The 144,179-nt window shown below is 34.9% G+C and overlaps 3 protein-coding genes across 7 annotated transcripts; 1 reads left to right on the top strand and 2 right to left on the bottom strand.

Annotated features, from left to right (window-relative positions):
- Positions 1 to 3,113: 3,113 nt before the first annotated feature.
- PRD1 (putative recombination initiation defect 1) lies at positions 3,114 to 9,936 on the bottom strand. 4 transcript variants are annotated; one of them, XM_090312658.1, is made up of 10 exons: positions 9,435 to 9,936; positions 9,224 to 9,333; positions 8,958 to 9,130; positions 8,632 to 8,754; positions 8,479 to 8,559; positions 7,101 to 8,064; positions 6,305 to 7,010; positions 5,922 to 6,202; positions 5,148 to 5,811; positions 3,114 to 4,816 (listed from the first exon to the last, which is right to left on the bottom strand). In XM_090312658.1, the coding sequence occupies exons 1-10, from the start codon at positions 9,885 to 9,887 to the stop codon at positions 4,607 to 4,609; spliced, it is 3,765 nt and encodes a 1,254-aa protein (XP_090168784.1). In that variant the 5' UTR covers positions 9,888 to 9,936; the 3' UTR covers positions 3,114 to 4,606. The 4 variants fall into 4 exon arrangements, with proteins under 4 accessions (XP_090168784.1, XP_090168783.1, XP_090168786.1 ...); XM_090312657.1 differs by having other exon boundaries at positions 8,479 to 8,754; XM_090312660.1 differs by having other exon boundaries at positions 8,479 to 8,754; positions 9,244 to 9,333; positions 9,435 to 9,874.
- Positions 9,937 to 60,915: 50,979 nt separating this feature from the next.
- LOC120076771 (signal peptide peptidase-like 5) lies at positions 60,916 to 100,867 on the top strand. Of its 2 annotated transcripts, none has more exons than XR_016529108.1 (14): positions 60,916 to 61,195; positions 64,236 to 64,394; positions 65,763 to 65,874; positions 73,086 to 73,205; positions 77,025 to 77,179; positions 77,615 to 77,794; positions 85,056 to 85,090; positions 85,193 to 85,349; positions 87,338 to 87,391; positions 87,461 to 87,553; positions 94,316 to 94,458; positions 96,664 to 98,730; positions 100,192 to 100,275; positions 100,459 to 100,634. XR_016529108.1 is itself a non-coding variant. In XM_039030676.2 (14 exons), the coding sequence occupies exons 1-14, from the start codon at positions 61,034 to 61,036 to the stop codon at positions 100,557 to 100,559; spliced, it is 1,626 nt and encodes a 541-aa protein (XP_038886604.1). In that variant the 5' UTR covers positions 60,916 to 61,033; the 3' UTR covers positions 100,560 to 100,867. The 2 variants fall into 2 exon arrangements, 1 of the variants encoding a protein (XP_038886604.1); XM_039030676.2 differs by having other exon boundaries at positions 98,660 to 98,730; positions 100,459 to 100,867.
- A 23,884-nt stretch (positions 100,868 to 124,751) lies between these two features.
- Positions 124,752 to 125,180, bottom strand: IBH1 (ILI1 binding bHLH 1). Its single transcript, XM_090313244.1, has one exon. It carries the CDS (start codon positions 125,178 to 125,180, stop codon positions 124,752 to 124,754), a length of 429 nt encoding a protein of 142 aa, XP_090169370.1.
- Positions 125,181 to 144,179: the final 18,999 nt, after the last annotated feature.

The raw sequence follows: 144,179 nt of genomic DNA, 5'->3' as shown, positions 1-144,179 counted from the left end.
AATGGTCTATAATATTTGAACCCTTCTCTTACAGGACCGAAAGATCAGAAAACTCAACAAAAATAGTTGTACCCGACACATCAGACGAAAGAAAATACCAATCCGATTGTGTTCCAGGATTGTAATGCATGACACCACTCAACCAATACAAAAGCTCTAAATTGATTTCTCTCAATCACCAAACACAACAATCAATGTTTTTCTCTTAACTTGCTACACTCGTTTATAATTAACATTATACTCATACTGTTTTTTAATTGCTTCTTGGAGTAAGGCCACAGGAACCCCAAGATCAGCTCTAACTATATTTTGGATTTCAATACTCATAAAATTTGAATCAAACTTTGAATGATCCTATGTCAATTATGAGTACAAACATGAGTGCCCCCTTCGAGTCTAGTAATTTCAAACATCCCATGAGTTTTACGTTGACACGCCCGTAACCTCCAATCACGACCATCCTTCTACTATTTGCATCTCACATACCAAATATCTTGATTCAATTCTACTACGACAATCTCATAGTGTTCTATCACGCAGTATTTTTTTACGGCCAGTTGTAGATCTTCTTTGGTGTCAAACAACATTCCTTTTTATATTAAACTAGAATTATCTACATTTCTACTCCTTTCCTCCAATATTGACCCTCGTTCATAGATTGAATTAGTAATGTCCCAACCTATTTAGGTGAACATCTCTGACAGTACCAATTCAATATCATGTTCTGCACTTCCATCGTTTCCAAATAATTCATCAAGTTCTATGTCAATATTAATATCTCCATAATTTTCAAGTTCAAGAATGACTAAATCTTCAGGATGCATAGACATATTTACTTAAAACTTTACAATTGTTATAGTTCACAAAAAGTCTAACTTAATAAGTTAATACTAATAGCCCAATCCAATATCAGTTCAAAAGATAATCCAAACTCTATTTTATGATCAGTCCAAAAGGTTTTTTTTCCTCCTTTAAACCGTGCAAACAGTTCAAATAAATCAAAACTCCAGATAGTCCAAATATTATTTTATGACTAGCCAAAACAGTCCAAATATTTTCTTTAAAGAAAAACAAACTACAGCCCAAATCTTCAGTATATATATATATATTCCTTAATATTATATATTAAACTACAAAAGAAAAAACAATTCAAATCATATACATAACAAACTTCACATACTAGATCTCCCAAATTTTCAACCAAAATAGATCAAAACTCTAATTTTTTTATGCATTCATTTAAATAAAATACTAGATCTATGAAGCACAATCTCATATATTGAAATAAAAATGTTACTATGGTCGACGGCGGCAGGAAGAACGACTCACGATAATAGGCGGGGAACAACAATTATGAGAGAGAGGCAGAAAGAAATGAAGGTTTGAAATGGGAAAGAAAGTGGAGGGAGAAGATCGTGAGGTGGCTTTTGGGACCTGAACTAGACCAACATGCACGAAGAAGAATATATATCTTTAGTCATATTCTTATGTAACTTCTATTGTCCCGTTCATTGTGGTTCCTCCGCCCTGCTAGCCATTTTCCTGCTCGAACTGTACACATTCAAAGAGGGGACAAGCTAAATAAGCAAGCCATCCAAGTTTATAGAGTTGAAAGTTCAAAGGAACTTTTAGGTTTCCTTGTGACTAACTTAGCACACTTCAAGTGGTAACCATTGGGCTAAGTCTCCAAAAAGAGCCATTCAGTCGAGTGCTAGGTACGTCCACGATTACCTTGTCAACGTTGCATGCTTGTACATGTGCCAAGTGTGTCAAATTCACGTGATGCAAAAGAAGTCATGGACCCCGTCCACGATTTAAGTGCTTACTCATTAGTTGTGTATTGGGTCCACGATTCCACCGCTCCATTTTTGTCAGTACTTTCAGCCCAACTTTATTTTTATCAATAATTATTAAAATAACATTATTTAAAAAAAAATCGAGTTGGTTAAATAATAATAATTCCCATGCAATAAAAGATGAAAAACACCATGTTATTGTAAAATCGGGGAGCACAACAAAATACAAATATGAAAAAAATTATAATACAATAATAATATATAATATAAATAAATGACAAAAGTATATAAAATAAAAAAAAGTGAAATGATGAAAATTTCTCCACTAATTTTTCAATCTTTTTGGATTACTCACCAATCTTCATCACCTTACAAAATTCATAAAATGACCACTATTTGTAGGAGAATTGGCAAAGAGGTGGAATTAGTTGGACACTTAGGATGTGTACTCATAAGACATATGGACTACATGTTCGAAGACACATGAGGTAGTAGAAGAATGTCATTTGGTCTTTTAGGACACCAAACTTTGGCACTAATGGGTATTTATTATTATTATTATAATATTTGTAATACTCCCCTTTGATGCCCATTATAGATATAAAATATGGCTCATTAAAACCTTAATAGGAAAAAATCTTGTGAGAAAAAAATTCTAGTGAAGGAAAAATAGAACATATTTCATATAATTTATACTTCTAAAAAAATATATTTGTTTCCCCTCATGAAAACATCACTTATCCCAATGTTGTGCACTAATTTTTCAAATGTTGCAGTAGGTATGACTTCGTAAATAAGTCTATCAGGTTATCCTACGAACAAATTTGTTATACAATGATGTCGCCATTTTTTTCAAGATCATGAGTTTAGAAAAGCTTTGGTGAAATATGTCTTGTTCTATCTTCTTTAATGTATGCTCCTTTTATTTGAGTTGCGCAAACTGTGTTGTCTTCGTATAATATTGTTGAAATATTTTTACTAGAAGATAAACCACATATTTCACGAATATATTGAGTCACTGATCTTAGCCATACATATAATCATAGTCTCACAAAGCATGCTCCTCATGAATGCCATATCCTAAAGGCATTGCTTTCGGACCTCTAAAAGAGAGGCTCCAGTCCTTTACTACGACCATGGAGATTGGTACAAAAACCATTTTTGGATCGTTGTTAAATTCCTCGAAGAAGCTTCAAGATCCTATGAAATTTTCAAGGCAATCCTTGTCCCTAGATTCTAGATTTGAATATTTTTTTGCTTCTCTTTGTTCTTTTTGTATTTTATTTAGTTTTATTGCCAAAATATATATATATATATAAGAATTAAATGTGTTATTTATAAAAAAAAAAAAAAAAAAAATCACGTATCAAAAAAATGTCAAACAATTTACAGAAATAAACACTTACAAACATTTATAGACTTCTATCAGTGTCTATCACATAGTATCAATGATAGATTTCTATTAGTTTCTATCACTGATAGACACTGATTGACTTCTATCAACCTCTATCAAATAAGATTAAATTTTACTATTTTATGTAAATAATTTCCCTTGTTTTTCTATTTTTAAAAATCTTCATATTTGTAACCTAAATTTCACTATACAAAGTCCTAAGAATCCCATATACGTACATAACTGGTTGAATTGGTTTAGTGCTCATCTTCAGTTCGGTTCCAGGATAGAATAAACTGAGAATCTACTTTCAACTGTCAGTGTTTTGGAAGAAACCTTAAATTCTATTATGATATTCCAAAATTATGTTTTAACGAGGCTTTGCATTATTCTTCTGCCAGGAAAAGTTGATAGAAATAAGGTTCTGATACGATATCAAACTTCTTTTTTCAAATAATCATCTATTTCTTCATGGCTCTTGTGGGGTTACCATAGGGGTTGATTATTGGGTAGCATTTTAAGATAAGATAAGGGCTTGGATTGGATCTATGTTCTTTTGCGTGTTTTAGTGCCCATGACCAATGAAATTTTGAAACTTTGTGCAGCTATTTGGTGTGTGGAAGATAGAAGGATCTCAGATCAATGAGAGTAATTATGGGAAGGTAATATTTCTTTTGCATCAAGATGGTCTTATGGACAATGCTGTTTCAGCATTTCAGGATTTGAAAAGCATATGCCTTTGTCCATCTTTAGGCACTTACAATTCTCTCATCCATGGTTTTGGTGCAAGAGGTGTGTGAAAATGCCATGTTTTTCATCAATGAGTTGAAAGATATCAATATGACGCAAACTATTACTTCAAGCTTATTTGAAAATGAAAGAATTTAAGCGGCTCAGAACACTGTTCTCTAAAATATGAGAAGACACCAAACCTGATATAGCAATCACTGGAATTCTATCAGATGAAAATGTCAAAAGATATGATGGAATCGGAAGTTTAGAGTGGTTAGGGAGAAGTATAGACTTGCTTTCTAGAGTTGTGGAGATGAACATGGACTTGCTTGTTTTAGCTCCATTTGGAAAAGGGAAATTCCTAAAAAACTGCAAAAAAGGTCTACGCTTCTCTGGGAGCTAAGGATATAGAAAATAAAATTTGGACTCATGAAGAACTCACTGATCTAGTCTATGAAAAGCAGGGGTAATTGGACTGAAATTCCGATAAACTAGCTTATATCTATATCAAAATTTTTTACTCTTTTAAGGGATTTGACCGTCCATCAACAACCGAGACAAGTTTTGCATGAAAACCTTACAGTGGAGAGATATATATGTTCATAATTTGTTTTTGTGTTGTAAATTTGGTGAACTTTTAATGGTTATTACTTCACTTCAACCTACGAAAAGGGCAGTCGACAGTTTAACGGGTATCCTTCTCTGCTAAAGCCCTAAAAAACATCTCTATTTCCTTCAATAATCTTTTATTCTTATGTGAATCTGATTGAATTAAGTGATTAAGATACTCATAGACTTCTCCCAGATCATCATCCACGTTAGCAAACCCATTCCCAATTTCTTTCTCTGTTTGAGTAGCCTCATCATTCTCATAGTAGATATGCTTCCTGCAAGTCTGCATAGAAGAGCCCAAGCTTATATTAAACTTTCCTGCAATTACTATATTAATGAGTAGAAAGTATATTTGAATAGGCAAAATATGAACCGTAGGTTTCTTTTTATTCTTTCTTTTCTTTTGGTTCAATAATACATGGGTGTGGGAATTCAAACTTGACCATTTAGTTGAGGTTATAATGCATTAACCGATCTAGCATTTCAAAACGAGGGTTGCTATCTTTCCTACAATTTAAAAATCAATATGTTTAATCTTGGATGCCATAAACAATTAGTGTAAGAACTTAGAAGATTGAAAAATTGGACAAATTTCGGGCTCTAGAAAACATCACCTGAAGAGCCAAATTTAGGTTGGAAGTGTGGTCAGCCAGCATGAATCCGGAGTTCAATAGCTGTCGGAAAAGAGACACCATCTCCGGGCTCAAATTATCGGTTGTGACATTATCAATTATTCCAGAAATGCATGCTTCATTGAATATTGATTGCATCCAACCAAAATCCTTCTGCAACTTCAACAATGCCACTGCTACGTAAATCACAGGTCTGTTTTCAGCAAATGCATTTGAAGCCAAACATGGACGAGAGATGGAAGCTGCCAATTCTTCAACGATAATCCTACACCACTTGTTCTTTACAATCACCCTCGTCTCCTGCATATCCATTTCTTTCCATCCTAAAACCATTGATAAACACAGGCTACAATTTGTAGCAACACGGTGGTCACCGTATACAACCAAGCCTTCCAAAGTAGCAATCATTGACATAAGGTAATTTGGGGTACATTTGAGCTCCTCCTGTTTGCTAATTCTCTGATCTGAAAGTTGAGTGAACAACTCAAATAGGCAATATGAAGCCACGAGTTTAACCGAAGTAGATCCAAAATGCAAGAGCCTACACAAATCATGGCAGGAAATGCAAATGAAAGAGAGCTGAGTTCCATTGGATTGACCAAGGTTGTTTTGCCAATCGACAGCCCCGGGCAGAACAGCCTGAAGACTGAAAAAAAAGTGAGGAAAATACGAAGAACTGAGTTGGATCGTTAACTTTAACCAAAAAGGAGCAAACTTATATCTAAAACATGGTTGCATCTGGTTGGAGACACTAACCTTCTCATTGAAAAGTAAACAAGGAAAAGGACTAGAATTATAGTTTTTCCCATGTTCGTTCCCTCATGATCATCAATTAAAGCAGGTCCTTTTGAGCAAGCTTCATGCAATACAGACTTGATTGCAGATGCCACGGGAGTATGGAAAAGTACGGATTTTGAAGCTTCAATGAGTCTTCCATTCGTTGAGTGATGCAGAATCAAGGATAAAATAGCAACAACTAACAGATTTTCAGGAGTCCACCTATCCGTTACATCAGTTGGAGAAATCCAGTCGAGCAGCTTCCAACAAAAAAGGAGAATTTTATCATGATTGCTTAAAACTATGACTAAGCAAAAATGATTGACATTATATCATCTATGAGAACACTGAATGTTGGTTACCTTCGCAGTCATCGCAAGCCAAGCTGCATCGTCGAAAAGCATTCCAGAATTCTCTGATTTCAAAACACTGAAAACCAACAGTAAGACAGCTTTAAATGTCTGTTTAGAGTATGAATTTTTAGTATCATAAAAGATGAGCTTTATTGCATTTCCTATGCCATGCACGTGTAATTGATCTGCAGAACTTGGAAAGATATTCACGATAGTTGACACAAAATTCACCACCGAAATGATATGATGTTCAACACCTTCCTCAACCAACTGTTCCAGCAAGCGGATTAGAATGATTCCCGCATAATTTTCTCCTTCGGCAATTAATTCGGCAATTTCCTGTGCACCAATAAACTGACTGTGGATGGTGGTGGTACCAGTCCCATTTGGGCCAAGGATTTGGCATATTTTCAAAACCTGATAACATAATGGGTTTATGATTCTCTCTTGCTTAAACAACCATACTAATGATGATTTGTGAATCCTTGAAGAATGCAAATCCCATTCACTTTCAGTCATCAATTGGAACACTATTCTCTCGGCTTCTGAACTGTAGGAAGTGTGGCGACTAGCATCAGCAACAGACCTACAAAACCCATATATATTCACCACTTGTGTGACTGTAAATGGGTCATGGTATCCACATAGTAAGCCACTTTTGCTGACAAGAATATACTGTTCCAGAGATGCTAAAACCATCTTCTCATCAGCAAGCCTGGCAAAGAGGTATTCATATGGTGAGTACATAGGCAACAGATATATACCAAAAAGAGGATATAAGAAAGATGAAATAAAAGCATGTTACCTATCATCATGTAATGAACTTGCATATAGTAACAACAAAACAGCGGACTGACAAGAAGAAAGCTCCAAGTCATTGGAGCTTTTCTGTCCAAGTAGAAACAATAAATCAACTGGATCAGATGGCAAAAATGATACAGCTTCTCTAATGCATTGTCCAGAATCATTTCCAAAGATGACATCCACCAGAGAACTAAGCATTAGATACACTCTCCATTTCATCTTTTCAGAAGGAAATGAGCCTAGACATCTAAAAGAGAAACTCAACCAACAAGCAGATAGAAGTGTGTTTGCAAAATCTATGGTCCTGATGTCAGGATCTTGGAGCAAAATCGAATGAAAAGTTTCCAATACCCCCAAGACAAGTTCCTCTTCAACTACATTGATAGTTGCTAAAAGCCAAGGTAGTAAATGTGTTGTACATACATCAAGAGCACAATTTTTCATTTCTTTGGTGACAAAGTCATCCATGACAGTATTGACTTGACTATATATATAGAACTCCTTGAGAAGGTATAAAGAATGTAAAAGTTGACTCAGTTGTGTTTCAAATGTACTGAGACAAAATAAAACTACATGTTCTAATACTTCTTGAATTGATGTTGCTAGATGTGGCACCCTATGAGATGGAGACTTCATAATCGTTACCAGGATTGCACATGTTGTTGCAAATGTGTCTGGATGTATGCTCATCTCCCAAGTCACATTCTTACGGAGCATACTCGTCAAAATAAGAACTAGTTCTTCAATGTGAGATACAGTCACTACTCCAGGACACTGAGAAATGCATTTCAAAATGAGACCAAGTGTTTGGCTGTGAACTGGATGGAAAGGAACTTCAGCAACATGACGCAACACTGGAATTAGTGTTGCAAATCCAACCGCAAGCCTTTGATTGAAAGGCAATTCAGCTCTTGAAAGAAGATCAAGGGCCTGAAGACAAGCCCTTGCCAAGGGATCCTTACCTTCTGCAATGTGCAACTCATTTCAATATCCTAGAATTTGAAGTTTCAGGCATATGTTCTATTTTGAAAAAAGAATGTGTAGTTTTCATGTATTTAACAGCATAAAAATAGCTAGATATCTACGATCTTGAATAGTTTTCATGTATTTAACAGCACAAAAATAGCTAGATATCTACGACCTTACTTGAACACGATCTGTTTTATAGGTTGTACATCTGTGTCCTTGAGTTCTAAAAAAATAGCTAGATATCTTTATCTCTGATAGATTATGCTTGTTCAAGAATTTTTAGGACTACAATTAGGATCTGTTTTATAGGTTGTACATCTATGTCCTTGAGTTCTAAAAAAAATAGTTAGATATCTTTATCTCTGACAGATTATGCTTGTTCAAGAATTTTCAAGACTACAATTGCTCACCTGAAAATCGTAATATCTCAAATACGTAATCCACTATATTTTCTTCAACCAATAGTTGGATTGGCTTGATGGAAGTGCCCTCTGAGGACAAATAACAAATTATTAGCTCCAGAGTGTTAAGTTGGAGATCTTTGTCTGACGAAAGCAGAGGACCTTTGATAGCCTCAGCAAACAAAATATTCAAAGAGAGTTCATCTGGTTCCTTCTCGTTAAACTTTGAATAGTATTCATGTTCACTCCCCAAAAGCCCTCTTTGAGCCAGAACAGTTAGAAGTGCTACAAAAACAAATCAACACATCAGTTAAGAGAAGATGAGAAATGAGAAACTTGGCTTCATCTACATGCAAATGCAAACATTCAAAAATATCACCCAAACTCATGCACCACCAGCTACAAATTATAAACCAGAAAGAAGGTTTAGCCATCGTGTTTGGTCCAGGAAACACAAAAAAAAAGTGGTTTTGAAGAAGTTGACAAACCTACACAGTTCAATCGGACATCATCATTCTGAGTCTTCATGAGCGCCTCCAGAGATAGGAACAGAAGTTTTGGGCAAAATGCAGAGAGATCATTTTCAGTGCTATGGTTAGATGCATATTGAATTGTGGACAATTTATATAGAACAAAGAGGATCTCTCCCCGTATCTCCTCGCTGCATATAAAGAGTAATTCAGAACTTGTCATATAAAAATGCATATGCGTAGCACAAAATAATTTGCTTCTTTCGAATTATTCAGTTTATCACCTTGGTAATTCAAGGCCTACCACGAGATTTGACACAATGCCATCGTTGTTCTTAATTTGGCCATGGAAATTTGTTGTCCGATAGTTTAAAAGCATTCCATAACAATGAAGCTAAAAGGAACAAATGAAAAAAATAGATAAATAAAAAAAAATCACCCTCTTTTGACAACGAAATACGCAGGAATATGGAACAGTAGAACAAACAAGATTACCATATACACCTGACGGCGGCTCCAAGCCAACGCGCCAGAAGAAAGCCGATCCGAAACTCTGGCGATAAAGTCGTCGCAAAGAGATCCGTCACCGTCAACTTCAGTAATATCACAGAGGTGACGAACAAGATCAGTGACTTGGCGAGCAATGGCGTCATCGTCGAAGGAGCAGAGTGCGGCGACGAAGGGGGCGACAATGCAGTGAGAATGGAAAGTGAGGAAGGTCTGGAGGAATGGGGGCTGAGAAAGAGCCTGGGAGAACTGGGAGAGGGCGTAGGAGACGTGAACTGTGGGCGAGAGGGGATCGGAGATGAGATTGGAGAAGCAGAGAAGGCAAATGGTTCCTCCTTCCTGCGTATGGAGGCAGAGCGATGATCGGTGGCCATGGGAGCATGATTTTGGAGGAATATCTTCTTCCTGCGCTGGTTCGAGATGTGGATGACCGTACAACATCTCTGCAGAGTTTCAAAATTTTGCCCCAACAACGGTTGAAAGTTTTCCACTATGGGCCTATTTGGGCCTAATACCCTATGTGATGAGATTATATAATCTCTATATTACTGTTTATAAAAAAAATCTTCATATACAGCATCAATATTCAAAATTAAGCTTCAATAGAAAACCCATCCATAATATATATGAGAAAAGTCTCAACCAAATCTCTAAAATCAAACCAAAAGCCAAACCTTTTTTTAAATGTCTCACTAAAATATTTAACTCATCCGTGAATATCTTGATAGTTTTTAAAAATTAAATTTATAAATATTATTTTCACTCGTTTATTTTTTTTTATTTTTTATTTGTCTTATGGAAAGCTCTTTTCAAAATTCTAAGTCATGATTGAAAATTGTATATATATTTAGTATTAAAAAATGGAAAAATATTTTAGGAAAAAAGTTGGTATGTCCATCCTTGGCTTAAAATTAAATTTCATATTTTTAAATGTTGGTATTTCGTTGACGATTTATGATTGATTAATCTTAAATTTTGACTGAGTATTTTTTAAACAACAATAATAAAAATTATTTAAGAGACAATAATTGAATATAAAAAATTGAATTGATACAATAATTGAATTAAAAGATTAAAAAAATAGTATTCATACCGGCAAATTATTTCATAGTACAAAAAACTGAACTAGATATCATTGACATATGAACTTTGTATACTCAAACACATACATATAAACTCCGACATAACAACTCTACACATCTAAATACAGACATGTGAACTTAGACAACACAACTCAGCACCTCAAACACAAACATCAAAACTCCCCAAACACTAGAACTCTAGACATCCTATATCATCTCAGCGCTCCAAATAACCCCTATGTATCTTGTTGTAATAAATAACATACAAATCATACTTCAAATTGGAGAACACTCTACCATCAAAGTTGGAAATAATGTATATATTTATTTTAAAATAATTATTGTTTAAAAAAAATTGGTTTGGTAAAGAGTTGGGAATCATGTGCTTAGGTTGCATCTAATCATTGCCCTTTGAATTTTTGGCATGGCCGACATTGAATTTATATTCTATATTCTTCTTCTTTTTTACTTAAAAATAAAAAAATCATATTCTCTCTAGTTGAATTCAAAATTAATATAGGTTAAATTGCAAATTTTTCTCCATAGTCTATGTTTTAAAACTTATAATTTGATCTCTATGATTTGGCAAAATCTTATGAATGTTTTCTATGTTTGACAAAATCTTCCTAAATAGTCTCTATCATAGGTACTAACTTTTGAGAGTTTTATTATATTATAAGGACTAATTTCTAATTATAAATCATAAAGACATAATTTTAACTAAGGATGGTATGTTGGTAATTTTTTCGAAACTACTTCAAATAAAAGCACGTTTAGAAATTTTATTTCACACTCTAAAAGGTGATTTTGGTCATTTCAAGAGCTTTTTTCTATTCAAGTTTAAGATGGGTGTTTGTTTGATTTTCAAGATTTCCAATTAAACCTTGTAAGTCTAAAAATTGAGAAAATATTTAAGTATGAGTTTGGTGCTCAGACTCGAATTGGTAAGCTTAATTGATAAAATTTTTATGTGGAGTTAAAAAAATTATTGAGTTGAGTTAGGTTAGTAAGTTTATTTTGTGGTACAGAGGTAAGTTATCAAGTCAGGAGTATCTAGTGTAGTTTTTTGTAATTTAAAAAAATACAGTTATTGATTGGTTATTTTTGTTTACTCAACATTTTGTTCAAACATTCGATTACACACATATTCTTTTGAAATTTCAACACTCAGTTGATGTTGATATGTCAACTTAAAAACTTCACATATATTTTTTAATTTTTTGCTTGTAATCCTTGTATTTGGGAAAGATAAAATAATCTTGTTCATACAAATAAATTACAATATATTTTCACATTAGTGAAATGTATACTCAAAATATGTATGAAAAATAACGTCATCAAGGAGTTTAAAATTCAATATGACATCTTATGTCGAATTTTAGGTTAGTGTTTATTATGCATGTATGTTAATTGGTTTAAAGCATTCGTGTTTTCCACTATTCAAAAGCATAGCGTTGAAAATTTTAACAACTTTGTGTCCAAAATTGAGGTTTGTTTGAAAAAAAATCATCTACTTGTCTTAGTCTTAATTTTTTTTTTTTAAGTACAAATGTAAATGTATTATCTAGGTTGTTCATATGGAATCTCACTTTTTTTTTAGCTATGTTTGTATTATTGGGGTTAAAAAACAATAATAAATGCTAATGTTCTTTTTTAAACATGTCATTTGACTTTTTTTAACATTAAAAAAATTGAATTAGGACTTATTTAGATTGCTTAGAAAATTTATTCAAAAAGTTATTTTTATTTTTTCGTGCATTTGTTATACTTTTCCAAAAGTGTTTTTTATACATAAGTTTGTTTGGTTTGACCGATGCTTATAAAGCAATTAATATCAAATTATTATAAAAATTACTATTAAATACTATGAATTATAATTTTAAATTTGCACTTAAAACATATTCATTGTCTGATGATACAGAGAGATTTACTATTGCCTACAAACCTCTACTAATAAAAAAAAATTATAAACTATAGAACCTATACTCCTGTTACTACGATGGCATAGCAATAGTGGTAAGTCCAGATCGATCTGAGGGAGTTTGGTGTGTGGATAGAGATAAGTGTGCAAGAAAAATAAAGGCAATGGGTACATGTAACCTAGGATTGGGTTTATCTAGTTTCGAGAGCAAGAGAGATCCTATGTAATTTCAATCATCGATTTCTACTAATTAAATATGCATTTGATTTATGCGTGCATAATGACCCACTTAGCTTAACCTTAGTTAATGATGCTATAGGCAACCAAATCGTTCGAATAAACTAAGTGCTCATAATAATTAAAGCCTTAAGCCAAGCCCTAATTAAACTACATGTCTCGAAGTCTATTGGATTCGATAGTGTCCATGTAGAATAAGAACATATGCATTAAGATTAAGAGTTCCATTGTGTTTAAACAATTGGGTAGCATAAATGATTAATCAATTTGAAGCTAGTTAATACATGCATTATAGGTTAGCCATAAAATATATTATTAATTAATTGCTACGTAGGTGATTGAGCTAGACATTCAAGGGCAAACGTAAAGAAGCTACAAATCGATTAGCATGGGGCAATACACATTCATGAAGGAATAGCCACATAAAAATATGCATTTAGAAATTAAAATGCATTTAGAGAAAGCATAAAATCATCATACATTCAGTCCAATCCACAAAAATCTAAAGAAATTCACAAAGGATTCTTGCTCCCAAAACTAAATAAAAATTACCTCATCGATCCATGGACAAACCAAAGAGGAGAGATCCAATCCATAAGCTGCAATCCAAAAGAAATGTAAAATCTAACCTAAAGATAGTAGAAAAGATGATGATGAAGAAGAAATTTTAGTATCTCATTGGTGTCCATGACTTCCTACCTAAAGAGAAAACCCTAAAATTTGTGGTACATAAGGACTATGGCTTATTGTTTATTAGAGGAATCGGTGGTACTTAAGAAGTTAAATGTAACTATAGGGGCAAAATGGTAAATTGGCTCAGTTGTACTTACGAGCGATTTGTGAAGAGTTATCGCACTGCTAATTGGTCCTATGGACACAGAATATATTTGTAGTGCGAAGAGTGTAGCTGTCAGTCTTTAGTGGAGTGATCAATAGTTAACGGATAGTGGATCTCGTGACTAAAGAGTTTAGTCAGTTATTCACATATCGTTGGAGCTTCAAGCTACAAGTCCATGAGGTCCCCTTGGTAGCTCAATGGGTTCAAGTTGAGAATCAGATTTTAGGTTAGTTTGAAGTGTTCAAATTAACAAGAGGAAATTCAATTATATGTGATATAATTGATGTGATGTATTAGATATATTAATTGGAGGAATTAATATAAATATGATTTATATTAAGTACCATAAAATAGAAAGAAAAAAAAACTATGGTTTATATGTTTCGTATGATGGAATATTAAAACTATGGTTTATATAAGTTGGCTATCATATTTATTTATAATATATTAATTATATGATAATTAATTATTTTTCTCTGATAATCGATTTGAGTGGGAGGTTATTGGAAGTTTTATGGTAACCATGAGATAAAAGGAAAATTGTTTTTTTCGAAAATTAATAGTTGATTCATTTGGTTAATCTCATGGGAAAAGGCTATCAAGTAAAAAGAGTTTTTACTAAGCAATAGCCATTGAGAGTCTAAACGATCGAGCAAAGAGTTGACTATACGATAGTTACTCTTTTGATCGTTGCTACATGATCGAGTAGCAAAGTCTATACGATAAACTTCATCTTCTAAACGATCGAGTACATCGTCTATACAATAGACAGTGTTCATAACTCTTACTTACTCGATCGTATACCTCCTGTCTTCCTCAATCCAAGATCATACAGTGCCCATAACTTCTGGATTCTCACACCGAGAATATGAAGGTAACACTTGTGGTGGTGTTCTAACTCAATTCGTGGATCAAGTTGGACGCAATTGGGGTCGAGACTCATTCAGACATTCGTGGAGGTTGTGTTCTGTTCGTTGTGTTCGAGTGCTGCTATGGACACATTGGAGGATGATCGAGGGATACTTAAATAATAGTTCTTCAAAGGTACGCATACTCTATCCTTGTATCCTTTTGTAACATGTTGTAATTTCTGTTTATGCATAATCTGTTCGTTTCCGTTTAAGACTGTAATTGTTGTGTTCATTCTGAATGGAATTTGGAACGATCTACTTTCGCTGCTCATGGAGATCTCTGATGTGATTTCCTTCTATTAGTATAAGAGTCAGGTTGTTCTGATATTCCAAATTCCATCGTTTTATTGAATTTCTTTTACAGTCATAGTGGATTTAAGTTTTCTATAATGCTTTTAAGAGTTAAATGTGTTTGTGGATGTGTTGATGGATGTTTACGGGATGATTGTCTCTGTTTAAAGCTTTCTTTATGTTTACAAAGTATCAATTCGTAAGGGCCCCTGTGTTTTTGGGCATAATTAACAAGTAATTGAGTCTGTATTCAAAGTGTTTGAAGGTTTTTGAGTCATTCGTGATGAAGTTTCGAAGCATGGAGATGCAGTTCTCATCGAGGAAGAAGACCAAAGGTTGGTCGCATCGTGTAGCCCAAGCTAAACGATTGTTAAGATTTGGCTAAACAATTGTGTAGAAAAGTTCTACCCGATCATGTAGTATTTACTAAACAATCGTACAGCTAATGCTAAATGATGGGGTAAAGAGTTTACTCTATCGTGTATCGTTGGTTGCTCGATTGTATGGATGCTTGGGGTGAACGATTCCATAGAGTATTTGATGCTCGTCGTTTAATAAAAGGTGTGCGCACTAAACGGTCGTGTAGATCAGCATGCTTCATCACATAGTCACTGATTACACGATCCGTCGGTATATGATACCTTACGCTTGCTCAACAATCGTTTAGACGGTTATGCTTCACTGCATCGTTGTCTTCTACTTGATCGTTTAAGGCATGCGTTGCACGATGTGTGTTGCACGATCATGTGACCTTCATTGAGATAGACCTAAGTTCATGATTCCAATGAGATTAGATACCTAAGTTTGATCTTTTAAATCAATTTAATAGAATTAAATTGATTTCCATAAAAGATTAAATTTGTATTAAATCTATCTATAAAGGACCTTTTGTCTAAAGCTATTTCTGGCTAGGCTGGGGTATTTAAGCTGACGGAAATAGAATACCCCTACCTGGGAACCTATCTGGAAAGGTGAATTAGATAGATTTGCTACACGCATGCAATAGTTGATCAAAGACTTCGTTAAAGTGTTTAATGAATGATGATCAAAAGTTCTTCAACTTTCCAAAGTAAAAGTTACTTTTGGGAAAACCTAAAAAGGAACTTAGTTAAAATCGTTAGCCATGTTTTTTTTAAGTAAACTAAACTCTAGGTTATAAAATACTCAGTGGGAGGAAAAGAGATATATGAAATATCAATCCCACTCACGTTTCTCCCTGAATGTTCATGCCGTGAGATTCATGTTTGGCCTCGTGGTGCCCTGGGAGCATTCTGTTGGGTTTTATGTCCTAAAACTCGCACTTTGTAAAATGATAAACATATTCTATAATCAGTAAACTTAATGTTGATTTTATAAATTGTATGAAAGTCTAAATTCAATAAACTAAGATCCATGAGTATTATATGAGTACTTGAACTTTATGTGGAGACGTAAGAGTGGATCAAGTACGAGTAAATAGTCAAAATGATCTATGGTACATGAATAAGGTTGGGTACATTATTCTGGTAACACCATTGGATGCGGCCTACTCTGTAGTTGTTACAAAGAGTTGTAAAGTGCTATATACGATGTGATCCTAATTCATACCTATTATGATATGAGGAGTAGGGGCATCCTATGCAATGAGTGTGACTTGTTAGAATCGATCCCATGGATATGACAGAGAAGAAGTCGGTCATCTTGATCAAGATGTTTGCATAAGATCATTACCAAGAAATAAGTCACTCTTACTTTATAACGCTATTTACTGTATAAGACTAACTATTTCACCTAGATGACCTAGGTAAATCGATCTTAATCCTAAGCTAACTATGAACTTTTGTTTATTCGGGATTGCCCTTAGATTTGCATAGGTGAGGGTTGGCTCAACAGCGCCGGCTCAATAAGATTCTCATTTCAGGGGTAAGACCGGATGGATAGCTGGGGACATAGGGTGCAAGACGGAGTTTACGCCTACTTGATTTAGGGATAGGAAAAAGGTTGTTTTCTCAAGTACTGAATCCAAGTCTTAAACAAGGGGCCCCACCCTCTCACTAGGCTAAGAGAGTTTGGTTTAGTGATTGGATCACAAACCAGTTATTCATTAGAGGATCAGTAGGGACTTAAGGAATAAGACATAATCTCGAGGGTAAAATAGATATTTGACCCAACCGTTATTACGAACAACCTGTGAAGAGTCGACTTGCTGATTATGGTTAAATCATGTGGACATAATATATCTATGGTGAGGGGAGTGCAACTATGGGCTTTAGTGGAGTGACCCATTAGTTAACGAATGGGGATTAATATGGTCTAATGAGTTTAGCCAATTAATCTTGGATCGTTAGAGCCCATGATCTGTAGGTTCGCGAGGTCCCCCTACTAGCTCGTAACGGACTAGCTCTAGAAATACGTGATAAGTTAATTTGAGCCGTTCAAATTAGAATTAAGGGAATAGTAATTATATGCGATATAATTACATGTTTAATGTGAGAATTAAGCAGAATAGGAGAATTTATATATTTAAATATAATTTAAATATATAAAGATGGATATGTATTAAAATTAATTTAATATTTGATATTAAATTAATTAAGTTTTATTTAATAATTTATGAAATTAATTAATTTTTTCATTTTTAAAATCAAAATAGATTTTATAAAATCAAATTTTGATTTTTGAGATAAAATTGAAAAGGAAAAGGCAAAACACACAAAATGGAAAAACAAGATTTTCCATTATCCATCTCCATAGTTGCTCACTCAAAACGCATCTTCTTTGCCTTGTCTTCTCCAAGCATGAGTTGCAACTCATGCAAATCTCTCCTTTGCATGTTGATATGCAATATAATGAAGAGATTGGAGTGAAAATCAGGCATGCAATCTATAGAGAATTTGAGTGAAAATTCGATTTGAAGAAAGAGTTCTTCAACTAGATTTCTACAGTGAACATTTCTCCTTCATCCCTTGATTCAGGCTTGTTTTGAGTCCCATAACTCAATATAGAGCACCAAGAGAATAGTGGGGAAGATCTTGAGGTGGTCTACAACAAGATTTGGAGAAGATAACAGTTGGAGAAGGAGCTTTAAAGAAGTTCTACAAGAGGTATGTCTTGAAATTCACTTGTTTTCTGCAAGAGCATGCTTTATATATTGCCAAAATTAGTGAATTTGAGTGCTTAGATGATCCTTGTGCTTCCGCTGTTGTTGATACAATCCTACAATTTGTATCAGAGCTTCATATAAGCATTTAATTCGGTTTAATTGTGGTTTGGTGGGTGTTTTATATGAGAAATATGAAACTGATGCACTGATATGGTTTTCTAAGTTTTGGAATTTTAATTCTCTTTAATTTCTTATCTAAATTTTTAATTGGCTCTTGTTTGATGAGATTTTATGTGTTAGCAACAGTTTGTAATTTATTTGGAGTCATTAGAGTTGAAATTAAGATGTAATTGAAGAAACAAGTGAAGGAGGTTGAGCTGTTGTTCAAGTTTTCAGCTTATGCTCAAAATTGTTGTTGAGGTTCCAGTTGCTAAGCGATCGTCTAGTTCCAGACGCTACACGATGTGAAGAAAAGTTAGACGATCATATAGCAATGGGTGATGGTCGTTGTGATGTTGAACGCCTAGATGATCGTGTACCTACGGGAGTTAAACGATGCGTTCAATTTGCTATACTATAGCACCAAGCGATCGTTTAGTTTTGGCATGGGAACTAAATGATACGTTGAATTTACTATACGATGGTACTACACGATCGTTTAGCTACGATGCATGCTAAGTGATGCGATGAAGTGCTACGCGATAGTGCTGAGCGATCGTTTAGATGCAGAGCTAAGCGATTGTGTAGACGAAATGCTAAGCGACCCGATGATGTTCTATATGATGGAGCTAAGTGATCCTTTAGCTATGACGGATACTAAACGATGACATGAAGCACTAGACGATGGTGTTAAACGATCATTTAGTTCTATACGATAGAACTAAGCGATAACTAAGTGATGGAGTTGAACGATCGTGTAGTTCTATACGATAGAGCTAAGTGATCGTTTAGCTTCGACTGTCACTAAACGATCGTGTAGTTTTATGCGTTAAAGCCGTTTAGCTGAGGCAAACACTAAGCAATCGAGTATTTTTTCACAACACAAGGCAATGGAGCTAGACGATAGCCTTCAGTGCTACATGATTGGCCTTTGCAAGACTTTGAGGTTAGACCGAGAGCAACCGGTTCGATCGGTTTTCTCAAGGTCCAATCCGGTTTCAGCCTTAAAGTGTTTTGGCTGGTCCGGTTCAGATTCATCCAGTCTGATTCAAGGTGCTTGGGTTCGGTTTGGAGCGGTTTGAGTAGTTCAAAGACGGTTTTGAAGGTGATTGTAATAGTTAGGCTTCTATTTGCTTGTTTTTGCCAAAACTAAAACCATATCAGTCTGTATTTAATTATCTATGCATTTGATGTATGTTATAATTAAATAAATCTTGTATGTGCATATAGTATGCCATTTAGATTTAAAATCCCACCATCGGAAGTATGTTACACGCATTGAAAGTATGTTATAATTGTTATAATATATAGTATGCATGTTTTGTTATAATATATAGTATGCATGTTAGGGTTTCTTGTATTTAACATAAATGTTATATTAAAATTTGAATGTCTCATGTATGTTATGGATGTTTAGCATGTCTAAAGTTTTATAAGTTGTTATAAAACGGGGTTAAACATTTAAAATTCATAAACAACAGTTGCATGCTCACGTAGATTGACCACCTGTTTTAATAGTTAAAACTTATAAAACCTAGGTTACAAACTCAACTCGTACATAATCCTGTCTAAGGCTGGGGTACTTAAGTTGACGGTTTACGAAACACCTCCTACCTGGGAATTATAGCTGAATTATTGAGCGTTGGTAACCAGTTTTATGAGCATACGTGAGTGATGGGAGGTAATAAAATGGTTTATCACCTAGACATCGTAGGTTAAAATCCAATTATAAGAATTATACTTGGATAAACCACATAGACTTAGGTTTGTTTTATTGTTGAAAAGAACCTAAGTATAAATTTACCCAAATAGAACACCTCAGTGGCAGCTTAATAACTTCTATATGATAGAGTTATTAGAAAACTTCAGTGGGAGATTAATAACATATACGATACTTTATTTTTAACTTTCACGTCTCTAAGAGTTCACAATCCAGATTTAAGCGGTACTTCGTGTCACCCTGGAAGTGACCTCCATTTGGAAAGTATTTTTTAGCGTAAATCTAGATTTCGGTGAATAAAGGGAAGTTGTTCACACATAAGTCTATTATTCGATATATAGATTTCAATTGCCACGTCTCCATATAGTTTACACCGTGAATTCATATTACGCTTCGTGTCACTCTGGAAGTGGCCTCCATTAGGAAATTATTTTGTATGAGTCAATATTAAGGTAAACGGAAGAAGTAGTTCATGGTAAGTGGGTGAAGGATATGTGTCAATATATCCTACGGTCTTCTTCATTAGTCTGAACCGTTGATAACGGGCAGAAATACACGTTATCATAGTACTAAGTTCTTAAACAATATTGGATTGTGTTGATGAAATATGTTAAATTGCGTCCATTAAGCATAAATTCTATAATATTGCGGTCGCATGCGTCCAACGCATTAGAACAGTTGAACTTTACATTTTTGTGCAAAATATGCATAACGCAATGTAGAGACTGCGATCATAGGAATACATTGGTCGAGCGCAACTTCACGCAAGACTTTGCGTTGATCATGCTCGCAAACATTCGCCCAAGAAGAATCACCGCAACTTGGTCAGCGCAATATGGTGGGCACATCCGGGTGAAAGGATAATTAAGAGCGATGGGACAGAAAGCTGACGGCAGTCGGATCCAAATTAAGATGACAACCAATAATGGTCACAAAGTACATTCAACTTTATCGGTGACAATTATCTGGCGCATCAGTCAAGAATTAAAGTTATCCCATCTGTACAATCGGGAGAGAGAAGCCGCCTTTCATCATGGAAACTCTATAAATACCGAGTGCATTCTTCAAAGAAGGGGTTAAGCAGTCGTTTACTTCATCATTATTACAAGTTCACACCTCTGTTTATAGTTTTCTTTTCCATTTTACGACGGAGCAAGAGAAGAGTGGTGGTACCGGAGATCGCCCAGGGCAGCTCGAGAGAGAACCTTGGGGCGTAAGAGTAGAGAGCGGGCCAACTCTAACGAAAGTGAGAATATCTTTAGAGCACGAGTAGAAACAGTGTAAACGCCTGACATCAAGAAATTGCTTCAGGCTCTTTACTATACTTGTATTGTTATTTTGTACTCCATCTTATATCTAGTCAACGGAAATTCTATTTCTACATCTGCTCACTCTCTTAATACGCATGAGTAGCTAAACTAGTTTAATGGATTGAGAAAAACTAAGCTAACATGACCTAGGAAGTTCATTGCTTGCGATTGTCTTATTCTATGCTGTGCAAAATACCCTTTAGAGTTACTCAAGAGAGAATCTAAAGAAAGAACCTAATGTCTCAAGAGAGCTAGGTTAGAATCTGAACTCGAAAGAGCAAGATTAGGCTTGCATGAACAAGAGATAGGGACTTAGAGATAAGCTCTGTTTGTCAACTTGCATTGCATGCATCCTAGGAATGGGAATGATATTATGTGGTTTCATATTTGTGTGAATGTCATGTTGTTATCGCATAAATAGAGATAGAGGTTTATGTGTAAACCCTGTAGACTTATCGCATATTTATCGCATGCGTTCTAGCCTTAGAAGCCGTAGAATTCACGCCGAGTGGTGGTTTACTATTGTATGCATGTTGCATGATCACAAAGCATGAACGTATTCTAGAGAGTGTTAGCCGAAACATTTCTCAACCTGTTCACCGCATATTCATCGTATTTCCTGTTTATCAACTCTTTTCAAACTCTGTCGCATTCATTATTTATTTTCATCAACGCAAACAACAACCCAACGATTTATTTATTTAACTGGTTACCGCAAGTTTTCATAAGAATCAACAATACAACTATTTTCACAAGTCCCTATGTACGACCCTGGACTTACCAGGAAACTCAAGGGAATTTACACTTGAATTCTGCTGGGGAAACTTGAGTGCATAACGTAATCCATCAATGCATATCATCCATATTTCCATTCAATAAAATAACGCATCAAGTTTTTGGCGTCGTTGCTGGGGACTTCGGCAAAATAGTTGTTAACGATAATTTTTGTGATTTCTTTGCAGAACTCTCCATCTCTGGCGAACTACGACCCGGAGATTGAGAGAGCATTTCGAAGAAGACTACGAGACTGCTAACAACAACCACAATCCGATAAAGAAAAGATGGCAGAGCAGCCTGAAGATGGAGCACCAAACAACAACAATGTCATGGCGAATCCGATTTTGTTAGCAAACGATCACAATAGGCCCATTAGGGACTATGCATCGCCAAACCTTTATGATTTCTCTCCGGGAATCATGAGGCCTTCCCTCGACGGAAGTAGATTCGAGATGAAACCGGTGATGCTACAGATGATCCAGATTGTAGGTCAATTTAGAGGAAGGCGTGGCGAGGATCCGTACACTCACCTCCAAAGTTTTATTGAAATCTGCAATACTATTGTGTTCCCGAACATCTTTGCTGAAGAAGTTCGACTAACGTTGTCCCATTTTCTCTCTGTGATTAGGCTAAGAAATGGGCTTATTCGCTTGAACCAGGAGAGATTACTTCTTGGGAGCAGGTAGTTGAGAAATTCATGAAAAAGTATTTTCTACCTACCGAGAACGCAAGACGAAGAAAGCTTATTACTAATTTTGAACAAAATATGGACGAATCGCTCAGCGATGCTTGGGCGAGGTTTAAAAGGTTGGTCTGAGATTGTCTGCATAATGGGCTACCAGACTACCTTCAAATGGAAATTTTCTGTCACGGTTTGAATCCTACTTCGCAGACCGCTGCCAATGCGACAGCCGCTGGTGGTCTATTTGACAAAACTTATGAGGAGGCGAAGAATATTCTGGACTGCATCTCCAAGAACCATGAAGACTGTAGGGGGAGTAACCAGAGATTGAGACTCAAAGATTCTGACGCAAATAACGGTGCCATTGTTTCGTTACAAAACTAAATAACCACAATGATGAATTTGATTCAAGGAATGGCGATCAGCAGCCCAACACCGCAAGGTGGGAAAATTAACGCAATAAGTCAAAATACCGTAAGGTGCGCGACTTTCGGTGATGGGCATACGATGGAAGATTGCCCGCAAAATCCATAGTCTGTATATTTTGTAAAGAATAATCCTTTTCCAAACACTTACTACACCGGATGGAGAAACCACCCCAATTTTGCTTGGAAGAATCAACAATAAAATTTTCAATCTGTGGTGCAAAAAGAAGGGCCACCAGGATTCTTCCAACGTAACAACGGTCAACAGAGCAACCAAGCAAGTAGCTCGCAACAACCAACACAATATTCTTCTCTAAAGAGCCGATTGAAGCAATATATAGAGAAAAATGAGATAGTGTTTTAAAGTCAGGCTACGTCCATTTGCATCCTGGAGTTGCAAATGGGCCAGATTGCGAATGAACTAAAAAGTAAACCGCAAGAGGCGTTGCCAAGTTCTACCGAGCTTCCACGTAACCCAGGGGGATCAGGTAAGGAGCAATGTCAGATTGTGACATTGCGCAATGGAGAGACTATGGAGGGAGAAAGGAAGGATCAGAGTAGAACAACTTCCATCGCAACTGCCCGAGATTGCGGTAACGCAAGAAGAAGAAAGAGAGAATGTGATAAGCGCCCACGATGCTTGTTGGATGCAAAGCTAGAGGTCCTTCTAAGATCCTTGCAAACACTCACAAAGAAAGCTACTTAGATCGAACTTAGAATCTATGATGGTCACTTTTAGATCCTAAGACAACTCACTCCAGAATTAGTTTGATCAAGACTAATCCAATGAATTGATTTAAATATCAAATCTAAAGCAAGATTTGAAAGAAAAAGACAACATCAAAGGGTTGAATAAGCACAAGCTTTTTACTATTGATAATATGAGTTTTGAAGAACATTACAAGTCATTTTATAGGCCAAATGGTCATGGATGCAAGAAACTCAAAAGTCATTCAAATACAATTAATTGCAAATTGTAATAACACCTACAAACTTGAAACTTAATTGCATACTAAATTATAAGTCCAAATGCAAAACTAGGAATGTAGAAAGTCTTCAAAATGCTTAAATATCTCCTCTATAAGGTGGCAAAGTAGATATACACGTTTGACAAGGTTTGACATCACATTTCCCCATATAGTGCACACTTGACAATATTTTCTTCACAAAATCTGCACATTTTTTTTTACCACCATGTCATCTTTCAAACTATAGGACTTTTCCATGCCATCTTCATGTCATTCTCTTTTTGACTCATTGAACTAACATTATATAAAACTTTGGTCTCAAAATTATTTGTCGGTTCTTGTGAATTTGCTAGTTTTTAAAGATGTAGTGTGAATACCTCTTGAATCTTCTTTGTCTTGCTTCTTGTAATTGGTCCTTTAGGTACATGCAATGGTTCAATGGTTGAAGTCATATCAGAATGAAGCAGTGGAACCTGAGGTTGCGTCAACCTCAAAGTCAAATGAAACAGGAACCGTGAAAGTCCAATTACCACCTTTCCCTCAGAGATTAAGAAAGAAGAAAAACAAAGAGGTACAGTACCAACGCTTCCTATCTATGTTAAAGCAATTACATGTTAACATTCTTTTCAGTGAAGCGATTGAGGAAATGCCTGCCTATGCCAAGTTTCTGAAGGACATGGTAACTAAGAAAAGAGGCACTGAAAAATTTGCCACAGTGGCATTAACGCAAAGTTCCAAATCTATTATTCCACCGAAGATAAGTGATCCTGGGAGCTTCACTATTCCTTGCTCCATAGGAGGACTCTATATTGGGCAAGCCCTGTGTGACTTGGGGGTCAATATAAATTTGATGCCGCTGTCAATTTTTAGACAATTAAATATGGGCAACTTGTACCCACATCCGTGACTCTCCAATTGGCTGACAGATCTCTGGTTCATCCAGAAGGAAGGGTGAAGGACGTGCTGATCACGATTGATAAGTTTATTTTGCCAGCTGACTTCATCATCCTGGACTATGAGGTTGGCAAAGTATGCCCATCATTTTAGGGCGACCTTTCCTATCAATGGGTCATGCTCAAATTGATGTGCACAAGGGAGAAATTACTTTGAGCATAAATAGACAGAAGCTCAAATTTAACATAATTCGTGCCATGAAATTCCCGGATGAGGAAGACCTACAAGATTCTGACGATGACCTGAATTTGATTGAAGAAGAAAAGTCTGATGAAAAGTGTGAAGAAGAGGATGCTAATACATCCGTAGCTGCCTGCAATGTGATCGTAGAAAAAACAAACAAAGAAGAAGGATCGATCGTAGAAGAAGAGCCAAAGAAGAAAGAAAAACAACGCTACCTTCACTCATGGAACCACCAACACTTGAACTGAAAACCCTACCAACACATTTGAAGTACGCATTTTTAGGGCAGAATGAGAAGCTGTCGGTGATAATTTCCTCTACGCTCAACGCAGATCAAGAGAATGCGTTGATGAGCATTTTCAAGAAACATATGCGAGCAATCAGCTGGATGCTCGTTGACATCAGAGGAATTAGCCCCGTGTACTGCATGCACCACATTCCTTTTGACGACGACCACAAAGCAACTATTGAAAATCAATGCAGACTTAACCCTGCGATGAAGGAGGTCATTAAAAAGGAGATTATCAAGTGGCTGGATGCGGGCATTATCTATCCCATTGCAAATAGCACGTGGGTCAGTCCCATGCCATTCATTAATCAAATGTTACAAATGAGTACAATGACGGTAGTTCGTCCCATGCCATTCATTAAAAGAAGGGCGGAATGACGGTAGTCCCCAATGAGTACAATGAATTAATACCGCAAAGAACCGTAACTAGATGGCGCATATGTATGGACTATCGCAAATTGAATGCGGCCACAAAGAAAGATCACTTCCCTCTGCCATTCATTAATCAAATGCTAGACAGACTAGCAGGAACGATTTTTACTGCTTGGATGGATATGCCGGGTACAATCAAATCATGATAGCTCCTGAAGACCAAGACAAGACCACACTCACTTGCCCATATGGGACAGTCTCTTTTCGTCGCATGTCGTTTGGTCTCTGCAATGCACTGAGCACATTCCAGAGGTGCATGATGGCGATCTTTTCAGATTTTCTCGAAGACTCAATGGAAATATTTATGGATGACTTCTCCATTTATGGGAACATTTATGAAGTCTGCCTGGCCAATTTGGAGAAAATTCTGAAAAGATGTAAAGAGATGAACCTGGTGCTCAACTGGGAAAAATGTCACTTCATGGTGAAAAAGGGAATAGTGTTGGGACACAAGGTCTCCCGAGAAGGGTTGGAGGTGGACAAAGCAAAGATTGAAGCAATTGAAAAACTCCCACCTCCAACCAGCGTGAAGGTTGTGCGAAGCTTCTTGGGGCATGCTGGATTTTATAGACGATTCGTCAAAGACTTTTCTAAAATAGCACGACCACTAATTGCGTTGTTAGAAGCGAACAAATAGTTTGAATTTGACAACAATTGCCTCAACGCATTTCGAGTTTTAAAAGATGTGCTGATTACCGCGCCCGTCTTGATTGCGCCGGATTGGACACTGCCATTCGAAATCATGTGCGACGCAAGCGGGTATACGATGGGAGCTGCATTAGTGCAAAAGAAGAAAACCATTTTGCACCCCATCGCATATGCGAGTAAAACTCTGAATCTTGCTCAAATCAATTATACCACCATTAAAAAAGAACTCCTGGTTGTGATTTTTGCGTTGGAAAAATTTCGGGCATATCTATTGGGAACCAAGATACTCATTCACACTGATCACTCGACAATCAGATATTTAATGACAAAGAAGAATGTAAAACCGAGATTGATCAGATGGATTCTCCTCCTTCAAGATTTTGATATCGAGATAATTGATCGGAAAGGGACAGAGAATTAAGTTGCAGATCACTTGTCCAGATTGGAAAATCTCGAGGTTGACCACAATGAATCTGATATGAGTGTTGTGTTTCTGGATGAGCAGTTATTTCACATAACATAATTGCCTTGGTATGCAGACATCGTTAATTATTTGGTTTGTGAACAATTCCCTGAAAATTACACCTACCATCAACGAAAGAAGCTCAATAATGAATGCAGACACTATTATTGGGATGAGCCGAATCTATATAAAACAGGTGCAGACCAAATCATTCAATAATGCGTACCAGATGCTACTCAACAATGCATATTGTCACAGTGCCACGATTCCCCATATGGAGGGCACTTTGGAGGACAACGTACTGCAGCCAAAGTTTTGCAAAGTGGATTCTTTTGGCCTTCATTATTTAAGGATGTTGCTGACTACGCAATGAAATGTGATCGGTGTCAACGCACCGGCAACATTTCATGGAAAAACGCAATGCCAATGAACACTATCTTGGAGCTGGAATTATTTGACGTCTAGAGGATTGATTTCATGGGACCATTCCCTCATTCGCATGGCAAGCATTATATCTTATTGGCCGTTGATTACGTTTCCAAGTGGGTAGAGGCAATTGCATGCGCCACAAGTGATGTGGCGATAGTCTCCCAGTTCCTCAAGAAAAATATTTTCATTTGTTTTGACACTCCCCATGCCATCATAAGTGATGAAGGATCACACTTTGTCAACCACAATATAAAGAAGTTACTGTGCAAGTACAATATCCTCCACAAGGTGGCCACCGCATACTATCTGCAAACAAATGGCCAAGATGAAGTGTCCAATCATGAAATTAAATTGATACTTGAGAAGGTAGTAAAACCTTCGCGGAAGGATTGGACAATGAAGCTTGATGATTCGTTATAGGCATATTAAACCGCATTTAAAACACCTATAGGTATGTCTCCCTATGCGTTGGTATTCGGTAAGGCATGTCATTTGCCTTTGGAGCTGGAGTATAAAGCATTGTGGGCGGTCAAGAAACTAAATTTTGATTTGAAGAAAGCAGGGGAAGCACGGAAAATGCAACTGGTCGAGCTAGAAGAATGGAGGAACAATGCATATGAAAATGTGAAAATTTATAAAGAGCGCACCAAGCGTTGACATGACCAATGCATATGTAGTAAGAACCTCCAAGTCAGGCAGAAAGTCTTGCTTTTCAATTCACGTCTTCGACTCTTCTCGGGAAAGCAAAAGTCACGTTGGTCCAGACCGTTCATAATTTGACAAGTACTTCCGCATGGCGTGGTGGAATTATCAAATGATGACGGAACCAACAACGAGTAAAGGCATACCATGGAGAAGACTGGCATCGCCAAGTCGACTCCATGAAACTAAGAAACTTTGAATGAAGAAGGAAGTAGGTGGTCCCTGTGTTATCAGATGATCGCAACTTATCAGGGATGCAAGATTCGGGAAACCTCAAGTCTTCAACTCTTTTCTCCACTACTCGGAATTTTCACTATCTTTTCAATTCTAATTTATCCTTACTTTACTATCTTTTCAATTTTCACTATCGCTACAAAAAAAAAAACAAAAAATTTTGTGATAACGATTTTTATTTTGTTTAAAGTAATTTAACCCTCTCTTTGTTTTCTTACAACGATTGAGGCGCTGGATTGCGGAAATGTTACGCGAAGCAGCAATCATCTTATTCCATCACCGTAACCCAACGAAGAAAGATCGCCGCAAGGATGGATGCATCAATACTCAATGCGGGCGACAATGCAAAAATTTGGGGGTGTACTCTTCCTTATCTTTATTTCAAATTTTGCACTATCACATTGCATTTTACTTTTCGAAGTTTTATCACTGCATCCTCCTTGATTACTGCAATCATTTAACAAGTAGATAACTTTAGTAGTTTACCACATGTTGGTCTTTGCCAAGTATGATTTCAATGATGAAAAATATGCTTCTATCTCTTTTGTATATACTAGAGTCAACTTAAATTTTAAGATAGTCACCTCATGAAATATTTCTCGAAGTTAGGAGTTTGCTAGCTTTCTTTCAAACTTCCTTTACAATGCATTCTATGACCATCACATGACTTATTTTAATTTCTTTTGGTAACGAGGACATTGTCGTACTTTAAATTTGGGGGTGAGGTATTTATTTTCGACCTTGCTATAATATATGTGTGTGTGTGTGTGTATATGTGTGTGAGAATAACAACTCCATTGTCAACGCAATGGGAAATCCATGTTGATAAGAGTTAGGTTGTGAAGCGCACTTACCCGTAGTTAGATGTCCGCATGACACACGTGGGGGCAAGCCAAAACGAAAGTAAGTCACCAGGATCAACGCATAAATCAATGACCGTAACTCCACTGCCAAATCGGTATGAGTTTAATCTGAGAAAGAGTGGACTGCTCGTAGTTGGATGTTCGCATGACACACGTGGGGGCAAGCAAAATGAAGGCAAGGCACTCGGATCAGCGCAAGGTCAGAAAAAAATAGCAATAAAGAAAATTTTTGTGCAAGGATAAATCATTTGACACCCCGGAGGAAAATTTTCTTTTTAAAATAAATCTTGCGATGTTCCGGAATCTAGTAAAGTTCTTTTGAAAGTTAAGCTTGCAATCCTTAAGTCTTAGAAATATTTTAGGAAGAGACTTGAATAAGACTTAAGGAAATTCCGGCATATAAGATTTGAACGAAGTATCATTGAGAAATCTAGGGAAAGAACTTTGCGGTTAACTTGCTAAAGGAATCTTTAGCTTATACTTGAAGATAAGCATTGTTTAAATTTGGGGGTGTGATAATGGGCAGAAATGCACATTATCATAGTACCAAGTTCTTAAACAATGTTGGATTGCATTGATGAAATATGTTAAATTGCGTCCATTAAGCATAAATCCTATAATATTGAGGTCGCATGCGTCCAATGCATTAGAGCAAATGACCTTTACATTTTTGTGCAGAATATTCGTTAACGATATTCAAAGATTGCGATCATAGGGATACATTGGTCTAGCGCAACTTCACTGCAAGACTTTGCGTTGATCGTGCTCGCAAACATTCGCCCAAGAAGAATCACTGCAACTTGGTCAGCACAACATGGTGGGCACATCCGGGTGAAAGGATAATTAAGAGCGATGAGACAGAAAGCTGATGGCAGTCGGATCCAAATTAAGTTGACAGCCGATAATGGTCACAAAGTACAATCAGCTTTATCGGTGACAATTATCCGGTGCATTAGTCAGGAATTAAAGTTGTCCCATCTGTACAACCGGGAGAAAGAAGCCACCTTTCACCATGGAAACTCTATAAATACCGAGTGCATTCTTCAGGGAAGGGGTTAAGCAGTCGTTTACTTCATCACTATTACAAGTTCACACCTCTGTTTATAGTTTTCTTTTCTATTTTACGACGGAGCAAGAGAATAGTGGTGGCGCTGGAGATCGCCTAGGGACGCTCGAGAGAGAACCTTGGGGCGTAAGAGTAGAGAGTGGTCCGACTCTCGCGAAAGCGAGAATATCTTTAGAGCACGAGTAGAAACAGTGTAAACGCCTGGCAGCAAGAAATTGCTCCAGGCTCTTTACTATACTTGCATTGTTATTTTGTACTCCATCTCATATCTAGTCAATGGAAGTGCTATTTCTACATCTGCTCACTCTCTTAATACACATGAGTAGCTAAACTAGTTGAATGGGTTGAGAAGAACTAAGCTAACATGACCTAGGAAGTTCATTGCTTGTGATTGTCTTGTTCTATGCGGTGCAAAATACCCTTTAGAGTTACTCGAGAGAGAATCTAAAGAAAGAACCTAATGTCTCGAGAGAGCTAGGTTAGAATCTGAACTCGAAAGAGCAAGTTTAGGCTTGCATGAATAAGAGATAGGGACTTAGAGATAAGCTTTGTTTGTCAACCTGCATCGCATGCATCCTAAGAATGGGAATGATATTATGTGGTCGCATATTTGTGTGAATGTCATGTTGTTATTGCATAAATAGAGATAGAAGTTTATATGTAAACCCTGTAGACTTATCGCATATTTATCGCATGCGTTCTAGCCTTAGAAGCCGTAGCATTCACGCTGAGAGGTGGTTTACTATTGTATGCATGTTGCATGATCGCATAGCATGAACACATTCTAAGGAGTGCTAGTCGAAAATTTTCTCAACCTGTTCACCGTATATTCATCGTATTTCCTGTTTACCAATTCTTTTCAAACTCTTCCGCATTCGTTATTTATTTTCATCAATGCAAACAACAACCCAACGATTTATTTATTTAACTTTTACCGCAAGTTTTCTTAAGAATCACCAATGCAATTATTTTCACAAGTCCTTGTGTTCGACCCTGGACTTACCAGGAAACTCAGGGGAATTTACACTTGAATTCCGATGGGGAAACTTGAGTGCACAACGCAATCCATCAACGTATATCATCCATATTTCCATTCAATAAAATAACACATCAACTGTGAGATTCCTATGTTGATCCTACTGGTTTGCTTTAGGCGGCCCTTTGCTAGTCGTTTAGTGATGGCTATCCCCTCGAAGGGTTGTAACATTGGATTCGGAACAACATAGGCTTGAGTAAAATAAATAGGGTCTTATAGTTTCGTCTTGGATGTTGTTTTCTATTTCAAAGGAAAATTCAAATCGTTCTATACGATTTGAAAATGGTGGGTCACACTTACAAGAATTACTAAGTTGTTAGTAAAGATCTTGACCGAAAACGATAACTAAACGACTATAGGAATAATAGTTATTCCGCAGACAATAGGAATAAGAGTTATTCCGGAGATAGTGTTTGGTCAAAATTGTTTGTTTTAGTGAAGGAGTATCTGACTGCCCCTCGGTAGCACATATTCTGACTCACTAAAATATCGTTGCAAATAATGGTTATGGGAACATTATTACTTCTTGTTAAAAACTTGATCTTGGATTTAGTTACAATTTGCTAATTATTATTTGTTTGATTTTTATCAGCATGTCGAATTCTTCTGTAATACTCGCTTCCGATGTACATAACAGTAAAATCAAATCAACAAACAAATTACTAGCGGTTGATTACACCAAAATAGTTTTAAAAGATGACTATCTTCCAACTCATATGAAATTATGAATTATATAGATGAGAGTGCTAAATTTGAAAAATAAAATAAATATGATTTACTTGTTATCGAAGTATGTTTAGTGGAAAACAATAAAATCTGGTTAATTGATTCAAGTGCCGCTAATCATGTATGTACTATCTCACAGGAAACAAGTTCCTGGAGACAGTTGACAGAAGATGAAACAGTCTTTAAGGTAGGGACCGGGGAGATTGTTTGAGCCAAAGCAGCGGGAGATATGAAGTTATTTATAAGAGATAAGTACATTTATTTGAAAAATGTATATTATATTCCTTTTATGAAAAGGAATCTAATATCCGCCTCTTGTTTGCTAGAACAAAATTATAAAGTTTATTTTGAAAATGATGAAGTGTTCATCAAAATAGAAGATAGACAGATTTGCTCTATAAAATTAGAAAATCACTTATACATGTTAAAACCAATTGAGGTTAAAGTCGTTTTGAACATAGAGATGTTTAAAACTACTGGGACTCATAAGAAGAGGAAGATTTCTCCAAATGCCTATCTTTGGCACTTGAGACTAGGTCACATAAATCTCAACATAACTGAGAGATTGGTTAAGAATGGTATTCTAAATAAGTTGGAAGACAGATCATTACCACCATGTGAGTCTTGTCTCGAGGGTAAAACGACAAAAAGATCTTTTTCTGGAAAAGGTCTTAGAGCCAAAGAACCCCTAGAGCTTATTCACTCATACCTTTGTGGGCCTCTAAATGTTATAGCAAGAGGAGGGTATGAATACTTCATCAGTTTTATAGATAATTATTCCAAGTATAGGCATGATACCTAATGCACCAAAAGTCTAAAACTTTTGAAAAGTTCAAAGAGTTTAAGACTGAGGTTGAAAACCAATTAAGTAAAAAGATTAAAACACTTCGACCGGATCGAGGTGGTGAGTATATGGATATAGAATTCCAGAACTATTTGATAGAACATGGAGTATTCTAGAAATCTAAATGGCATACTATATGCACATATAAGATTTATTTAATTATAACATACATCAAATGCATAAATAATTAAACACATACTGATACAGTTTTAGTTTTGGAAAAAACAAGCAAATAGAAGCCTAACTATTACAATCACCTTCAAAATCATCTTTGAACCGCTCGAACCGCTCCAAACTAAACCCAAGCACCTTGAACCGGACTGGATGAGTCTTAACCGGACCATCAAAGTTTGATCGGACCAACCCAAAACACTTTTAGGCTGAACCAGATAGGATCTTGAGAAAACCAATCGAACCGGCTATTCTCGGTCCAACCTCAAAGTCTTGCAAAGGTCGATCGTGTAGCGCTGAAGGCAATCGTCTAGCTCCATCGCCTTCTATTGTGAAGAACTACACGATCGTTTAGTGTTTGCCTCAACTAAACGTTCATTTAGTTTTATCGCATAAAGCTACACGATCGCTTAGTGTCTATCGAAGGTACACGATCGCTTAGTTCTATTGTATAGAACTACACGATCACTGAACTCCATCGCTTAGCTATCGCTTAGATCTATCGTATAGAACTAAATGATCACTTAACACCATCGCCCAGTGCTTTCATGTCATCGTTTAGTATCCACCATAACTAAACAATCGCTTGGCTCCATCGTATAGAACATCATCGTGTCGCTTAGAATTTCGTAGGTAAGCGATCGTTTAGTTCCATCGCATAGAAACTTCAATGCATCGCTTAGCACTTCGTCTACACGATCGCTTAGCTCTGCATCTAAACAATCGCGTAACACTTCATCACATCGCTTAGCGTGCATCATAGATAAACGATCGTGTAGTACCATTGTATAGTAAATTCAACGTATCGTTTAGTTCCCATGCCAAAGCTAAACAATCGCTTACTGTTATCGTATAGCAAATTGAACGCATCATTTAGCTTCCATAGGTACACGATCGTCTAGCGTTCAATATCACAACGACTAGTGCCCATTGCTATACGATCGTCTAGATTTTCTTCACATCATGTAGTGCTTGAAGCTAGACGATCGCTTAGCAACTGAACCTCAACAAAAATTTTGAGCAGAAGCTAAAAAACTAGAACAGCAGCTCGGCCTCCTTCATTTGTTTCTTCAGGTACATCTTAATTTTGACTCTAATGACTCCAAATAAATTATAGACTCTTGCTAACACATAAAAGCTCATCAAACAAGAGCCAATTATAAATTTAAATGAGAAATTAAAGAGAATTAAACAACAAAAATTCAGAAAACCATATCAGTGCACTAGTTTCATATTTCTCATATAAAACACCCACCAAACCAAAATTAAACCGAATTGAATGCTTATTTGATGTTTTGATACCAATTGTAGAATTTATCAGTAATAGCGGAAGCACAATGATCATTTAAGCATTCAAATTCACTAATTTTGACAAAATATTAAGCATACTCTTGCAGAAAAAAAGTGAGTTTCAAGACATACCTCTTGTAGAACTTCTTCAAAGCTCCTTCTCCAGCTGCTATCTTCTCCAAATCTTATTGTAAACCACCTCAAGGTCTTCCCCACTATTCTCTTAGTGCTCTAGATTGAGTTATGGGACATAAAACCCAACAATACTCCAACTTGGACTAAAACTCTAGTGGATCAATATATACAAATATATACAATGTTGAGTTTACATGGAGAGAATAAAATGTACAAATACAATAAACTAGGGCATTACAATACCCATCAATTCTCCCACTTGCCCTAATGATACAAAACTCGTAGACCTAATCCTACTAGGTGACCCTCAAACACTTTAGCCGAGAGGGCCTTTGTAAATGGATCAGCTAAGTTGTCTTGGGAAGCAATCTGGGTGACGATGACGTCTCCTCGGTGTACAATCTCCTTGATGAGATGGCACTTCCGTTCGATATGCTTTCCTTTTTTATGGCTTCATGGTTCCTTTGAATTTGCAACTGCTTTACTATTGTCACAATAGAGAGTGACAGGCAGGTGCATATTTGGAACTACTTCTAGATCTGTCAGGAATTTTCTAAGCCATACTGCTTCTTTTACTGCTTCACTTGCTTAACCGTCTCCTTCACTTGCTTAATCTCGGTTTCTTGTCTGATTGAACAAGGTTGTACCGTCTTCTTTTCTAAGGGTAAAGTGTTTATTTTCAAGAATGGTATGGAGATTAGTTTTGGTTCAATGGAAAATAACTTGTATGTACTAAGGTTGTTAGTCATAAAAGTCTTGCTTAATACTGAAATGTTCAAAATAGTGACAACTGCAAAAAGACCAAAGATTTCTCTTAAGGAAAACACCCATCTTTGACATCTAAAGTTAGGTCACATCAACCTCAATTGGATTGAGAAGTTGGTGAAATTTGGACTTCAAAAGAGCTTAGAAGAAAACTCCTTGTCGATATGTGAATCATGCTTTGAAGGCAAGATGACCAAATGACCTTTTACTGGAAAAGGTTATAGAGCCAAGGAAACCTTGGAGCTTATCATTCAGACCTCTGTGGCCTGATAAGTGTTAGAGCTCAAGGTAGGTATGAATATTTCATCTCTTTCATATATTATTATTCAAGATATGGGTATCTATACCTAATACAACATAAGTCTACGCTCTTGAAAAATTCAAAGATTATAAGGATGAAGTTGAAAACTTGTTAGGTAAGAAGATAAAAACAATACGATCTGATCGTGGTGGAGAGTATATGGATCTCAAATTTCAGAACTATATGATAAAACATGGAATCACGTCCCAACTCAATACACCTTAATAGAATGGTGTATCGGAAAGGAGAAACAGAACCTTGTTCGACATGGTTCGGTCTATGATGAGTTATGCTCATCTTCCAGACTCGTTTTGGGGATTTGCAGTGGAGACTGCATGTTACATTTTGAATAACGTTCCCTCAAAAAGTGTTTCTGAAATGCCTTTTGAGTTGTGGAGAGACCGTAAGGTAGTTTACGCCACTTTGGGATTAGGGAATGTTCGACCCATATGCTTGTGGCTAATCCTAAAAGGTTTGAATCGCGTTCGAAAGTTTGTCTCTTTGTAGGCTACCCCAAGGAAACGAGGAGTGGATACTTCTATGATCCGAGTGAGAACAAGGTGTTTGTATCAACAAATGCTATCTTATTGGAAAAAGACTACATTAGGGATCATAAACCACGAAGCAAGCTTGTTTTACATGAGATTTCTAATGAGACTACTGAAAGTTCAATAAGAATTGTTGAACAGACTGATAAATCAACAAGAGTTGTTGATGTCGGTTCATCTCAAGAGCTGAGACTGCCTCGACGTAGTGGAAGGGTTGCGAACCCACCAGAATGCTACATAGGTTTGAGTGAAGCCTAAAACATCATGTCTGATGATGGGGTTGAGGATTCATTGTCTTATAACAAGCAATGGAAGATGTTGACAAAGATGAGTCAAAGCAATGAATTAGGAAATGAAGTCTATGTACTTCAATTCTGTCGAGGAACTTGTGGATCCGCCTGATGGGGTAAAACCTATAGGGGTAAGTGGATGTACAATAGAAAAAGAGGTGTAGATGGAAAGATGTAGACCTTTAAGGCTAGATTCATGGCAAAGGGTTATACCCAGGACGAGGGAGTGGACTATGAGGAAACTTTCTCACTTGTTGTCTTGTTGAGGTCTATCAGGATACTCCAGTTCATAGCCACATTTTATGATTATGAGATATGGCAAATGAACGTTAATACTGCCTTTCATTGTTCCAGATCAAGAGTAAAGAGTTTGCAAGCTTAATAGGTCCATTTATGGGCTGAAACAAGCATCTAGATCGTGGAACATTAGATATGACAGTGTGATCAAATCGTTTGGCTTTGATCATAATGTTGATGAGCCTTGTGTTGAAAATCATCAACAGCTCAGTAGCTTTCCTGGTGTTGTATGTGGATGATATCCTATTCATTGGGAATGATGTATATTTTTTGACTGACATTAAGAAGTGGCTAGCTGTCCAATTCCAAATGAATGATTTAGGAGAGAAGCAGTATGTTCTAGGGATCCAGATCATTCAGGTCATAAGAACAAGAGGTTGGCCTTGACTCAGGCACCGTACATGGACAAAATGTTGATCAGGTACTCGATGTGAATTCCAAGAGGGATTTATTACCTTTCAGGCATGGAATTGTTTTGTCTAAGAAACAGTGTCCTAAGACACCTCAAGAGGTTGAGGAAATGAGATGGATTCCCTATGCTTTGGTTGTTGGAAGCCTCATCTATGCAATGTTATGTACTAGACCTGAAATTTACTATGCAGTAGGGATTGTTAGTGGTTATCAGTCCAATCTAGGATTAGATCACTAGACGACGGTCAAATGATTCTCAAGTATCTTTGGAGAACGAGGGATTATATTCTCGTGTATGGAGATAAGGATTTGATCCTTACAAGATACACAGACTCTGACTTTTAGAATGATAGAGATTCTCGAAAATCGACATTAGGGTCAGTGTTCACTCTAAATGGAGGAGCTATAGTTTAGCTAAGCATCAAGTGAGGATGCATCCCGGACTCTACTATGGAAGTCGAATATGTAGCTGCTTGTGAAACTGCTAAAGAGGCTGTTTGGCTTATGAAGTTCCTTACGGATTTGGAAGTTGTTCCAAATATATCTTTGTCGAGCAAACTCTATTGTGATAATAGTGGGGCTGTGGCAAATTCTAAGGAACCTCGGAGTCATCGTAGAGGCAAGCATATTGAATGGAAGTATCATTTGATCAGAAAGTTCCTTACGAATTTGGAACTTATTGATCCGTTTACAAGGCTCTCACAGTTAAAGTGCTCGAGGGTCATCTGGAGAGTCTGGGTCTACGACATGCGGCACCTTGTCTAGGGCAAGTGGGACATGATACTAGGGTATAGAGTATGCCCTAGTTTATTGTATATTGTACTGTTTTCATGTATTGTACATTAGTCTCCCGACGCATTAGGACAAATGGAAGATTGTTGGGATTCGTGTCCTAATTCTCCCAAAGTCTCATAATTTGTAAACAGTTTGTACACATTGTTATTAATAAAATAAATGTTATTTTATTTGCATTTACCCATATCCAATAAACTAAGATCCATGGTTATTTTATGTAAAATTAAGCATGTATGTGAGACATACAAGTGGATCATGCCTTTAGTAATAACCTAAATGGTCTGTAGTATAAGGATAAAAAGGGATATCTTATCCTGGTGACACTATGGATATGGCCCGCTTTGTAGATATTTACAAGTGTTGTAAAATGCTACAAATAGTCTGATCCTAACTATTCATGTGGAGAGATGCGAGCGGGGGTGTTCTATACAAAGAGTTTGTATAAGACCAGACCATGAGATGATTAGTCTCTTTATATGACGTTGTTGATAATTGAGACTTACATTTCACTAAAATGACCATAGGTGACATGACCTTAATCCTGAGTGTTTTGAGAACTCCTTCCTATGAAAGCGGTCCTTTGATTAGTATGGGTAAGAGTGGCCAGATTGCCAACTCAACAAGCCTACCTTTTTATGGATTCGTCTGATTGGGGAGCTGGGAACTCAGTTACACAAGACGGAATTCACTCCTTCCCCGAAGCAGGGGTAAGTAGATAAATTACTCCCTTGAGGGCTGATTCGGGGTCTTGAACATAGTGGCTACACCCTCTCTTTGGAAGAGAGGACTCAGTCATAGTAGGACTATGACTTATTGTTCATTAGAAGAATCAGTGGTACTTAAGGAGTTAGATGTAACAACAGGGCAAAATGGTAAATTGGTCCAACTGTACTTACGAGCGATTTATGAAGGGTTATCGCACTGTTAATTGGTCATATAGACACAGAAATATATTTGTAGTGAGAATAGTGCAGCTGTTGGTCTTTAGTGGAATGCTCGACAGTTAACGGATGGTGGATCTCGTGACTAAAGAGTTTAGTCTATTATTCATGTACCATTGAAGCTTCAAGCTATAGGTCTATAAGGTCCCCTTGGTAGCTCAATGTGTTCAAGTTGAGAATAAGAATTTGGGGTTAGTTTAAACTGTTTGAATTAACAAGAGAAAATTCAATTATATGTGATATAATTGGTGTGATGTATGAGATAAATTAATTGGAGGAATTAATATAAATATGATTTATATTAAGTACCATAAAATAGAAAGAAAAAAAACTATGGTTTATATGTTTCATATGATGAAATATTAAAACTATAGGTTATAAATATAATATGATAAGTTGGTTATCACATTTATTTATAATATGTTAATCATGTAATTCTTTTTCTCTAATAACCGTTTGAGTGTGAGGTTGTTGGAAGTTTTATGGTAACCGTGAGATAAAAGAAAAATTGTTTTCCAAAATTATTAGTTGAATCCTTTCAGATAATTCTCACTGAAATAGACTATCAAGTACATAGAGTTTTTACTAAGTGATAGTTGTTGAGAGTCTAAAAAATCATTGAGAGTTGACTATACGATAGTTACTCATCTGATCGTTACTACACGATCGAGTAGCAAAATCTATGTGATAGGTTGCCGTTTACTAAACGATCGAGTACATCGTCTATGCGATAGAAAGCTTCATATTCCCACTTACTCGATCACCTATTCGATCGCATACCTCATCTTTTCCTCAAGCCAAGATCATACAGAGCCCACAACTCTTGGATTCTCACACCGAGAATACCAAGGTAACACTTGTGGTGGTGTCTTACTCTATTCGTGAATTGAGTTGGACTTGATTGGGTTCGAGGAGCATCAAATTGTTCATGTTGTTGGTGGTCTGTTAGTTGTGTTCGAGTGCTGTGGTTGGACGTATTGGAGACTGATCGAGGGATTCTAGAAAAATGGTTCTTCAAAGGTACGTATACTCTATCCCTTGAATCTATTGTAGCATGCTGTCATTTCTGTTTATGCATGACCTGTTAGTTTCAATTTAAGACTGTAATTAATTGTGTTCAATCTGAATGGAATTTGCAACGATCCCTTCCGCTACTCATGGAGATCCTCGTTTGTGATTTCCTTCAATTGGTATCAGAGTCAAGTTGTTCTGATATTCCAAATTCCATTGTTGTATTGAACTTCTTTTACATTCGTGGTGGGTTTTAAGGATTTTGCAATGCGTTTAAGAGTTTAATGTGTTTGTGGATGTGTTGATGAATGTTTACGGGATGGTTGCCTCTGTTTAAAGCTTTCTTTAAGTTTACAAAGTGGTAATTTGTAAGGGCCCCTGCGTTTTTGGGCATAATTAACATGCAATCGAGTCTGTATTCAAAATGTTTGAAATTGTTGAGTCGTTCGTAATGAAATTTCGAAGCATGGAGATGCAGTTTTCATTGAGGAAGAAGACCAAAGGTTGGTCGTATCATGTAGCTCAAGCTAAACGATCGTTGAGATTTAGCTAAGTGATCGTGTAGAAAATTTTTGCGCGATCATGTAGTATTTACTAAACGATCATTTAGCTAATGCTAAACTATGGGGTAAAGGGTTTACTCTATCATGTAGTGTTGGTTGCTCGATCGCGTGGGCGCTTGGAGTAAATGATCGCATAGAGTATTTGATACTCATCGTTTAATAAAAGGCGCGCGCATAAAATTTATTAATAATAGCTCAGCATGTTTCATCTTATAGTCACTTACTACACGAACACCCGATCTACGATACCTTACGCTTGCCCAGCAATCGTTTAGACGATTATCTTAAATTTATTAATAAACAAAACATGGTCCATGGACACTCAATTTAACTTAAATAAAAACGTAAACTTTTATTAATAAATAGTTTAAAGATAAAACCTAACTATCCTCATCATGCAAAAATCTTTTAAAACAAAAGCCAAGAACTAAAATAATAAAGTAAACTAACAATACGAGTTTAAAGATGCTCGAGTTGATAATGGTTCTTCTCAAGCCTTCCTCTCGACATCACCATGATCTACTTTCTCATCAACGATACTTACACAATCTATGCAGTCATCAACACACTAATGGTACTGGTAAGTAGCTCAAACCTAATGTACTATCAAACAATATTATGCATCATGCTTCAAATTTTAGATAACAAACAAGCTTAACATTGAATCTCATGCCAAAGTATTTATCATGCAAAAATGATGGAGTTAGTATGCAATTAGTGAAAAAATAAGGATCAATAAGCACTCTAATTCATCAATTTTAACAATTAAGACAACATGCTCCTAAAAGAATAGAGGGTTTCAAAAAATTATCTTTGAAGACCTTCTTCAATCCACAAATTCAACTTCAATCTTCAATCCAAATGCATGTAGACCACCACTTGATCTTCCCTACTATTCTCTTGGACCTTAGATTGATTTGTGGGAATCAAAATGAGCTTGAATTATGGGAATTTTGAGAGGAAAATCTTCTTATTTTTCAATTAGAGAGAGAAGACAATCTTCTTCTACCTAAAACCAGAATTTTCAGTTTGCATGTCTAATTTCTCAGCCACACTCAGCTTTGTCCAATCTTTTCATGCAATCAATTGCATAACTTGAAGACAACACCTCATTATTTGAATTAATGGAATAGTGATTTGAGAAACACCAAAAATGGGACAAACCCACTAATGGGTTTTTCCAAATTGAATTTCAAATTTCAAATTCAATTTTCTTTCTAATTTTGAAATTCATTTTCAAAATTTATATTAAATTTCACTATTAATTCTATAATTAATATGAAATTTCATTAATTTTACATATATTAATTCAAAAATTAATTTTTAATAATTAGTTATATTAATTTAATATCAAGTATTAAATTAATAAAAAACTAATTCCATAATCATGAATCTTTATTCATGTAATTAATATTTAAAACAAATTTAATATTATTCAATTCTCGAATTTCGTTTAGTTCCATAATTAAACGTGTAATTTGACCTAAGTAACTCGGCCTTAATCCTGAGCTAACTAGGAACTCCTATTTATTTGGGTTTATCCTTAAATTTGCATAGGTGAGGGTTGGCTCAACAACGCTGACTCAAGAAACCTCTCATTTAAGGGGTAAGATCGGGTAGATAGTTGGGGATATAGAGTGCAAGACGGAATTCACTCATACCCGCTTTTAGGGTTAGAAGAGAGGTTATTCTCTTACGTACTGATTTCAGGTATTGAACAAAGGGCCCCACCCTCTTATTAGCCCGAAAGGGACTCGGTTGGTGATTGGATCACAAACCAATTGTTCATTAGAAGATCAGTGGGACTTAAGGAGTAAGATGTAATCTCTGGTGTAAAACAACATTTGTCCCAGTCGTTATTACGAACAACCTGTAAAGAGTCGATTTACTAATTACGATCAAATCAAGCAGACATAAATATATCTATAGTGAAGGGAGTGTAACTACTGGGCTTTAGTGGAGTGACCCGGTATTTAACGAATGTTGATTAATTCGGTTTAAAGAGTTTAGCCGATTAATCTCGGATCGTTGGAGCCCATGATTTGTAGGTCCATTAAGTTCTCCTACTAGCTCACAAATAGATTAAACCTTATAATAGAGTAATGAATAAATTTGAAACGTTCAAATTCGAATTAAACCTTAGAATAATTCCTTTAATTCGAATTTGAACGTTTCAAATTTACTCATTGCACTATTATAAGGTTTAATCTACTTGTGAGGCATAAATGGGAGGCTTATTGAGTCGGCACTGTTGAGCCAACCCCTACCTATGCAAATCTAAGGATAATCTCAAATAAACAAAAGTTCATAGTTAGCTCAGGATTAAGGTCGAGTTACCTAGGTCATCGATTTGAAATAGTCAATCTTAAACAGTAAACAACGTTATAAATTAAGAGTGTTATTTCTTGGTTCGATATTATACAAACTCTTTGCATAGGACACTATCACTCGCATGTCTTCAAATGAAAGAATTAGGATCACATCATTTGGTAGCATTTTACAAAAATTGTAACATTTATAAAGTGGGTCACATCCAATAATGTCCCTAGAATAAGGTATCTAGCCTTATTTGTATACTATAAACCATTTTGGCTATTTGCTCGAACTTGACCCACTCTTATGTCTCCACATAAAGTTAAAGTACTCATGTAATAGATATGAATCTTAGTTTATTGGATTTAGGTTATTTCTAAAACAAAATGAACAATTCAAACATTCAATAACAACTTTATTGAATCAAACTTCAATAACATCTATATTGATTAACAGAATAAGTTTATTGTTTACAAACCATGAGTTTTAGGACATAAAACCCAACAAAAACAAAATCCTAAGGAAAAAATGTAACAAACAATCGATATGCAAATGATAAGCTCGTAGAGCCGTAGTGCCGATATCGATTAACCGACCATGCAACACGCCATTAAGGACATCAACCACACTTAGCAACCTTAAAGCATCAACCTAACTAAGGTAATATCAACTTCCATTCACATATCATTGTTGGGATGTATGCCCTAAAGCCTCGTAGTTATATGTTATTTGAAATAATGGTTAATTATTTTATATATGTAATAACCCATTAAAGAAAGATCGAAGGTTATTTTATGTAACTTAAATATATATGTAGTTGACATACAGGTGGATCATGTTTAAGTAATAACATGAAGGGTTTACTGTATATGGATAAGGTTGGGTGCCTTATCATGGTGACATTATGGATACGACCCACTTTGTAATTGTTACAAAAGTTGTAAAGTGTTATAAATGATATGATCCTAATCGCTCATATGTAGACATGCGAGTAGAGGTATCCTATATAAAGAGTTTTTATAAGACCAGACCGTAAAATGATTAATCTCCCTTTATAACACCATTAATTGAGGAGATTAACATTTCATAGGATGACCATATGTGACTCGACCTTAATTCTGAGTGAGTTATGAACTCCTGTCCATGAGGGTGGCCCTTTGATCTGTGGGTAAGAGTGGCCAGATTTGTTGACTCGATAAGCCTACCATTTTGGAGATTTGTTGGAGTAGGGAGCTAGGTGTTGGGGTTTGTGCCCTAAAGTCTCATTCTTGTAGTTTTTTAACAACTTTGTAGGAATGATGTATATAATATATATGATATTTACTTCACTTTTTGACTTTGCACATTTAGATGTTTTTATTTTACCACAAACCAATAAACTTAATATCCCTGGTTGTCTTTATGTAACTTAAGCATGTATGTAGTGACATACAAGTAGATCATGTCTTAAGTGACAACCAAAATGGTCTGTAGTATATGGATATAGGAAGGAAATCTTATCTTGGTAACACTACGAACGTGGCCCGCTTTGTGGAATAGTTACAAGTGTTGTGATTTGTCCCAGATGGTATGATCCTGATCCTGATCATTTGTGTAGGGGACATGCGAGCGGGGGCGTCCTATACAAAGAGTTTGTATAAGACCTGACCTCGAAGTGTTAACATCTCGTCATATAACTCCGTTCATGACAGAGACTTCACTTCACTAGGATGACCATAGGTAACATGACCTCAATCCTGAGTGAGTTGGGAACTCTTGCCATTGAGGGCGGTCCTTTGATTTGCATGGGTGTGAGTGGCTAAAGCGCCGACTCAAACCTACCACTTTGGGGATTCGTCTGATTTGGGAGCTGAGAACTCAGCTTCACAAGATGGAGTTCACTCCTTCCCCGAAGTAGGGGTAAGTAGATAGATTGCTCTCTTAAGGGCTAATCCCGGGGCTTGAATGATGTGGCGCCACAGACCTTCTCATGGCTCGAGAGGTGTTCACACATAGTAGGACTATGTTGTATTGTTCATTAGAAGGATCAGTGGTACTTAAGGAGTAAGATGTAACTATAGGGCAAAATGGTAAATTGGCCAATTGTATTTACAAGCATCTGTGAAGAGTCATCGTACTGATGATGGGTTATATCCAATAGACATAGAAATATATCTATGGTAAGAAGAGTTCAACTGTCGGTCTTTAGTGGAATGCCTGGTAATTAACGGATGGTGGATATCGTGGCTAAAGAGTTTAGTCAATTATTCACGTACCGTTGGAGCTTCAAGCCATAGGTTCATAAGGTCCCCTTGGTAGCTTGGATACAAGTTGAGAATCAGTTTTTGGGTCAGTTTGAAATGTTCAAATTGACAAGAGGGAGTTCGATTATATATGATATAATTGAACTAGTTAATTATATATGATATAATTAATTTTATGTATGAGATACATTAATTTGGAGGAAATTATATATAAATATGATTTATATTTAATGGAGGAAAAATACTATGATTAATATATGATATTAATCCATAGGTTATGAATATGATGTGATTATATTCATTGTCTATTATTGGACGGTTAAATGGGTAATAGGACAGCGTCTCTTCTGTTTTCACAACGGATGAGTAAGTTGAAAAATCACTTTAAGACGCTTAAATAGCTCACGGTGTGTTAAGCATTGTATGCACGGACATTATGTTGAAGAGTGTCATCGCTTAACAAAACCTGTGCCTATACGATAATGCTTGAATGATCGCTTACCTATACGATAGTGTTGAGCGATCGTTTAACGCTTATACCCATGCGCACTATTTACTAAACGATCGTTTACCTTTTTCTAAGCGATCGTTTAGCACTTGATATTTACTAAACGATCGTATAGACGATCACTTATATTTTCCTACACGATTGTATACTTCACCTAAACGATCAAGCATTTTATCTATACGATAGACAAGCCTATCTCCCACTTGCTTGATCGTTGTATAGGATCTACCTTCCTCTTTCCCTCTACCAAATCCGAACAAAGCCCACCCTTTGGATTCTCACTCCAAGAATACTGAGGGCTCTGAGTGGTGGTGTCATCCCCGTTTCCTTCTGTTCGTGTGGAGACTGTTTGAGGTAGACGATTGGATTTTACTGAGCGATTACTTACTGTCTCAGCGAAAGCGAGATTTATTGTGAAGAATAAGTCTTCAACTAGTATGATCAATCAATCTCTTATTTATTGTTCCTTTGAGCATGTCAGTAATTCAACATTATGAATGCATATTAGTATGTTTGAATGTATATGTGGAAATTCTGTCACAATGAATTGGAAAGTTATGCTTCCGCTCGTAGGTACTCTTGAATAAGAGTTCTTTCAATTGGTATCAGAGCTTTCAGTTTTTGATATTCCAATTCATTGCTGCAAAAGAATTGCATTGGAGTTTTTTGGGATGTTACCTCGATTTGTTGAATTCTCCAGTTAATTGTATAGGCCCCTGTATTTTTTGGCACAATTAATTGCTATCGAGCCTGTAATTTCAAAGTTACTCTGAGTCTTGAGTCATTCGTGATGAAGTTCGGAGCAAGGGTTGTTATTCTTCGAGGAAGAAGACGATCATGCGTTTGTCGTGTCGGGTAGACGATGAGGTAGAATATCACTGAGTATCGGATGCTCGACTGTCGTTTAACGTGCACGTGCATTAGACGATTGTATAGTTCAACAAACCTCATCGCTTAGTTACTGACTATACGATCGCGGAGTAAATACGTGGTAAATCGTTTACCTTTCGCATGCTAAGCGATCATCTAGACGATCAGGCTTCGCAGCCTCATTGTTGTCTATGTGATCGTTTAGCTTCCGCGCTATCGTCTAGTGTGCGCTACACGATCGTTTACCTGGAGGCATTTACTAAACGATGGGAGCTTTGCCTAGCGGTTCAAGACCCGGTTCCCTTGTGAACTAGGTTTGCTCGTTGGAATAATGTAATAAGATATATTTTTTTCCTAGTTTTGTATTGGTTCATCCCGATCCATTTATCCATGATTTTATACATGCGATGTATGTTTTTTTTATGTCATATGGTATGCACATATAGATAAATCCCACCTTAGGTTATGCATTGGTCATGCATATTCTCTTTATTATAAGTGTTATGATTTAGTGAAGCATGATTTAATTTACGTAAATGCATGTTCATGCATCATATAATATAAGGGTTATATTTATATATGTATAAGCATTATAAATACTTCGCTATGTGGCATGTGTGTTTTAATTTTTTATTTTATAATGGTTATAAAATGAAATTAGAACTAAAATAATTAGTAAAAGGTTAAAGTGTAGAAAATCTATCTATAAGGGACCTTTTGTCTAAGGCGGGTTCTGTCTAAGCTAAAGTATTTAAGGTGACGGCAACGGAACAACCCTACCTAGAAAGGTGAATTAGATAGATTTGATGCATGCATGCAAGTTAAGGACAATCCATTTAAAGAGTTTCATGTGACTACTTGAACTTGTTTTTTATTTCAAAGACAAAAGTTGTTTTTGTGCAAACTTAATAAATGACTTAGATTATAATCAGTAGTCGGATTGTCTAGATTAATAAACCCCTAGGTAGAACATTCAGTGGGAGGTACTTGGGGCATTTAATGCTTTATTTAAACCTCATGTGTTTCTCCCTCATAGTCCACACCATGAGATCTATCCTCGGCCTCATGACACCCTAGAAGTGCCCCCCTAAAGGATGGTGTTTGGGTGGGTCAATATCAAGGTGGATTGAGAGAATGTCCATAGTATGTGGGAGCGGGAAGTGCGACAACATATCCCACGGTCTCTCTCGTTGGATTAAATAAAGTTTCTACGCATCGCTTCGAGACACCCTAGGTATGTCCCCCTATAGCATGGTTGTTTTGCGCGTTTCTTTATTTGATCTCCTGTAAGAGGATAAGGTTACTTGGTCTCTTGTCCTAATATGCTTTTTTCCTACGGTGGGCGCATTAGGGCGGGACTCTGGGGTCGAAAACGAGAGGTTACACTTATGCGAAATTGTTAAATGTTAACAGTTCTGGACCGAACAAATGATGGTTGTTATGTTCTGTTCCAAGAGTTGGTTCTGCCTAATAGTTGAGAATGTCTCATCTCAGTGAAAGGATATCTGTTCACCCCACCATGACGTTTATCTTGCCTCACTGGGGCATCATTGCAAAATAAAAGTCTTATCACTTAGGGTACTTGGAATCTGTTCTGCTAAAACTAATTGGTTAAAAACGTGGTTTTTTGCAAAGTCTTATAAAAGTTTATTCGTTTTTCCAGCAACAGTTTTAAATGGCAATAGCCACTATTAGTTTACATAGCGCCAAAAAACTAAATAACCAAAACTATTCGAGTTGGAAACATATGCTCATGACGATACTCATCATCGAGGATATGAAATTTGTCCTTACGAAGGATTGTCCTCCTATTCCACCTCAGGGACGGTACTCGAAATGTTCGGGCGGCGTTCGAGCATTGGAGACGGGCAAACGAAAAGGCTCGAGCCTATATCGCCAATCTTAATGACATGTTGGCCAAAAACCATGAGCCCATGGTCTCAGTACGTGAGATCATGGAGTCCCTGCGGGGAATGTTCGGACAACCGTCTAGACAGGTCAAGCATGAGGCTCTAAAACACATCTTTAGCTCCAAAATGGAGGAAAGCACATCTGTTCATGAACACATGCTGAATATGATGGTCCACTTTAACGTGACAGAGATGAATGGGTCTAAAATCGATGAGGGCACTCAAGTTAGCATTATCCTGTATTCATTGTCGGAGAGCTTCCTCCACTTTGTTAGCAATACGATTCTTAACAAAGTGGACTATACCTTTACTACTCTCCTTAATGAGTTGCAGACTTACCAATCCTTGCTAAGAAGTAAGGAGAAAAAGGAAGGTAAGGTAAATGTTGTCTCGTTTTCTAAAAGGTTTCATCAAGGTTCAATCTCAGGAACAAAGTCTGCACCTTCAACTTCTAACTCTGAAAAGGGGAAGAAGAAGAAGGGTGTTAAAGGGAAAGGGAATGCGCTTGCTAACTCGCCACCTGTCGCCCAGAAGAAGCATCCACTACCGGTTGAAAAAGGAAAATGTTTCCACTGTAACTAGGACGGACACTGTAAGAGGAATTGTCCTCATTATCTGAAGGAAAATAAGGTAGCTAAGGCTAAGGCAAGGCAGACAAAGGTAAATGTGATTTACTTGTGTTAGAAACTTGTTTAGTGGAGAATGATGATTCCGCTTGGATAATTGATTCAGGCGCCACTAATCATGTTTGTTCTTCTTTTCAGGGGATTAGATCCTGGTGACAGTTGGAGGCTGGTGAGATGACATTGCGAGTAGGCATCGGACATGTCATCTCAGCTATGGTAGTGGGAGGCATCCAGTTAACTTTACAAAATAGGTTTCTTGTATTAAAAGATGTCTTTGTAGTTCATGAACTAAAAAAGAATCTTATTTCTGTAAAGTGTCTATTGCAATGCAATTACACTCTTTCTTTTAAATTGAATAAAGTGTTTATTTATAAGGATGGTGTTAAAATTTGTACAGTTAAACTGGAAAATAACTTGTATGTGCTAAAACAGTTAGCCTTAAGTTCCCTTCATAACATAGAGATGTTTAAATCTGTCATAATTCAATCTAAATGCCAACGATTTTCTCCAAAAGAAAATGCCCAACTTTGGCACTTTCGATTAGGGCACATCAATCTCAATAGGATTGAGAGATTGGTGAAGAATGGCCTTCTGAGCGAGTAGAAGAAAATTCTTTACCAGTGTGCGAATCTTGCCTTGAGAGTGAGATGACTAAAAGACATTTTACTGGAAAAGGTTATCGAACCAAAAAGCCTCTAGAATTAGTTCATTCTGACCTTTGCGGCCTTATGAATGTACAAGCTCGAGGAGACTATGAGTATTTTATCAATTTTACTGATGATTATTCGAGATATGGGTATGTTTATCTGATGCAACAAAAGTCTGAATATTTTGAAAAGTTCAAATTATTTAAGGCTGAAGTTGATCATGCTTTGGATAGACGTACACTTCGATCAGATCGAGGTGGAAAGTTTTTGGATTCTGAGTTCCAGGACTATTTATTAGGACATGGAATCGTTTCCTAACTCTCGACACCGGGTACACCTCAGCAGAATGGTGTAGCAGAGAGGAGAAACAGAACTTGTTGGACATGGTTGGTTTGATGATGAGTTACGCTTCCTTACCGGACTCGTTTTGGGGTTTTGCAGTGGAGACTGCGGTATACATTCTTAACTGTGTTCCTTCTAAGAGTGTTGTGTCACATATGGAGTTGTGAAACGGACGTAAAGTTAGTTTACGTCACTTATGCGTATAGGGTTGCCCAACACATGTACTTGAGGCAAATCCCAAGAAGTTGGAATCACGGTCGAGGTTGTGCCTCTTTGTAGGCTACCCTAGAGGTACACGAGAGGGTTACTTTTATGATCCGTCCAAAAATAAGGTGTTTGTTTCCATGAATGCTACTTTCCTGGAGGAGGATCATATCAGGGAGCACAGTCCACGTAGTAAAGTCGTGTTAAGTGAGCTTTCCAAAGAAACTACTGAAACTTCAACAAGAGTTGTTGAAGGACCTGCTTCATTAACTAGAATTGTTGATGATAGTTCATCTGGTAGGTCAGTTCCACCTCAAGAGTTGAGGGAACCTCGACGCAGTGGGAGGGTTACGAACCCACCTGATCACTATTTGGGTTTCACGGAAATCCTAGCTATGGTGGCAGATGGTGATGTTGAGGATCAGGCAATGGAGGATGTTGACTAGGATGAATGGGTCAAAGCCATGAATCTCGAGATGGAGTCGATGTACTTCAACTTGGTATGGGATCTTGTAGATCAGCCTGATGGGGTAAGACCTATAGGTTGTAAATGGATCTACAAGCATAAACGGGTGTTGATGGGAAGGTGTAAACCTCCAAGGCTCGACTTGTGGCAAAGGATTATACCCAGGTGGAGGGAGTCGACTATGAGGAGACTTTCTCACCCGTTGCCATGTTAAAGTCAATCCGCATCCTCCTGTCCATTGCCGCTTATTATAATTATGAGATCTGGAAAATGGACGTTAAGACGATTTTTCTGAATGGAAATTTTGAGGAGACCATTTACATGGTGCAACCCGAAGGATTCATTGCCCAAGGTCAAGAGTTTGCAAACTGAATAGGTCCATTTATGGGTTGAAGCAGGCGTCTCGATCTTGGAATATTCGATTTGATGCTGCGATCAAATCGTATGGCTTTAACCAAAATGTTGATGAATCTTGTGTTTACAAGAAGATAGTCAACAGTTCAGTAGCTTTCTTAGTGTTGTATGTAGACGATATACTACTCATTGGGAATGATGTAGGTCTACTGACTGCAGTTAAGAACTGGCTAGCGACCCAATTCCAAATGAAAGATTTGGGAGAGGCTCAGTTTATTCTGGGTATACAGATCTTTTGAGATCGTAAGAACAAAGTGTTAGCACTATCTCAGGCATCGTATATTGACAAAATCTTACTCAAGTACTTGATGCAGGACTCCAAAAAGGGCCTACTACCATTCAGCCATGAAGTCACTTTGTCTAAAGACATGTGTCCTAAGATGCCTCAAGAGGTTGTGGAAATGAGACGGGTCCCATATGCATCTGTCGTTGGAAGTTTTATGTATGTGATGCTCTACACTAGGCCAGACATTTGCTATGCTGTAGGAATAGTCAGTAGGTATCAGTCTAACCCAAGTCAGGGTCACTGGACCGCAGTTAAGAATATCCTCAAGTATCTTCGGAGAATGAGGGACTACATGTTGGTGTATGGGTCTAGGGATTTGATCCTTACTGGATACATGGATCCTGACTATCAGACTGATAAGGACTCTCGGAAGTCCACTTCAGGGTCAATTTTTACTCTTAACGGAGGAGCTGTAGTGTGGCAGAGCACTAAGTAAAGGTGCATCGCCGACTCCACAATGGAGGCCGAGTACGTACTGGATTGTGAAGCTGCTAAAGAGGTCGTCTGGCTCAGGAAGTTCTTGATAGAGATGGAAGTTATTCCAGATATGTCTAGGCCCATCACCCTCTATTGTGACAATAGTGGTGCTGTGGCAAACTCTAAGGAGCCTAGGAGTCACAGATGAGGCAAACACATAGAGCAGAAGTATCATCTGATCTGCGAGATAGTGCATCGAGGAGAGTGATCGTCACGAAGATCGTCTCGTAGTAAAATGTTGTTGATCCGTTTACGAAGGCTCTCACAGCTACAGTGTTTGAGGGTCACCTTCAGAGCATGGGTATACGGGACCGCCTATGGCTAAACTAGGGTAAGTGGGAGATTTTATTGCACTGGGTTTTTATGCCCTAGTTTATTGTTTTGTACTTTTTTTTTTTTTTTTGTACTCCCCACTTCGTTTTAAGACAAGTGGGAGATTGTTGGGGTTTGTGCCTTAAAGTCTCATGTTCTATAATTTGTAAAGAACTTTATAAGAACACTTGTGATGTATAATATATATGATATTTACTTCACTTCTTGACTTTGCACATTTAGATATTTTTATTTTACCACAAACCAATAAACTTAATATCCCTGGTTGTCTTTATGTAACTTAAACATGTATGTAGTGACATACAAGTGGATCATGTCTTAAATGACAACCAAAATGGTCTATAGTATATGGATATAGGAGGGAAACCTTATCCTGGTAACACTACGAACGCGATCCGCTTTGTGGAATAGTTACAAGTGTTGTGACTTGTCACAGATGGTCTGATTCTGATCGTTCTTGTAGGGGACATGCGAGTGGGGGCGTCCTATACGAAGAGATTGTATAAGACTTGACCACGAAGTGTTAACGACTCATCATATAACTCCGTTCATGACAAAGAATTCACTTTACTAGGAAGATCATAGGTAACATGACCTCTATCCTGAGTGAGTTGGGAACTTCTGCCATTGACGGCGGTCCTTTGATTTGCATGGATGCGAGTGGCCAGAGTGCCGACTCAAACCTTCTACTTTGAGGATTTGTCTAATTTGGGAGCTAGAAACTCAGCTTCACAAGATAGAGTTCACTCCTTCCCTGAAGTAGGAGTAAGTAGATAAATTGCTCTCTTAAGGGCTGATCCCGGGGCTTGAATGATGTGGCGCCACACACCTTCTCATGGCCCGAAAGGTGTTCACACATAGTAGGACTATGTTGTAATGTTCATTAGAGGGATCGATGGTACTTAAGGAGTAAGATGTAATTATAGAGGCAAAATGGTAAATTGGCCCAGCTATACTTACGAGCATCTGTGAATGTTCAGCATACTGATGATTGGTTATATCCAATGGACATAGAAATATATCTATGGTAAGAAGAGTTCAACTATCGGTCTTTAGTGAAATGCTTGATAGTTAACGGATGGTGGACATTGTGGCTAAAGAGTTTAGTCAGTTATTCACGTTGAAGCTTCGAGCCATAGGTCCATAAGGTCCCCTTAGTAGCTTGAATATAAGATTGAGAATCAGTTTTTGGGTTAGTTTGAAATGTTCAAATTGATAAGAGGGAGTTCGATTATATATGATATAATTGAACTACTTAATTATATATGATATAATTAACTTTATGTGTGAGATACATTAATTTGGAGGAAATTGGATATAAATATAATTTATATCTAGTGGAGGAAAAATACTATGGTTAATATATGATATTAATCCATAGGCTATGAATATAATGTAATTATATTTATTGTCTATTAATTGGACGGTTAAGGGATAATAGGTCGCCCTCTCTTCTGTTTTCATAACGGATGAGTAAGTTGAAGAATCGCTTTGAGACGCTTACATAGCTCATGGTGTGTTAAGCATTGGATGCGCGACATAGTGTTGAAGTGTTCATCGCTTAGTAAAATCAGTGCCTATACGATAGTGCTGAATGATCGCTTACCTATACGATAGTGCTGAGCGATCGCTTAATGCTTACACCAGCGCACGCTATTTACTAACTGATCATTTACCTTTTTCTAAGTGGTCGTTTAGCGCCCGATATTTACTAAACGATCGTGTAGACGATCGCTTAGCTTTTCCTACACGATTGTTTAAACGATCGCTTACTATTTCCTACATGATCGTATACTTCACCTAAACAATCAAGCATTTTGTCTATACGATAGACGAGTCTTTCTCCCACTTGCTTGATCGTTGTATACGATCTCCCTTCCTCCTCCCCTCTACCAAATCTGAACAAAGCCTACCCTTTGGATTCTTACTCCGAGAATACTGAGGGCTCTGAGTAGTGGTGTCGTCCTCGTTTCCTTCTGCTCGTGTGGAGATTGTTCGAGGTAGACGATTGGACTTTGCTGAATGATAGCTTACCATTTCAGCGATAGCGAGATTTGCTGTGAACGAAAAGTTTTCAACTGGTATGATCTCTCATTCTCTTATTTATCGTTCATGCCAGTGATTTAGCGTTATGAATGCATATTAGTATGTTTGAATGTATATGTGGAAATTCTATCACAATGAATTGGAAAGATCCGCTTCCGCTCGTAGGTACTCTTGAATAAGAGTTCCTTCAACCTCTCCCTCTCACGGCCCGATAGAGTTTTGTTTATAGTAGGACCATAAACAGGTTGTTCATTAGAGGATTAGTAGGACTTAATGAGTTAGATACAATTATGGAGGTAAAACGGTAATTTGACCCAATTGTAATTACGGGCAGTTCGTGAAGGGTCGATTTACTGTTGATTGGTTATATTCATTGACACATAAATATATCTACAGTGTGAAGAGTTCAGTTGTGGATCTTTAATAGAGTGACCCATAGTTAATGAATATTGATTAATTTAATTATAAAGTTTAATTAATTAATCTTGAATTATTAGAGCTTCTAATCCATAGATCCATTAGGTCTCTTTTCTAGCTCACTAAGTCAAAATAAGAATCAATTAATTTTCAACAGAAAATTGTTAAAGTTTTATAAGTTTTGGGTAGTAGTTGGTTAGTTATCTTTTGGATTAAGAATAATTGTGGAAATTTAAGTGATTAATTTTTTATTTAATTTATGTTCAGGTTGGCCAATTGAATCGAGTTTTGAAATTTATTTTTGACCAAGCCACAACTTTGGTAAGTTAAAATAGGGACATCTGGATTAATTTGCTTAATTGGATTTAAGCCCCAAAGGATAAGTTTAGATTTTGGATTTATTATTTTGGGCCAAGGGTGTTAAATTCAATTTTGTAATTTATGTTATAGGGTGGATTCAAGTCTTCCAAAAGTTTTAATAAGATTAATTACTTGGATTAAAATTTGTGACCAAACTTTGAGGTGAGTAATCTTACTATTGGAACCGTCTTTGTGTCAAGCGATAAAGTTAAGAATGATTTTGAGGATTCTAAGACTATTTGCATCGAAATGCATGAGGATAAATAAAGTTGATCTTAATTGTATTTTGAAGCATAAAATAATATATCTCGAGCATACATAAGTAATACATCACATAGGACCTCATTTTTATACTTTCCCAAAGTAAAAGAAATTAAAGCTTGAGAAACTACCTTCATTGTTCCACTTTCGTTGAGACATTGAAACTTGTAAGGCTTAGGATTGTGTTGAGTTAGAATTTATAGCTGTTTGATAGAAAATGTACTCATGACATTGGTGCAACTTCCATTGTTGATAACAAGAATACAATGAGTCCCATTAGCGAAATACCTTGTGTGGAAAAAATTCCCTCTTTAGTCTTTTACATCATTCTCCTTCACTTGAGTGTTAAGAAACCTCCTTATAACAAGTTCAATCTACTCTTATCTTCTAGCTACTTCTTATTCTCTTCAACTTCTTCAATTAGCTCATCTTGGCTACTTCTTTCTCCATCGGTGACAACTTCTCCATTCTTAAAGATCATAGTTCTCTTGTTTGGATAAGCACGATTGATATGTCCAGTCCCTTGGCATTTCCAACATTTGATGTTTTTATTCTTTTCTTAGAACTCCTTGGATCCGTCCAATTTTTCCTTGCCCTTGGAGCTCTTGGCCTTATCCCTATTATCAAACTCCATCTTTCCTCTAGGCTTGAAATCTACTTTTCCATTATTTGTATTCTTTTGCTATTTGTCAGTAGAAAAAGAAGTAGATTTAATATAAGCATAACTCTTGTAGTGCATCTTCTCCCAAGCTAATTGCCCTTCAATTTTGACAAAAAGGTGTAACATATCTTTCATGTCAAAGTAAGTTTGCTTATCCACTTGATTCCCCAATTCTCGGTTCATTCCTTCAAGGAATATAGCCATTGTATCCTTCTCATCTTCATTAATATTGGCTTTATTCATAATGGTTTGCATTTCCTTATAGTAGTCATCTACACTTTTGGTTCCTTGTTGCAAAGAATAAAGCTTTTGCTTGAGTTCTCGATGGAGGCTTAGGAATGTAGCTCTTTCTCATTAGGACCTTTAATTCCTCCTAAGTTTCAATTGGATCTTCGTAATTCCTTCTTCATTCAAGTTTCAAGGATGTCCACTAAACGCTTGTATAATCCACAAATTCAACTATAACAAGCTTCATTTTTCTTTTCTCACTAAAATTATGGCAATAAAAAATATGCTCAATTTTGCTCGCATATTATAAATACTCCTTCGGATTCGTTGTCCTATGAAAGGTAAGAATTGTAAGCTTCACTCCTCCTATCCCTCTTTTCTCTCCTCTCTCATTTTGGTACTCCCTTTCAACCCTTCTTTGTAGTAACATGTCCAACCCCACTTTTCCCTCTTCCTCTACCTTTGGTTAAGACTTTTCTTCCCCTTGGGTTTTGCTCAGCTAAAAAGGTTCCATTGTCGTCGTCTTTTTCATTTTCAACTCCTTCATTAAGGACAAATTCCATTTGTTGAGGATTCCTTAAAGCTAGTTCCATCCTATTTATATGATCTATCAAGACATTGATTACTTGGGTCATTCGAGTTATAGCTCCAGCATGTGCTTCTCCACCTAGATTCACTAATCTCCACTCCATCTTCCTCTCCTTGATTCATAGTGAAAAAAAACTAACTAAATACATCAAAATGACCTCACACACTCAACTCACTGATTGTTTACTTGGGAACACTCATGTTTGCATATAAAAGGTAGGTTATTTGGGAAAGTGGCTAAATTATGCATTGGGTAGGCTTATGTGGAACAAGTAGTTATTGAAACGGAGAGTTTGTCACACCCTCTCTCAGATTACCCTCTTAATCTGGAAGAAGATGCGATAGTGGTAGTTACTAGCCCTACTGCCAACACTTCCCACCTAAGCCCTTTAACCTAAATACCAGCCTGTTAAACATTATTAATACATATACAACATGCCTCCATCAGGTTCTACAAAAGTTTATATAGTCACATGCAAACAGTCATGACATAACATCTACAGGTAAAATATTTACAGTTGGGCCCACACTTCATTAACAAAGCCCTAATCCCCCTTAAAATATGTGTACATAGATAGATCATCAACCTAAATTCCTCTTAATAAGTCGGGCCTTTTAGTGGCAAGCAGCAGCAGGATCAACCTTGAGGAATCTGACCGCTACCTGGAAAAGGAAAACATAGAAAATTTGTGAGCTAGTAGCCCAGTGAGTGACTATAGAATCATATTACACCATGCATTACATCATTACGAACATGTAAATATATCGATGAGCATCTCAAGCAACTTCCTCTAAACATAAACATTGATAACCATTCTTAAATATCATTAAACATCATTATTCCTTAGTTAAGAACGAGCATACATCGCTCTAGCTCCCAACGTCTGTTACCGGCCAAGAGACCCATACTTCGACCTCCCTTTGCTGGTATATGGCCTAGGGGACCCATACTTCGATCTCTCATTCAGAACTCCTACGTGCATGTGGAGTTTTCTAAGTATTGTCAACACCTTAGGTACTATTACCCAGATACCTTCTCCGTGTCCTTCAGTATTGGGTTATTTTCTAGCATCAAATTAAGCTTTATTGCATGCCATTTACACAAAGACTCATTCTATCATAGCATTCATCCAAAACGCATGCTTTAGCATAGGAACTTAACTTTTGTAATGAATTCACATCATACCTTGGCATGCGTTAAAACATATACAAGCTGGAGAAGATACACTATGCTATTCATTAAACATTTATTGCTTGAGGAAGTATAAATTCATCATCAACATCACTGTAACTTACATGGTCTTTTATGCATAAGTATTGAAAGTATTAAGTTCATTTTAGTCACTCACAGCTCGTCGGGGTTCTTAACGAATTATATGCCTCTCTTAGCTCCTCTTGGCCTGAAAGGACATAATTCCCGATTAGATTCCTTAAAATTCTCAGCAAAATGCTTCAGATGGTTCTCTTACTATTGAAACTTTCATCAACAAAATCAACATTACTAGCAAGATGATCATCATGAGCGAGATTTACCACTTCTAGCGAGATTTGTCACTTTCCAGCAGATTTGTGACTTTCCAGTGAGATTTGTGACTTCCCAGCGAGATTTGCCACTTTCCAGCGAGATTTAGATCAAAACCAGCGAGATTTTCATCCTTAGCGAGATCCACCTCTTCCTTATCTCGCTCCCACTCTTGCTCATTTTCTTATCTCGCTCACTATGGTGAGCTGCTTGCTTAATCTTCCCAAGCAGCTGCCTGTTTACGCACCGATTTCCTGTTTCAATTTAAAAAATTTATAACTCAAAATCTAGGACTTTTGTTAAGAAACTTCCTTTTACAAACTCGTTTAGAATTGAGTTACTTTCTTACCTTAAAATCTCAGCCCCAAATTCCTTGTAATTTGGCTTGGAGCTTCCAATCTTCTCCCCGGGCCTTGATTAATTCGAGAATCTGCCCCTTCTGCAAATTCTTCACTTTTTGTTCTTCTCCTTATGAGATCTTTCTCTGGAAAAATAACCTCAATAACTAGATTCTCCCAGCTTTCAAATGGCAACAACCTCGCTTAATTTGCTCAATTCATTTGCCAAAACCGAGCTTCTGAAGTTCCTCTTCCTTTTATACTTCCTATCGGCTCCCATGTTCAAAGGTCAAACCGCCACCTCATCCAGTACTTAGTGCTTAAACTCAACTACTTCCTCTCTAATCCTTTCTTTCTTCTTCTTCTTTTTTTTCCTTCATTTGTAATTTCCCTATAGCTACACCGTAAATTTTTCACTTATCAAATAATTAATATGACATCCTCTCTAAACATACTTATATAGAAAACGTAAAATTCGGGGTTTACAGAGTTATTCAACATAAGCAAGACAAGATAATTTTGAAAATAATCATAAAAAGAATAAGAAAACAATGAAGGGCTCAAACAAATAAGGGAAATCATAAATCAGTTTTAAAAAACAAATGGACACAAAAAGATATTCCACTATGATTTTAACGAAATATCCTTCTTAACCATTAAAGTTAAGAGTTTGGTCTAAATAATTGTTGAAGAGCACAGAAACAAATTCCGTCATTTGCATGAAGGAAAAAAAACAAAAAATAAAAAGGAATTTCAACAGTTTCATATTTGAATAGCTTTCAGCAATTAATGATAGACAGCTGAAAAGACACTCAAATAAATATGCAATTGATCTAGAAATTGACTGAAAATAGAGAGGATTGATGTAATACTCAATCCTGCCAAATTGGTTCAAATATCAAAGATCAAATATACAATTTGCATGAATAATTGTAAGAACAAATTCCCTTTTTTTCCCACTTATTTTCTTCCTTTTTCTATATCTAAGTTTGATCAATAAGATGGAAATAAGATAAAAATATGAAGAACAATGGATGAAAAGGAAATAAGGAAATGAATGGACAAAATTGAAAGTTTGAAAGAATTGCAAAAACAACCAATAAAGATAGAATCAGTTCTATAGTAGGTCACAAAGATGCAAAATTTGCTCTTATACCAAATGATAAGGCAATCTTAGCCCTAGACCAAAGATCCAAACTATTGTTGAAGCAAGAACCTGTGAGTCTAAGAAATTAACGGCCCCTTATACGAATTTAGATCAACCAAGAGAAAAAGGCTAGAATTATATTATCTCTTAGATTGAAGATCTAGAAACAAGATTTGAAAATATTGTTATAAATTGAGTCGATTCACAATCGAACTTGATCAAGTTTGGATTGAATTGCTTGCATGCGTTCTATCACAAAAATTACAAATTCAAAAGAAAAGTCTCAATATGATATATCAAATTTCATTCATAAAAAGTTTCATTACAGACAAAAGGTCATAATACTTTATATAGCCTTGTAGAGATTATAATCTATTTAATGTAAATTCCAAGAGTCAAAATAAAATATTAAAGGAGTTATCTATCTCCCAACCACTATCTTTAATGCAAACTCCATTAAAGACAACTACCATTTTTAATGCATTTCTTCTAGAAACATTGACTAGACATAAAATTAAAAGAAGTTAAAAAAATTACAATAAAAAAAAATGCTATGATAACTACAAAAATAAGTCTTCAAAATGCTTGGACTCATGAAAATTAAATATCTACTCTATGGTTAACTTCAATTGAGCAAACGCCGACCTCTAATGCTTAAAATTGTCATTCGTCTCTTGGACTAGTATGTAACACATGAAATTGAGGATGAATCGACCCTATTCAATCTTGTATATGAAGAATGAATGATGTTGAATCTTTGCTTCCTTAGATCTTGTAATTGGTTCGATCGAAAAGTGTGGAACACCATGATTCTTATCAATAGATCATAAAACTTGTTGTAGTTATCCACTAAATATTACTTGACAATAAACTATTATTACTTTATTTATAAACATGTTTTATGTTAGTTTCTTCAATTGTAATATTTTATATTTTTTAATACATTACATAGTATATATTTTACTTTTCAAAAAGTGAATTGAGTTGATGATATGACATATTGTAGTTCTAAGTGTTATTATATTGATTTAATATAATTTTGCTCTTTAAAATTCATATTTCAAAACTCAAAATATGAATATAATGAAAACATAAAATTGTTGTTTTCAAAATTTGTACGGTTTAAATCATATAATTCGAAAAACAGTTTTCAGAAACAGAATTCGAGTTGTTTGTTCAATACATAATTTGTTGAACTCGAATCTGGATTTTCTACTAAACAAACTCTAATTTTTATGAACCTAACCCAATTCATGTTGACAAGGTAAATCCTCACTTAAATATGAAATTAAAAATTAAAAGTTTTTTTTTAGACACAAAAAAAAAAAAAAATAATTAAACAGACAAAAAATTGAGTAAATAGAAACAAATAGAAAGTATTTAGAAAGAGGAAAAAAAAAAGAAAAAGAAAAAAATGAAAGGATGTGGGTCCAGCGTATATATAGATACTCTTTAAAATGGATATATGACGTCATCTCATCTTCGGCAGAGGAAGAAAAAGCTCTCCGTTGCACCCTTCCCTCTCCCCCTCCCCCTCCGATCCATTCATCCATTTCTTCCATCTGAATCCGAGGGAATCCGGGGGCTCACATGGCGCTCTCTTCTTCTCCGGCGAGACGTCAAATCATCTCTCTCTTCACAGTCCTCTTTCTCATTTTTCTCTTCGGCATCTCCTCTGTCTTCGCCGACGATGTCTCTCTCGATGACGATTCCGCTCCCAAGTCCGGAAATTGCAACAATCCCTTCGAATTGGTATTTCTTTTTTCTTCCATTTTGTTATTGTAATTGTAGTATTTCTTCTCCTTTGCCATTCATATTGGCATCTTCGGTTTTGATCGTTTTATTTCGCATTGCATTTACTTCATTCGTGTTTCCCTTTATTTTGTGTCGATCTAATTTTGGATGGATCATCACGTTGTGAGGCTTGCCCATGATTTCTGAAAGGATCTAGCTAATGCATCAACAGCGAAATAGGGCTATCTTATGTGATTGAGATTACCGTTTTGAGTTTCATTCGCGTTTGTTTTCAGGACTACCAATGGATGCAAAGTAATTGCTTTCGCTTTTTTTTTTTTTTTTTTTTTTTTTGAGGGGGGGGAATAATTTTGATCTCAACTGTACTTTTCAATAGCGATTCTTGTAAAAGTGGTTTGGATCAATAAGCTTTGGTATCTCCTTTCTACTTGGAAGATATCAGGAGGGTGGTTTTGGGTTTGAAAGGAATAAAACTCCATTTCCAGTTGCTTCACTATTGCCTTCTACTAGGATGACTGGGATTGCATTAAGGATGATTTCTAAAAGGTCTTTCGTGAATTTTATGAGATGCTTTCTCGGCACTTCCTTGAATAAAATCTATGGTTGCTTGGAAAGGGGGAGGAAAGCCAAGCATTTCAAGTCCGTTAGTCTGATTACGACGGGTATATGAAATTATTGCTAAGGTCTTGGCCGATAGATTAAGGAAAGTCCTTGGGGACAAATTTTTGTTTCAAGCTCTTATTGCTAATCGGTAAGGACTTCCTTTTGCACTGAAAAGGAAGAGTCTTGGCCAATTTCTTATTCTTAAGGAGTCTTACTGACATAATTAGCACACTCTTTATGGATTTTGGGTGGGGAAGGATAGGATGGCATACATTTATTGGATAGTTTGATGAGGACCTGATCTTTTTCTTTTGCATTGACAAGTAAGAGTTTTTTGTTTTTTGTTTTGTGTTTTGTGTGTGTGCGTGTTTTTTTTTCTTTCTTTGTGAAAAGGATACCACACTTTTCGTTAAGAAAATGAAAAGAGACTAATGCTCGAAGATACTAAAAGCCAAAAGAAACAAAAACGAGCAGGATGAAACAACACAAAGTGGTAACAAGGTCAAAGTATAAAAGAAAGGAAACTAAAAAAGAGATATGAAACACTTCCAGCTCCTACTGATATCTTGAATTGAAAGCCCTTTGATTTTTTTTTCCTTTCTGGAGAGAGAACACCATTATGAAAACTTTAAACGAGTTGATTAAAAATTTTCATGCTGCAAATGAGAAGATCCCTGAAAAATACGCCGATTTCTTTCCATCCATAGCCTAGAAAAAAGGCATTTTATTGCATTAATCCAAAGCAAAGAGGCAGCCGAGCTTAAAACAGAACCACATAGAATCTGCAATAGGTCATACTTTAAATTGGATGTGAGTGTCCATTGGTAGCCAAACATATGAAATAATTGGACCAACACCATAATGTAAGGATACTCCCTTACTTTGTGATATTTAACTTCATAATAAGCAATACAGGGGATTCCTTCAACAAAACTAACAAGAACTACACAAGATAAACCTTCAACCAAACACGAAAGGGCTGAGCTTTCCCAACCAAGAACTATTGTTCATATAGAAAATTGAAGATAACTAACCTTAGCCAAACAAAACACTTAAGTACCGACATTCCCTTGTTGCATGAACTTTCGGCACCACAGCCAACTACTTACTTGTCTAGGACGTAATTCTGTTCCTACCCCTTCTCTTATAAACCTTCTTAATTGGAGGCCTAGCATTACCTCATGCAGAAGAGCCACCTTGTCCTCAAGGAGGAAATCAGGGAACTGACCTATAAACAAAGCATAGGACTCCTGTCTAGCTTCATGATCTGGCTGATTTTTCCTGCGAACTAGGCATTCCTAATCCTTCTCAGTGTCATTCCAGCACATTTGGATCACCTTGTGAGGTTCCAAAACCCATTCCAACTGATCATTCAATAAGGATAAATCTTGTTGCACCACATGGTGTGTGCCCACAACCTTTTTCAATTGGGACACATGAATCACTGGGTGAATCTGGGCTGAGGATGGTAGATCAAGGAGATAAGTGACTTCGCCTACCCGACCTAAGACTCGGAATGGCCCAAAAAATTTGGGAGATAGTTTTTCACACCTCTTATATGCTAAAGATTGCTGTCAATAAGGACGAATTTTCAAATAAACCCAATTTCCGGTTTCAAACACTACATCTTGATGGTGAGCATGCAAACTTCCTCATATATTCTTGGTTGTGAGTCAGGTGATCCTTGAGAGCCACAAGTGCCAAATCCCTGTCTTGTAATTGCGTTTCCACATAATCATTAGGGGTATTGTTGTTGTCCCCATATGATATCACTGGGATGGGAGCGACCATAGACAATCATGAAGGGGGTAGAATTGGTGGAGGCACGATAAGTCGTGTTATACCAGAATTCAGCCCAAGGCAACCATGAATTCCATGACTTAGGTTTTTCACTGCAGGAGAAGATCCATTGGCAAAGAAGTAGGAAGTAGTAATGGATATTTCAAGTCTTTGGCTTGCTATGATGGAAGAAGGTATTATTCATCTGTTTTTTAGTGTAAAGGGAAACTTTCTTGAACATATGGTTTGAAGAGATTGGGAGTTTATTTATGGCTATAGTAGGTTATGAGAGGAAGATCGGAGCTGGATATATGTTGCCGCCTCTGTTTCAACTCTTGTGTTTAATTCTCTTTCAACTTTAATTTTTAATTTTGTTGTGGCATAAGCATTATTTTTTGTTTTTCATTCCTTTGGAGCTCCTTATTTGGAATGTATTTTTGCATGACAAGGGTTTATTTATTCCTCTTGATGGACGTATTTTCTTATTGAAAAAACTACGCTATAAGACAAGATTGACATGTGATTATTGAGTGCCACATTTCTGTGATGTTATTCTGAGGTCAAGCATTTGAACTTTTGAAGGCTTACATCATAGTGATATTGATTTCCCTTTGATAAATAGCCTAATAGCGTCTTTTCGCTGCGCATTCTTTAGGTCAAAGTTAAGAGCTGGGTTAATGATGCTGAAGATGAAACCTTTGTTGGTCTAAGCGCAAGATTTGGGACTTTGGTGCCTTCTCAGGCTGAAGAAGATCTCAAATTGCCAGCTGTTTATATGAATCCCATAAATGGCTGTTCTAGTTCTTCTTCAAAGGTAACTATTAACTATTCCTGCTGCCGTGATTGTTAATTTGACTTTTAGCTTTAAGTGATCACATTGACACATATTATTATACTTTCCATCAGTTCAGATGAATTAAATCATATTATCCTGCACTGCATACAATTTCCATCAGTTTTGCAGTTTCATAACCATGAAGAGATTTCAATTAAAATTAAACATTTAAATTCTGCATTTGAAGGAGTTTAGAGAGTGATAGAGTGAAAACGAGGGTTTTAGATTAGATCGTTAATTGGATGAAGATTGATTTGATTAAAGGCGAAACAGGTAAGCAAATGTTTTGTGAATACAGTACGGTAGGCATTAAATGGAATGTTGAATTGGGTTATTGAAGTTTGATTATGTCACTATTTGGAGATCAAAATACTTTTATTTTATTTTATTGTTTGATTGTTTTAGAGTTGAACAAATGACTTCTTTGTTTATTTCTTTATATTCTATGCTTCTTGATTCTTTTCTTTGTATGTTAGTAATTCTTATTCATTTTTCATGTGTCTCCATGTATCAAAGTTCTTTATGTTTCTACTTAATTTTTTAAGTATTTTAATGCTATTGTAATTAAATAAGGGGTTCTTTTCAAATATAGAAAAATGAACAAAACTATTTACAAATAATAGCAAAAGATTATAGTCTATCTATGATAGACCGCGATAGACAACGATATACTACTATCTGTCGCGGTCTATCACAGATAGATTGTGATATTTTGCTATTAGTTATAAATATTTTTAGCAGTTTTGTCATTTAAAATAATTTTCCATAAATAAGTGTATCCTGGATTTGAGGGAGTTTAAAGAATGAGGGTTTTTATCTTTAATTGGAAATAAAATTTTATCATCAAACTATCATAAGCATTTTGAGCCACGTGCATCACACGTCTTCCAACTAGTATAAAAAAGTGACATTATTATACATTTATGAAATCATGATGATGTCAATTAGTGCTGCTGCATAATTTTCAAGCATCCTTGGAAGTCATCTTGATACTCTTAACCCATTTAGAAACCTTGTATATTCATTTCCCATTGTTTCAAGGTTTCAATTGCTATTTAAACAGGTTTATGGACTTATCTAGTCCAGTTACTCGTGTGTTCTGGTCATGGAACATATAATTTATTTTTGTTTTTCAATTTAATACTGAAACCGTTATTGTGGTGGTATATATTTTCAGGAGTTTATATGTTGTTTAAGGTTAGTTAGTTAATTGATTTAATTCGACTTTTTTGCCCTTTCAATTTTTTAGATGAACTGTTTTACTTTACTAACCTGAATTGATATCAGATCACTTTTGTGTCTTCCCGAGCTATTAATGGTTATAATTTATCATTTTTCTCTCTGCAGCTATCTGGATCAATTGCCTTGTCTATACGTGGTGAGTGTGACTTCACAATTAAGGCAGAAATTGCACAGGCAGGGGGTGCTGCAGCCCTGTTGGTGATAAATGACAAAGAAGGTTGACATTTTACTACAACAGTGATACTATTTTATCTTGGGTGCATATTAGACATTTTAGTCTCCTAGATTTAACTTAAGGGTAGATTGGGGCTTTGATCTAGAAGATGATAGAAAAATTTCCAACGGATATGGGCAAGGTATTAGAAAATGCAAGAGTTTATGCATATATGTTTTCAACTAAGTTTATTTTCACAGGAAAACAATTTGGATCTTCTGTTATAACTTATATGCTGAATTGGGTTCTTGAATGATTTAAGTTAGGATGTTTTCAATTAATTCCAACTCCAGACAGAAAAATTGGTAGAAAAGGAATAAAGATATAATAAAAGGAACATTGAGAAGTGTGGGAAATCATATATATGTATATAGGTATATATGTATTTTGTTTTGGGTAAAAGAGACAATGTGGTGGCAGTGGGTAGGAAAGGCGTTCAATCAGTTGCGTAACTAACAAGTAACCCTTAGGCATTGAAGGGTTGAAAAATGAATAAAGTAGGTAAGTGGTATCGAGGAGAGAGAGATTTAGCATAAACTAAACAAGTGGCGTTGAAGAAGGGGAAAGTTTAGGAATGCACCTGTGACCATTGATGGATTACAAAAAGGATCTTCAATTAGGGTAGAAATACTATAATTGGAGGGGGGGAGGGGGGTGTGCATTAACACCCTTATAAGGCAGTACACAGAGTGTTTACGATTGTAATATCATGAGGTAGCTACCCAAAAATTAAAGGTAGGAAGAAGAACTCAAAATTTTCAATGCAGCATCCTTAGTACATTCCCTATCATTTGTTTGTTACTTATCTAGTTGCCCTGACTGATGTACCCATTCCCTATCCTTTGTAAAAATGGGTATTTGTTGGACTTACTCACCTTTACGACATGGGGCTTGAGCAAGCTCTTCATCCCTTCCGAGGATCAAAAACAAGGTTGGTTTTCATTCTATTCCTTGTTAGTTGAATACAAGATTGCTTCACCCCATCCTCTCACCAAAAATCCTAGTTACAAACTTACAAGGATGACGTCCAAGCAAATCCAATTGGTCTTGTAAAGCCAAATGGTCCTGCAAAGCCAATCCCCACTCCTCCAGTAACCCTCCATTTGACTGGAAGTCGATGGTTGTGGTGCAACAACACTGGTTACATGAGTAAATTCCCAGAATTGGGTAATGATCAGAATACAACCCTTTTAATGTAAGCCAGCCCCTAAACTAATAAAGTACTATGGCCAAATTTTTTTTTTTTGGGGGGGGGGGGGGAGGGGAGGAGAACAAATGGGCTTCAATCAGCCTGGCAAATCACAACCCATGTGAGGCCTTTGAAATTAAAATCCAGCCCATTCCAACCCAAAATTAAGCTGGATTTTTTCCATGATAGGTCCCCACATTCCCACACTTTCACGTGGGTAAGGAATCTCTCATCTTCTTCACGAGATTTCCAAGCATCGTCTTCCCCCGTGACTTTCTTTCCATCAACCAATTTATTCTTCGCCGTCGATGGTCTCTGACCGCCATTCTTCGCACTACTTTTTTACGAAACTTGCAGCCCCTTCCCCAAACATTTTTCTCGGTTTGTTTCCTGGATTGTCGCTAACGATAGGCTCCGCCAATGATTTGTTCAAGGCCCCATTCTGATCCTTCTGCTATCTCCACTCGTCCCTTGAGTCTATGCCTCTTCCAAGTTGTCGTCTCCGACCACCACTTTCGCGTACGACGATCTCTCCATGGAAATTTTACCCCTTTGCCTGGGATGCCTTTTCGACTCTCTTGAAGGTATTTAAACATCTAGGTTTTTTTGGTCGGCTGTTCTTTGCAATCGATGGCCCTCCATCACTCTCCATTAATCCCTTCTCCCATTTGTTCTTCTGTGATTTCTCATTTCCCTTCTCGGCTTTCTTCACACAATGATTCGGAGGCTGCCTTCCTTTTTCTCCTTCACTGCTTGTAATGTTTTTCTCCCTCTCGACAAACGATGCTGCAACTTTTTGCACAGAAAGAGTGTCCACTGCATTTTTATTTGGCTCCACTGAAGCTGGTTTCATCATTCCTTTTCCTTTGTTTGTCATCGTCTGTTCGGATGTCACCTATCTTCTTTCTGCCATCCATACGTCTAAACGAGATAAAATTAGACTTACTTGCGCCTTCATAGCTTGTACCTCTCCATTCAACTCGTTGAATCTCAAATTGATTATGGTTTCCAGCCTCACTTGTTTCTCTCCCATTTCCATCATCTTCTCCTCTAATGCCACTACTCTGCTTTCCATCTTCTCCACCATACCCAAGACCTATTGCTCTGATACCAAATTGATAGAACTAGAATATATTGAAAGATAATCGATAATGAAATCACAAGATAAACCAAGTTTTTGAGATATTTGGACCCTCCTAATCTTCTGATAACTCTCAAGCCCTAATGCATATTCCAAAATATTGCTAACCTTTTCATTCTCTACCACTTTATTTATAACCAACTTCCCTAACCAACTACTTAACTAATTACTAATATACCCTTAGTTTCTCTCTAATACCATTTCTATCAGATTCTTGGCTGAAGATTTGCTCATTGATTTAATCCATGCTTTCTTCTAGATGCACAATCAATCCACTTCTTTAAGATGCTCAATCGATCATGTGCAAAACATTGCTATTTCTTGGTGTAAATTGTCAAAATTATTCCATTCTTATACTTTTGATTCTTTTTTGACCAATTGGAGATGTCTTTTTTAACTCTTTTGGTTCAAGCTTCTTTCCCCTCTCCTTTTGTAATTTCATACATCAATGAAATTGTCTCCTATAAAAAAAAAAAAAAAAAAAAAAAAAAAAAGCCTTGCTCCATGTTTACAACCCAAAAATTTAAGATTCTTTCTGAAGACACGCTGATTAAGTAATGTTTGGGAAATTCCGATTGGAATTTATGGATGCCTCGACCTTAGCCTCCTACCAACAATGACAAACAACAAAGTCTCGATATTTATAACCTCCCACCATTACCATGAAAACGATAGGGTCTCCAAACTCATCGGTGACAGACGTGGAGGATTTGTTTGCTCGTCAACCCAAACTAACGGGGGCATAAACCTCCAAGCCGTGCAATTGAAGGTCCTCCCGAGCATAGTGGGCCTCATTCTACCCACCTAATATTGCCTTGAGAGCTAATTGGATTGAAAATTATGGTGAAAAAAAACACCAAAGCAACGTCAACCTACCCCATTATTATGCCTGGCCGCACAAAGTCTCCCTCTCCTTCATTTAACCAACCCTCTCTCTCGATTCTAACTTTCCGAGAGGCCCATCCAACCTCATCGAAGGCAGCAAGCATTACACAACCTTGAAGAGCCCAACCCATGTTTTTTCACAAATACATATCTTACTAGCCCAATTCCCCCAAAGAACAATTTTGCGCCCCATCCATCGGACAATGCTGTGTTTAGCAATGACCCTGAAGAATCTCACCATCCTTTATGTATCCTCTCGCCGATCCCGAATGACCTGAATAGCCTATCCAACAGCCTATTCCACCGATTCTGCTGACACAACATCCAGTCCATAATACCCCATCAACCTCTACACATTCCCCCTTGAACCTATGTGACATGGCCACTATTTTCTCGGAGCATGGATTGTGTATTATGGCCATTCCTCTGCTTCCTCCTCCTAAGGCTAAAATGTCTCACACCAGCACCAGAAAATGCAACAAATTATCATGGGACTTACAGAATCTCCAATCCTCGATTTGTTATGACAAGTCGGTAACTTTATCCATTATTTGGGGGCGGGGGGTGGGGTGACAACTGACAAAGGTGATCAATGAACTTCCTATCTTGGAATGTTCGTGTTCTGAATTCCTGGAAGAAGCAGAGCCTTGTTAAGAGGTTGATTCAGCAACATAACCCGGGCATTATCCTTCTTCAAGAAACCAAACTATCAGATATTGATTCGTATATGATTAAACCCATTTGAAGTTCTTCTTTTATTGGTTGGGTGACGCTTGATGTGATTTGCTCTTCAGGAGGTATTCTTATTTTATGGTTTGCTCCTCACTTTACGATTCATGATTTTATACAGGGGCACTTCATTGTATCTATTCATGTTGCTATGGTGGATGGTTTCTCTTTCTGGCTTTCAGCTGTGTATGGACCATTAGATGGTGTTTATCACCCTATTTATGGTAGGAACTTGATGACTTGGCTGGTCTGGGAGGTGATAGTTGGATTATTGGGACAGATTCTAATGTGACTCGATGGTCATGGGAGAAACCTCACGTCCATTCTATATCCATCAGTATGAGAGCTTTAGTCAATGGATTTCAAATTACTAGTTACGAGATATACCAATGAGTAATGGCAACTCGACTTGGTCTAATTTGTGTATTGCCAATTAGTATTTATCTTCGATTGATCAGTTTTTGATGCTGATTTGTGTATTGCCAAAATTTTCTTTTGAAAAAGAAACAAGCCTTTTCATTGAAGAAATGAAAAGAGATTAATGCTTAAAGTATAGTGAAACAAAATAAGTAAAATGAAGTAAATATAACCAAATAAAACCCATGACTAGACTTGTCCAAAAAAGTAGAGGAATAAGAAAAGCAACCCAAAATGGAATAAGATGGCTCTTGATAGAAGACCACTAAATCTGAAACCTAGAAATCCGCAGTAGCACATTGTGTCATTGGCAATAAAAAAATCTGAAACTTAGAAAACCACAACCATGTGATAAGACCAAAATAGGTGACAGTAGACCAAAGGAACTTGTAGAAGTGAGAAACCATCCACGAACTTTCACAACTTTGAAAAAAGGCCACTCCCATCAAGCAAAAGAAATAGCATGGAGTTGCCAATAGAATTTGAAGTAGAGGTCAGAAAGCTCCAACAAGAGTTGCTGAAAATTTTCAATATTGTGCTTGGGGAACTTTTTTGCATAGAAGCTTCTCCCTTCAAATTGAGTTCAATTCTTCATCTAGATGAGCAATCCATTCTTGAAAACAAAACTTCAATTGTGTCATTGGCAATAAAAAAATCTGAAACTTAGAAAACCACAACCATGTGATGAGGCCAAAATAAGGGACAATAGACCAAAGGAACTTGGAGAAGTGAGAAACCATCCACGAACTTTGACAACTTTGAAAAAAGGGCCACTCCCATCAAGCATGAGAAATAACATCGAGTTGCCAATAGAATTTGAAGTAGAGGTCAGAAAGCTCCAACAAAAGTTGCTGAAAATTTTCAATTTTCTGCTTGGGGAACTTTTTTGCACAGAAGCTTCTCCTTTCAAATTCAGTCCAATTCTTCATCTAGATGAGCTATCCATTCTTGAAAACAAAACTTCAATTGTGTCATTGCCAATCAAAAGATCTGAAACTTAGAAAACCACAACCATGATGAGGCCAAAATAGGGGGCAATAGACCAACAGAACTTGGAGAAGTGAGAAACCATCCACGAAATTTGACAACTTTGAAAAAAGGCCACTTCCATCAAGCAAGAGAAATAACATCAAGTTGCAATAGAATTTGAAGTAGAGGTCAGAAAGCTCCGACAAGAGTTGCTGAAAATTTTCAATATTGTGCTTGGGGAACTTTTTTGCATAGAAGCTTCTCCTTTCGAATTCAGTCGAATTCTTCACCTAGATGAGCTATCCATTCTTGAAAAGAAAACTTCAATAAATGCTGTCGAAATGCAGGAGAGAAAAACTCCAAAACAGTCAATGCAGGCAAAAGAACTTCTTGGAATGCCTTGAAAATAGAGAATTCTTCAAAAAAAAAAAAAATAAATAAATAATGCTGCCGAAAGAACTCCTTGAAAAAAGATAGAAACCCAACAACTTTAAATAATATTGCATCCGAAACAAATACTCCAACAATTCCAATAAACATTCAACCCACATAAGTAGGAGACCATTTGCCTTTCCACAACCGTCTACAGAGGACCATGAAAAATTCTAATCTGATCATACAAACAATCACTTAACCAAAGGAGAATGGTGATTGGAGACTTTACCGGAGGCTTCAATTAGAGAAGAAAATTTGGAAGGGATTTGTGGTGAAGAAAGTGGAGAGAACCTTGTTTGAGCTGCTTTGCTAGCCTCCCTTACGACTGAAACTTGAAATAAACTATTTAGCTCTTCCCCATCATTCTCAATTTTAGGACTTTTCTTAACATTTTTTTCCATCAAATTAAAATCCAGCTCTTCACTACCAACACTTACCGTCGAGTCATCATTTGAGATCATTTTCTTCACTCCTTAATTTTTGGGACAATAAAGGTGCAAGGGTTAGATCGTGTTACTTTAAATCATTTTCCTTTGACTCAGACTTCGGTTGATATTGACTGGAGCCCATGCCCATTCCGATTTGAGAACTCTTGGTTTCAGATGCCCTCATTTCGGCCGTTAGTGGAATCCTTGTGGGTCAATAATCTGGTTGTTGGTTGGCCAGGACATGATTTGATGATGAAACTGAACGACTTAAAATTCTACGTTCGTAATTGGAACCTGGCTCAGTGTCAGGCGTCCTCTAATTTGCCATCCCTTATCTCTCAACTTCCTGGTCTGGATAATCTAGAGGATCTTGGCCACCTTAAGAAAATTATGGAAATTTCAAATTATGGATTTTTTTTTTTAATCTTGAGTGCATGAACGTTTTATCGTATATTACTTTTATCTAGACTTTGCAGTTTTTCATTTTGTTTTCCACTTATGATAAATTTTTCTAATGCTAGTAGAAGCATTACGTCTGTCACCTTAATGAATAAGAGCGGTATTTCTGTGTTTTCCACTTATGATAATCTAGAGGATCTTGGCCACCTTAAGAAAATTATGGAAATTTCAAATTATGGATTTTTTTTTTTTAAAAAAAATCTTGAGTGCATGAACGTTTTATCGTATATTACTTTCATCTAGACTTTGCAGTTTTTCATTTTGTTTCCACTTAATGCTAGTAGAAGCATTATGTCTGTCACCTTAATGAATAAGAGCGGTATTTCTGTGTATTCTTTCATTTTTATTCAAGGAAAGTGCTGTTTTTTCATTAAAAAAAAAAAAAAAGAACTGTAGTTTAGCATGAGTGTTTTTGACTCTCCATCTATGTTTATAATGATTGGTTGAATGATCCAAAAATGTAATTCAAATCTATATAGAAGTCAACAGCCTACATTTTCTGATGGATTTATCAACTTAATTTTAGATAATGAATTTGGAATCTGTTTTTCTGTTCATTTAGATCTTTACAAGATGGTCTGTTCTGAAAAAGACACTGCTCTCAATATTTCAATTCCTGTTGTGATGCTTCCCAAGTCCAGCGGAGATGCTCTTAACAAATTAATAACTGACGGAAAGAGAGGTGAGTCTTTATATTTATGCAGTTTCAAGGTTCATTGGAAAGAACTATCTGTGTATGTGCTCTTTTTTTGAAACTAGAAACAAACTTTCCATTAATATAATGAAAAGAGATTATTGCTCAAAAGATATAAACTCTGAAAAGGAGCAAAGAAAGCTTAAAGAAACATAAAATCTTAAAAAAAAAAGTGTGAGAAATAAAGGCATTTCCATTTAGGCAATTATCGTGAATAGAAAACCCCCCAAATAATTTGGAAAACCAAGTAAATGTCTTCAAACGAGCTAATTCAAAACGTTGAAATCCAAGCAGATGTTTATCATGGAAGATACGTCAATTTCTTTCCAACCAAAGTTTCCATTTAGGCAAATGTCGTGAATAGAAAACCCCCAATTGTTTTAATTGTGATGATGGTGCAATGGGTATGTCAACCTAATTGAGATAACCGGGTGCACCTACTGATCCCTAGTTCTTGTTGTTTCCTAGTTTCTTGCAATTCGGGCTTTAACCTCTTTTCATTTCATCAATGAAAAGTGTTGTTTCGGTTTCCAAAAAGAAAAAAAACTGTGTTTATCCAGAGTAATCTGGCTTTGGGATGTAGCAAGATTCCATTGAGCAATGCTGAAACATTATTTCTGGAAGTTCAAGAAACCAAACTCAAGCATCATCATTTGGTCCAAAAGAAAATATGTGTATGTGCTCTTGCTTATTATTTCATATCTAAGATTAAACCTTTAGTGAAAAGATGGTTCCTTTTTTGTTAATATAGATATAGATGAATATACCAAAATGATTGACCTGAATCCTGCTTAATAGGAGAGTACTTAGCTCAAAGTCCTTGGGATGTTTGAATTTTTTCTGTGGAATCTGAGCGAGGTGACCTGTTATAGGTGACACCATTATGCATGGAAGAAGGGAAGAAGGGATCTGCCCATATAACACGTTAAAATTGTCATATGGATGTATGAAGTATGATTGGAGGTGCTGTTTATTTGAACTCTGTCCAAGCTATACATTAAGCCTACTGTCTAGGATTGTTAGTGGTTGTTTAGTATGTAAATTGGTTTTCAAACCATATCTATCAACCAATGTTTGCTTATTGAGTTGGGGGTGAGACAAATATTTAAGTAATTTGTCAAGGACAAAAGAACTCATAAATCTTGTCTTGTAGGCCAAGGAGGCAAACAACCTAAGGAAAAATTTGGGCACTATAAGAGAAGGATATGATTTTTAATGGGGCAATAAATTGGGTTTACTTTTCCAAGAAGGGAATAAATTGGGCTTATTTTTCTAAGAGGGGAATACATTAGGTTTACTTATGGAAGCGATCAACCACCATGAGAATTAAAGACCATGAGAAGTGAATTTCTACTTCATCCTTTCTTTCTTCTTCTTTTCCTTCTTCTCTTTGAAAACACTGAGGAACTACTAGAGAATCCAACATAAGTAAAAGTAGATTTGTGTTTTTTTTATTAGTTTGTTATTTATTTTGGTATGTTTCATTATTCTTTCCTTTTACAATTCGTTACCTTAGTTGAAACTTTTCTTGTATTATATTTACCAATTATTGGGTCCTCTGAGAAACAAGACATAATTTCTCCAAAAATCTTATAGTAAACACCAATGTTTTCAAAATTGCATGGGTTGTGTCTTGAGGCGAGGCGGCCATGTAATGCCCTAGAGGCTTATGCCTATGCATGGTAAAAGTAGGCTTATGCCTTCGGAAGCTTTAATGCTTCTGCCTTTGAGGCGTGAAAGGCATAAACCTTAGGGGCTGTTTGACTTAAGGATTTCTAGATGCCTGGAAATAAAGGATGTCTGGGAATAAAAAATGACTGTGCTTGATTGTGCATGAGAATGCTATCAGAATTTTGTGAACAAAAATTGTTTTTATGTTTAATTTATGAAATTAAGCATGACCATCTTATTATAATTGTAATAGATTAATAATTTAAAGAATAAATAATATTCAATATATCAATAAAAAATTAATTAATTATGAATCAATAATAATTTTAATTATAAATATTTGAAGATTATAATTATAATTATATATATTCAATTAATTATAACTATAAACATTTTAATAATTTTATAATTAAAATTAATCAGTTAATGCATTTAATGAACGTCATATTAATTATAATCTAACACTTAATCATTTTTATTATTAAGTAAGCTCAACATTAGTAATTTCTTTTAATTAAATAATATGAGAAAATATATTTAAATGGACAATATATTATATAAAAGAGGAAGAAAATGAAATAAAAATATGATATATTAATAACGATTACTAAAAAGTATTTTGTAAATATGATTTGTTAATAATGAACGGAGTAATAAAAAACAATCACAATAAATAATCAATGATGATTTTGTGTTCATAATGAATGATCAAATTAAAATTAATCTCCATAAATTATTTGATTAAAAACAAAATAAAGTAATAAATTATTATTATTGAAAATGAAGTTTAATACTAACGAAATTTAACTAATCTTAGTTTACTAATTAAATATATTTAAGATATTATTAGTTAATAAATTAATAATTTATGTAAAAAATAATTCCATTCATTTAATAAATTTTTATTTTAAAAATAAGTCAAGTAAATAATATGATATATCATTATTGATTTATTAAAATAAATATTTATATCATTTTTGTTAAATTAATATTAATTAATTAATTAATTAGTTAACTATATTCAAAATGAAATTAGATGTAAAATGAAAAACAGATAGAGAGGGGAAAAGAGAAAACCCATAGTTTTGGAAGGGAATAGTAAATCCTTATCTGTGGGAAATGAGTATGCCTGTTGTTTATTCTCAGGCAAAGAGGTGAAAACTGTGAAACAAACATGAGAATTGGATATCTATGCCAATTCCCATGTAGAAAACCTGCCAACCAAACGGCTCCTTAGTGGAACGTGGGTAAAAGAACTAAAACAAATGTAGAGGGGATGTTGGTTGTGGTGGGATTCCATTTAATGGGATTTTTAATTATGAGGTGAGATGTTGGCGGTGGTGGGATTCCATTCAATTGGGTTTTTAAGGGAAAAAAATTATCTTGTAGGCTTAAACACTTGACACGTGTAGACTTTAATTGTCTTTATTTGGATAAGAAAAAAAAAAAAAATAGCAGACGGCAAACAAGTTAGCTTTCTAATCCATAAAAAAAGGTTAGCTTTCTTTTCCATTTTTTTTTCCCCTACTCCTTGTCCGCCGTTTTTTTTCCTTCTAATTTTTGTAATTTTTTCTGGTTTCTTTTCTTGTTCATTATCACAGCCAAGACATTCTTCATCTTATCTTTTTTGTGGTGCTGCAGCTACTTCAAACTTTGTTTCTACTATTTATATTTCTACAATTTTTCAACATATATTGTTTTCAATTCTACTTCTAGTTATGTGTGTTTTCTCAGATTTTCGTTTATTAGTATTATTTTTAATTATTTTGTTTTGTTTTCTTTCGTTACTTCCCTTTTCTTTGGGTATCAATTCTAATTAAAAAGAGAGTGATGTAGTCTTACATTATGGTATGGGTACTACAATAGTAAGCATACAAGGTTTTACATTTTATGATTATTATTACATTTAAACGGAGGCTTATGCCTCATAGTGCCTTAAGACTTATGCCTCTCCTCTTTATGAGAAAACACCTCAAGGCCACCTCAAGCCTTTAAAACAGTGAAACATTGGTAAACACTGTGTGGAAGGTGAAGTTGTGAATCATAACTGCATTTCCTGACATTCAAATAACTATTTTGTTGATAAATTTTGTTCTCCAATAACGTTTCAAGTTCCAATTACCTTTGTCCTTACAGTGAAACTTCTATTATATGCTCCAAAACGTCCAGTTGTGGACTTCTCTGTTGTGTTTTTGTGGATGTTGGCTGTTGGAACAGTTGCATGTGCTACCCTTTGGTCAGACATCACTGCTGAGCAGACTGAGGAGCGCTATAATGAATTATCACCGAAGGTACTCATGGGAGAACAAAATACTGCATTTAGGTGAAAAGCAATTTTTGAAAATTTGCTCACTGTTTTATCCACAATTAGGGCTCCAATTGACGCAGGATCACGCTTCTAAACGAGTACTCAGTTTTTGTTTTATTTTTTTTTCATGGTTTTCCAACTCATGCTTAGATGCTATATAGACTACTTTGCCATTGGGAATAGATGTTTGTTTCCAGGTATTAGCTCGAAGAACCTACAATCTGTATTTGTAGATTGCATATTTCTATGACATTTATAGTTTATGTGTGGACTTGAAGAATAATATGGTTTTTCCAGTCTTCATTTTACTTTTCTATCTTTCTGTTGGATAGATCTTCTTCTGGAATGACTTCTGTTTTCTCTTGAATTTATGCTTTGTTATGATCGTTTTTTTTCTTTTTTGTTTTCCTTTCACCAGGAATCTTCCAATCGTGGAGCAGCCAAAGATAACTTTGATGATGAAACCCTCGATATTAATGTTAGGAGTGCAGTAGTATTTGTCATTACGGCATCTAGTTTCTTGGTGCTGCTATATTTCTTTATGTCTTCTTGGTTTGTTTGGCTGTTGATTGTAATGTTCTGCATCGGTGGTGTTGAGGTAATGACATATTTCTTGCATGTACTTTTTGAGATTTGTGCTAAACTAGGATAGTAATTTTTGTTCAAATGATAATGAACATAATTTTGGAAATATAGTTTCTTTTCCTAGTTGATCCTCAGCCTTATAATTTCATATATTTATTTATTATCTGAGCAGGTAGAATGGTGCCTGAAAGAATCTACATTTTGATAGCTATGCTGTTATTTTTGTTTCATTTACTTTTAAAGTTGTTATCTTGTTGTGCTTCTGTATTTCTTCAATCCCTGTCTGTGCCTTTCTAGTTAATAAATGGGTATTTGTTTGTTCAGAAGGTAATTTTAGTTGTGAATATATCGTTTTGTGAATAAATTGTCTTCTTTAAAAAAACAATTTCAAATTTAATGGGAGTCGGAGGTTATAGGTCATTGAGTGAAATCAACATATGAATGTTCGATTTTATGAATTGACAAAATCAACCATTGTTTTATAAATAGTTTCAAATGTAATTGGTTTATGAGAAAATTCATTAGTATTGAGGGATTGCAACCATTTCTGATCCTCCTTTGGTTAATGGGAGTCGGAGGTTTACTTGGACCAATTATAAAGCACGAGGTAGTCTTGAAAAGTTAGGGAAGAAAAGAAAAACACCAGAGTTACGTGGAAAACCCTAGACTAGGGAGAAAAAACCACGATAAGAGTTTTTATTTTTAATTCAGATACATAGTACACATTACAGGGACAAGTATAAATAACCAAACAGTAAGAAACCCTAGACTGATAAAAGACCAAAATGCTCTTAGGGCTAAATTATAATTTCAACACTCCCCCTCAAGTTGGGGTGTAAATGTCAATGAGACCCAACTTGCTAATACAGGTGTCAAAAGTCTGTCTAGGTAACCCTTTGGTGAGAACACCCGCAACTTGTTGGCTGGCCGGAACATAAGGAATGCAAATGCTACCATTATTCAGTTTTTCTTTGATGAAGTGTCGGTCAATCTCAACGTGTTTGGTTCTGTCATGTTGAACTGGATTGTTTGCAATATTAATGGCAACCTTGTTATCGCAGTAAAGTCTCATCGGGTCATGAATTTCTTGATGTAGATCTACTAGAACCTTCTTCAACCAAATCTCTTCACATATACCCAAGCTCATAGCCCTGTATATGGCTTCGGCACTGCTTCTAGCCACGATACCTTGCTTCTTACTTCTCCAGGTAACTAAGTTTCCCCACACAAAAGTACAATATCCTGAGGTGGACTTCCTATCTGTAACAGAACTAGCCCAGTTTGAATCTGTGTAGGCCTCGATATACCTTTTATCATACTTTCTGAAAACCAAGCCCTTTCCAGGAGAAGACTTTAGATACCTCAGGATCCGTGTAATTGCCTCCATGTGTTTCATACGGAGCCTGCATAAACTGACTGACCAAGCTAACTACATATGATATATCAGGTCTGGTATGCGAAAGATATATCAGTTTCCTCACAAGTCATTGATATCTCTCTTTGTTCACAGGAACATCATATACTGACTTTATCAGACTGAAGTTGGCTTTTACAGGTGTATTTGCAGGTTTACACCCTGTCATTCCAGTCTCTCTCAACAAATTGAGAGTGTATTTCCTCTGAGACACAGAGATCCCTTCCATCGATATTGCTACCTCCATTCCTAGGAAATATCTCAAGGCACCCAGATCTTTGATCTCAAACTCATTTGCCACGTGTCGTTTAAACCTGTCAATCTCTGTTGAATCATCCCTTGACAGTATAATATCGTCAACATAGACAATCAAGACCTCTATTTTCCCTGGTGCTGACTTCTTAGTGAACAAGGTGTGATCTGAATGCCCTTGAACAAACCCCTGAAATTTAACAAAGGTGGTGAACCAATCGACCCAGGCTCTAGGGGATTGCTTCAGGCCATACAAAGATTTTTTTAATTTGCAAACCTGATTGCCGAACTGTGCTTTAAAACCTAGAGGTGAGTTCATATATACCTCTTCTTCCAGCTCACCATTCAGAGAAACATTTTTCACATCCAACTGATGGAGGGGCCAGTCTTGATTAACAGCCACGGAGAGGAAAACACGAATAGTGTTAAGTTTTGCCACAGGTGAGAAAGTTTCTGAGTAATCCACTCCATACATCTGAGTGAATCCTTTTGCAACCAATCTGGCCTTATATATGTCGAGAGTTCCATCTGACTTGTATTTGACAGTAAAAAAACCCACTTACACCTTACTGTTTTGTGACCTCTTGGAAGACTAACCAGATTCCACGTTTTGTTAGTCTCAAAAGCCCGCATTTCCTCCATAATTGTAACTCGCCATTCAAGAATTTCCAGAGCCTTGTGCACATTGCCTGGAATTATCAAAGTATCCAAGCTAGTGGTGAAAGCTCTAAATCTTGTAGACAGGTTACTGTAAGACAAGAAGCTTTTCATAGAGTGTTTGGTGCACAACCTTGTACCTTTTCGCAGAGCTATCGGAAAATCCAAGGTAGCATCAATCTCAATCTCACTGATCTTGTCTGCCTGTTGATCTGTACCCAACTGTTGTTCATTTTCAGTCCCCTGAGTACCACTTGGCGCTTCATTACTGCCATCATCCCTGACTTCGCCCGAGTCCCCTACATCACCTTCAACATACTCATTGTCATTATGATTAGGGGTACCTTAAGCCTGAGCCGGTTCCGGTTCTGACTCTTGAACACCTTCCAGCAGAGCAACAAGGGGAACAATTTCGAGAACTATTTCCTTTCGGAGATGCTTCCTATAGTAGGTTATCCAAGGCACTTGTTTTGTAGAGAGGACAGGCTCATTTGTTTCAAGGATAGGTTCAGGAAACAAGTCTAACGGAACATAGTAGGTGGAAGTGTTAGCCTCTTCACTCGAAGTCTCCCCCTGAAGAGGACTAATGGGAAAGAAGGGTTTATCCTCTAGAAATGTGGCATCCATGGTGACGAAGTACTTTCGAGAGGAAGGCTGAAAGCACTTGTAGCCCCGTTGATGGAGGGGATACCCAACAAAGACACATTTTTGGGCCTTAGTAGCAAATTTACTCTGGTGAGGACCGTGATTATGGACGAAAACGGTGCACCCAAAAACCCTAAGAGGAACATCTGGGAAAAGGCTAGTGGATGAGATGGATTCTTTAAAATACTTTAAGGGGGTTTGGAATTTGAGCACACGGGAGGGCATCCAATTGATGAGATAGCTGCAGTAGGTACAACATCCCCCCATAAATACGAGAGTAAGGATGTAGGTATTATGAAGGATCGGGCTACTTCAATGAGGTGGTGATTTTTCGTTCGGCCACCCCATTCTGTTGAGGCGTATAGGCACAAGAATTTTGGTGGACGATACCTTTAGAGTCTAAAAACGCACGAAGAGACTGATTAACAAATTCCACCCATTGTCACTTCGAAGAATGGCGATTTTGGTATTGAACTGGGTTTCGATGGTGGTGTGTAAAACTGTTGAAAGAACGTTGTCACTTCAGACTTGTCTGCAAGAAGGAACACCCATGTAAGATAGGTGTGATCATCTATGAAGGTAACAAACCACCGTTTACCTGACACCATTGTGACATTCGATGGACCCCAAACGTCACTAAATATCATGTGGAAAGGCTGGGAAGGTTTGTAGGGTTGTGAGGTAAAAGATGCCCTAGGCTGTTTAGCACGAATACAAACATCACACGACAAAGATGACACATTCACATTTCGAAATAAATGGGGAAATAGATATTTCATATAATGAAAGTTTGGATGTCCAAGACGAAAGTGCCATAATAAGAAATCAGTTTCAGAAACAGTAAGAGAAGACAGTAAACAAGTGCTAGATAAACTCCTAGAAGAAGCATCCTCGGAAAGGAAATAGAGCCCCCTATTGTGTCGGGCAGTGCCAATCATCTTCCCCGAGCTCAGGTCCTGAAACGAAATATTATTTGGTGAGAACACGACTTTGCAGTTCAAATCTCTGGTTAACTTACTGATTGATAGCAAATTATATAATATTTTTGGCACATGTAAGATATTCTGTAAAATCAGTCCTTGAATTGGAGATAAGTGACCCTTTCTAGCAACGGGGGCAAATGACCCATCTACAATTCTTATTCTCTCATTTCCAGCACTTGGATAATAGGAGAGGAATTGATTAGATGATCCAGTTAGATGGTCCGTTGCTCCGGAATTAAGGATCCAGGATTCATCTTCCTCAGCAAAGAAACTAAAGGAATGGGGAGTACCTGATTGGGCAATATTGCCGGTTCCGACTGTACCTGGATCCACCTGGCTCGTCCCTGGAGGAGCACCATCAACTGTTTCACCAATGAAGGCTCGACTGGACTTAGATTTATCGTTCGGAGGACGCTGCTTGCCATTTGGAGGTCGGCCATGTAATTTCCAGCACTGATCTTTCGTATGCCATGGTTTCTTACATTGTTCACAAATTGGAGGGGTCTTTCCACTCTGTTTGTCATTCTCTGATCTAAATGACTTGACTCCAAACGCAGCAGAGTCTAGGGCATTAGGCGTTGTACCATTCATAGCGCTAATTCGATCTTCTTCCAATTTGACCTTTGAGCAAACTTCCATCAGGGATGATATTGGTCTTTGTCCCAAAATTCGGCTCCAAACACTATCAAATTTCAAGTTTAAGCCAGCCAGAAAATCATATACGCAGTCAGCCTCCTCAATCTTCGAATATTGAACCCCGTCAACGGGGCAATTCCAAATTATTTCCCGACACAGATCCCTTTCTTGCCACAATAGTGATAATTTATTGAAATAGGTTGTTACATTGAGTCCCCTGCTTGCACTCATGCTCTTGTTTTCTCAATGTATAAAGGTGTGAAGCATTCTGCCTCTTCGAATAAAGTTTCTGGACAACTTCCTAGATATCCCAAGCTGAAGCTGAGTAAAGAAGAGGCTTCCCGATCTGAGGTTCCATACTGTTTATTAAAATTGAGCGGAGGAGGGAATTCTCCCCCTTCCATATACGTTCCCCTGGATCCCTAGGATTTGGTCTGGGTATCTCCCCTGTTAGATTTCTGAACTTGTGCCATCCCTCGAGAACCATCCTCACAGATTGTGACCAAGAAAAGTAGTTCTGGCCATTAAGTTTTTCGCCAATAGAAATTCCTGCAGAATTGCCTACAGAACCAGACATAATGTTTGCGAAAGGTAAAGTAGGGTAAGCAGTTACCGGAGTTTCTGAACATAACGGAACCCTCGGATATGTATCTGGTAGAAAATCAGTTGATGGATTGGCCGTAGATTTAACGGCTGCCTCCAAGTGCAGAAGTCAGCTGCTGCAGATTTGCCCGTTGTTGTTGAACGCTAACGGTCCCACTAAAAATCGTTATAGGTTGTTTCTGCCCATAGACCCTTGATGATATTGTTTCTGCTGGTGTGGGAAGACCAACTTGAGGAGCCGACTGACCAGAGGGTAAATAGTGGGAGAAAAAAACTTGCTGTAAAGGGTTGGACTGGATTGGGTTCAGTTGGACCGACTGGTTCGAGTGGTTTAGTGGGTTCTGGTAGACCGAGAGGCTAGGTAAAGAAGACGGAAGGTAGGCGATTTGGTTTAGATTCATCGAGGAATGGAAGGTCGAGGAGCTGGGCAATGAAGATGAAGGGGAAAAAACCGAAGGATGAGAGGACGACTGACCTGGAAAAGCTCTGCCGATTTTGTCTGGGTTGCGATCGGCAGCTGGAATGACGGAATTGTTGACGGAAGGCGCTCGTGTCTGGGTTGGACCAGCAGAGGGTGTTCGAATCTGGTTGAAGTCGTCAACGGCAGTGACGGAGGTCCTCCTATGGCAGTAACGGCTGGATCGACGAGGAGCTACTGTCCCGTGTGTTGGATTTGAATCGGTCCAAGTAATGACCGTATATATTGGTCGACTGTAGCCCTAATTTTAGCATTGTTAGAATTTTCTCCTGGAGTTCCCATCCTCTGCTAGAGTCGATGACTGAATCTCTTCTATTCCAGCGACATTCTCATCATCATGTTCTGATACCATCTTGAAAAGTTAGGGAAGAAAAGAAAAATACCAGAGTTACGTGAAAAACCCTAGACTAGGGAGAAAAAACCATGATAAGAGTTTTTATTTTTAATTCAGATACACAGTACACATTATAGGGACAAGTATAAATAACCAAACAGTAAGAAATCCTAGACTGATAAAAGACCAAAACGCCCTTAGAGCTAAATTATAATTTCAACAGGTAGGATAGATAGGTTGTTTTCTGTCGGATGGCTGGGAGCTTCCTTCGTGATGTTGGATAATTTGCAGACCCCAAACTTACTTCTAACCGTTGGCCTTTGAACCTTAACTCAGGGCCTCCCAGATGGAGCCCTTGTCCCTTTAGGTTTAAAAGCATTTGGTTGGAGCACTCGTTGATCAAGAAGTCCTTGCCTAGGTAGTGGCAAGTTGAGGTGCTTGGTTAGGTGGGAGGGGTTTGGTCCATGGGAAAGTTGAGAGGTCCTTAAAATCTTGGAATTAGGAGGCTTTTGGGAGACCAAGAGATTCTAAGTAAGCTTAAAGTTCTAAATGACCTAGAAGAGGAGGGGGAGTTGAGTGATATTCTTAAGAAGGAAGAACGTCTCCTTGTAAAGGGGAGTATACAGAGTTGGTTAAGGAGGTAGGACATTATTGACCCCTTGGAGAATGATCGTGGAGAGTGCTTACATGTGGATGGAGATATTAAACGAGAGATCCTTGCTTTCTGTTCTCTCTCTTTTCTCAGTCTATAGAGCCCATACTCTTTTTGGAAGGAGTAGACTGGAATCCTATCTCTACTCAAGATTCGTCAACTTTGGATGCTCTTTTCTCCTTGTGGAAATCAGGAAGGTGGGATTTGGTTTTGGTAGGACTAGAGCCCAGATTTAGTTGGCTTTTCTGTGGTCTTGTTGTAGGATAGTTGGGAGTGTATCAAGGCGGCTCGTGAGTTTTTTGAGAGGGGGTCTTGGATAGCTCCCTTAAAAGCACAAAAAAAAAAACAAGTCTACACTGCAAATGTTCGTTTACTGGACTTTTCTGATACTCACACTTTCTCTTTTGTGCATGCATGATTTATGCATATCCACTTGAATATTGATACTTGACAGGGCTTTTCCGTGGATTAGTTAATTCTTCTTTATCAGACTAGTTTCTGTCCATTCCATGCAAATATTCGGTGGTCTGTTAGTTGCAGCTTTATATTGAACATTGTAATTTTACGGCAATCTGGTCTCTTGAATGTTATTTGATAACCTGTCAATGCTTACCTTTCAGGGAATGCATGCCTGTATATTAGGACTGCTATTAAGGTATGCCTGCTTGCATATTTCTTCCTGCTAAACTTATGACGGGTTGTTTATATGTATGGTTTCTTTCTATAATTCTTCTTGTTTCTATAATTTATTGAGCAGAAAAGGCCGAAGTTGCGGGAAGAAGACTCTGGATTTGCCTGTAGTAGGGGAGGTCTCTGTTCTTTCACTTGTTGTGCTGCTTTGTTGTATAACTTTTGCTGTTGTCTGGGCCTTGAATCGGCGTGCATCATATTCTTGGATTGGCCAAAATATTCTTGTAAGTATCCTTTCTACTTTCGTTTTTGTTTCTTTTGGGCTCTTTTTCTTCTTATTAATCAATGATGGAGATGTGAGAATTCTGTCATGGGTATTTTTCGAAACAAAAAGGCTATGTATGTATCTACTTTTCTCCATGGAGATGAGAATTCAAATTGGTTGGTTCATGTTGAAGTATTGATAAAATTAAATTTATATCAACTTAAGCTTTTAAGTTAAGTAGTGGAAAGGTCCTGTGCTCGAACTCTTGGAATATTATTTTCTTCCTAGTTAATATTGAGTTCCAGTTACTGGGCCTTCTACAAATTTTCAAGCCATAAGTGATGAAGAGTGTTAAATTGTTGATCTAGATCTATCACAATTCATTAGTTTAAGCTTTTGTTGATTGAGGATTTAACTTGTTATCAAATCATGAGGTTTTGTGGGGTCTTTTCTTTTTTTCTTCTTTTTGAGGAAAAGGATACAAAACTTTTCATTAAAATAATGAAAAGAGACTAATACTCAAAATACAAAGAAACACGCATGAGGTTTTGTGTTCAAACTCCAGTAATATTATTTTCGCCCTAATTAATATTGATTTTCATTTGTATGGCCTTTTACAAATTTTCAAGCGCAAGAATGAGAGCGAGTATTTAGGAAGAAAGGAACAATATAGTTTTTAGAAAAAAGGAACTTAGCTTTTTTGATGTTTTATCCCTTGCTGATTCCATGTTTCTAGGGGGCTTCAGTTTCAAGGTTCTTTCTGTAAATATTCTCTTAGCTCTATTTTGCTTGATTGGAGACCTTTTTTTCATAGGTTGTCTCCGATTATTTTGTGGTTTTTAATTTTTTTTAAAATTTGTATGGCCTTATATTGTTTTTTTTTTCTTCATTTTTTCTCAATGAAAGCTTGGGTGTTGATTAAAAAAAAAAAAAAAGAAGTGAGAGGGAGTGTTTAAGTAATGATATAATTAAAATTTTCTTATTTGATGAGCTCAAGGATTTAGGCTTATTAGTGATTAACAGTCCATTTCCTCAAATATGAAATTGTAGACCAGCACTACTGGTTGATTCGGGAATGGAGGGTGAAATTGGTTATACTTTTTTGTTTGAGTAACTGATATCGTTGTTTCCATGTATTTTCGAAGATTCTATCGCCTTCTCCTTGTTTCATGGTTAGCTTCTTCTAACATTGTCCATGAAGTTTTGCGGAATCTTTTCCTTTGACTATTCTATTATTCTTTTTGTTCACGTCTTATGTGCATTGTACAACATTAGTGGGATGAAGAGCATTTAATTTGGAGATAGTTGATTAAAAGGTTTTGCTCCTTTCAGACTTATGAATTTTACCGTCTTGCTTATATCATATGAGCCAAGGTTACAAAACTACCCTTAGTTTTCCTTTTTTCTTTTCCTCTTCTTCTTCTCAATTTTCCTCCTATTTGTGTCGGCCATTCTCCATTTGTAGCCGATGTGGCCGACCATTTGAATGTTGCAAAAGTGTTGCCACTGGCCATTGGAACGTTAGATGCAGTGTAGCGAGATAAAGAAGTCTATCAGTGACTATCAGTGATGGAAACTGATAAAAAGTCTATCATTGATAGATGCTAATAGAAGTCTATCATTTATAGATACCGATAAAAGTTTATCGGTGTCTGTCAGTGATTGAAACTGCTAGAAGTCTATCATTGATATTATAGTGATAGAAATTGATACAAGTCAATCACTGATAGATGCTGATGGAAGTTTATCAGTGTTTTTTTTTGTTATTTCTGTAAATAGTTTGAAATTTTTTCTATCTGTGAAAGTTTACCTTCTGAAAATGTTGGCTGGAATAGCTCAAGAGCTAGCTGTCCAATTGTAAAATCAGTGGCAGGGCCACATTTACCAGAGGAGCTGCTTTCATATTACTTGTTCATTCCGCTGTTGTTTCTGTAACTGTGCTGCTTCACTCTTTATGTGCTTGATTTCAGTATATAGATTTTTAATTTGTCAAATTCTTCTTAATAGGGTATTGGCCTGATGATAACAGTCTTGCAGATGACCCGATTACCTAATATTAAGGTATCCCAAGAAGTTCATCCATTTGATTCATATACTGCTTCAACGCCCTTACAATCTTAATTATCTCAGGTAGCAACAGTACTTCTTTGCTGTGCATTTGTCTATGACATCTTCTGGGTGTTCATATCACCAGTAATATTCAACGAGAGTGTAATGATTGCGGTAAGCATTATTTCTGTTTTCTGTACATTTACTTAGAATTAATTCCAAATAAAGTTCAAGTAATGTAATGATATATATTTGTTAGAAACTATGAGATGAATGGGTTTTGAGTAGCATGTTTTGGATGTCATCTGTATTTTAAGCCAAATTTTGGGTTCTCTTGTTGTATTATGATGTATTTCTCTTGTTTGGTTTTACCTTTTTTTTTTCTTTTTGGGGTTTTACTATTCTTTCTTTCTGGCCCTACATTTGGAAACTTACTTGTTGGTTATATATTCCTAAGATGTCTATCTAGCTTGAAGATAAGAATGACCAAGATTTTAAAGGATAGCTTTCTTAATTGAATATGAAATTGATTCTCCTCCTCATATATGAAAATCCTCAAGTTACTCAGTTTTACCCCCCCAAAGTTGACTAATTATGGATTAAAGCTTCCAAGCTTATTCTTTTGGATATTTGGTTCAAAAGAACCTAAACGATTTTATAAAATAAACCACCTTTCTTGTTGGATTGGTCTGCAATTATCAATATTGAAGCTTCTCGAAGGTGATTGTAGGATTTAAGGACTTTCTCCCTTGTTTGCCGAAGTTTACCTTTTTTCTTCTTCTTTTCCGAAGCTTACAATTGGAATTTTTATTCTCGTTGACATCTTTTTCAAAGCATTAATGAAAAGTTATTTGTTTATTCTTTTAAGGGCTTGATTATGAATAAGAAACACAGATATTTACTTTGGGAAAGTTTTAGATGAAACATAGATGGAAATCTTTCATATAATCTTGTAAGTATCTGATGCATTTCTACCAACGAGCGCTGGGTGTTTTGGGACTAAATCTTGAATTATATATAATTTCCCTCCGGATAGAATATTTATGATATTGCTTTTCTTTTTCTTAGTGGTCATAATCAGATGAAGAAAGAGGAATTTATATCACTATCTTTCAACCTTTGTCTTCCATTTCTGTCTCCAAAGTGTCTCCTCCTTGGCATCCAGAGAGAGAAGCTGCTCTTTTGAGGAATTCCTTCGGATTTTGTGGTTGGGAAGGTCCCTTTTTCCTCCTTGCTATCTATAATGGCATCTCAGAAATAGTCTCTGGTTCTTTTGTGTGGTGATGAAACCAAAAGTGTCGATTCCACTCCTTGAGAATGACTTTTTCAGCCTTTGAGTTTCTGATACAAAATTGAAAGTTTAACACATATTACCTAATTAAAAAAACCAAAAAAATCTCCACCCCACAAACCCAAAAAAAAAAAAAAAAAAAAAAAAAGAAAGAAAGAAAGAAAAATTAACGAAAAAATGGGAAGAAAAATGGGAAGAAAAATGAAAAAAAAAAGATAAACAAAAAACGAGGAAAAGAAAAGGGAAAAGAAAAAAAAAAAAGGAAAACGTTAAAGCTTGCTAATGGGACAATGGGGTGGGAGTTCTGAAAGAGCCAAATGCCCTGTTGTGGAAGATGTGATTACTAGCAAATATCCCTTTAAGGAGGGAAAGTGGATTTCAAGCTTCAAAGTTCGAACCAAATGGGAATAAAAAAGGGTTGCGGAGATCTATTCACAAGGCTGCTGCATAGCTGAAAATTGGTACAAAATTATTCTTGGTAAAGGTGATAAGATTCAGTTCTGGGAGGATTTGCGGATTGGTGACCAGAAATTTCAAGTCCCTTCCCAAGAATTTATAATGTGGCTTCTATGAAGAATGGTTTCACCCATCAGCATTGGTCGACCTCCTCAAGCGGCTGGGTTATACCGTTAAGAAGGTATTTGACCAGTGATGAAGCTACAAATTGGTGTCCCTTCTCAATCTTCTTGAAACTATTCAACCTTCAAATCATGAGGACTCTAAGACTTGGACCCATACCAAAGAGGGTCAAACTGCATTTAAGTGAGTCATTGATGCCCGAATTGAACAATCACATAGTTTCAATGGATTCAAAGCTGACTGAGACTATATGGAGGGCTAAAATCTCAGAATGGTACACATGTTTATGTGGATATTTATTCAAGGAAAGCTTTACAAGTGTCATGCTTCAAAGAAGGTGGCTGAACAACTTTTTATCCCCCACATGGTGTGTGATGTATAGAAAGGGTTGTGAAAATCAGCGGCATTTATTCCTCATTTGTCCTTGGGCTGCGTCATTATGGGATAATCTTTTCCGTATGTTTGGGCTTAGTTGGTGGCATGGTGCTTTCCTAGAATGATTGATGAGGCTTTATTACAATTAGTTTTGGAGCTCCCTTCAAGGAGAACGATTGAGTTCGTTAGTTGAATGCAATTGTGACTGCTCTGTGGAGGTTTTGGTTTGAGAGGAATCAGAGAAATCATGAATGGAAGGAGTAGAGAGCGGAGAAAGTGTAGACTTTTTAGGAGAGGTATGTGCCTGAGAGTATACATTTCAATGAAGCAGTTGAAGGATTTCTAAAAGAAGCATGAGCACTTTAGTGTGGCTAGCATATCCATATTTCACATGTCGTGTCAGACTCTTGGATACTCTCATTGAACACATGTCGCGCAATAAATGTGTTACACACTAGCTGTAAAATGTCAATATTGGTCCAACATTATTAGACACGTATCTAACCGTTGTTAAGTATACTAAATACTAAATTGACACATAATAATATGAGACAAAAATAATAAATTGAACTTAGTTTTTTAACATATAAATACAGAAACTTCATTGGCTTTGAACTTCCTTTTGAATATAAATGATATATATTTTAGAAAATGTAAATTTTTAATAAACATGTTTTTATATGTCCATGTCCTAGATTTAAAAAAAAAAGACGTCATAATGTTTTTGTTGTGGTGTGTTGTATCTCTGCCTCTTATCTATATCTGTGTTTCTTAGGATCTTGTACTTTTCTTGATATGGCCCCATTGGACTTTTAAAAAGGCCATCTTGTAACATTAAAATCTTCCCCCAATAGCCAACAGTCTGAGCAGAAGTTGGACAAATTGTAGATATCTTGCCAGAAATCAGTTATTTCCATTGATTTTGAAGGCCCATATGTACGAAACAATCAAAAGGAGGAACTATCAGCAAGAGAGATATAAATAGAAAGAGGAAGAGCACACTTAATCATGGCCAAAACAACTAAGGATGGATCATTCCACATAATAGTAAATTAGTAATGTCACCTTAAGATCCAAGAGCCTCCAAATCCGACCACCTAATATCACTAAAATTCCAAAGGGCCTTTATGATACGTTTATCTAGAAAATCCAATTTGGATTCTTGAAGAATAACAATAGTTAGGTTGTGTCTGAGGATGTGAGATTTGACGAGCTCGTTTCACCCAAGAACCCATTCCATGAAACATTAAATGAAAGAATGATCATAAAGAAGGAAAAAAACCCCACCTATTGCCTATATGGAGGCAAAGTTATTATATTTAATAGTGAAAATGAGCAACAGTAATTCCTTGACTCTCCATAGTTTGCTTTTTGATGGACTTCGGCATCTTTGTTGCTGAGGGAATGGGCATGATTTTGAGTTGTTTTTGTTTCAAGCCAAGATACCAAAAAATGAATATAAACTAAGGGATCAGGATCACAAGATTGAGAATCACACACAAGGAGGATCACCCCAATTTAGTGTCAACAAGCATCTTGTTTTGGAGGCAAAGAGGTTAGAGTTGGTAGAGAGTAAAGCCAGAGAGCAGGGGACAATGGATGAGGTAGGAGACTAAGGGGAAAAGGAAGGACAAGGGGACAATTAAAGTTGAATTTTTGGTTCCTTTGAAGAGATGGATGGTTGGGGAAGTTAACAACCATATTTTAGGGCTTTGGGTCAAGAGAGACGGGTTGGGTAGAGAGAAGGTTGTTTTAAGAGGGATGGTGCAAAACCACCTTGTCAGATATATTTGATAATCATGGTTTCCCGATGGGTTTAAAGGGGTGATCTGTGACAGGGGTCAAAGGTACATGTGAGGCTAGGAAAAAGTGGAAAAGATTGTTGCAAAGTCAAAGAAGTCTGACCTTTTCGTATACAAATGTTCAACTGTGGTACAAGAGCTTTTGCCAATTGGACGTTGCAAGGTAGCCATCACAAGCATCTTCTATGAGTTTTAAGAGTTTCAAAATCCTGTTTCTAAAGGAGAAGATTTATGATCCTTTTCCAACCTCCATAGGAAGGAACCACTAGAATCAAAGAAAGGGTGCATGATGATACTAAATAAGTAATAATTTGTAACTAATAGCTATCTTAGGAAGAAAAGAATTCCCAAGATTTTGACAATCTTGCCCAATAATACAGTTATTTGGAGGGGTGGAAATGGTTCGGTTCAAACTGAATTTTCTAATAAGTGAAACTGAACCGATGTGGTTTGATTCGGTTTTAAATTCAATTTTGGTATTTTTAAAAAATCTATGTTATATTTTTTTTTTAATTAAAAAACGGTTCGGTTCGCTTTGGTTTTAAATTTGGTTTTGTTCTTTAAATTAAAAACAGTTCGGTTTTAAATTCGGTTTTACTCTTTTTTTTTTTTTTTTTTTTTTTTAATTTGGTTTTACTCTTTTTTAAACCACCTTGTCAGATGTATTGATGGACACAGGTTCCAGGAAATGGGTTCAACAAGGGAGTCTGTGGCAGGGGTCTAGGGGAAAAAGTGGAAAAGGTTATAGAAAAGTCGAAGAAGTTCCCACCTTTTTCAGCAGTACGGGATTTTTCTGCTAATGGTACAACCATTGTATATGACTGTTCAGTTGTGGTACAAGAGGTTTTTGCCAATTGGAAGCTGCAAGGTAGACCTGACAAGCATGTCACGAGTTTACAAGTTTCAACATCCCATAGTGAGCTTAGCTCAATGGTAATTGACATGACCTTCCTCAATAGTTCAATCCTTGTTCCTCGTAGTTGTACTAGAACAAATCCCAGTTGTCTAGGGAAAGATTTCTGATCCTTATTCACTTCCATATGAAGGAGCAGTTGGGTTTGAACAATTTGTATTCAGATTCCAAGTCAAGAATTTCGAGAACGGGAACTTGATACCCTTCTTGGTAAGAGGAAAGAATGTCGATCTAGGTAGGGCTCTATCGGTGTCAAAAGGGTTAATGAAGCAGTAGAGGTTGATGTGTTATTGTAAGGCTTGCATTATTTTGTACCAAACGTCATGGAAATGTTTTCTTAGAATAACATGGAAGTATCCAACTGTTTGAGGCAAAGGATTTGCCCATAGGCTTGGTAAGGGTCCAAGTCAATGGGGGACTTTTTGCATCTTTAAACAAAGCGTCTTTATAGGGTCGCACAATGTACATTAGAAGTGTTGCAGATAGAAGCTTTTAAAAGGTGTTTTGACCTCTCCTTTCCTCACCAATGGTAATAGTATTTTGTATTACCCCCGTTTTCTTCCATCTTACTATCTCAACAAGTTTTCCTTTTCTATTTTTTGTTTTCTCCACTCAAATTGTTTTGCTTGTTAAACAAATTTCTCTGAGAAGTTTTTGGTTTAGGGATGTCAAGAAGAAGGTTAAGAAGGTTCCAATAAACCATTTGAGGGAAAATATCAATGAGTGGAGATGAAAAGTCTTATCCCTCAGTCTTTTAGATTTTAACCTTAGATCTCTTAGGGGATCTATTTAATTGGAGAACTTTTGTTCGATTATTGCCATTCTAGGTTGCTGTGAGGTATCCAGCAAGGGCTAACTGGAGAGTTGGCGATCTCAGACATGGTTGAGTAGGGTTGATGGGTGGGTTTTGTGAGGTGGAGCTGGTGATTGTGTGGGAGAGGGGATGAGAGGGAAGGAGCATCAAGGCAAATTTCTGATATTCTAATTGTGTTACTTTTATAGTCCCTTTGTTACTTCAATTTATTTGATATTTTTCTTTCACTCCCTCTAGTTGTTCGTATCTCTTGAGCATGAGTTTCTTTTAATTTCTTCTATTTAAAGTTTCATTTCTTGTTAAGAAAAATTAAATTTGAAAAATGTAAAACTGCACTAATCAATATATAAACTTCGATAAATGAGTACTATAATTTAGTTCATTTCATTTTTTTTTAAAAAAAAAATCAAAACATGTATGATATAATATATTACAAATTACATAATACTGTACAATAATAATTATACAAAATGTATAGCATAAAATATGTTAATTAATTAACAAAAATCAATTGTGGATATTCAACTAAATATTTAGATGGTAATTACCAATATTTTTATTCATTATGAATATACTACTCTGTACACACTTCGAACAACTTTTTAAATTAAGTTCTAATTTCTTATTACTATCAAACAAATATTTGAAAGCACAAAAAAAAAAAAAAAAAGTCCATGCAACTTTGTTTTTCATTGAATTCCTTATTTTAAAGTTTTGTTTTTCAGATCAGTAACCAAATATACCCGTGATTGTCACAATTGGAGCCAACTTTTTAACTAGTATGTACTGCATCAGAGTAAATATGTAATGACATGTATTGGTCAATGTCCTTTTTTTTGTTGCTTATTAGTTACTTGTAGCAGCTCCAATTCTTCTGTCTCCTTGCTCCGGAAAATAAATTAAGTACTTGATAATTTAATTATCCTGGTTTCAGCACGAATATCATTCAAAGGATATTAAATGGGGTTAGGGGTTTGATTAAGAAATCTAACAAGATATTTACTGGGTTTAGTTTGTATTCTCATGCAATTTCTTTCTACTTCAAAAGTTATTTGGTAATTGTTGTCATTTCTATGGGTCATGTTCAGCTAGTCCACATTATAATTCCCAAGATGCATGGAACAAAATCTTTCATGATGGATTTGTTTGCCAACTTTTTCAGGTTGCCCGAGGGGACAATAGTGGTGGAGAATCCATTCCAATGCTCTTGAGGGTTCCTCGCACTTTTGATCCTTGGGGTGGTTTTGATATGATTGGATTTGGGGATATACTTTTCCCTGGTTTGCTTGTTTCGTTTTCTCGCAGGTACTGATGTCACAAACATTACAATGTCTCTGTTGTAATATAGGACTGTTTGTTATCTCTTGTATTGTTTAAAAAATTAATTCTAACTCTAAATCATTATTAGAATGAAGCGTGTAGAATACATGAAAGAAGCTTTCTATATATATGTTAGGGAATTAGAGAGAAAACTTCAAAAATACAATAGGACAATTAGAAAAGAAGACTTTCTCCATAAAGCTGCCATTTTCCATTAAATATAAAGTTCACAAAATCTTCATCAATCTTTAGCAAGGCTTTGTCATCCATAAAGGGATTAATGGATATTTGAAACTGGAAATAATCTTCCAAAGCATACTGAATTTCCTTCCAAGAATGATGTGCGAGTAGTTTAGTGACTACAATAACAGAGTCAAACTTCAAACCCAAAACCCAAAACTCAAAACCCAAAAGGAGGACTCTTGAAAACAAGAAAACCTAGAATTTGCTTCAATTCAACCAGATTGCTTTGACTTGGAAGTTTGGCAATCCACTTCTGCAAATCTTCTCAAATTTGATTTACTAATTTGCAGTTCCTCGTGAGGCTGATCCTTTTCAAGAAAACAAATAGAATTGAAGTTCAAGTTTCTCTACTTGTCACCTTAGAATAGTCTAACCACTTTCTAAAATACTAACCATCCTTTCTCGTCGAAGCTAGTTGGAACATGAAAGTTCATTCTTTTCAGTGCTAGGCCAAACATCACACTCAAAAAACTTTCCATAAGAAAATCTAAACTTAGCTAATTGGATGACTCTTGAAGCTCTGTGATCTTTCTTATGAGAAAAGGACTGCTCTGGGAGATGCAAAAGCTCAACCAAACTAGCTTGGAACAAGTGTAAAAGGGACAGAGAAAAGATTACCTTCTGTTTGTAGCTCATGTCTTCCACAAAAAAAAAAAAAGAAAAGAAAACCCATTCTCCTCATACCAAATACAAAAATAGGTAGTTTGAATGCAACATCTTTGAACTTCCATCATAATTGGAGAAACCACACTGAAACTGCAAGAAAATGAAAATACTGGATGAAAAACCTGCAAAAATGGCATTAGTCAGTGAGTTGGAAGTAGAGGTGGTGGACGGAGGTGGTGAGAGCAGCGGCATACAACTATGGTGAAGGAGAGATAAAAATCCGACGAAAGAAGATGGGATTGGTGAGAGAGCGTAATCGGTGAGCGAGAAAAAACAGTGGAGGGGATCTAGGGTTTAAGGCACAACGACCGAAAAAAGAGATGTCTGCCTCAACAATGGCCTAGGGCTGTCGGTGGTAGGTGGTTGGAGATGTCTGCGGCCGTCAGTGGAGGCTACAGTGGACAAATGTTGGGCTAAGAGGAGTGGGATGATGAAGATTGACAACTGAAAGAAGGAAGAAAAAAGGAAGTTGACAACGTGAAAGAAGGAAGAATAGAAGTTGATGACTAGGATCGACAGCCAAGGATGATGAAAGGAGGCGTTTGCAGCTGATGGCAGTGGTTGGTGGCTGGACTGAGGGGGCTATGTTTCCAGCGCATGTAGGTGTTTTTGAGGAACTTGGAGTTTCTGTCACCTACTTTTACAAACCTGGATATGGAGAAAGTGATCCACATCCAAAGCAGACAGTAGGTCTAATGCATTTTTCCCACTTTTCCGCACGAACTTCTTAGGGGGTTGAGTCGTGCAACTTCTGAATCTGTTCTGCTTTCCTTCATGCATGTGTTGTCATCTCCTTCTCCTTTTGCAAAATCTTCATCTTCTTCGACTGCATTTTGGTTTTCAGCATCTGCCTTCTTTTCCCCTTTGTTTACACCGTCTTCTTTAAGGGCATTTATGCTCAAAGTTTTGCAGGATGCTGAGTTGGGATCTGCTCGTAGTGGGTTGGTTGCTTCTTCCTCTTCGCTTTCTCTTCCTTTTTCTTTGCATTCAGATGTAACTTGTGATCTTTGAAGTATTCTAGTGCAATTTCACGACTTCATGCCATTTCCATCTGATTTGTTTCTTCCTTGCATGGGATATTCACATCGCCTTGGTTTGAATAATTTCTTTCTTTTATTTCCCAAGCTCTCGAGTTTACCCAAACTTTTTCATTTTCTTGAATTTTGCTCACATGGATTGGTGAACTAATTTTTTCAAGCATGATGTGGATCATCTTCTCATTGATTTCCTCCATCAAACTTCTGTATGTCTGCAAACGTTGATCCATAGTTCTGTGTGTAGGGTTGGTTCATCTTGACGGGGCTTCCACCTTCCATGGTCATGAACCATATTCCAGATAAGAGTTTCGAGCCTTGACCATACTTTTAGTGGTGTAAAATTCCATTCCTGGCAAATTTCTTGAAAATTCTTCTTTAAGGCATTCCTCCTTGAAATTAGGCATGTATTATTGTCTGGTGGTAACTAGCATAACTCACTAAGATCCGTTTTGCGATAGCATCAATAGAAGTTTCCTAGTCTTCTATCATTGACAACCAACGTTGATCCAAATTGACTCTCAGATACCAAATTGTTGTAGCCTAAAGAGAGGCTGAAGGAGAATTCTTCAAGAATTTAATCCAGATCTTTATTATCAATGAAGAGGTTATTGATTACAAGAGGGAAACCCTTTCTTTATAAGGAATTTACAACAAACTAGAGGTATTTAAAAATAAAATATTGAAAAGAAACTAAAAAATTAAGCCAAGAATGACCCCAATTACTATGTAATTCCCTACATCAGATGGTTTAAGGTTTTTCTTTGTCATGGTTATCTATAGATTCATAATGCAGACTTTTTGATATTTCAATGCTGGTTGAATGATAGATGGATATCTTAAGATTCATATTTCTCCATTAATTTAATCAATTCCTCTTGTTTTTCAAATGATAGTTTTAGAGTATGAACAGCAGTGAGTCAAGTCTGGTTTAACACTAAGTCGAAGCATTTACCTGGTTATGTTCTACATCTCCAATTTTTATTGTTCAGAAGATGCATGAATGCTTTAGGATTAGTGGAGATGTCGAAGAGCACTTCGAGGACCATTCTTTTTTACTTTAACTTTGTTGGGGTTTCTTTTTGAAATGCTAGCTATCATCTATTATTTTTTACTTATGTGGAGTTTTGATAACCTTTATTGATTGAAGTAATTTTTTTTGTCTTAATAAAAATAACAAGCACCGAGGCTATGCTATGTATGAGAGTTGAGAGGAATATTTTCTTATATTATATTGTGTGGGAATTTTTTCTTTTTCTTTTTCTCTTCTTTTTTTTTTTCTTTTTTTTTTTTTTTTTGCATAACTGAATTGGCAAGACATCCATTTCCTTTAAGGTTGGAGATTTAACCGGTACTTCACATTTTACCAAAGATCCCTAAAATTAGCAAATTAAGCAATTAATCCAAGTTAGAAAAAGAAAACGAAAGCAAAAATTATAGCTCTACAAATATAAAAGAAAATAAATTACATCTTTAATTTTACTGCTTGATTTTTTAATTTTTTTTTTTTTTTATTTTTGAAAAGAAACATAACTCCAAGTACAAGGAAACAAATTGTCCAAAGTAAATCAAGAGACAGACGTAATATCAAGAACATCACTCTACGACATAAGACAAAATAAGCTAAGCTGAAAAAACAAATGGCCCCCAATTCAAACAAATATCTTGGACAGAAAAATTCCCAAAGAGCTTAGAAAGAGAGCACCAGGTAGAGGCATTGATCAATTTTCTACCATTACAAATAAGGAACTGCAGGAAAATAGAGAGTGTGCCCACTTCTTTGATAGTTGCACATATCAAATATTAATTTCATCAAGCTAAAGTTTAACTGATGCACTCAAGTTTTGTGTTTTTACTCGTTGGAATGGAAATAAGCCTTAAACATTACAAAAGAGCTGTATTTATGCATGAAAGGGAGACTTGGTAGCCAACTATTAGCCCAACTAACCAAATAATCAGTCTAACAAATAAGTCTGTGGCCAACAAACAGCCATAATGAACTAAACTAATGGCCCAAAAGAATTACAAGAAGAGAATCAAACAAGGATAACCACAAACAGATAAGAGGACCAAGATACCAGAATACCCCTACCAGATGTGCTGGATTTGCTTGTTGAAATTGAATGATGAAAACTTAACCATGTTTTGCATTTTGGACTGTTGATAATAATATTCTGTATTTATGTTTTTTTTTTTGGGTGCAACTCTGTTAGTTCATTCTGTTTTTGTTGGTTTGTGGCCAGATTTGACAAAGCAGAGAAGAAAAGCACATCTAATGCATATTTTCCATGGTTGCTTGGTGGTTACGGAACTGGTGTGTACCTTTTCAGCAATTTTTTTCGATTATCTTTTTCACGTCAAAGACAAAAACCTTCCTGGCCTGTTTAACTTTTCATATTTGTTTTTGGACCAGAACCTTGAAATAGATTAAGGCGACTATTCAACAATATACTATTGTCCTGCCGACATGGCCTTAACTCAAAGGCAACCACTGTTTCTAAAAAGTTACTATGTATCATTGCAATCTGGGATACATCTGCAGGTTTTTGCTTGGATCTGTGCGGCTAGAAGGGCAGGGAATAAGACCGCTTCTATATATTTCTGTGTCATCTTATATGACACCTAGGGCTGAAGAGGGTAGGGAGGGTCGTATGGACAAGGAATGACTCTTGATAAAATAACATGGTAAAAGAAATGCTTAAAAGAATGGTTAGTTCCCACCTTGTTTGTACAAGGTATACTTTCCATTTCGTTGACTCATTGACTAGGAACAACATGGTTAAATGTGGCTCATTGACTAGGAACTTCGAGGTTAAATATCTCTGGGCATGAAGCAATTTTAGATTGGTGTTCTCGTAGAAACTTTTTGAGGAACGTAAATGTGAGAATACTACATGCTGTTTGGTTTGCAAGGACAATCTATACTTTAGAAACCTACTCAAGACAGCAAGTGGCACTTCTAAGTCGTCAAGTATAACTAGGTAATGTTGGTGCTATTAGGTGCTGAATTTGAAATTTTGGTCGTAATTCAAGGCTTGGTGTTGTATTTGATCTTGTCTAGAGAGTATCATTTCATTTAAAAGAATGCACTCATGGGTCCGGTCCTTGTAAATGGAGAGTGACCTGGACTTGTTGCTTCAAAGGGAGAACGGAAAGGTCTATCAACTTTTAAGTTCTTGTCCTTGTATGGGTTAAAAAAAATCATTACTCATCAGTATGGTTTAAAAAATTTAGTCAAGATGTTGAGAACTTTTGAGTAAAGAACGGTTGGACCATTATTAATGATTTGAATGTGGCATTCCCTTGGTAGTTAGGAAATTGATACTTTGACATTCCACCCCTCAAACTTTACTTCATAATAACCTTTCATACAAAAGTTCAGAGATATTGAAATATGATGTTGAATCATGATAAAGAAGCGAGAAAGAAATTATGTTGTTACAAAGAAAAACAAACTATCAAGAAGTTTATGGTAGGACAGTGCCATATTGAAATATTGAAATTGTAAACTCTCTTTGTAAAAGGTATAGATGTTAATCAACTTGTTACAAACAAACTATAAAGTTTAGTTTTCACTGGATATTAAACTCTCTTTTGTAACAAGTGGATTAACATACAGATACTTATTTTATTTATTTATTTATTTATTATTATTATTATTTTACTTTTTACATGTAATCTAGTTGTCTATATATTATGTAACTCTGCCTGAGTAGCTTAAAATGACTCTACTTATTAGTCTCTTTTTTAATGATATTGGATTGAACTTTTTCAGGTCTCTTCTTAACATACTTGGGCTTATATTTTATGAATGGACATGGTCAACCTGCACTCCTTTATCTTGTCCCATGCACCTTAGGTAACACAGTTTTGTTATTTAGTCAGGTCTCAATTGGATCATTTTCCAGTTCTTAAATTTTTTTATCAATGATGAAAATAACCAAGTCTTATTATTATTATTATTTATCAATTTTTCTATATTCCAGTTCTTAAATTTACCTGGTTACAAAGTCCTCTCTTCATTGTTTTGATTTACTTGCAGGTGTTACTGTTGTTTTGGGTTTGATCAGAGGTGAGCTTAAGCAACTTTGGAGTTATGGGACAGAAAATCCCTTGCATAGGGAACCTTCTGGAGAAGCTTAAAGTTTTAGGTCCTTCAAAAGGTAACTGTGTAAAATAATGTTTTTTTTTTTTCCTTTTCCTTCTGTGGTGAGAAGGGCATTTATTATGCCGTAGGGCGTCGTCTTATAATTGTAACATCTTTTGCCTGTGTTGTCAACACTCGATGTATTTAAGAGGAATTTATTTCTATATTTTAATCATTCTTGAAGCTATGTGGATATGATTTTAAATTTGTTATATGTATAAAAAAATTTCACAGATAGAAAAAAAATAGTAAAAAGACATTGATAGACACTAATAGACTTCTATCAACGTCTATTAGTGATAAACTTCTATCAGAGATAGACAGACAGTGGAAAGACTTTTATTAGCTTCCATCAAATCAGTGATAGATAGATAGTGATAGACTTTTATTAGCTTCCATCAAAGAAAATTAAAATGTTGCTATTTTGTAAATAGTTTTCTTTATTGTTCTATTTTTTAAAATCCCCCTTTACAATTTCAAGATACTCAACTCTTGATAATAATTCAAGACGTGATGCATATAACGATTTGGTTTTAGCTCATCGTTTCTTTAAATAAATAAAGACTTAAAAAAAAAGTAGGAGTGAAGGTTTTTGCTTGTTTTTGTTACTTTAAATAGGTAGTGATGGAGGCGTTAGTTTAAGAACTTGAAGTAAAATTTAAGGGTGAATGTTGATCTCAATGTTAAATCTATCGACATGATAACATATGTAATAATGACAACCATTTTTAAAGGGGGAAAAAAAACATTTCTAATAGTTGCTAAATTTTGTTGAATTTTTGTGAATTTTTTTAGTAAATTTGAGCACATTACTTACTACCTGTTCTAAATTTTTTTATTATTAAATATTTGCAATATATAATATGATAGTAGAAAGTGTTTCAAAATTGGACTAGAACTTGAAAGGTGAAGGAACTTGTGGCTCAATGGTGATGACAATGTTCACTATTCTTTGTTTTCGATACTATGTATCTGTTGATGGAGATCTAACCTCCACTTTTGAAGTTGTTGAATTGTGCGTTTGGATTATCTTTTTAAGTGTTTGATAATTATGCGAAATAAATTTTGGATATGGTCTGTAGAGGTGGTGGTACCAACTTTGACCAATCTAGCATCTACCAGCAACACTAACTATTCAAACAGAATTTTGAAAATTGAAGATGATGTCGTGCACAAAAAATCTTTAAAGTATAAATCTAAAAGAGGGAAGCACAGAAAATTTGAAAATTATTTAGTTGCATTTTAAACAGCACTCCGGGATTGTGATGTCACTAGGGAAAATTTATTTAGGGATCTTTTTAAATATAAAACAATATTAAAAAAATATTTACACTTTATAGCAAAAAGTTTTAAAAGTACACACTTTTGAAATTTTTTGCTATAAAGTGTAAATACTTTTAGAATTTTTTTATTTATAAGAATTTTCTATTTATTTATCCAAACAAAGTCCCCCTTTCGGTCATTCTATTAAATTTCTCTACTAAAATTGGTCAAAATTGAACTTGTAATTACGTGAGAGGGCTTAAGCTCTTGAGAGGGATATAGTTAGAGAGAAGAAGAGGGAAGAACGTTATATCAAGGAGTTAAACTAAATTTTGAATTAAAATACTTAGTCATTAGTAAATAGAAAAGTGTGTTTACTTTTTCTTTCTTAAAAGTTAAAACTACTTGGCATAAGATCACAAAGATGTTTTGGGAAATGGAGATCATCTTCTTTCTATTTAGAATTTGGTGAAACATAACATAATGTGTTGTTAATTATTATCCTTAATACTACACTATTCTTTGACCTCATATTTGGAAAACAAATGTGTTTTTTTCATGAAATTAGGTATTACAATTGACTGAAAGATTTTCCTAATGCTCCCATTCCTTCTCTTTTTTAGTATGACTTGAGTTGTATGGAATGTGCCCTATGAATGAACTTTAATTCATCTTCTCCTCCTTTCTCCAACTTTATTTTTATCACAATTATCACTACTATTGGTATGAGTATCTTGGAAATAATATTTGGTTGAATAAATGAGATTTACATAGGGAATTTATAGAAAGGAAGATAACCAAATTTTCTAATTATAGCCTAAATATATGCATAATATAATGATAGAAACTGAAGAAGCAATTTTAAATCAAAACACGGTAGATCTAGGCGGGAAACAGAAAACCCATGAAGAACTGAAACATAGAGAACTTCTAGGCTGGAAACAGGAACTCACGAACTTCTAGGTTGGAAACAGAGACCTTCATAAAGATCTAAAACAAAATTTATGAACTTCTGAGCTGAAAATAGAGATCTACGAATGGCAGATTAAAAAACGGAACAGAGCGGAGCTTAAACTCATTAACACAAAGTCAAACCAAAACTAGGCTTGACACAAGCAAAGTAGAAACGGACTTAGGCTACTAATTGGAGATGGATCTACCTCTATTGATGGTGGATCATAGGCCAAGACTTGGATTGAGTTTGATCGAGGATCGAGTTCTGGACCGGGGATCAGGGGTCGAGTTTTGGACTGGGATCGAGTTTTGGGCCGAGTCAAGTTCTGGACTGGAAATTTGACTAATTTGCATGGCTGGAACGGTTGGAGGTTCACGTTTGAAGAATTTGAATAACAAAATTGGAGTGAATCGAAGATGGATTAGTGCGTAGATGTACCTCCGTCGATCGGCCGACGGCTGAAAAATGGAAAACTTTAGAGATTGGGTTCTGATACTATGTGGAAACAATATTTGACTGAATAAATTCTTGTATTAACTTGAGATTTACGTAGGAAATTTATAGAAAGGAAGATAACGAAATTTCCTAATTATAGCCTAAATATCTCAACAAGTATGTTTGGATTATCTTTTTAAAGTTTACATTTTAGTCTAAGTATAATCCACAACTAATATTTCATAATTGTCCTAAGATATAGAAAATTTTCATATCCAGATTTTAGCTTGATGATTTTTTTTACATTTAATGATATTGATTCTGTTTTCCATTTCTTTTGTCTTTATTTTGATTCTTACCATAACAGCACCTATTCTGTTCCGCCCATATCCATCAACAATTGTTTGTTTTTTCCATTAATTTTCTATTCAAGAAATCAATGGGCAAGTCTTTGGTTATCATAATGTCATTATATTCATTGTTTATTGGTTGAATATATTGATAATATATTGAAAAATATGAATATACATCACATATATCATATGGATGTGCTTATAAATATACTAGAAAATGTAAAAATGCATCACATATATTGTTCGATATATAAGATGATTTATTGTGTAAATTTTTGTGTTCATACACTTATCAAATATACCTTGATTTATGTCAAGTCTTGCTAATTTAAATGTAAATCAAACATATTGTTTTGTGTATATCAAGTACACCTTATTTTCTCCTTCGAAATTTTTTGCAAAGTCTTGCTTTCGTATAGGAGGAACAACATTTGAATTTTTAGAGAAACTTTAATCGTGTAGTTTTGAAAAAAAAAAAAAAAAAAAAACAAAATTTCGAAAATTTCATAATTGCGCCTGATATGAAAAATTTCCCTTACATGCATTGTTTGCACAAGATTTCCAAAGCAACATATTTTGTGTACTATTTTCAAATATAGAAAAACGAACCAAAATATTTATAAATGATAGCAAAATATCACAGTTTATCTGCAATAGATTGCGATAGATTATTATCTGTGTCCATCATGACACAAATAGATATAGATAGTAGTCTATCGCAGTCTAATGCGATCTATTGTAGATAGATTATGATTTTTTGCTATTATTTGTAAATATTTTCAGCAGTTTTGTCATTTAAAATAATTTTCTTTAATTATAGATTATAAACATTGGAAACACAAACTATTCTAATTAGAGCCCAAACATGGTTTGGACAATAACCCACTTCACCCACTTGAAATTTGTGCCTAGGGATGTGTTTGGGTCACCAACATGAGTTGAATTAAGTTGGTATGGTAATTACCAACTCAATGTTTGACCCAATAACTTAAATGTATTGTAGGAGTTGAGTTAGTTATTTTTACCAACTCATCCTAACTCACCCCAACTCTCCCTCCCTCTAATGTTTTCAATGTCAATCAACTCTGATGATCACCTTTGCACGACTAACTCCGCTGATCAAATTTGAGCTTTGATAACCAATTTTGACGAAAATTTTAATGAAGATTGCCTTCGATGATCAACTCCGATGACAAATACCTCTAACGACCAACACCGACTTTACCTCAAGCGATTGGTGAAGACCATCTCTAATAATCAACTCTGGCGACAATCACCTATGACAACCAACTTTGATAATCACTTTGGGCAACCAACTCCAACCATCAACTCCTTTGTTCTCTAATTCTAACAACCAACTCAATCGATCACATACTAAAAGAGAAAACAAAAACAAAAATATCCAAATGATGAAAGTGTTTTATATACAAATTTGTAATTATTAATTTATGGCGTTTAATAGTCGTCTTTTGTAGTAACTTGATATTAAGGTATTATCCGAGGATAATCAAGTCATCCTTATAGACCTACTTATGATACATATCCAAAAGACTGACAACTTCTTAATAGTCCCACCACAGTCTAGGAAGAGGTATTATTTGTGTCTACTTGGTAGGATTAATTAGCTTAACTAATTTAATGAACAATATTTTTCTTTTGTATGCATGGAATTGGCCCATTTTTTGCCATGTTTATATTTATTTTATGAATATGTAAAATACACCACAAACGGCAACTCTATTTTTTGTGTATGTTCAACCCTTATGCTCAACGACTGTTAAAGTATGTTGTATGATTGTTGATTATATATGTAATAGTATTTTGTTTACATCAAGTACAATAGTCACATGTAGAAAATTGTAACATTTATTGAGTTCACATCTCAAATGAGTGTTAATAATTTGGGAAATTAAGTGTTTAGTTGAATGGTGGAATAAAAAGTTAAGAGGAAAAAAAAAAACAAAAGAACACGTACAAAATGCATAATTTTTTAAGTTTATAAAAACTTTACCAGATACCAATAACTCAATACAACTCAACTTTACATTTCAAACACATACTTCCTAAACCAACTTAACTCAACTCTGCACTCCAAACACAGATAATTATTACCAACTCTACACTCAAAACACAGACAACTATTATCAATACTGACGATTATTACCCATAGAGACATAGACAATTATTACCAACTCTTCCCGCCAAATGCACCATTAATCTTTAGGACATAGCCTACCACCATATCTTAAGCTTTAAACTTGGTATTATATAGTAAAATATAAAATCAATTACACCAATTTCTTTATAAAATCAATTACACCAAATTCTTCCTTTATTATCTACTTTTTACCAATAATTTAAAAAATCAAGTAAAAAATTGAAAACTACGAAAAGTAACTTTTAAAAATTTGTTTTTGTTTTTGAAATTTGACTAAGAATTCAATCCATTGTACTCAAGAAAGATCGAATCATTGTAATAAATTATAAGAAAATAGACTTAATTTTTAAAAATAAAAAACAAAAAACGAAATAATTATGAAACGGACATTAATTATTCCTATACGTCAATGTTTTAAGACTTTTAATTCAAAGGGTAGAGAGTCATGCTATGAATCATCAATTGAGTTGAATTGTCTTCCAACTTTTGATGGTCGGGAGATTTCCACTTCCCCTTTTGAAGCCCAAATCTTACCTTAAGGATAGAATTGAGATCTCAATCACAAGGAAAGATTTGGAAATGTAAAATTTTGAGTTTTAATTTTTGTGGCTCGTGCCTTCTTGTAATAGAATGTATGAATATCTGGAGCATTCAAGTAAATAATAACCTGTCTTATTCGTGGAGTGCTTTGAAGATCAAAGATTGAGGGAGTTTCAAGCTTTGTCCGATCTTTGATTCATTTGATCATTTAAGTAATCTGTAATCTAGTCTATCCTAGAGGTTGAGATCAAATTGATTATAAGACTATTGGAGTTGAGTTCTTTCGATCTTATTGTTCAACATGGTTCTTAGATCTGATCTCAATAGTTTCTTAATATTTTGTTAATAAAGCTGCTCTGATTCCTTATCCTCTAATAATGCATGTTAAAAGTAGGAATGAAAATTTGGTAGCTAAAAATATATGAAAATTAAAATTTATGGTTCAAAATTAAAGATAGGGTTGCCAACTCAATCAAATATCGGTTTAATTGTCAACCACAACATAACTCAATTGGCCAAAGATATATATATCCTTGTGTCTAAAGAGTCGGTACTTTGAAAAAGTAATGATATTTCGAAGGAACTTGTCCAAACATATGCTAATTCACTTTTTTTTTTTTTTTTTCAAATGAAAATAAAAATAAGCTTTTTTCTTTTTTTAAATGTTTTAAAATTTAAAACTTTATTTTATTATTTTTTATAGATTTCAATGGAGAAAAATAATAAGATTTGTGAAGGGCCCACACTTGAAGTTAATGATTAAAAGTTGCTATTGTCCATGCCTAATTAATTTGATATATGTGTGTATATAAATGTTACTATTTTAAGTGTGAAGTTGACTCTTCTTTTTTTTTTTTTTTCATATATATAGTAATTAGGTTTAATTGAAGCAACCCATCTGAGTGAAGAGATCAAGTGTGTCTCTAACACTAAAAGGAAAAAAAAAAACGTAAAATTATGATTTCGTTCGATAACCATTTGATTTTTTGTTTTCGTTTTTAAAAAATTAAATCTATAGATACTATTTTCACCTCCAAATTTTTTCTTTTAATTTTTTTTGTCTACTTTTTACCAATAATTTAAAAATCAAGCTAAAATTTGAAAACTAAAACAAAGAACTTGTTTTTGTTTTCTAGTTTTCGGAATTTTGCTAAGAATTCAATTCTTATACTTAAGAAATATGCAAATCATTGTAAGAAATGAAGAAGAAATAGACTTAATTTTTAAAAAATAAAAAACCCAAAAACAAAATTGTTACCGGATGGAGCCTATATTTTACTTTTTTACTTTATTTGAGGGATGAGTCGAATTTAAATTGAAGTCTTACTTTTAATCTCACCCAATTATGGCCTTTAAACTTAGAAAATTATTTTAAATGATAAAACTGTTGAAAATATTTACAAACAATAGTAAAATATTATCATCTATTTGAGATAGACCGTGATAAACTATTATCTGTATCTATCATGATACAGATAGATACAGATAGTAGTCTATCGTAGTTTATCATATATAGACAATAAAATTTTACTATATTTATAAATATTCTGATTCATTTTTCTATATTTGAAAGTAGCCCTTCAACTTAAATGGGGACATTTACTAGTTAATTTTGTGACTCTTGTCTTTCATGTATTTTGGTGGCTAAATTTATTTTACTTTAGCTTTATTTTAGGTATTGGGTGGGTGTTGAGTTAAATTTTTTTTTTAATAGTTTAATGGTTAGAATCAATAAGAAATTCTATTTACTTTTTCTAGTGGAAAATATATATATCCTCTTTAAAAAAAATTATTTAGTTCAGATTTTATTTTAACATAGATCTTTTTTTTTTTTTTTTTTTTTTTTTTTTTTTTGACAAATATCAATTTATAATTTTAAATTTTGGAGGTTATATCAATTTAAACCCTAAACGAATAATTATATCAATTTAAATCGTAAACTTTAAAGTTTATATCATTTTTCCCAAACCAATAATTGAATCAATTTAAACCCTAAACTATATTAATTTAAATTCTGAATTTTCATAATTGTATCAATTTAAACCCTCCATCATGTTTTATTTGGATACACTTATAAAAGTTCAGAGTTTAAATTGATATACTTATAAAAGTTTATGGTTTAAATTAATACACCTATAAAAGTTCAAAATTTAAATTGATAAAATTATAATTTGAAATTTACATGGATAAAACTCCAAAATTTTAGGATTTAAATTAATAAACCCTTAAAGTTGAAAGTTTAATAGATACAATAATTAGTTTAGAGTTTAAATTGATACAATCCAACTTAAAGTTGAAGGTTTAATTGATATAATTACTAGTTTAGAATTTAAATTGATATAACTCCTAAAAATTTAAGGTTTAATTGATAAGTTATTAGTTTAGAATTTAAACCGATACCATTCTTAAAAGTTTAGTGTATAAATTGTATTTATTCTTTCTTTTTTTAATAGAAAATCTTTGTCTCGATCCTCATGAAGAATTTCAAATGGAGAATCAATGGCTCCACTCCGCCACGATAAAATTCCTATGGGTCATAGATAATTTCTAATTTTAACTTTTAAAAGATATATATTTATTTCACCACTTTATTCATCAAAATTTAAACTTCAAATTGATTCAATGAGCAAACTCTAACGATCGAAAACAAGATAATAGTATTGAACAATGATATGGTTCATAGGTAGTTGACGCTCTAATGATTGAATCAATATAGTAATTTTAGATAGCCAAGAAAATGGATCAAAATTCGTACCTCAAATGTTTCAAGTGTTCTTGATTATATAAAAAATTTTATGTCATGATCACTTGATTAGTTAATCTCTCAAACAATTAATTTGACCGTTAATAACTTAATATATCTATTATAAATAATCTCGTTGGTGGATCCAAGAACACATGTAGTTGACCTAAGAGAAGAACATTTGGACATAATATGACCAACATGGTCGACCTTATGAATTGACTTCCATGTATTCTTTAAACTTCCACGATCGAGTCTAAACTCACCCTTTATGGTGCTTATTGATCTTTTGATCTATCTTATGAGTTAATCTTTTTATATTACAAAAAATTGCACTTCTCTCAACGCCCCAAATTATCGGAAAAGGGTGGAAACTGCATCGGGAGATCCTCTCCCGATGATAGATGAATTTTCGGGAGTTTGGTTGGGAAAAATCTGTCGAGAAAGGATCTCTCGGCACATAAAATAGGGTGTTGGGAGTTGTTCTAGACTCCCGACTCATGGAATAGGGCGTTGGGAGTTCCTAGAACTCCCGATGTATAATATATGACGTCAGCAGTTCGAGGAACTCTTGATCCCTAGTCTATGTGTCGGGAGTTCTAGGAACTTTCGACGCCCTATTCTATGCGTCGAGAGTTCTAGAACTCTCGATGGTTTGTTTTATTCGTCGAGAGTTCCTTCATTGGTTGAATATTGGTTTTTTTTTTTTTTTAATTTAATTCGTAATTTTTTTTTAATTTGATATGAATAACCTGTAAAGCATCATTAACCGACTCAAATAGATTCACATAATAAATAAAACAAAGAAAACGAAATCCATACTATAACAAATAAATGAAAAGTTACAAGATCCTACAGTAAAACAAAGTCGATACTAAATAAAAGAAAATTGTTTTCAGAAATACATGGAAGAAATAAAATGAAAACAACGTCAATAAATACAAAAAAGAAAACAACGTCTGGAACACAACATCTTGAACAATCGTCTAATCTCATCTCCAAACAACATCCTACAATAAAACAAAAATATTCGAATGTCATAATCTTTAAACATCCACAACACGTTCAAACTTCATAAACAAAAACATTCACAAATGTCATAATCATCCAACTAAACTTCATAAATAAACAATTTAAACCAAACTCATAAACAAGAACATAAAACTCAAACTTTCTCCCCAAAACAATCTAAACTAAACTCGACCCACCTCCCACAACACATTCGAACTTCATAAACATTCAAAACATCCATAAACATTCATAAACACACAAAAACTCCAAGTTCAACAACAAAATGAGCAAAACGAGTATAATCAAGCTCTACCCACCTCCCACGACAAACATGAAACTTCTCATAAACATAAAAAAAAAATACACAAAAACCTACAAATTCAACTCCAAAACGATTATAACTGAACTCTGCCCACCTCCACAACATATTCAAACTTCATAAACAAGAACAGACACACATAAAATGTAAATTTTCTCCCCAAAAAAATCTAAACCAAACTCGACCCACCCCCCACAACACATTCAAACTTCATAAACATTCATAAACATTTATAAACACACAAAAACTCCAAGTTTAATGACAAAACGAGCAAAACAAGTATAACCAAACTCTACCCACACCCCACAACATGGTCCTTTAGCGCGACAAGTCCTTACGTCGTTGGGAGTTCCTAGGAACTCTTGACAGTCCCTTACGTCGTCAGGAGAGATCCTATCTCCCGACAACTGAGCTCCCGACGACAGATTTAGGTGTCGGGGGAGCTCCTTTTTCTTGTAGTGTTAGCCTCTATGGGTCGGTTTCTATACTTGATCAAATAACCCACTTCTCTTAGAATGACCCATTGGATGATCCTTTTAAAGTTAAATACTTAACCATATTTTTTTTACCCATAACAACTACAAAATTTTGAGATCATTGGAAGAGATTGAAAAATAAATAATAAAATAACATTTGGGTGGTTGTACTTTAGGTTCCATTATCTTCTAATACTTTCAATAATCTTAAATTACTTTCTATACTTTCAATATAATCTTAAATTTGGTTCTTCAAATTAGTTTTTATTATTATGGGTCAAATAATAATAAAAATAAAATTCATATAAATATATTTTGTAAATATATTTTCACAATTTATAAAAGAGAATGTTAATAAGATTTATTGAAAGTCAACAAATTAACAACAATAATAAAAGACGGTTTATTAATAACAAACTAATTCGATTAGGACTTAATTTTAAGATTTATTGAAAGTATATAGAGTTAAATTATTATACAAAATATTATTTTAATATTTCAAAAAGAAAAAAAAAAAAAAAGAAAAAAGAAAGGAAAGGAAAAGACAAGACAATGATTTTGTATGGGAAATTCCTCATTTTTAATTATAAGACACTACTGTTGTAGACTAGTAATGTTTGGTTTTAGCAACATATTTTGAACATGTGGATTGTGCCTTTCCAAAATATGTTTTATTTTAGATAGAGAAAGAGAGAGAACCCCTTCATTTTATTTTATTTACAATAATTTAACACTGTTTATGGTGCCATTAATTTCAATAGATTGATATAAATTAGGCCATCATGTTTGACTATTTGAAAAGAAACCAAGCCATGTATCTCTCTCTTGATGGAGACTTGACACAATAATAAGTAAAATGAAAAATTTAGGTTCGTTGATAATTATTTTGTTTTTTTTTTTAAGGAAAATAGTTGAATTCTTAGCCAAAAACAAAAATAATTTTAGAAAAACTACTTTTTTTTTTTTTTAGTTTTCAAAATTTAACTTTGTTTTTAAAATTATTGGTAAAAAGTAGATAACAAAATAAAAAAATTAAAGGTGAAAGTAGTATCTATAGGCTTAATTTTCAAAAATAAAAAACTAAAAATAAAATGATTATCAAACGGAGCCTTAACAAGGTAGTGTTGTGTTGTCTTCTCTTCTCAACCTTATTTCTTGTAAGTATTGAATATTGTCAATGTTTGATTTTCTTTAGAAGACTTTTTATAATTGTTAATGCACAAATTGGACAAGAGAATAATGGAAGGTTAAAGAAACTATATATTGATAAACTTAAAGTCACTAATTTACCTTCTACGTCGAATTCAAGAGAATTAAACTTCAAAAGTGGATGCCCACCTATATCATTAATTACAAAAGTTGAAATATATTGGATAAATAATCTTTCAAATTTAGATAGATCACAAGCGTGCATGCACACATACACGATAGTTAAAACTTGTAAAAATATGGAACTAAACTATTCTTTCCAATGTTAGTTGACAAAAGTTGCATTACGAAACAATTTATGGGGATCAAATTTTGTAATATGCTCTCACCTGTCTTGAGTATTAAACTAATTAACATGAATCCATCACTCGAAAGTTATAAGGTTAAGCAACTATTCTATAAAATTAGTCAAGGTGCGTGTAAATTATTTAACATACTAACATGTATCCTTTTGTAAATAGTAACAATTAAAAAGAATTAAGAAGTGTTACGCCAATGGAAGTAAGTTCTAGTTTAATGTTTTTAATTAGTTACAGATGTTGTGACAAGTTGCATTCAATACAAAATTTGAGTTTTCCTCTCAATACTTCTTATTCAGAGTAACGTCCTATTCTGTCCCACCAAATTTTCCTAACTCAGCCTTAGTTCTTCAAAGTGAAGATTTTGTTCTCACTAAACAGTAGATTAATCATATTTTTCATTGAAAATTGCCTAGTTTCCTACACATTTTGTTCTATCATGTGCACAATATAACAACTTAAGTTATAGTAATTTTTTTAAAGTATGACAACTACGTAGTGATAGATTCCTAAAAGAGCTATCTTTCTCAACCTAAACCCTGTTAGTTCTAATGTATTTAACGTTTTATTGAGTTTTTAGAGGAGAAATCAAGCAAAGGAAGTCATTGGGACATTTTCGGTGCAAAACGGGTCAAAACTGAGCACTTAGCGAGCAACAGGAGTCAAAACGTCAAAACTACCAAAAGGAGTGCAACACCGCGATACTTGCATCTGCACCTTGGCACTAAAAAAAGAAGCATACCATTAGCACTACAGCTATCTTATGATGCCGTAACGCTCCCGTCTAAATGCTCACATGAGGACCTTCAACACTGCAATACTCCTAGGCACTACGGCAAAGGGCTTTTAGCGCCACGATGTTAACCTAGAGCGTCGTGGCGTTCTAGCCATTTGTGTAAATATTCTTCTTCAAATTTTTAGGGCTTTTTATACAAGGGATAATGGAAGAGTAAGGGGAAAGCAACAATCAACCATATTTCTTCTTCTTCTTCTTTTTTATCTCTTAGCTTAGGAACTTTTATTTTTTGTTTGTAATCACGATTTGTCCCAACCTTCTCTACATCTACATGAAGGTTCAAGGTTAGTTTTTTTCTAGTTTTTGGGAGTAAGGAATTCATGTAATTTTGTGAGACTGATTTTTATTGAACTAGTGCTTTAGATTTTAGCTTCTTTGAATCTTGTTTGAATAAATGTATGTTTATGAATGGATTGACTCTCCTACTCATGAATGTGTGTTTTAGCTATATATTAGGGCTTGCACATTCCATTTTGTTCATCTAGCTTAAATCGAAAAGTAATAAAGGTTGATCCCATGTAACCTAAGAAATATAGTCTATCGATAGGCCTTAATTGCATGCCCAACTTGGATTCAAAGATAATTTGGTTAATTGATTAGGGTACCTAATTGCTTAATCACACAATGGAATCCTAGATATAATTCTATATGGACACTTCGAATCCAATAGGACTAAAGCATTTAGTTTAGTTGAGGATTAGGCTTTAATTAATAATTAGTTACCCTTGTTTGGTGCACCTAATAAGTTGGCATATGTCATGAGTTTGTCAGACCAAATAAGTTGTTTTAAGCGTGTAAATCTAAAGTTAATTTCATAAAAAAAATGTTTGATGACCAAAATTGCATAGGATTCCTTCTTACTCGTAGAACTAGATTATCCAATTTAAGATTACTTTTACTTTCTTTATTTTTGTTTTCAAGTTTTTATTTGCATGCACCTTATTTCTACTTCACACAAACCCCCATGTACTACTATAATTAGGATACTAGCTTAATGAAACACATCTCGCATTTCCTTGCGGATTAACTCGATCTTCCCATTAATGCTATGATTTAGTAGTAATAGTAGTACAAATAGGAATTATAAATGTTATTTGATTGGTTATTTCCAAGTGACAATAAATCTCTCAAATCAAATTGGCGTCGTTTCTGGGGAAATAGGTTGTTTCACTTAGTTAAGTTTCTAGTTAGAGCATTCTTTTGCTTTTGATTTGTTTTTCTTTTCTTGTTTCACCTTTACTATGGCAAAAGAAGCACGTCATATATATCGTTGTATATAAAACAAGCCACTCAACAAGAAAAAGAATAGGTCAGGGAGATTTTTGAGCTCAGAAGTCTACTTGGTGAACTAGTTTCTTTTATTCGAGTTTTAGCTGAAAGGCAATTGCAAGAATCTCAAGGTCATTGTTCTAAAGCATGCTCGTGCCTGTAGTGGAGCCCGAGGCCACCAACTCATACCATGTGGAGTTATCCCAGTCATTGAAAACCTAAGCCATGCACCCATTCTGGATGAATCGCTTAGTCCTATGAGTATGATAATTCCTAGACATAACCGCAACATTACGACCATTCTGTCATCTCCGAGCAGTCAGAGTTTGTTCACGAGGCCAACCAAGGTATTACTTTAGAGAAGGTAGTGAGAGAATTAGTTAAACATAATCTTTCTTTGCAGCAAGAATATATTCGTTTCCAGTAGGAAAGTCTCCAACTCGCTGTAGAGACTAGAGCCGAGGTAAAGTATTTGAGTGACCAGCTCACTTAAATAGTTAACTCAGTTAGGAAGCTCGAGGATACCTTGCTGCAACACCACATCTTCGATGCTATCGAAGTAGGCTGCCCTAAGATAATTTTCTTTGACAGTGACAACGATGATATGGATCTCGAGTGATGCATAAGACCAATAGTCGAGGATGGATAAATTTCTTGGAGCAGGGGTAGGTAGATAAATTTCTCCCTTAAGGGATGATTTCGGGTCTTGAACAATGTGACGTCACACCCTCTCTTGGCCCGATGAGGGGTTTAGTCATAGTAGGACTATGATCTATTATCATTAGAGGAATCAGTGGTACTTAAGGAGTTAGATGTAATTACAGGTGCAAAACAGTAATTTTGCCCAGCTATATTTATGAGTAATTTGTGAAGAGTCATAGTACTGTTGATTGGTTATATCCAAGGGACACAGAAATATATATATAGCGAAGAAGGCAGTTGTCAGTCTTTAGTAGATAACGGATGGTATATAATGTAATAAAAGAGTTTAATTAATTATTCATGTACCGTTGAAGTTTCAAGCTACAAGTCCATAAAGTTCCCTTGATAGCTCAAAAGGATTTAATTGAGAATAAGTTTTTTGGTTAATTTGAATTGTTCAAATTAATAAGAGGGATTTAATTATATATGATATAATTGTCATAATGTATTTGATACATTATAGTTTAATGGAGGAAATAAATATTTGAATGAGATTCAAATATATTATCTATGAATATGATTCATAGTTGTTAAATTTAATATAAATACGATTTATATTAAATGCCATAAAATAGAGAAAAGAAACTATAGTTTACATTATATATGATACAATATTAAAACTTAGTTTATATGTTATATTTGATATAACATATTAATATAAATATAATATGATAAGTAGGTTATCATATTTATTTATATTATTTTATTATTTTGAATAATAACTTCCATCTTTTCTCTCAAACCACCTTAGTGAGTGGTTATTGTTTTTGTGGCAAAAGGAATAAAAGAAAAGTATTTTTCTCTTCTTCCTCTACGACTTGTGCATTGCTTTTGCTGAACAATTGAGACTTTGTAGAAATGTTCTGTGCATTCTCTTAATCTTCTTCCTCCAAACTCAAGCAATCCTTCCTAACCAAAATAGTCAGAGGCCACCACTCCTGGGTTCTCACCCCGAGAATACCAAAGTTTCATTGTAGTAGTGTCTATTCTGTTTGGTTCAAGAAATTCTTGAAAAAGGTCTCAAGAGTTGTTGTTTCTGTTCGAGGCTCGTGACTATTCGAGGGAATTACACGAAGAAAGGTTCTTCAAAGGTGATATCTTTTGAACCCTTTTTCTTGTAAAATCATGTTGTAATTTATTTTGAATGCATATCTTGTATGTTTACTGTCAATCATGTTTATTTTCAATAATTAATGGAATTTGGATGATCCGCTTCTGCTCAAGGATCTCTTCAAAACTAGTTCTTTCAATTGGTATCAGAGCTAGGTTGTTGGTTTCTGATTCCAAATTTCATTCTTAAATTGAATTTGTTTACAGTAATGGTGAGTTTTACATTATGCATTACATTTATATGATAATTTTTTGTGGATATGTTTGTTGATGGATGTTTATGAGATAGAAATCTCTTTTATGGCCTTCTGTTTATTTTACAAAGTTGGTTTGTAAGGGCTCCTGCATTTTTGGGCAATAAATTGCAATCGAGTTTGAATTTGTTTAAGTTTTGAGTCGTTTGTGAGGCTTCAAAAGAAGGATTGCAATGCATTTCGATGGAGAAGACGAAATGGAGGTTGTTGCATCGTGTAGCTAGAGAAATCGCTTATGGGATAGAAATCTCTTTTTATGGCTTTCTGTTTATTTGACGTTTATTCAATGAAGTTATTGTTGAATATGTAAATTATGCTTGTAAAGACTAAATCCAATAAACTAAAATCCATGGCTATTATTAGTACTTGAACTTTATGTGGAGACATAAAGATGTATCAAGTTCGAGTAAATAGCCAAAATGATCTATAGTATACGAATAAGGTTGGGTGCCTTATTTTGGTAACAATATCGGATGCGACCCACTCTGTAGTTATTATAATTTGTTGTAAGATGCTATAAACGAAGTGATCCTGATTCGTTCATGTATTGACATGAGGAGTGGAGGCGTCCTATGTAATGAGTTTGCATAAGATCGAACCAAGAAATAACTCACTTTTACTTTATAACGTTGTTTACGATTTAAAACTGACTATTTAGCCTAGACGACCAAGGTAACTCGATCTTAATCCTGAGCTAACTTTGAACTCCTAGTTATTCTGGATTATCCTTAGATTTGCACAGGTGAGGGTTGGCTCAACAATCTCGACTCAATAATCCTCCCATTTCAGGGGTAAGATCGGATAGATAACTGGGGACATAGGGTACAAGATGGAATTCACGCCTACCCGATTTAGGGATAAGAGGAAGGTTGTTCTTTTAAGTATTAAATCCAGCTCTTGAGCAAGGGGCCCCACCCTCTCATTGGCTCAGAAGGGATTTGATTTAGTGATTGGTTCACAAACCGATTGTTCATTGGAGGATCAGTGGAACTTAAGAAGCAAGATGTAATTTCGAGGGTAAAACAACATTTGACCCAGCCGTTATTATGAACAACTTGTGAAGGGTCGACTTACTAATTATGGTTAAATTAAGTGGACGCAAATATATCTACAGTGAGGAGAGTGCAACTATCGAACTATAGTGGTGTGACTCAGTAATTAATGAATATTGATTAATTTGGTCTAAAGAATTTAACCAATTAATCTTAAATCGTTGGAGTCCATGATTTATAGGTCCATAATGTCCCTCTACTAGCTCGTAAAACATGAACACCTAGGATTAGTAAAATGAGTAAATTTGAAATGATTTCAATTTAAAGGGTTCAAATTCAATTTAGAATTTTCAATTTGAAGTGTTCAAATTGAAATTAGAGTTTGAATAATTATATTCGATATAATTAAACGTTTAATTTATCGAAATTTAACAAAATTGGAGAGTTTATAATATTTAAATATTGATTTAAATATTAATTACATGAATAGGATTCATGTATGAATTAGGTGTTTGATTAATTTAATATTTGTTATTAAATTATTATTTAATTAATTAAAATAGAATATATATATTCAATTTTAAAATTCAATTTTGGAAATTGAATTTTGGTTTATTTAATTTTGAATTAAATAAAAGAAAATTGATAATTTAATTTGGTTTAGGAAAAATTCCATTTTTTGGAAATTTTAATGGAATTATACTTTTCAACACCAAATTAAAACACCTAGGCCACTTATCACTTCAATTTGAAGTGTCAAAGTCTGAGTTTTAGGAGTACTTGCATGAGAGGTTTTGATAAAAACTCAAAATTTCTGAGGTTTGATTGGAATGCTGAAAAAAGGTTTTCTGCAAAAAAAAAAATCATTTCTCTCTCAAACCTTTACACATTCCCTTCACAATCCACTATCCACTTCAATCTTGAGTTCCACCACTCAAATTCAAGGCTGAGAATAGTAGAGAATATCTCTTGGTGATTCACTGAGGATTTGAAGTTGAAATTTCGTGAAGAACAGCTTGGATTTAGAAGATTCTTCAAATGTATGATTTCTGGAAACCCTCTTGTTGAAAATTCTATTTTTGCATGCTTTTAGAACTCAAATTAAGTGTAATTAGAATGCTTATTAATTTTGATTTCTTTCGTTGCTTGCTTCTTTATCCTATAAAAGTGGACAATAGCCACATCATTCAAACCCTCTGTGGGGATGGAGCGAGGTGGGTGATTAATGGTGGTTTTTCAATTAGGTTTAAGAGGACTTCTCTCAATTGAAAAACCAGATATGACATGCATTTTTGTGTGCTAGATTAATGTCTATCCCTCGACTCTCCGATATGACGGGGGTTAAAGTAATCTTGCTCTAGGGTTTATTGACTACTTTGTAGACATTGGAAAGGTGATTTATCACTCGATCCGACACATCATGATTTCCTATGAAAGTAAGTTATTTAATGCCCTTAAATCGTAAATCTTTATTAGTCCTATAGTATTTTTTTTGTTTTTTACAAATAAGCATTTAAATCTCATTTGAAATGTATAAGAAAAGAAATATAAGTTATGATCAAAAGCATGCTGTAAAAATCTATAAAAGCTATTGTAGAAGTAAGACTAGTAGATTTGCAGAAAAAATGATGCTATAGCATTGCTTACATTTGGAGTAACAACATAGTGGAATGTTCTCATGCCTGGAACTGACATCTGACCACACCACTCCCTGAGACGTCAACTTATCATCAGATGCACATCAAATTAACTGAATGCGGCAAAAGTGCATGAAGCTGTCAAATCACCTACATGTTGTGGCATGACAAGGAATCTCCATTCATTGAACCAATATTATCCTGAAGCATTATCAAATCAATTTGAGTACATCAACTTACTAAGTGTAGTAGAGGTTTGCGGCATGATGATGTTGACAAAATCTTGAGTAACATGGTGGGGTGTCTGCATTCTTTGAACCAACATTATCCCTAAGCATGCCAACTCACCTGATGTTGCAGAGGTATATGCAGTCGCTTGAGCATTGAATGTTGCAGGGCATCGCAACTACCTGTCACAATATGTAGCATAATTACATGCAGGATCATGATTAGTTCCTAAGTGGGTTCCCCATATTTTCTCTATAAAAGGACTCAAGCTTTCTACCAATGGACAAAACTGAAGTACAAGGAGAAAAATTCTCAGAAAAATGGAAGTCTAGTGCAGAATAATTTAGAGATCCTTGGGAGACCTCCTATCCAGAATACAAAGTTGTAGCATCACAGACAAATAGTCTCCACATTTAATTTTCTCTAAACTCTTATATAATATTCTTTTGTTAATTATATTATCATGATGATTGTTTGTGGTTATTTTTCTAGTGTAAGAATTTGACTAAAACCCCTATGTTGTAGCAGTTTAATAACATAAATTGAATGTTTCCTTGAATATACTGTGCATATTTTTTTCTCCAAAAGTTCTTAAAATTATTTGTGTCCATCTAGCCAATTAGGATTGAATAGCAGCACATGAACCTTTGAAAAATGCAAGTGTGAAAATATTTAAAGCAACTTAGGGTGAAATATTACCCGAGATTTTATTAGGAATAATAAGCACACCCAAAAGCTATTGAACAAACGAGTATAAACATACTAAGTTAGCACAAATGACCTCCAACTAGCTTAATGTCCTATATGCCACATCGAAAGGTGAGTGTAGTAGGTTTTCTTGCTTAAAGATTGCAATGTGGTTTAAGAACAGTTCGATTAATATTATAGTTGTGAAAGCATAGAGAGTCTATTTGTCAAGTCTGTACATTTATTATTAGATATCTTTACAAGTATTAGTCACAATCATCTGCTTACCACTGATATTACATTTATATTAGTTTTACCGTTCTTAATGTTGTAACATTAACACTTCATAATTAAATGATATTTGTAATTTCTTTTTATGCAACATTAAAAAGAAATATTGTGAGCATTTAAGGGTTACTTAAACATTTCGGGCACTAAGAAATCGACTTTGGATTACTCCAAGTACTACTTGCTATTGCATTGATTTATACTTGAGTCAATGTAGTAGATGACTTAACTTGTATAATTTTATCATAAATATTCATTATTAATTCATATAGTACAAGGCATTTTTCATAGAAAAATTAGTTGTCAGTCGTTGACCTGATTGGAGCACGGAATCCCCAGTTTGATCAGGTATGAGGTTAAATTGGGTCGAAGGTGAGAATGGGGAGGGAATCATGCATATCCCCAACACCGAACCCACTGCCCGCTTCGAATATTTTTTTTGATATTCGACTTTCATATACAACTAAAACATGTATTTTTAGTTATTAAGCTACCGTTTTAATTATTTATCTACATAAATATATGTACAACAGACTGCTTTTAACTTCTTTTTTTAAAAAAAAAAAAAAAAAAATTAACTTCTTAAGATGCTAACTTCAATTTTTTAATTAAATTTTCAACGAGAAGTACTAAAATATTTTTTAGTTATTTATTTAAATTAATAAAATAACATTGATACTAATTTACTACGTAACAAAAAATAAAGAATGAGGATTTTTTCCTTGAGAGACCCGATCTCTGACCCTGACCCCGACTCCTAAAATGAGTAATGGGGTGGGATATAGAGATGAAAAATCCCCACGAGAACAAGAATAGGAAATACATTCAAGCCCTACCACACTTCGTTGTCATCCCTATATCTCCCTAAACTTTTAAATTTGTGTTTGTAAAAAGGTCATTAAATTTTCAATTTTATGTTTGATGGGTCTTTTACTTATATGATATTTTTTTAATATTCAAGAATCAAACACATAATTGAAAATTTTATAAACTATATATATTTCTCTATTAATCTCTATTAAAGAAGAGTAAAATTTTAGGTAAATAGTTTCTCTTATTTTTTTTTATTTTATATTATAAATGTTATTGATGTGGGATATTTTAATTCAAGCTCTTTTCATTTTTGTATTCAAAAGATAAAATTCAAGTTCTATCTTTTCTTTTTTTTTAATAGTTTCATGAAGAGTTCTTTTAATCATATTGCATACATCAAGAAGCATGTGGTTTACTACTTTTTAAAAGTATAAGAAGAAACTGAAATGACTTTTTAGTGATTTATTGACCTTCTTTTTTGGTTAAACTTCCTTTTTCATTCAAAATTATATGAAAACAATGAGATCAAAACCCACAGCTTCTTTAACCACAGAGATATCAGATTGATGTATGTTAATAAACAGTTGATTAGGACATTAACTTATGAATATTATGTATATATATTCTTTATGTAATTAAATTGTAAATTTGGTCTCTAAAATTAGAATTTAATCTCTATAATTTAATAAAAAAAAATTTATAAATAATTCCTACGAGGACTATCTACGAGAATTTTATCAATTCGTAGAGAATATTTAAATAAAAAAAACCCTACCTAATTAAATATTGTGGTTTTATATCAAAACCCTAGCTAGCACACTTCTTCATCTAGGGAAAAAATTATATTTCTTTATTTCGAGATTTTGAAAAATTATTTTACAACTTCGAAAATAAAACAAAAACTTTGTTACTAGCTTCCTAATTATTTAGTTTTTTGTTTACTGTTTTTTATGTTCAAATTTTTTAACTCATAAATCCTTCTTTCACTTATGATTTATATGTTTTTGTTATTTATGTTCTATCAATATTTTCAAATTCTATGTCATGTTTTGAAAATTAATAAAAATAGATTTGGATTTTTTTTTTTTAAATTAAGTAGTTGCTGGGTGAGTACTTTTAATTGTTTAATTTGAGAAAATTGGATAAAGTGAACTTAATTTAGTAATAACTGGTATGTACTTCCTCCAAGTTAAAAGTTCGATATACATATTGGACCTCAAGAAAGAGATTGCCTATTAATTACTCTTGACCTAAAAGTGCCTAAATAAGGGGAAAATAACTTTTTGATCCCTAGGTTTTGCATTTAGTTTCTATTTAGTCCCTAAGTTTTAAAATGTTACACATTTAGTCATTAAATTTTGAGTTTGGTTTTAATTTAGTCCCTAGGTTTCAAAATACTACAATTTTACCCTGGACATTTGAATTTTACTTCAATTTGGTTCTATGTCTTGAGGTTTACACTTTTAATATCAATTTTTCATTAAATACCCAATTCCCGTCTTTATGAGTTAATTTATGTTAATAAATTATAAATCATTAAAAGAATTGTAATTAATTAAGTTTCACTAATTTTATCACTTTTAAAATTAAATTAAAAAATTCACTTCTAATTATTTTTAATTAATTAATAAAAATTGACATCAATGACTAGAAGTAAGTATTTAATGAAAAATTGAGGTTAAAAATATAAAATCTTGAAATCCATAGACTAAATTGAAACAAAATTCAAATCTCAAGGGTAAAATTATAATATTTTTGAAACTTAGGGACTAAATTGAAACAAAACTCAAAACTTAAAGACTAAATATGTAACATTTTAAAACCTAGAGACCAAATAAAAACTAGAGCCAAAACCTAGGGACCAAAAAGGTATTATTCTCTATAAATAAACATACGTGTATATGTAAAGATGAGTCATTACTGTTAGGGTTTTGCTATTGAAATCTATCGTCAAATTAAAATGATTTAAAAATTTTTAAAATAAAAAAGAAAAATAAGTTAAATGGTTTTCTAACTTTAGCATAAACTTTGTACTATCAATCTTAAAATCAGATGTTTAATTTTTATCGAATATATATAGTTATTACGAAGTGATGGAATAGACTTATAACTCCATCGTCTTAAGAGATTAGCAATGGCATATTATTGAAATAATTATAATAATAAAATAAAAAGATCACCAATACAATGAACATAACTAATAAAAAGAAAAAAAAAAAAAAAGCTAAATTACAAAAAAAGAATACCCTTAACTTCTTCAAACATAGGTAAGATTAATTTTTTACTTTTCATGAATGTTTCAAAATTAAAATGCTATTAAAATATAATATTTGACGAAAATTGGGTCTAAATGGTATTGATATGAAAAAAAAAAAAAAAAAACATGAAACCAGAACACCGCGAACCAATTTTAGGTCTCGATTTTCAATCAAAATTATAATAGACTTTTACCTTAATAGTAGTGTGGAAACATTTATAAAAAGTCAATGTTAACCTTATAACTTTGGAAGAAACATATGTATTTTTAAACCAACGGTAAATTTGTATTTCTAAACCCATGGTAGATAAAAATAAATACTTTTAAATTAAATATAATTAAATTAATTACTAAAAAAATTTAATTACTTACTTAATTAATAATTAACTATTATAATTTATATTCAATAGTTGAGATAGCATAAAATATTAATAATAAAGATATTAGTTGAAATTTATTGAATCTAAATAATATATTTATATTTAATAATTAATAAAAATTAATAGTAATAAATACTTGATATTAATTAATTAATTAATTAATCCATGTCAGATAATGAGTTTTAAAATTCCCTAGATTATCAGGGATATTAATGTTTGTTTGAAATTTGTGAAATAAATGAGGCCTAAAAATATTTATTCAACGTTGCCTAAAGATTAGACACAGGATAAGTATAAGCTCTAGCTGGTTCTCTCCGAAATGTGTTAAACCAAAAAAAAAAACCGTTATCCAAACATGTTTTTAACATAAGAGAGGGGATCAAGATCAACCTACAATGAATTAACCATGTTTTTTTAAAGATATAGAGACCAATTCTTCAAGATTGAATGGATTCATATACATATATACTATATAAAATGTAAAGTTGAAAACCTCTTAAAATAAGAGAGAATCTTATAATCTCATAATCAAACAAACTTGGCACTTTCCCAAAAAACCAACACAAAACAAAACAAAACATAAGAAATTCATACAAAAAAAACTCAAAATTTTGCTTCTTCTGCTGAGATTTCCAAAGCTTACAGACAATATCATGAGAGACAAAAATAGAGAGAGAGAGCAAAAGGGTACTTTAAATTTATCTCTATCATAAAAAAGATGGTTAAAAAAAAAAAAGAAGAAGAAAATCAGAGTATAAAAACAATGGATTTTTGCAAGAATTACCACCCCAATGCATGCACAAATATTATATATATTACTATTGTTCTAAAATCTCTGTATAACTTGTTTTTTATATGCATGAAAAAAAGGGCTATCAAAGCAACATATATTATCATATGAAATCTCTCTCTTTTTCTACTTTTGCTATTCTGTTCTTGTGTATAATTTATGCTTTGTGTTTGGATATGATCTCTGTTCATAGGGATTTGAAGAAGAAGATGATGAAGTGTGGATCAATTGGTTGAGAAGTGATGATCAGATATGGCTTTCATCACCTTAACCTGCGAGGACAAGCAATGGATGTAATTGGCAGTTTCCTCGAGCAACGTGCACACGTCCATCGTGTTGCCGCCAGGGAGAAGGCGACGGAGCTTCCCAACCTGATCATCCGAACGCATCGTCATCGAGCGTCGTCTCATTAGAGTCTTGTGTCTGGCACGCGTCTGGAGCCTAGAGAGCAGGGCTCTAGCCCAAGCTCTCCTTGGCCCTGCGATGCGAGCCATGGAGGAGTACGCAGCGATTTTGATCCGTCGACTCTGGCGTTTGAGCTCTAGAGCCGACGGAGAGGCGGATCTTCGGGATTTGATTCTCGAGAACGATCGGAGGAAGGTTTGAGCAAAACGGAGCCGGGATGAGGTGGAACTCATTAGGGTTTTAGCCATTGGAGAGGAGAGAAGAGGAAAATATGAAGAGGGAAGATATATAATGTTGGGAGAGAGAGAGAGAGATTTTGAATTCCTAGTACAACTAACTCTGACACAACAAATCTTTTGGAAGAGAGAGAGAGACAAATGGAAGAATGAAGGTTTGGAAGTTGAGATTTTTCTTTTCTTTTTTTTTTTGTTTGAGGGTCTGACACAGAGGGGCCTCTTGCTTGGAAGGACAAAAGGCAAAAACTTGAGTTGAAGCACAAAGTATAATAAGCTGATTTTGATCATAAAAACACAACAAAGCTTAAAAACACAGACTTTCTCTCTCTAAACTGCAAATAATTCAAGAGAGAGAGAGAGAGAGAGAGGAAGAAGCAAATAGGGGAAGGAATCAAGCAATAGGAGGAGGAATAAGGGATGGAAATTGGATGGCTATGGGGAATTTTAGGCTTTTGGAATCAAATGGGTATTTTTTTTTTTAATAATTTTTATTATTATTAATCACTTTTATTAATTTATTTATACATTGATCATATTGAGAGAGAAGATAGAGCGTGGAGATCACGCAATAGCTAAAAATTACACATGATTGGATGATGCCAACTAAAAATATACACATAAAATAAAATAATTAAAAAAATTATTTTTTTTTCTCAATTTTCTTTTTTCAACGTGGGAAAATGATATTTTAGAAGAAATTATCGAAATGAGGCTATTAATCTTATGTGTCATACTGATAATATAACTGTTAAAAATATTTACAAAATGTAGTAAAATTTTAAAAATATCAATAATAAACGCTGATAAATACTGATAGATTTATGTGATATTGATAGATAAAGATAAAAATCTATCAGTGTCTATCATATTGATAATTCTAAAATTTTGTTATATCTCGTAAAGATTTTGATTTATCTTTTATATTTAAAAATAATTCTGAGAGAGAAATTATAATATTTATATTGAATTTATATCCAACTGTTTATTAAAAGGGTTAGTTACTAATAAATATTTGTTAAGGTAAAGATGATGAAGTTTTGTCCGTCGTGATAGGGCACGTGTACAATACGCGTTTAAGGATAGGAGAGAGTTTTTTTTTTATTATTATTTTTTTTTTTTTTGGGGAATGATTTTGTTTATTAGAAAAAAAAAAAGAAAAAAAAAGTTATAAATTTTGGTGTGTGAGAGAGGGATTAAGGTTAGGAGAAGTGGAATGTGGGGCCTAGATAGGGCCAACCACCACATGAGAGCACATGGGATGAGCTACCCACTTGTCTCATGAAGAGTACCTTTTTTTTTTCCTTTTTTTTTTTGGATTTGGGTTTTCCTCTTTTCTAATTTTTTATTACTTTGCTTATCAAATAATAATGCTTTGTTGGGTGTATAATTAAGTTTAATCCTATGAAGTATAGACACGAATACGACTATATCTTATAAATACGATTGGATATGTCGATTCGTCAATTTCTAAAAAACTAAGATATAGATACGTTGAATGATACATCATTTTTTATATATTATTTTAATATATATTTATAAAAAAACAAGGATATCGATACATTGAAGGTACATTTTCTCTTGCTTAAAAAAATAAGTTACCTAGTTTTAGATTGAAAAATATTAAATGAGTTATTTGTCTTTTTTCTTTAAAATAGATACATCAGATCACTCATCAAATATGTATCTGAGAACGTATTTGATACGTATCTGATATAGATTCTTTGTCTCACATAAAATATTTGTGTTTCATAGGTTTAATCCCTAATTAGTCTTCCTTTTCACAAATCTCTTCTTTTTGCTTTGGGACTCCCACCACTCTCTTTTTTTTTTTCCTCTCTCTCTCTCTCTTTCCAACAATGAAATAATTTGATGTTATTGTTTGATTAGATGTTAAAACATATAAGATTGGAGGCTAATAATGAAGTGAAACATGCAAGGTATTTCTTCATAAGTTTCACATTTTTTTAAAAACATAATGACAAATTGGTTTAATTATAAATTTAGCTTCTAAAAGTTTCGTTTCAATTGTATTTTATATTATTATAATTCCAATTCATTTAGTCATATTATCGACTTCAAAAGCTTTAGTTAAAAATATTTATTTCCATTATTAATCGAATCTTTTCAACTCTTATGTTCCTCATATGTAGGCTACTAATGAAATCCTTCAACCACAAAGCTTGTTGTTACTCCTACCCTTATGAGAAGAGAGAATTAAAACTCAACTATAGTGAATGACTTCCGTCCTATCAATTTATATGTATGTTAGTTATAAACTTATTGCTATAGTTTTATAGCTAATCGCCTAAAATTTATTTCTTGATCATCTTAATTCCCCCATCTCAAAGATGGGGATGAATTGTTGATAACGTTGTTGTTGCTTATACATTTCTATGCCATATCATGATATCAATTGCTTTGTCGCTATAAAGGGTTATGTTGCACGTGCGATTTTTAAATCTGGCTACAATACCTCAAGTGTACAATGTCAAGTTTATATATAGTTATAAAAGTGTGTAGAGTACTGCATCCTCGAGAATGAGGCTTTTAGTTAAATTGAATACTACAAATACTAACGCTTGATTAATTTTATCTACTGATTCTAAATGATCGAGTGAAATACGTTTACGATTGAATCTAAAATTAGGTAGGTGGAGGTGGTAAGAAGGTTTTATTCCTTCAAACTCTTCAATTGCATGCACTCATCTTTGTTTGTATATGGGAATGGAAAGTTAGTGGTAGCTTATTGGCTCTTGAACATATCATTGATTCAAAAGGTAAAGAGAGGACATCTTAGTTCATATTATCTTTTCACATAGGGTTGATTGTGATTACATCCATTGCAATTTGGAAGAGAATAAACAATAACATCTTCATATCTTTGAGAAAATCCCCTTCATGTGGGTGTTAAACCAGCTTGAAGAGGTTGATTAAGGTGGAATGGCCTTCTTTCAAGAACCGGCTCAGAGAGTATGGATGTCCATATTAGACCAACTTTGAGGTTTTATCTCATTGGCATCCTCTTTTTGTTTGGAATGCAACTAAAGTCCCACATTTGTTTGATAAGGTAATGATCATGAGTATACAAGTAAAGACAACTATTTATATTAGTATAAGGCCTTTTGGAATGATACCAAAAGCAAAATAATGAGAGTTTATGCCTATGAACAATATCATACTATTGTGAAGATATTTGAAAAGTTGTTATCACCAACAACTGGTATCAGAGTCATGCCTCTTAACTTAGTCATGTTGGTAGAATCCTCAAGTGCCAAATAAAGATGTAATAGAGTCTCGAAAGTAGTTATAATACGATTTGTGGTTGATGTTGGCTTTTTGGCCCTTAATCTCAAATTAAATCATTTTAATTATGTTTTGATGATAATAAATCTACTTTTATTTATTAATGATTTGAGTGTTTTGAAGTATCTATTGTGTAGAATTGGGAACAACGATTTCAAAGTAATTTGAAATACTCAAATCGGAGTTCAAATGCAAAAAATATGGTCGAAACAAGTTTAATAGAAAAATCCATCTTATTAAAGTAGACTAATTGAAAGGTATCACTTGTAGCAATAGAAGAGTAACACATGGTGAACTTTTATTTTTGGATTGGTTTTAAAAAGAAAATAAATTTATTTTATTTTATGTTTGTTTGTAACAACTAGTTTTGGACACAAGGCAGACTTTTAATCTTTTTTTTTTTTAAGAAATTACTTTAAAAATACATATATTATTATATTATTTTTTGTTTGTCTAACGGCTAGTTAATTAAAAAAAAGAGAGAGAGAAAATTATACCGTTGATTTTTCATTTCCAAGTTTTAATGACCCAAATTAAATGTGATTTTCATTTACTTCCCTCTCTTTTTAAACACTTATCTTCTTTTTCATCTCATTCTTGAGAGAGATTTATGAATAGTGAGGATTGATTTGTTGTGAGTTCAAATTTGTAAATCCATTATTTTAAAGAGTTTCTCAAGTATGTTATTTTATTTTTCCAAACATTTTATAAGGGTTGTTCTTGATCCCAAAAAAGAGCGGTTGTAACGATTTGATTCTAATCCGTGGAAAGGATTGAGTTTGCTCTTGAACTCGCAAAAAGAGCGATGTAGCGGTTGGGCTCTAAGTCATTGAGATCCTTATTCAAAATTCCAGGAGGCGCTTGGGAAAGTGGATGTAGGTAGAGTTTGACCAAACCACTATAAAAAAATTTTGTGTTAATTTTTCTATCCCTATACTACTTTAATTTTACAATTAATGTGTCATTATAGTTTATTACATGAAATTAATTGCAATATTTATTCTTGAAGCTAATTGCTCTATTTGTATATTTTGAGTGATGATTCTTAAATCTCTACATTCATTATCAATCTTGTTATTAGAATCAAATAGGGTGCTTTTAAAGTAATATTACTAACTTTTTTATTATTTTAGATTGAATCTATTTGCATGAATTTATTGTTTAAATTACTTGTTAGTAAAAAGTTTGTTAATTTATTTAATTGGGCCTACATTAGAAAAGAGTTTTAATTAGTTTGATTAAACTCTATTCATTCCCCCTCTAGGGTTGTCATACTGATCCTGCAGTTGAACTCTCATATAGGTTATATGCTCTAGTCAAGAAAAGTTAACCTAGATAAGAATTAGCGGATGGTGGCCATTTGAAGGGAGACTCAGTGATCCTTCATTCGAAGGGAGGATTGTTGGGAATGCAACCAAAGTCCCACATTGGTTAGATAAAGAGATGATCGTGGGTATATAAGTGAGGACAACTATCTCCATTGGTATGTGGCCTTTTGGGGTGAAATCAACAACAAAGTTATTGAGAATTTATGCCCAAAGAGGAAAATTTTATACCCTTGTGGAGGGATTTGGTAGAGGTGAGGAGGAAAAGCTATCGTGTACAAAGGAAAGACTATCATATGGTCGGGTGCTTGATCGTTTAGGCGATGTACACGATCGTGTAGGAAAGTCATTTTCATTTTATCTTCAGTCACGAAAATCGAAAATGAACTTCCCACTAACGCACGAATTCGGAGAAAACGTCGAGTAATTATCTCATAACTGTCCAATTAATAAAATAATAAATATAATCATATTATATTCCTAACTTATAGTTTGATATCATATATCAACCATAGTATTTTCTCCTCTATTTGATATAAATCATATTTATATCTAATTTCCTCCAAATTAATGTATCTCATGCATTTAGTCAATCATATCATATATAATTAACCAGTTTAATTATATCATATATAATCGAACTCTCTCTTGTTAATTTGAACATTTCAAACTGACCCAAAAACTGATTCTCAACTTGTATCCAAGCTATCAAGGGGACCTTATGGACCTATAGCTCAAAGCTCCAATGGTACGTGAATAGATGACTAAGCTCCAAATTAATTGTCAGGCATTCCACTAAAGACCGATAGTTGAACTCTTCTTACCACAAATATATTTCTGTGTCCATCGGATATAACCAATCATGATTGCGATAACCTTTCACAAATGCTCGTAAGTACAGTTGGACCAATTTACCGTTTTGCCCCTGTAGTTACATTTCACTCCTTAAGTACCACTGATCCCTCTAATGAACAATACAATATAGTCCTATTATGTGTGAACACCTCTCGGGCCATGAGAATCTGTGTGGCACCACAACGTTTAAGCCTTGGGATCAGCTCTTAAGGGAGCGATCTATCTACTTACTCCTACTTCGGGGAAGGAGTGAATTCCATCTTGTGTAGCTGAGTTCTCAGCTCCCAATTCAGACGAATCCCCAAAGTGGTAGGTTTGATTCGGCGGCTTAGCCACTCGCACCCATACAAATCAAAGAACTGCCCTCAATGGCAGGAGTTTCCAACTCACTCAAGATTGAGATCATGTTACCTATGGTCATCTTAGTGAAGTGAAGTCTCTGTCATGAACGGTGTTATATAACGAGACGTTAACACTTGGTGGTCAGGTCTTATACAAACTCTTTGTATAGGATGCCTCCGCTCGCATGTCCCCTACACAAATGATCAGGATCAAACCATCTATTGATAATTCACAACACTTGTAACCATTCCACAAAGTGGGCCACATCTGTAGCGTTACCAGGATAAGGTTTTCCTCCTATATTCATATACTACAGACCAATTTGGTTATCACTTAAGACATGATCCACTTGTATGTCACTACATACATGCTTAAGTTACATAAAGACAATCAGGGATTTTAGTTTATTGGTTTGTAGTAAAGAAAATAAAACATCTAAATGTGTAAAGTCAAGAAGTGAAGTAAATATCATATATTATACATCACAAGCATTCGTACAAATTGTTTACAAACTACAGGACACGAGACTTTAGAGCATCATCCCCAACAATCATCTGACCACATCAAATCATCTGAACACAACAAAAGTGCATAATACTGTCAAATCACCATCATGTTGCAACACGATGAGGAATCTTTATCCTTTGAACCAACATTATCCTGAAGCACTGTCAAATCAAACTGAACACATCAACTCACTGAGCACAGCAGAAGTATGGGGCGCCGCCTGGCACAATTCACAAATCGTAGTCTGTAACATGATTGCAGACTTGCAAGAAAGAATAAGCTATAACATCGATGAAATCTTGAAAAATAGCTTGATGAGAAGCCTACATCATTTAAATTGATATTATCCTAAAGGACGTCAAATCACTTGAGAATTGTATAGGTAAGGAAACTGCCTAACCAGATAATGTTGTAGAGGTATGGAGAGCCGTCAATCATATCTATTTGTCACAATTTACAGCATTGAAATACCCATAAAATCATGATTATTTACTACACGGGCCACATTCTTCTCTATAAAAGAACCTTGATCTTCCATACTAAAGGACACAGAGAACAAAGACTAAAAGAAGAACACTATTAGAAAGAGGAGTTATGTATAAATCACCTAAAGTTCCTCGAAAGAGCAACTTATCGAGGTTCAGGGCTATGGCATCTCAGATGAACAATCTATCTATTTTATTTTCGCTAAATTTATACTTTATTTTTATTCGTTGGTATGGTAATATCTCATCATGATTACGTGTGGCGAAACCATCTAGTGTAAGGCTTGACTAAGAATCCCTATGTTGTAATAGTTAACAGTTGAAATCAACCTCTTCTTTAATATTATGCATATCTTTTTGCTTTAAAAGTTCTTTACTTAAAATTATTTTTCTCCATAATACACTAGTTTTTATTAGTATCATAAGGATACTCATAAGCTATTGAGAAAATGGGGGTGAGTTAGCATAGATGACCTCCAACTAGCTTGATGTTATGTGTCGCATCAGAAGATGGGATAGTAGGTTTCTCACTTAGAGATTATTACATAGTGGTTTTAGAAACAATCTGATTATTGTTGTAGCTATGAAAGTATAGGGAGTCTAATTGTTAAGTCTGTGCACTTTGTTATCTAATGTATTAACAAATCTTTATTCTTTTAATTAAATTTACATCCTACCTGCCTTTCATTAGTTTACTTTTACTAAGCGGCAAAGTTGTAACATTGTTACCTGCCTTTCTTTGAAGTATTGAAAGAAGTCTTATGAACAGTTTAAAAGATCTCTAAGGAAATGACCTTGAATATCCAAGTACTACTTCTTGCTGCATTAATTTATACTTGAGGTAATGCAATAGGTGATATGACTTGTGGAAATATAACTTTACAAACCATAAATTAATTCCGCAACACAAGACTTATTATTCACAGTAAAAAAGAGTTGACAGGCTATTATTTGAGACTCAGTGAGTGATACGATAGTTGTGGTTGAAGGCATAAGAAAAATTGCTAATCTAATTCAATTAACTCAAGTGGAGCCCATATTTGACTTCTTAATCATCTTGGTGGGGTTCCATCCACTTTGGGCTGAGACTGATCCTTTAACTAAAATCTTTTCTTAGGACATTACTGTTAGTGGTGGTAGTAGGATTAGTTTTTTCAGTTATGGAGCATGAAGGAACGGTGAAGCTCCACAGTAGAAGGGGATCGTTCCCAATTTTTGTTTTTCACAAAATCCAATTTACAAAACATGAAATATGCATAATAATAAATTACAGCATGCTTTAAAGAGAGAATTAAGGAAGAAATTAACTTACCCTTGAAGCCAAAAAGTCTTCATGTAATTCCTCAATCCGATCACGAACTCTTCGAAGAGGACACCATCAAGCGAAGTCTTCTATATTCTCTTTTAGGAAGAGAATTGGTAGGAGATGTGGTCTCTACTTCTTTTGAAAAAGGGAGGAGGGGATTTTGGGAGGAAGAAGAACACTATTTTCTTCTCTGTGTGTTCTCTGGGAGTAAAAATTAGAGAGAAATATGACCTTCAGAGATTAGGGAAAGAAGATGGAAAAACCAACCACCCATCTCCACATTTTTTTAGAGTAAATTAAGGGGAGGGAAGTTGTAACTCCCTCCTTTTAATTTTAAAAAAATAAATTTAATCTAATAATATATATATATATATATATATATATAACACATAATATATAGTTATTATATTGTATCAAATACAATATAAATTATAGTTTTATATCTCTCAATAAAACATGGTATTTAATATAAATTATATTTATACTAAATTATATGAATATCATTCATATAATTAGTATTTGAATCACATTAAAGTATTTAATTTCTCTCAAAATAAACTTTATGTTATAATGTATCAAATGCATTATATTAATTATATCACATATAATTAATTTAGTTAATTATATCACATATAATTAATTTAGTTAATTATATCACATATAATTAATTTAGTTAATTATATCACATATAATTAATTCCCTCAATTAATTTAAACAATTCAAATTAATCCAAAATTAATTCTCGATTATCTCTATTGAGTTACAGAGGGGACCTTATGGGCCTGTAGATTGAAGTTCTAATGATACTGGGATAATTAATTAAACTCTTTAATTAAATTATCTAACATCCATTAACTGTCAACCACTCCACTAAAGACCAACAACTGTATTCTTCGTACTATAGATATATTTCTGTGTCCATTGGATATAACCCGTCAAGAGTGCGATGACTATTCACAAATTGCTTGTAAATACAATTGGGCCAAAATTACCGTTTTTTCCCTGTAATTACATCTAACTCCTTAAGTACCACTGATTCCTCTAATGAACAATAGATCATAATCCGGCTATGACCAAATCCCTCTCGGGCCATGAGAAGGTGTGGCCACATTGTTCAAGTCCCAAAATCAACCTTTAAGGGAGCAATTTATCTACTTACCCTGACATTAGGGAATGAGTGAATTTCATCTTGTGTAGTTGTGTTCTCACCTCCCCAATCAGACGAATCTTCAAAATGATAGGCATATTGAGTTAGCGACCTGACCACTCTCACCCATGCAAATCAAAAGATCGCCTTCATAGGCAAGAGTTCACAACTCATTCCAGATTTAGATCATGTCACCTATAGTCATTCTGGTGAAATGTAAGTCTCTACTATTAACGACGTTATATAATAAAACTAGTCATTTTTTGGTCCGGTCTTATACAAACTCTTTGTATAGGACATTCCCACTCACATGTCTCCACATGAATTATCAGGATCAGATCATTTATAGTACTTTACAACACTTGTAACATCTACAAAGCGGGCGTATCCGTAGTGTCACCAGGATAAGGTACCTAGTCTTATCCATTTACTACAGACCATTTGGGTTATCATTTAAACATGATCTTCCCGTGTGTCTCTACATACATATTTAAATTACATAAAATAACCTAGGATCTTTGTTTATTAGATTGAGTGTATACTCAAAAAATAACAATTATTTTATTAAAAACAATTTTTTATACAGAGTTTACAAATTACGAGAATACAAGAGAGATTTAGGATACCAATCCCAACAGAGCAAACCATAAACCATACCAAACCGATCGATTTTATAAAATAACAAACTAAATCGATGTTCAATAAAGAACAAAATCAATAGTTCAATGGTTTATCGTTTAGCTTCCATGTTAGTTTGATTTTAAATCTTGGGCTCAATTGGGTCTTTTTCTTCTTCTTATTTTTTAACTTTTTTAATTTTAATTTAATTTGCATTTTCTTCTGAATTGAGAATTTTTTTTCTTTTCTCAAATTAAAAGTTCCCGTATTTTTTTTTTGTAAATTAAAAGTTAGTATTTTTGTGTCTTTTATTTTAGATAATAATTGAACCCCTTTTTTTCTAAATAACAAACATACATGCACCATAATCATTTATGTTTTTCTAAATAATAAACATACATGCACATCATTCATCCAAGATGATAAATTATAAAAGTTTCAAATAATTCATTATTTATCCTAATATGAAAGTGTATATATATCACTTGTTAGGTTCATATGCCCAATCTCACACTAAAAAAATGAACTAAACCTATGGATCAACTTGGTATATTCGATTTGTTAGCTTTTTAGTTTTTTGTTGCAGTCCTAATTACCGCTATGAAAAATGAGTTGCACTCCTTTATGGATAAACATCACCAAGGCTTTATTAGGAAATTTATTCACATCCCGAGAGTCTCCATTAATGTCGCCCACACACTTAGAAATCATGCTCGATGTTATAACAAATTTGACCTGCTTAGTGGGGTCCATAAGAAGCCTAAGAGAGCTTAGAGTAGGTCCTTAGGAAGTCTAAGAGTGCTTAGTGAGATTCATGAGGTAAGCTTAGTGGAGCTCAAAGGAGCCTAGGAGATAGCTCAAGAGGATCCATTGGCGAGCCTAAGAAAGCTTAGAGAGCGCTCAGTGAGACCCATGAGGTGAGCTTAGAATAGCCTATAAAATCTAAGGAAGCTTAGGCATGGGGAGCCTAACCCTAGAAAAGCTCAATGAGACTCATAAGATGAGCTTAGGGGAGCCTAGAACAGTCTAAGAATGCTTAGGCATGAAAAGCCTCTAAAACAACCTAGGAGAGCTTAGAGGAGCCCAGACGTGATAAGCCTGAGAGAATAAAAAGAAGACTTACACATGGGAAAGTTTAAAAGAGCTCAATAGAACCCATGAGGTAAGTTTAATGGAGCTTAAAAGAGCCTAGAAGAGAGTTTAAGAGGACCCATGAAGAGCATAAGAGAGCTTAGAGAGAGCTCCGTGAGACTTATAAGGTAAGCTTAATGGAGCTTAAAAAAGCCTAGAAGAGAGCCTAGTGTAGCTCAAAGGAGCCTAAGAGAGAGCTCAAAAGAACTCTTGGAGAAGCCTAAGAGAGCCTAGAGAGAACTTGGTAGGACTGATGAAGTGAGCTTAATGGAGCCTAAAAGAGAGGTCGAGAGGACCCATGAGGTGAGTCTAGAGAAGCCTAGGAGAGTTTGGAAGCTTAGGCATGAGAAGCCTAAGCCTAGAGCAGCCTAAGAGAACTTAATGAGTTTTGAGGTGAGCATAGAGAAGCCTAGGACAGTCTAAGGAAGCTTAGGCATGAGAAGCCTAAGCCTAGAGCAACCTATGAGAGCTTAAATAAGGCTAGGCGTGATAAGTCTAGGAGAATCTAAAGAAGGCCTATGAACGAGAAGCCTGAGAGAGCTCAAATGACCTCAAGAGAGCTTAGGAGAGTATAAGGAAGCTTAGGCATGAGAAGTTAGTCTAAAAGTGCTCAGAAGAGCTTACACCTAGAGGGGCCTAGGAGAGTTCGGTTGAGCAATTGAAGTCGAAGCCACCCATATTCATAATTGATGGTCCATGAAGGAGATGTTGAGAATTTGACTGGTGCATCTGTTGTAGTAATCACGATGTAAACGCCCCTCGCCCCCCGCCCCCTCCCTTCCAATCAAATTAACTTGACAGTTCCAAGAATTTAAGAGTGGGCATTATGAGCCCGAGTGATCGTTAGGCTTTATCATTCTATATAAGCGACCACAGTCATTGGTCGAAGGTATGTCCAAATACTTTACTATTTTTCTACTGTCTAATTACTCAGAAACACAAGACTGAATTGAGGGTCAGAGTGTGTGTGGCTAGACTACACTAGTGTCCATTTTGCTTATGTCTTGCAGGCACTCGAATGAATCTATCCCAAAAAATAAATTCACGGTTGTGGCATCAACACTTGGAATTAATTTTCTTGCGATGAAAAATTTTCCTTGAAACCAACTCATCTTTGGGCTCATGATGCACTTTGGATCAATATTTACCTTTTGTTCTTGATTTTGTTTTGTTACCTTCCTTTTGTACTTAAAAAAATGTGTTCACAAGGCATACATTATTTTTTTTCTATGAAAGTACTATTTTGGTCTTTGAAAATTTAAGATTTGTGTTCTATTTTAGTCCATATACTTTTAAGTTTATAAATTTTATTTATGTACTCTCAATAAAATTTTTAAATAGTTTTTAGTGTTAATTTGTCGTTGGATTTTCATTAAAAAGAAATAAAAGAAAGGGAAATAAATCTCATAGCCTTTCATCTATAAAGTTTGTAACTAAATTTATATTCATATTGTATAGCTTCTTGCATGAAAAGTATTGTTATTGTTTAACCAATTTAATTAAATATATATAAATAAGGACATTTTCACATATAAAATCCCTTCATAATTAATATTTGTACTTCTTCAAATATTTAATTCTCCCATGAATTAATTTTAAATCATATCCAAAATTAAACTTATATTATAAAGTTTAAATAAAATGTAAACTTTATATCATAAGGTATCATTATACATTATTTTATTTCCTTAAGTGAATTTGAATATTTAAACTCAATTCAAGACATAGTTACCTCAATTTCCTTTACAAGCTAGAAAGGGACCTCGTGGACCTACAGATCAGAAGCTCTATCACACCCCCTCCCAGATTACCTCCTCAACCTAGAAGAAGATGCGATGACAACAGGTACCAACCCTTTTATGACATCCACTGTTCCTTAGCTCTTAAATACCCATACTCTTGAATAGATCAGTGATAGAGTAATCAATATCTTTCAACAATTTACGCAGTGATCTTAAAGCAAGATTTGTTTATATACAGAAGCCAAAAGAGTTCATATTACCAGTTTCCCCACTAAAGTTTACCCTCATTCCTAATATGCACATGTTATTATACAAACTCATCCACCTAACTATCAAACTCTGGATGCCTTTACAATTTGGATTTTTTAGTAGTAGACTTACAAATCAACTAGGCTCCAGGGTGTATACCGCTACCTGGGAAAAAAATGTAAACATGGAAAAGAATGAGCTAATGCCCAGTGAATGACAATTAGAACATGTTTCCAAACATAATCACATTTAATCATCCTTTTTGTAAACCTCAGGGTTTAAATCTGGAACATCAAATATAACATTCAAGATAATGTTATAAAAATCATGGAAACATCGAATAACATTCGTTAGTTTGGAAATTATCATTCACCAGCCTTAGTTAAGAGAGAGCCCATTTGGTCAATCTCTCAACGTCGAGTCCTTAGTTGGTGTGGAGTAATTTCAACACAGCCAATGTCAAATAATACCTATGTGCACGAGATTAAGTTCTAGGTACCATCATATCTTAGGTACCAAGGAACCCAGATACCTTCTCATAGTCCTTCAGTATCGGGTTTCCTCAATAGTTGACCCAGATACCTTCTTCTAGTCCTTCATTATCGGGTTTTCTCAATAACTAACCCAAATACCTTCTCATAGTCCTTCAGTATCGGGTTTACTCATTCAATCATCAAATTTACTTAAGTATTTAGTTTTAAGCCATCAAGCATTCCGATAACATAAACATCATAAAAATAGAGTTACTGGGGAGCATCTCTACTCAAGGAATGTTTTATAAAATATGCTTCCAAGCATTTAAAACTTAAGTATGCTTAAGAAATTTATTCAGAAAATCATACTTAAAAGTCATTTTAAACTTTGAGAATAACATGCTCGGGAAAATGCATAAATAAGTAAAAATCATGAAATCGTTAATTTATTTGAAAAACATGTCACTCACTCTTAACCGACAGTAGCTTTTTTCCCTAGGTACTCGCTTAGTTTCTCAAGTTCTCCCTCAAATCTCGAGCCTATAATGAGTCAGAATAACCTTAGGATCCCGTGTTTAGGGCTAAATTAACTTTAGAACACCTTCAGGGTCGTAAACCTTGCTTACCAATGCAACAGGCATGAGACAGGCTTCAAACTAACTCAGGTCAGAAGTCTTCCTCAACACAATCTGGACGCATGAACTACCCTGACCGACGCCTACCACCGTCTAATTGAGGAAATCCAAGTGTCTTCTTCATGCTAAGTCAACACATAGCTAGTGCCAGCTTCTATTTGCATAAGATTTTGAGGTGTCTTTTCCTAGAGGTGTCATTTAAACCTTTTGCATGCATAAATGCATCCATCTCCACCTTGGCTTGGCCAAGGTTTCACTTGGTTGAGCCACGTACCCCTTCTTATTGTCAATCCAACCTTACTCTCTAAGTTTTCAAGACCAACACAAGGTACTATCTTCATTGTATAGGATACTCTCACTCGTATGTCACCTACACAAATGCATTGGATCAGTGTGTTTGTATCAAATAAAAAATGGTTCATATCCATAGTATCACAGGATAAGGTACCTAGCCTTGTCCCTATACTACAGGCCCTTTAGGCTGTATCTGGAACGTTGTTCCCTGTATGTCTCCACATACAGTTCAAGACTCATCAGATAGCCTAGGATGTTAGTTTATTGGATTTAGGATTATTAAGATATAGAATACAACAAAATCAATAACACTTATTGAAATAACATCGATAACTCTTTATTGATGACGGTCAATTATTTATATTTACTATCTAAGAGTTTTAAGGCATAAAACCCAACACATATCACATTCACACTGCCTCAATGGCATTCAAGAACTATATACAACCCATACACGACATTATAGACATAAATACAAACCAACTCTCAATCTCTAATTTATCTATATCCAAACAAAAACCTATATACATACAAAGTATAGAAACTTTGCTAGGTGATACTAGTGGTTGTGGTAGACGTGGCTCATGTATTTCTAGAGATTAAAAAAACTCTATCCATTTCTGGAGATCAGATAAAGAGTTGTGTAAATACGGACATTCTTTACGAGACACTCCCAGGGTGTCTCGAGGCAATGCACGAAAACTTTATCCAACCTAATGAAAGAGACCGAGGAATATGTTGTCACACGTCCCGCTTCCACTTACTATGAACATTCACCTTGGTATTAACCAAATGCCATCCTTTAGGGGGACACTCCCAAGGTGCCTCGAGGCTGATGACAGATCTCACGGTCTGAACTTTTTAGGGAGAAACGTGTAGAGTTAAAGTGAAGTATCATATACCCAACTACCTCCCACTGAATGTTTTGCCTAGGGAGTCATTAACTTAGAAAATCCGACTACTGATTTTAACTAAGTGGTTGTTTAATTTGCTAAAAAACAACATTTGCTTTTGATGATTAAAGTAAGAGTTCAGGCAAAAATAGATGGTGAAAACCCCTTTGAAAACTATTAGTCAAGCATGCCATATATATTGAGGGACTCCATATCATTCATTATTAAAGCGAAAGCGACAACGTAACCTTAATGCAGATGCAATCCATCCTATATTTTTGATCAACTGCATCAAGCATTCCAAGCTATCATATTTCATTTTCCAAGTTTGATTCAAGTCTTATTAAACACTTTAACAGACTATCATCAAATTTGCATGCATGTAACAAATCTATCTAATTCACCTTTCCAGGTAGGTTCCCAAGTAGGGGTGCGACGTCTCCATCGACTTAAGTATCCCAGCCTAGCCAGAACCAACCTTAACCAAAAGGTCCCTTATAGATAGATTTGGTATATATATTAAATCTTTTATTAGTCAATTTAGTCCTATTAAACTGAATTAAAAGATTAAATTTAGGTATCTAATCTCATTAGAACCATGATTTTAGGTCTATCTCAATCAAATTTTAAAACTCTTTTAAAACATGATTAAAGCCTAAGTTTGCATGCAACTTTTTCTTATTGGTTTTAATTCTAATTTCATTAATTATAACACTTATAAAAAATGAAACAACTAAAACGAATCACATTGTTAAGCTAAACATACGCAAGGTATCTATAACTTTTATAAATAAACCTAAGTGTCATGCTTCATGCAATGTTCATTCATTACTAATATATAACTTTTATATAATAAGTTATGAACTAAGCATACATGCTAACATACATCCTTATATTACATTTATAATATAGGTGATGCATGGATATGCTTTAATGCATGCATATATTACAACTCTTATATTATATGATGCATGAGCATGCTTTAAGTAATTTATTCATACAAACTACTATATTATAACACTTATAATATAAAGATGATGCATGAATAAAATTCATAACCTATGGTAGGTTTTAAAACTATATGACATACATTATGGCATATAAGTAAACATACATCACATGTACATTCAATAAAAAATGATGGATCGGGATAATATGCCTCAAAACCGGAAAATAAAAGCTAACTATTACAAAAGAATTGAGTCAATCGGTTCAAACAGGCGAACCGAGTCTTGAATCGCCTGGGCGAAGCCTCGTCACTTGATCGTGTAACAACTCCTTCAGATCATCGAGTAACACACATTGAGTATAAACGATCGTGTAGCGTTGATCGCGTGGATAAGGACTATGTGATGAGCATTAAAGTCCACGTGATCGTGCAGCACACATCGAGTAATACATGCCATGATATCTTGCAGCCAACGACTATGTAATGAGCATGATTATATACACGATTGAGTAGCAAGCGTCGAGTATCGTATACCGAGTGATCGTATAGCTAGTGACTATGTGATGAGTATGCTAGTCTACACGATCGTTTAACATGCATGTCATGCGTCGAGTATCACATACTCTACGATCGTTTACCCTGAACGTCTACGCGATCGAGCATCCAATGCAACACGATCGAGTAAACTCTTTACTCAATCGCATAGCATTAGCTATGCGATTGTTTAGCAAATACTACACGATCGAGTAGAACTTTTCTACACGAGCACATAACCAAATCTAAATGATCATTTAGCTTAAGCTACACGATGCGACCAACGATTCGTCTTCTCCTTTGAAGCGAATAGTAACTCCTTGCGTCTGAAGCTTCATCACGAACGACTCAAACAAAACAAAAACTTGAATACATACTCGATTGCAAGTTAATAATGCCACAAAACGCAGGGGCCCTTACAAATTAAATTTTGTAAACGTAAAGAAAGCTTTAAAACAGAGGCAATTATCCTGAAACATCCATCAACAACATCCACAAACACACTTAACACTTAAACGCATTGCAGAATGCTTAAAGCCCACCAAGACTGTAAATGACAATCAATACAGCAATGAAATTTGGAAATTAGAACAACCTGGCTCTGATACCAATTGAAGGAACTTTAAATATAGTAGACCTTTGAGCGGAAGCGGATCATTCCAAAATCCATTTAAGAACTCAAACATTTACAATCACACTAAACGGATTATGCATTAATCGATAAATTACAATATGCTTCGAATTAAATACAAAGGATGAGAGAAACAGTACCTTTGAAGAACCTTTTCTTCAAGTGTTTCCCTCAATCAAACTCGAACGCAATGATCAACTCGAACTCGAACTCCCTCGAACACCAGCAACGAGTAAACTTGATCCTCGAACAGAATTAGACACCACCACAAGACTACCTTGATAACTCTTTTTAATTGTTTCATTGAATGATTTAAAAAACCACTTTTTCATTTTATCCACTTTTCCATAATAACGGTATATAACCACCCACTAAGGTCGATTATTAGAAAAATAAATATCAATTATCATATAATTAATAATATAAATAAATAAAATAACTAACTTATCATATTATATTTATAACCTATAGTTTTAATATTGCATCATATGCAACATATAAACCATAGTTCTTTTTCTATTTTATGGCATTTAATATAAATCATGTTTATATTAATTTCTCCAATCAAATAATGTATCAAATATATTATATCAATTATATCATATATGATTTAATTAATTTAATTATAATCATATATAATCAAATTCCCTCATGTTAATTTGAACATTTCAAACTAACCCAGAAATTAATTCTTAACTTGAATCCATTGAGCTACCAAGGGGATCTTATGTACTTGTAGCTTGAAGCTCCAACGATACGTGAATAACTGACTAAACTCTTTAATCACATTATCCACCATCCGTTAACTGTCGGACACTCCACTAAAGACCGACAGTTGCACTCTTCGCACTATAGATATATTTCTGTGTCCATTGGATATAACCAATCAACAGTACGATGGCCCTTCACAAATCGCTCGTAAGTACAGCTTGACCAATTTACCGTTTTGCCCCTGTAGTTACATCTAACTCCTTAAGTACCACAGATCTCTCTAATGAACAATAGATCATAGTCCTACTATGACTAAACCTTTCTCGAACCCAGAGAAGGTGTGGCGCCACATTGTTCAAGCCTCAGAATCAACCCTTAAGAGAGCAATTTATCTACTTACCCCTACATCGGGGAAGAAGTGAATTCCATCTTGTGTAGTTAAGTTCCCAGCTCAGACGAATTCCCAAAATGATAGGCTTGTTGAGTCGAGGATCTGGCCACTCTCACCCATGCAAATTAAAGAACTGCCCTCACAGGCAAGAGTTCACAACTCACTCAAGATTAAGGTCATGTTACCTATGGTCATCCTAGTGAAATAAAAGTCTTAATTATGAACGGCGTTATATAACGAGACTAAACATTTCGGTCCGGTCTTATACAAACTCCTTTGTATAGAATATCCCCACTCACATGTCTAATACATGAATGATTAGGATCAGATCATTTGTAGTACTTTACAACATTTGTAACACCTACAAAGCAAACCATACTCATAGTGTCATCAGGATAAGGTATCCCTCTTTTATCCATATACTACAGACCATTTAGGTTATCACTTAAAATACGATCCACTTGTATGTCTCCACATACATGTTTAAGTT

The sequence above is a fragment of the Benincasa hispida genome, chromosome 4 (genome assembly GCF_027475165.1).
Source record: "Benincasa hispida cultivar pf3 chromosome 4, pf3_genome.v1.1, whole genome shotgun sequence".
NCBI classification, from domain to species: domain Eukaryota; kingdom Viridiplantae; phylum Streptophyta; class Magnoliopsida; order Cucurbitales; family Cucurbitaceae; genus Benincasa; species Benincasa hispida.
This window is presented reverse-complemented; position numbering and strand designations above follow the sequence as displayed.

Excerpts from the sequence above, each read along its gene's own strand:
- LOC120076771 (XM_039030676.2), top strand. The coding sequence starts at position 61,034 with ATGGCGCTCTCTTCTTCTCCGGCGAGACGTCAAATCATCTCTCTCTTC. Across the intron at positions 77,795-85,055 it reads TCTGCATCGGTGGTGTTGAG|GGAATGCATGCCTGTATATT; the intron begins GTAATGACATAT and ends CTTACCTTTCAG. Across the intron at positions 87,392-87,460 it reads CCCGATTACCTAATATTAAG|GTAGCAACAGTACTTCTTTG; the intron begins GTATCCCAAGAA and ends TAATTATCTCAG.
- PRD1 (XM_090312657.1), bottom strand. The coding sequence starts at position 9,887 with ATGTTGTACGGTCATCCACATCTCGAACCAGCGCAGGAAGAAGATATT. Across the intron at positions 9,334-9,434 it reads GCCGCCGTCAGGTGTATATG|CTTCATTGTTATGGAATGCT; the intron begins GTAATCTTGTTT and ends TGTTCCTTTTAG. Across the intron at positions 8,755-8,957 it reads TGTCCGATTGAACTGTGTAG|CACTTCTAACTGTTCTGGCT; the intron begins GTTTGTCAACTT and ends TTGTTTTTGTAG.
- IBH1 (XM_090313244.1), bottom strand. The coding sequence starts at position 125,180 with ATGGCTAAAACCCTAATGAGTTCCACCTCATCCCGGCTCCGTTTTGCT.